Source organism: Galleria mellonella, unplaced genomic scaffold (assembly GCF_026898425.1).
Source record: "Galleria mellonella isolate WM207_F2 unplaced genomic scaffold, CSIRO_AGI_GalMel_v1 utg300, whole genome shotgun sequence".
In the NCBI taxonomy this organism is placed as follows: domain Eukaryota; kingdom Metazoa; phylum Arthropoda; class Insecta; order Lepidoptera; family Pyralidae; genus Galleria; species Galleria mellonella.
In genome coordinates this window covers 2213044-2314784 of record NW_026442068.1, presented here as the reverse complement: position 1 = coordinate 2314784, position 101741 = coordinate 2213044, and the positions used below count along the sequence as shown (strand labels likewise).

At 32.0% G+C, this 101741-nt stretch overlaps 9 protein-coding genes and 1 pseudogene across 9 annotated transcripts; 6 read left to right on the top strand and 4 right to left on the bottom strand.

The window, feature by feature from the left end:
- Nucleotides 1-19975: 19975 nt before the first annotated feature.
- Nucleotides 19976-22315, bottom strand: LOC113513480 (carboxypeptidase Q-like). The gene is made up of 3 exons (XM_026897472.3): nt 22067-22315; nt 21189-21318; nt 19976-21105 (listed from the first exon to the last, which is right to left on the bottom strand). The coding sequence occupies exons 1-3, from the start codon at nt 22267-22269 to the stop codon at nt 20014-20016; spliced, it is 1425 nt and encodes a 474-aa protein (XP_026753273.2). The 5' UTR covers nt 22270-22315; the 3' UTR covers nt 19976-20013.
- Nucleotides 22316-22902: 587 nt separating this feature from the next.
- Nucleotides 22903-28286, bottom strand: LOC113510567 (carboxypeptidase Q-like). The gene is made up of 3 exons (XM_031907536.2): nt 28050-28286; nt 26214-26343; nt 22903-26124 (listed from the first exon to the last, which is right to left on the bottom strand). Exons 1-3 carry the CDS (start codon nt 28250-28252, stop codon nt 25033-25035), a joined length of 1425 nt encoding a protein of 474 aa, XP_031763396.1. The 5' UTR covers nt 28253-28286; the 3' UTR covers nt 22903-25032.
- Nucleotides 28287-30804: 2518 nt separating this feature from the next.
- LOC113520152 (carboxypeptidase Q-like) lies at nt 30805-33183 on the bottom strand. Its single transcript, XM_026905413.3, has 3 exons — nt 32939-33183; nt 32123-32252; nt 30805-32041 (listed from the first exon to the last, which is right to left on the bottom strand). The coding sequence occupies exons 1-3, from the start codon at nt 33139-33141 to the stop codon at nt 30950-30952; spliced, it is 1425 nt and encodes a 474-aa protein (XP_026761214.1). The 5' UTR covers nt 33142-33183; the 3' UTR covers nt 30805-30949.
- A 686-nt stretch (nt 33184-33869) lies between these two features.
- On the bottom strand, nt 33870-38909 carry LOC113520153 (carboxypeptidase Q-like). Its single transcript, XM_026905414.3, has 3 exons — nt 38579-38909; nt 37420-37549; nt 33870-36090 (listed from the first exon to the last, which is right to left on the bottom strand). Exons 1-3 carry the CDS (start codon nt 38785-38787, stop codon nt 34999-35001), a joined length of 1431 nt encoding a protein of 476 aa, XP_026761215.2. The 5' UTR covers nt 38788-38909; the 3' UTR covers nt 33870-34998.
- A 6162-nt stretch (nt 38910-45071) lies between these two features.
- Nucleotides 45072-54715, top strand: LOC113510259 (carboxypeptidase Q-like). The gene is made up of 3 exons (XM_026893710.3): nt 45072-45381; nt 52129-52258; nt 53264-54715. The coding sequence occupies exons 1-3, from the start codon at nt 45176-45178 to the stop codon at nt 54347-54349; spliced, it is 1422 nt and encodes a 473-aa protein (XP_026749511.2). The 5' UTR covers nt 45072-45175; the 3' UTR covers nt 54350-54715.
- Nucleotides 54716-56194: 1479 nt separating this feature from the next.
- LOC128200851 (uncharacterized protein K02A2.6-like) lies at nt 56195-60259 on the top strand. The gene is made up of 2 exons (XM_052895570.1): nt 56195-57088; nt 57506-60259. The coding sequence occupies exons 1-2, from the start codon at nt 56195-56197 to the stop codon at nt 60257-60259; spliced, it is 3648 nt and encodes a 1215-aa protein (XP_052751530.1).
- An 8140-nt stretch (nt 60260-68399) lies between these two features.
- LOC113522175 (cytochrome P450 CYP12A2-like) lies at nt 68400-74374 on the top strand. Its single transcript, XM_026907850.3, has 10 exons — nt 68400-68510; nt 70434-70573; nt 70881-71011; nt 71098-71210; nt 71317-71433; nt 71539-71817; nt 72294-72450; nt 72669-72881; nt 73150-73321; nt 73543-74374. The coding sequence occupies exons 1-10, from the start codon at nt 68449-68451 to the stop codon at nt 73692-73694; spliced, it is 1536 nt and encodes a 511-aa protein (XP_026763651.3). The 5' UTR covers nt 68400-68448; the 3' UTR covers nt 73695-74374.
- Nucleotides 74375-75862: 1488 nt separating this feature from the next.
- Nucleotides 75863-81377, top strand: LOC113513668 (cytochrome P450 CYP12A2-like; annotated as a pseudogene).
- Nucleotides 81378-82311: 934 nt separating this feature from the next.
- LOC113523298 (cytochrome P450 CYP12A2-like) lies at nt 82312-88592 on the top strand. The gene is made up of 10 exons (XM_026909199.3): nt 82312-82470; nt 83261-83400; nt 85114-85235; nt 85322-85431; nt 85536-85652; nt 85758-86036; nt 86453-86609; nt 86829-87041; nt 87352-87523; nt 87756-88592. The coding sequence occupies exons 1-10, from the start codon at nt 82409-82411 to the stop codon at nt 87905-87907; spliced, it is 1524 nt and encodes a 507-aa protein (XP_026765000.2). The 5' UTR covers nt 82312-82408; the 3' UTR covers nt 87908-88592.
- Nucleotides 88593-91951: 3359 nt separating this feature from the next.
- Nucleotides 91952-99416, top strand: LOC113523374 (cytochrome P450 CYP12A2-like). The gene is made up of 10 exons (XM_026909324.3): nt 91952-92504; nt 93544-93674; nt 94120-94253; nt 94518-94627; nt 94744-94860; nt 95027-95305; nt 95555-95711; nt 96020-96232; nt 96694-96865; nt 98580-99416. The coding sequence occupies exons 1-10, from the start codon at nt 92446-92448 to the stop codon at nt 98729-98731; spliced, it is 1524 nt and encodes a 507-aa protein (XP_026765125.2). The 5' UTR covers nt 91952-92445; the 3' UTR covers nt 98732-99416.
- The last annotated feature ends 2325 nt before the right edge of the window (nt 99417-101741 follow it).

The following is a 101741-nucleotide window of genomic DNA, read 5'->3' as shown; positions in this document are numbered from 1 at the left end:
GGTGTCTAAGATACAAGTTACGACTTAGTTTAGGGGTCTAGATCTCCCACAAATTACGATACTTTTATTTTGTATAAATTAAATAATCTATACATTGTAATTTGTAGAGATGAATAAACTAATTTTTATTTATTTATTTATTTTATACTTTTTATACCTTATCATATGTCATATAAAACATAAATATAAAAAGATGAAAACTAAACGTATTGTAATTCCAATAATTATAAAGAGGAAAGATTCAATTTCTTTTGTTTCTAATAAATAAATACAAAAATACTTAAACGATGTAAAAAAAAATGTTTATTTCTGTTTAATAAAAATGTGCCGATGTTTAAAAAAATTAAAGCTGCATTATTAGCGTGTAACAAAAACTACTCTATTTAATAATAAAAACTGCTATACTGAATTGCAGCGGGTCGGTAGTTATAGGATGCTACCAAGGAAGTCGTAACTTATTATAATTAAATAAAATTATTCCATCTGAAGCTGAAATCAAAAGGCCGGAACTAACGAACATACATGAAACGATTTATGAAAATGCAAGAAGTAAAAAATGTATGTAAGAATAGAAGCCTTCAGTACTCGGTTATCTCTGCCTACCCCACAAAAGCAATGATGGGGAGATAGATATTGTAATAACTTTAGCTTTAAAAGGATAAAAGTTAATAAATAAATCATCACCATCATCTCAGCCATTATCTGTCCACTGCTGTACATAGGCCTCCCCTATAGACTGCCATAAGGAACAGTTCTAAACCACCTGCATCCATTGACTTCCTACAATGCAATAAATAAATAACGTATAGAAAAAAAATAGAAATAATAAATAGTTAATACAAATATATAAATATATATATTATTTTTAATGAGTCTTATTTTCTAATCTCCATTTTTATTTGCTTATTATTATATTGTGTAGCTTTGCATGCATAATTATGATTTGATTTGAAGGGACCTAGTCATTTCACTCCCACATATAACAATATATTAGACAGACCTACAGACGATAGAAGCCAATTGTTATTAAAGTAAGATTATTTATTAGTGTATTCTTTGTTCATACCTATAGAGAACGGTTATAAAAAAAGAAATGCGATACAGAAATATTAGTATCGTACATCAATTGTAACCATTTCCAAAAGACAATGGTTACCACGTTCCACCAGATGAAAAAATACCCAAATGCATTTGAAGTCGTCACTCCATCTAGTACGGGGTCGTTTTACACTGCATTTATCCGTACGGGTTCGCCACTCAAGAATCTTTGTTCCGTTACGGTCTTGGTGGGTCATGCAAAAGTTTAAATTTTTTATATTTAATGCACCCTGCAGTGTGCATAAAAAATATCTATACGATAGTGAAACTTATCAAAAACCATTGACTAATTTAGAATAAGTAGGCGGAAAAACAAACATACTGCGAACATGGACTTTGTTGTGTACTATTTAATGATAGAATAATAAATTACAATCATACTCCTGATGAAGGTCATAACCAATTCTCAAAGAAGATAAGTTAAACACGCCATATTATTAATTATATAAATTAAAATTGCTCAATTTCTTGATTAAATAATTACTTTGAATGCGTGGGTGCTAGGTGCGTAGTAACAACATTTTAATCGTTAGAAATGGCGGCGCATAAATGATAACTTGTATTTTGTAAAGTCCCTCATTGAAAGTTGTAGACATGAAGAATCTTTCTGTCATTTAAATAAATTAAATATTTCAAACGTACTTACACGAAAAACATGTAATTGTGTTTTCTATATTATTTAAATTAAATCCAGGTACAATGCTCTTTATTCTAAGTACATTCACTTAAAACTAATTCTACTTCAAAACTTAAAAGTAAATAGAAATCATAGTGTTTATACTCCCGCCAAAACTGCTTCGAGCATATATTGTGCAAATTAATGTCCTATTGTCTATCTCGCTCTAACATACAGTCATTACATAATATTCTCCCTTTCACATTTTTCATCCAGGAGTTTCAAAAAATTTAAGTCAATCATGCGCTTACAGTTACACTTTATTATCTGAAAAAGAAAGTCTTTATTTTCTCCACTTTCATTTACTTTTTAATGTGATAAATTCCATACTATAATATGCTACATCATTTTTTAATATTTTGTACATAGAGTTTATTTAAAAGAAAATATTTTACATAACTAACTATTTATTTAATTCTTCATTGCACCAAAAACATAATACAATATAGTAGCACTATACTGATTAAAGTAAAGGTACAAAAGGCGGTCTTATCGCTAAGGCAATCTCTTACAGATAATCTTTGGTTAAAGGAGTATAAACGGAATATATATTGTTAATAGTATATTAAATTTTTCAAAGTTTTATATATTTTACTCGTAATAACGCGCTTCATTTGATGCGACATCTCACCCTATCCACAATGTATTTATAAACATATCGCAGCATCCCCGGAGTAATCAAAGTTATGTAACTTTGTCGTTTATCGTATACATCCAATGTTATCTCGGAATTAACGGTACATGGAATATCACACTGAGAGCTACACATGTATACATTTAAAAAAGTTATTTTACTTTTTTTATGTAACTTAAATAATAAACAATTATTACCAGAGGGAGACTTTGTACAAAAGACGTTTGCTTGGGCATCTCTGTCCCATTTGTGTTTCTACCATGAAGCAGTTGTTTGCACGACTGTGTTACGGTTTGAAGGGTGAAATATGGCAGTGAATTTACAGGGTACAGAAGAATAACATCTGAATCCTCAGGAATGGCAATGCATGGGGTGTATCGTGGGCGAAATAGTATACTCTGTTATGTGCATCATACTACTCATGTCTATAGGCGACGGTTACCAATTTCCATCAAGTGGGCCGTCAGCTTGTTTGCCATTCTAAATTGCATAAAGAATATATGAACAGCACCATCGACTTTAAAGAAGATACTGTTACCCCACATGCGTTACTACTAGTGAGGACTCAAGTATTATGTTTCTGTGCCCTGTAATTTTACTGTCTTATCCTAAACAGAAAGGGCAATGGAAACACTTGTATTTGCTAGCAGAAACACAAGTGAAACAGAGGTACCCATACTGAATTTTCTCACTAGTACGTAATACGTATAACGCCATATATACGTAAGTATTACTTATGCATCTTAGATTATATAGATACAGCCTCGAGTCTCAAAAAAGAATCAACTAATTGTCAAATTAGCGGACACATTTTATTATCAGTGTTAAATAAAATTATTTTTTAACCAAACTAAATATGGAAGTTATAAAGGAAACGCTAATAACTATTTATCACACAAATTTGTATGAAAAATTTGACCTGCTTTTCTCGAAGCATTTGTATGGAAACACTCTATCCATATAATCTAAGCTATGCATATAAAAAAGCTATTTTATATCAATCACATACCAACTTTATATTGTTGTCTATTGTAAATACACAAATTATTACATTCAAATAAAAGAAAAATACAAACAAATCTAAGGTAAAAAGTAAAAAGTAGAAAAACGTAAACAAACAATAATTTAAAACAACAAACAACAAGCTTTTATGTAACGGAATTTTCAGGTTTAAGAAACCTACATTGTTCCGGAAAAGGACTGTACTTTTATCATTAGCAAACTTTTTGTGACCCATTTTTATACAATATTTTATCTTTTAGATATAATTTAAACTTCGAACCTCTAATAATATAACGTTCGACATGGAATAATTTTATAAGCTTGCTGATTTAGTTAATGTTACATTTTTATTATCCTACAATAGTGAATTTATAGAAGAGGAATAACACCTGAGTCCTCAGGAATGGCAACGCATGGGGGGTATCATGGACGAAACAGTATACTATGTTATGTCCATGGTACTGCTCATGTCTATAGGCGACGGTTACCACTTTCCATCAGGTGGGCCGTCAGCTTGTTTTGTCATTCTAAGTTGCATAAAAAAAAAAGAAAAAAAAATAATATAAATGCGAAAATTTGTAAAAATGGATGAATGTTTATTACCCTTTCAAGCGAAAACTACCAAACTGATTTGAATGAATTTCGGTACACGGATAATCTATATTCTAACTTAGATAATTATCTTAACTTACATAAATTTATAAGAAAGAATGTATTTTTACTAACATAACGATCACATTTTAAAATACATTTATTTTCCACTAATTTCTTAAATTGTCTCACAATCAAAGTAAAGCTTCGAACTTAGTAATTGATTTTGTGTATACAGACATTAAAATCGGCAAATATATGCGCGTCAAAGTAAATTAAATACGGTTTCGCTTTAATTAAATACACAACTGTTTCACTCACAAGCTCATATCCAATTGATTTATGTATGAAATATGCATACGTTTGTGCGGATCCTCGTTTCAAGCTCGTGTAAATGAAGAAGGAATATTATCACAAATATAAAGAAAATTTCTGAGCATTATGTGCTATTGATGTAGGCACCACATGACCTGAATACAAAATGAAGTCTTGAATCAATTTTAAGAAAAAATACATCTTCAACACGACTGTTATATTTAAATATGTTTGAGTATATATTACACGATATCGTCACCATTTCATAAACGTTGCTGGTGATTTTTTTATCAAAAATAAATTATACTATTAATTTAGTCTCAGGTGGAAGCAATCGGAGAAGGACTTTGTCCAATACTGGGACAACATATGCTATAAGTGATGATAATATGAGTAAGTAGGGGAAAGGGATTGTTAGTAATGGAGACTGAGAATCCCATTGCTAGCAATATACCCAACCAGGTCGACCTCCTCGCGGTCCTCCCTGGAAACTATCATGGTTAATTCCTAATGAATTCATCATGATGGGCTAACTGGCCTATTTTCATTCACATCTATCACCCTTCACTGGTGCTCTGCCAGCGTATCCCATTAGCGCAGGCGGACTTACCATACCATTTTCACCCATCAAAAAAATAGTCCCGTATTATGTTATTAAGACTAGATTTTTTTATCGTGGAACAAAGCATTAAATTACTACCTACCCACTTCTATCTGTTCTCCTTTAACCAAAGGTTGTCTGTAAGAAATTGGCAATAAGACCGCCTTGTATACCTTTATCATCATCATCATCATCATATCAACCTTTAACCGTCCATAAGCCTCCCACTTGGGAAGTTTTGCCAATTGTTGCCACGCTTGGCAGGCGGATTGACAACCGCAGTCAAGCTTTGGAGATGTTTTAAAAGAGACGCTGTTGCTCATACCTTGCCTTCCCTTAGTCCCCTTTTACGACACCCACGGGAAAGGCGGGCGCGGCCTATTCTATGCCGGAACCACACAGCTATTTCACTTGAATTGTTCAATTGTCATTGTATATTTTTATGTTTCTAGTACAATAAAGAATTAAATAAATAAAATAAATTCTATATGGTAGAAACCAAATAAATCGTCAATAACCAACACGGGCATAAACGCTATAGATATCAAAAATATTTATCAAAATCGGTTACAAATTGATAAAGATTTCGCATAATATAAATACAAATGAAACCAATTTTTTTGTCATGTAATACCAGTAGTAAGGGTAACACACTTTATTAGAAACTTGGCTATAAGTAGGTTCGAATATAGAAAACGGGAGCCACAAGATAAATTGCGTTACGAACCGCTGGTATTTGCACGTGGAAGCTCGCGTTTTAATTTATTGTTTCTATACGAATACGAATATCCGCACTTAAGTAAATTACAAATCGCCTGCGGTTGAGAATAACAGAGTTCCCTAAAAACTCGAAACTCAGAAAAGCGTTTCACGTATGAGAAAACCGGAGGCGGAGACCAGAGTTAGACAACGCAATTACTTGAATATATAATTACACCTACATTCCTATAAATTCTTTTAAAGTTATTACGAATGTCACAATAATATGTATTAATAATACATACGTACTACTACATACTAGGCCTAAGTAGTAGTATACAGATTATGGCTAATATGATATAATAAATAATACTATTTTTAATAATAGTCGAAATATTTTAAATACCAAATAAAAACAAATAATTTACAATTGAAGTTAACAGAATTACTTGAAAGCACAAAACACAGAAAAACATTTCTTGTATTGAAAAAAGCTAAAACTGTACGTAGAGATAAAGTTCGCAATTTTCTGAAAAAAACTAAAAGTCATAATTCTATTAGTTCTAAACCGAATTGTAAAATTATTTTTTCATCTGAAAGGATATACTTACAGATTCGTTCCATACAAATTTTATTAATATCGGTTAAGATACTTAACCGATAATAATAAAATTTGTATGAAATATAAATATTACTTTAATTTTTAGAGCAAAATAACAGATTTTGTCACAATTATAATAAAAAATCCTTTTATGGGACATAATCTTTATTAATTGATGTTACAAAAGCTATTGATAGATTGACAGATAACTTGTTTACGCACTAATTTTACACGTTTTTTAATATTTGTTTATTTATTCAATATAAAAATCCACAGCTCTTAAAAAAACAGCTAAGCTAACATGCTTTCTTATAAATACAGCCAATAACGAATTTTATATATATATATATATATATATATATATATATATATATATATTCTTAATTGCACTTGTAAGTTACATATAAAATAATCTATTTATAAATGTTGTGAGCAAGGGTGGACTTATCTCTGACAGAGATCTCTTCCAGTCAACCCAGTACAGTAAGAAAGCATTTCGTTAGCGGACAGCTGAAGTGCTACAACTATTAATACATAAACAAATATACAGTTAAATAAAATATTAAAATATATAATAAAATATTACATAAATACATACACTATAAATATATACAATACCTACCTACTTATATAGTATATGTTAAAATAAATTAATATACTACTTACATTAGAAATTTCGTTTAATGATTTTAAGATTTGAGAGTTCAATTAGAAAAATACAAAAAAAAAAATATTACTCAAGGGAAAGAAAATGTGATTTTAACCTCTTCTTGAAAGAGGTAATAGAGGGACTCTCTTGTATGTGGGAAGGGAGTTTGTTCCATAACTGGACAGCTCGATACGAGAAAGAGTTGCCCATAAAGTGTGTCCTACACACAGGAAGTTCAAGCATCCTGGATTGCAGTTGACAGAAGCGTTTAGGACGGACTGGTGGAAGAAAATATTACTAAAACTGTTTTTCAATCGCCTATATTTTACATATATACATATTTTTATCATTTTTATTATATACTTGGGAAATCTAATTCTACTGAAAGTTACAATTCTTATTATACTACTTGAAAATCGAAATATATTCCATGTAAGCATATTTTGAGAGAACATTGGCGCGCAAGTACATGCATTTGTAACATCTATTTAAATGCATATGTTTGAAGACAACGTTTCTGCTGTAAAATTTACTACCGCAGTGGGAATATCGGTTAGGGAATTTAGGTTTTAGATATCCGAAACGTAAAGATTTGTTGCTATAAACATAAAATGTTTACACATGTCTGTATTGCTCATGTGACGTTATCACCTTTAATTGCTGGAAACTTATCTAGAAAATATATATTTATGTATAGGTACAGATGTATTTGGTATTTTACATGAATTAAATTGTGTTCCACTAAAAAAACTACTTCTGTTGCGGCAAAACCAGTTATTTTGACTTAAAAATTAAATTACGAAACACGCTTTGGGAAAAATTCTATCTGACCAATCTATATAACTTTTCAGATAAAAAAAGAATTTTCCAAATCGATTCATAACTGACGGTATTATGAAGCAACAAATATAAAAAATACAATGGAATTGAGAGCCTACTTCTTTTTGAAGACGGTAGAAAATGTTTTTAACCTTGATAAAAAAATTTATGTGATCAATAAAGAAATATACTTTAAAAAACACGATAAATGGAAGACCTTCCATTTTAAAGTTGGTTCAAAAATATTCCTAACGAGTTGAACTAAGACAGTTTTGTTAAATTAAAAATGCTAACAAACTCAACCTTACTTTTTCTGATTAAAACTCTTTACGGCAAAATTCTGCGGTTTCGTTAACTGGCAACATAATAAAAATAAACAAATTACTTTTAATGTAACAAAACCAAAACCAAAACCAACAAACAATAATTTCAGTGGAATACAAGTTAAAAATTATTTTGTTTATTTTGAAATCGTAAGCTAAAAGAGAAAAAAAAACTTAAAAATATATACTTCACTTAAAGTACGAAATTTTAAATTAAAGAAATATAAAATAAATTGTATATGTAATGTTGACAATGATTTATGCAGCTATGACAGCCTTAATTTTCTCTATCTTTATTTTCATATGACTAAAATCTGAACTTGAAAGGTATTTTTACGTAACTCACCCACTCCTTTAGATTATTTATTAGACAAATACATTTTTTTTTCCTAACCATCAGTGCTTTTGGGCGCAGATGGCTTTCACAGCTTCATCGGACGCGTGTAAAGATAAATACATATATTCAACTATTCATGAATAATAAATAAATATCAAATCTATATAAAATAAGGTATACATATACTGTACATGGGGAATATTTAAGAAAAATTGATATGAGACTTTTTAATAAGAGCGAAATAGAAGCCAAAAAAGTAATTTTTAGAAATTTTGTCTGTCTGTATATTCCGAAGTCACGCAAAAGTTATTGCACCAAATTACTGCTTACTTAGTTATATTCCTGATGGTCTAACTGAAATTCGATATTTTTTCATCATTCATACGCTATCAAGAAGATAGAGGATAATTATATTTAATTCGATTTTTTCCTCTTTCCTACATCTGAAATCCACGCGTACAAAGTATCAAGCAAAAAGCCAGTATTAAAGAAATGTTAATAAATGTTATACAAGTAATTTAGTTAAGGTAAAAAATACAATTTAGGTAGAATTGTATTTTTTAAAAAAGTAGTAGTATACAATTAAGATAAAAAATTGATTTATCAGTATAAGTGTTGTATTGAACAAAGGGATTTTTTTTATTTCTATAGTTGTTGCAATATCTCTGAAAATGTAGAATTTATATTTTCGTGAAGTAGCTATAAGATCTCATATATATTAAGTATAAGTACTTACGTGTATGTATGATATTCATGTAATTATTTGCATATATTTTTAAGACGAGCGTTTCTTTTATTAGATATACGAGTACTTATTGCGCCAAATAGCTACCATCTTTCCCTTTTCTCCTCTATCCAAAGATTGTCCGACTTTTATATTTCATATGACCGACTTTTATATTTCATATGTGTAATATATATATATATATATATATATATATATATATATATATATATATATATATATATATATATATATATATATGTGTGTGTGTGTGTGTGTGTGTGTGTGTGTGTGTGTGTGTGTGTGTGTGTGTGTGTGTGTGTGTGTGTGTGTGTGTGTGTTTTGTTTCATTCTTTAAGTGGTGCAATAAATAGTAAATAAATAAATAAAACTCACTTTCATATTTATAATGTTAGTAAGAATATAAAATTATGTATATAATCAAACATATATTTTATAGACGAAATGTACATTTCTACTGCCTACTCTACGCCATACATAGTACTGTAGGTACATGTGAACAATGCATTTGGTTTTTCATTAATATTTCAGTCCCATTCACTTTATTCGAATTAAAAACCTTTTTGCCCAACACTGAACAAAGGACCAAAATTCGCATGATGTCCGCTACTGAATAATCTTTTCAAATCACGTTTCGAGAAAATCTCAATTGCAACTCTCATTTATCTATGAAAATGAAATAAACGTTAGAAGCAATTTAATCTGGCAAAACCGCTGATTAAATATTTATCTTTTAATGTAACTGCCGAAGAATGGAGGCTGCTTTTTGGTGTATGTACGAATATGTATAATATGTCTAGATTTTTGATACTGATGGATTTTAATATATTGTCGTTCGATTCATCTTAATTATAGAAGTGCTATATAAAGGGTTAACGATAATATAAAACAAATTCGGCTGTCAAAAGAGGCTGTAAAAATTTGCCCATATTTCGGTCGAGTTTTTGTAACTGTCTCAAACAATTGTTAGAGTTTTATGTTTACAAAAAAAATGTGTTGAACATTATAAATTTGTTTATAAAATATCCGACTGTAATTAAAAGGTTTGTTATTTGTTTTATTTATAATAAATTGTTTATAAGATTTTAATTAATTCAATACTTAATAATATTAAAAGCTAGTTCAATAACTTTTATCCGAGGCTTAGCCCGAGAGACCGGGGTATATTGATTGAGTAGGATAAATAATGAACTATGTCCTTCTCCATTCTAAATTGCACGAGTATACATAAATTGGCCGTTTGGTACCTGTATAGAATGGGCCACCCCTTCCTTTTCCGTTGGTGTTGTAAGAGATGATTAAGAACTTAATGTTCGAGGGATGAACAGCAGCGTCCCTCTTAAAACATCACCAAAGCCTAACTACGGTTGCCAACCTGCGTGCCTAGCGTGTCAATTATTGGCAAAACTCTCCAATAAGGGGAAGCCTGTGTTCAGCAGTGGATAGTTTATCATGATGATGATGATACCAAATTTAATGACAATTGGTTGAGCCGTTAAAATGCTATGAAGTAACAAACTCACTTTCACATTTATAATATTAGTATATATTATTTTTCTTTACATAGTAAGTCAGGTGTTGCATGTAAACTAAGAATTTACCCATTCTATAGAATCTATTAGGATAGAAATTTCGTAATTTAAATATACAAAAACGACAAAATTTGTTGAGCCTGCCATATTAATTTAACAGCTGGACGCGCCGTGTGAGGCTCAGAAACAGTTTCACTGGTAAAACACTGCCTTAAAAACATGCTAATGAATTCAATTTTATCCTGTTAAATAAATTACACATTTGAGTAAAGACGTAGGTTTTTTTCCTAAAAAAATTAAACTACATAAGTCTTACCTAAACAATGAGTCTACGTCTAAACAAAAGAAAATATGTCTTATTAAAAATATGAGGTTTTAAAAGTAATAAATTACATTACAATAGGTACTTTAGAGATTTTGGTACATAAAATAAAATTCTTGTACCGAGTAAATATTATTTGATTACTTAGACAGAATTTCATTAAATGGCATTTAAATAAACAGTCTTTAAAATTACTTCAATCAATCAAATTATTTATTGTGTTCTGCAATATTAACAAATTTTTTTTTGTAGTAAAACCGTAGGTATGTGTATCGTATCAACTATATATAGCTATTAATATATCTGCACATCCACTTCGCAATTCTATCGTCAGTTATTCGAGCAAGTGCCAGTTCTAAGAGGCAGCTTCTTTTGTTCAGTGAGCCCTGCGCTGAGTGATAAGACTTCGACATTAACGCCTTAATTGATACGAGGCGCAGTTTTAAAGTTCAAATTAGAGCACAAATTTATCGCTCTGCAGTTGGTTTTGGAGGCTTATCTTTTGCAGTTTAGATATAACGTAGTCGAGTAAGATGGCGGGTTAAAATAGCTTTGTATAATTTCACACCTAATTTTAGACTATTAAGATATAATGTATACAATTTGATATTTGGTAATAGACTAAATTGTCTTATTACTTACAAGTTGGAACTATAGCGTGATATCAATATAATTCCAAAATTGTAAGCATTCTAATTATTAATTTCGATATCATCCACCTTTAAAAATACTAACTAAAATTAATTCAAATCTATCCATTCATCTTCGTAAATTTTCCTACGTATTATAATATTAAAACATAAATATATATATATATATATATATATATATATATATATATATATATATATATATATATATATATATATATAAAAATTTTATTTGTCTATACACTGTTACTAACTATATACCTACTAATATTTTTTATAGTATTATTTTTGCACCATAAATGTTATGCTTTACTTTCAGGTTCTTAAAGTTGGACTGGAAAAATCTGTTTATGTGATAAGTCCACCTGTGTACATTTTTGTTATAACCTAATATCTATATATACTATAATTGAATATACAAAAACATATAAATAAATAAAAAATATATTAGCAAAATTTGTAAGATTTTTAGAGAATAATAAGTGAGAAAAGTTGTATACTATGAGTAACGTGATCAATTCCAACACAATTATTTTGAATCAATCATTTCATTATATTTATTATAAGTCAACGATAACAATTCGAATCCTTCAATTATTAGTTAAAGAGTATTTTAATAAAGCGTATCATATGAAAGTGATTTATATATAAATATATGTAGATTTTTATAAAAGAGTTTTTCATATGTACTTATTTTAATATCCAATATTTGTTCACATTAATTTCAATTCGTTTAGGGTAAGAGTAAATATTTTTGTAGGCTTAATTGAACAAATTTGTATCGTTCATGTGTAATAAAATACATGGATTTTTTACAATAAACGCTTGGGCAGTTAGCAACGTAGATATTCTCAATTATCTTATGTGAAAAAATATTCGTAATACCTTCCAATATATTGTTCAATATTATTTTTTCCTTTGATTTTAACATCTTTCCTTTAAAAAAATATCTATATTTTTTTATATCCTGATGCAATATTAAGTAGGTATCTATATAATAATCAGTTTATAAATTCAAATAAAAAATTAAGATTACAATAAACTGCAACTTAATTATATTGGATGGACCATTCCAACCAATTTACACAAACTTCTATGTTACTAAAACTTGCCTTACGTTGCGTCCTAACTAGTCTTCACTTTGCATAGGTACCGAGTCTCATTTTGTCTATGACGTAAAAAATTTCTCGTTTTTTCTAATCTAGCTATAATATATTCTCCAATATTGATAATTATTTTTTTATCGAAATAAAAATACTAATTTTGACAAATTTAAAGTTACTTTTGAAGCAATACCAAAGTGATAGAGCTTTTGAATTCACCTTCAAATTTTGTTTACCTGTATGAATTTCTAAACCAAATGTGGCATTATGACTTTTTTTTTATTCGATAATAAGAGTTTCACCCAGTTATATAAATAATTATGAACATTGAAACTTCCCTAAAGCCTCTTATCACTTAACAAGTCGTTATTCGTTCCGAATATTCATATTCTTTTTTGTTTCTGCGAAAGGTTATAAAAAACATTTCTTAACAAGAAAACTGTGAACTCTAACAATGATTAAAATTAATGAGTGTATTAAATTTATGTCCCAGGGGTTACCCTTGTTTTAGGGCTGCCTATCTGATGGTAATGACTCAATGTATTTTACATTTAAAATATTTAATGTTTTAATGTAAATGTAATAAATTCTGATAGCTGGTAAGCGTATATAAATGAATGCACTGCATGATCTTGAACCCTCGGCGTGTGAGTTCAATTCGTACTTCATCGATTTTTCTACTATTTTAGTGCCGATCTACATGTTTTAATATAAGTTACTAACGACCACTCTAACATGAAATAGGTATAAATCGATACATATATTAGAGTCGTAATTGGTTGCTGTCTGTACATGGAAGATATATAAAGAAAACTATTATAGAGGGCCTTTATAAACACAATAGAATCCAAAACAGTGATTTTTGAATTGTCTGTTTGTCTATACACGCTAATCCCAGAAACAACTTAACCGATTTGAATGCGGTTTTCACTAATATTTTGCGGTTTGTTCCATTTAACATTTCGTGTTCGGTTCATAAATAAAAAAGTTATACCAATCTAAAAAATCCCCACCCGTACGAAGCTGGGGCGGCTTAATAGTTCTAAATATAAACCTTCCGTACAAATCTCTAAACGACCATGAAACACTATATATAAATAACAGTTTAAAAGAGATATGCGAAAAAAGTAGCCGTATGGTCCCGGCATAAAATGGGCCACCCCTACCTCTCCCGTGGGTGTCGTAAGAGGTGACTTAATGGTCGAGGGGCGGATAGCACCGTCACTTTTAAAACATTATCATGACCTAACTGTGGCTGCCAACCCATCCGCCAAGCGTGGGAACCACTGGCAAAACCTAATTATGAAAGAAACCTATGATCAGCAGTAGTGAATTAACAGCTGATATATTAATAATAATAATAAAGCGAAAAAAGAGACAAATGCAGACAGTAATTTTGTTTTATACTATTTCATCATAATATTTTCAGCCATTATTTATCCACTACTGGATATAAGCTTCCCTCACAGACTACAATAAAAAACGAATACTAGACTTCATTATACTATTTAAAAATAATGAATTGTGCAAAACCCAAGCCGAACTATATAAACTCTACATTCTCAGTTAGTGTGGAGAATTTTATTAGTAGTTAGTAAATAATAATATATAGTGGGAACGCTCAATTAATAGAAAATGTAAACAAACTCCTTCATTACGTCACTGTCTAAACACAGGGTGTGGCGGTGTAAATTAATCACGATCCCCAGATATTATTCCGTGTATAACAAATTCTCTTCAGTTACTAACTGACGTTGATTCAGAAGTATATCAACAAACTAATATTTAAGTGTAAAGACCGGAGAAAATTAAACAAATACAATTTGATCATCGTAACAGACGTTTTTAATAATATATTTATAGATTAACTACAGGAAAATTCGTTTTGGAATTCGGAATATTCCGTTCATGGCTCATCATAATCTTCAAAAATTCACTGTTAAGTATGAGTACTATATAATATAATACATATATATACTTTTTTTTAATGGATGATAATGAAATGGTTAACCCGCTTGCGCTGTACGCGGTATACGTTGGCGGAGCATCAGTGAAGGATGATAGATGAGTATGAAAGCAGGTCAGTTAGCCTATCGTGAGTAAGAAGTATTAATCACAATGGTTTCCAGGGAGAACCGCGTGGAGGTCGACCTGATAGGGTACATTGATAGCAATGGAGCTAACCTCCCCATTACTAACAATCCCTTCCCCCCATCCGACTGGTATTGGCGCTTTCGAAATAGATGATATTTCTTCCGCCATCAATATCCAGAAGGACACATGTATAAATATAAATATATAAGGGAGTAAAGAATTGTTAGTTATAACCTCTAATAACCCCATTGCTAGCAATATACCCCTATCAGGTCGACTTCCATGTGGTTCCCTCTGGAAACCATCGTGGTAAATACTTATGGCATTTGTCATGATGATTTTCATTTCTCACCTATCATCTCCCACTGGTACCCGCATATATTGATAGTACACACAGGACAGCCATTCCATTACCACCCATTAAAAAATCCTCTTCCATTGCCATTCCATTCACAGAGAATAGACGACGCGAACACGTAATTTTATTTGAGAACTAAGTACGACACTGAAACTCAGTCCGTGTCTCTAGGTACTCGTACTGAACTGCTACTTGCATTATTACATTAAACTATTCTTTTTTTATGCAACTTAGAATGGCAAACAAGCTGACGGCCCACCTGATGGAAAGTTGTAACCGTCGCCTATAGACAGGAGCGGTACCATGTACATAACAGAGTATACTGTTTCGCCCATGATATCCCCCATGCGTTCCCATTCCTGAGGACTCAGGTGTTATTCCTCTGTACCCTGTAAATTCATTCAGTTTGTATGTATAAAGATACATATGAGATACGGCATATGTCAGTGAATTTACAGGGTACAGAGGAATTAACACTATATCCCACCCTTCAAACCGAAACACAGCCATGCAAATACAACTGCTTCACGGTAGAAACACGAATGGGACAGAGGTACCCAAGCAATCGACTTTTGTACAAAGTCTCCCTCTGGTAAAATAACTAACGCGACTGTATGGAACATTGACTAACTGACAGAAGTACCATATACTGAAACCATTGATGCACTATTGTAATTAATTATAGAAATATGAATAACAAATTATTAAATACCCAGAACTTATTTTCTTTAATTATATAAACAAAATCGTTAGATACTGAAATTAGTTACATAATACACTACTTTTTTACTTCATTATTCTCCTTCTACATATAAAATACATAATTTTAAACTTAAGAGGAGCTTATAATGAAATTACTGCGTTTAGCAATCACGAAAGAATATTATATTAAGAGTCAAGATGTTACGCTGAACGTAATTTAGCTATCCAATATTATCTGCTCCGGTGAACCGAGCGAATGAAGTAACTGATAACATCGCATATCTTCCAATAAACATTTATTATATCACACAAAATAGGAATAAACAAAATTATTGTTGATAATTAGTTATTTTACGGATACTTGTGGAGTTAAATTTGGATAAAATATATCCCTTGTTACAAAAAGTGACCAACATTCCTAAAGAAGTATCGCCTATGTTGTAAAAGTATAATAACTATGTTGTTCAAAATTGAACATAATGGCGTAGAACTGAATATCAATGGACGTGATGAAAAGATTTCCGTATTAGTTTCTAGCTGCGGTCCCATTGCTTGCAATACGGGTATTTTATCATAACAATTATAAAAACAATGTAAAACAAAATTTTAACTCAAAAACTTAGAATGAAATGAAAACTAACTATTATCCTATATATTTGATAATGTGAGTGATATTTGCAGAGCAGCTACACTTTTTTTTACCCTGTCTAAGCTAACGGTATACACTGGCGGGCCACCAGTTAGCTCAGCATGATGAATACACCAGGAATTCAGCACGATAATTTCCAGGGCGGACTCCGTAGAGGTCGACCTTATAGGGCATATTGTTAGCAATGGATCTGCATCACTAACAATCCCTTCCCCCCTGCAGCTACACATTTCTACTACGTGCGTAGTACCCATTATGCGCACGAATAAAGTTTGCAAAGGCATTAGCTACAAAACGTATCACCCTTGTATGTCTAATGTATTGTAATAAAAACCTTACGGTTCCGTTTTACAAATGCACCTAAAACGTTGGTGTCTTAAGAGGCCGTTAAGACTAAAAATCACACTAACGTACGATCATTACAAGACATTAGTGGAATTCCATTAGTTTAACTACTAGATTATAAATACCTATACGTATTTATTATAAATTCGGATTAAAAATTCTTCTGAATATTTATTTTCTTTGATATTTTAATGTAGTAATAAATAATAGATGTAAAATTACTATTTAGTGCTACTTTTCTGTCTAATCTATCTGTATTATATCAACTGACTGTCGGTGCCACCACTTCTCGGCGTTTCTTGGATTAATCAGGTTGTTACGGACGTTTACTATAACTAGAAAGTTAATCCACGACATTTAAATAATCAGTTTCACCATGTTATCATAAATGTGTATTATTGGTAAATGCAAAAAAAAACAACAAAAAACTGTTACAACTGTATGGTATATTCCATATAGTTTTCTATACATATGATTATATTTTTTATTATTATATTTTATTATTCATAACATACGGTTTCTACAATTTTACACAAAATTATACATATGAATACCAAACGTATACAAACATACACACACACACGCGCACGCAAACGCGCAAACGCGCATACACGCACACGCACACACACGCACACGCGCACACGCACACACACGCACACGCGCACACGTGCGCTCGCTTGCACGCACTCACGCAGTCTATTATAAATATGGTACACATATTCTCATACACATCTCCAACATACATCCAATTAAGTGTATATATATTTAACTGTGAATTACATTACACAAAGTACTTACAGTAACATTGTAATGCAAAATTACCTTAATCTGCTGTTTTTTTATGCTTTAAACTAAAACTTACTGCTGACGTAGTAAAATCGCTCATTTCGAGGGTTGAATACTGCATACTGAGACTAAGGTTGCAACCATAGTTTGGTATCCAGTCTCACACAATTTTACCTATATCAACTTATCTAAAATATATACCATCTATTTATTCGGTTATATCAACCGTTAAATGTCCACTACTGAGCATAGACTTTCCCCATAAGAAGGGCGTTTGTCAGTAATTCTCACGCTCATATACCATGCTGAACTATAATGTAAGATTTTAGAGAAAGTCAATAATTATTATTAATTTAATATCCGTATTGTAAATCTTTTAAATGTATGCTATAAAGCTTATTGACTTCATAAGTCAGAGTTCATCAAAGTCCATAAGAGTCGCCACCGCATGTTGACACATATCGTGGTCTAGACATTCGCAGACTTGTAATAACTGTTCACCATCAGACAGACTATATGTTTGCTTACCATTATAGTAATATAATAAAATGATCTAGAATTAGGTAATAAAAAATATATTTATACAATGCATGATCTTATAAACTTTTATTAAGCTACTTGGAATGACAAACAACCTGATGGCCTGAATCTGATGGAAAGTGCTAAAAGTCTAAAATAGATATGAACAGTACTATAACCTTTGCTATACTGTTATTGTGTCTATGATAATACCAATTTACAAAAGACAAGTAACTGTGAAAACTAACTTCGTAATAAATACTTCCTTCCTAATATTTAGATTGAAATAAAGGTCTATTAATTTGAACGTTTTGCGGGAAGTTGGTTGCTACCGTCATATTCACCCTCTTCCTAACATGTAAGATATTAAATTATTCATTGAATGTTATATGTAAAGTTAATACAATAAAATGAAATATTTCAGCGTTAAGAGGTAATTGCCTCGTGTCACAAGGCAATCACCTCTTTACACTGAATGTTTTAACTGAACGAATTTAAATGGCAAGTTTTATGTTAAATTTTTTTTTAAAATTAAACGAATAGAAAATTTTGCATAATACTTTATTTGTAAAGACTTTTCTCAGCGAAATTGCAACTGGACAATAGAAAAAAAGCTGGCGACCTATCTGATAAAAAATGAATATCTATCTACTACTGAACATTGGTCTTCCTCATAAGGGGAATTGGCCAGTAGTGGCAACTACTTTGATAAGCGAGTTGGCAACCACAGTTAACACAGCTTTTAGTGATGTTTTAAGAGGAATGCTATCGCCCCTCCCTCGGCCATTCATCTCCATTAGTCGCCACTTACAACATCTACGGGAAAGAAAGGTATGGCCTATTCTATTCTGAGAATACACGGCACACCACTATGGACTTCACAAAATATAGGTCCTGTGACATTCATGCGTTGCCATTTGATTACTAGAGTGTTATGCCACCGTATCCTGTAATTTCACTGCTATATTATACCCTTCAAACCGAAACAGCTATGTAAGCACAGCCATTTTACAGCAGAAACACAAATGAAACAGCGGTACCTAAGCAAACAAATTTTGTAGAGTCTTCCTCGTGTATAAACGTAGTCAATCTTATAATATATCAACCTTGCTGTAACCTGACCCAATTTCCCCAATTGTACTAGTTCTATCTAAAGTTGAGGTACAATTCGAGAAATGATTTACCTTTTGGCGATTTGTCTTCGTAATATTGCCACAAGCAGTGTTAGATGAACTGAAACGATGCTAAACCGCTATACGTGGTGCAGACAAATAAAATTGAAAAAAATAAAATAAAAAACTCTTCTACGCTTTGAATGCAGACAAAGATGTTTCAGTATATTAAATCACTAACATAAAAAGAGTTGCTGACGATACAGAACATCACCATGTATAAACCGGCTATAAAGTACCTATTCGTGTAAGAATTTCAAATCACTACGCCAATGTTTCATCTTCAAAATCATGAAGATGTAAGATTAGTTATAAAAAAAAAACAATTATTTAATTATAAGGACATTTGCAATAAATATTCTATAAGAATTTCATAAGGTTTTTTTTAAAAAATATGTTAAAGTTAATCTGAAATTTAAAATTAATTCTATATTGCAATAAAACGTAGATTATTTAACTTTAGAATTGGCAGTAATTAAAAATTTTGGGCATCCTTCTAAAATATTAAATTAAATTACTAACGCTTTGTCTTCTTAGTCTCATAGGAAGCAATACAAGAATAATCAAATAAAAAGTTAATGACAAGCAATATAACTTGAAGAAAAGCAAAGAATTGGAAGTAATACTCAAGTATAACATACAAATAACTTAAATCTTCAATAATAATTTTATTATAAATATGAAAGAATATTTATCGCGGTATGTCGACGGAAATATCGGCAATTATGTAAGCAACCGCCGTCCAAAATGCAGCCCCTAAATCAAGTTCATGTTCATCCTCTACATTCATAGTATCGCCTTCAGTGTGGTGAAACCAAAAATATCTTGCATTGTCATTGTGAAGGCCAGCTCCTGGAATACCAGTATTTGTAATAACATCTATATCAGGACCCGCGCTATTAGATTCTACTAAAGTAGAAGCATTAATCGATTCAAATAATTTCAAAATTTCAGCAATGATACATCGGGCTTCTTGGTTGGCTGCTACTGACAAGCCAAGAGGAGCAAATGTACCCACGTCAGATTCCATAATGAAATTTATATTGTGATTTTCATCTCGATGTTTTTCTTCATAAGCATAGGCGCCAACCAATCCCACTTCTTCTGCTGTCCAAAATATTGAGCGAATAGTTCTTCTTGGTTGTAAATTTAATCGTTTGAGAATTACAGGAGCCGCCCAACTAATAAATACTCCGCCACCGTCATCCATAGCCCCCTGACCAACATCCCAACTGTCAATATGGCCTGATACTATTACAAGGCTCTCAGGATTCTCTCTTCCTTTCAAATCAACAATAGTATTTCTTGATATTTTAGTATCATAGGAAGATGACATTTCGATTTTTAGAATGACTTTTTCTCCTCGAGCAGTTATTCTTCTAATTAAATCTGCATCTTCTAGTGTTATAGCAGCTGTTGGTATTTGAGTTACATTTTCGCCATATGTTTGTGCACCAGTATGAGGCGAATTAATAGAAAATGGTCCAAGAGAACGTACTAATGAGGCTACAGCGCCTTTAGCTGCGGCTCTAGTTGCACCTTGTGTCCGATATGGTGTAGTTGCTCCGTATGAAGTATACATTGGATTATATAAAACAATTTTACCCTTGATATCCTCTTCCTGACTATTTTCTAATTCAGCAAAATCACTTATAACTACCACTTCAGCGGTTATACCTTCAGGAGGTGTACTCACACTAGTACCCAGTCCTAATACAGATAAATTTTTAACTCTTGGTTGCAACATAGTAATACTTTCTTCTCCTCTAGTCCAATGCGGTACCTTGAAATAAAAAAATATATACTTAATTTTCTATAAAAACGTTAACTTCACTTCATATAATATAATAAAATTACACGACTTACCTCTAACTCCTCTGTAATAACATCGTTTAAACCTTCCGCACGTGTTATATCAATGATATAATCAATAGAATTTTCAAGAGCTTCAGATCCAGATGGACGGGCACCAAATTTGTCCACAAACTTAGCCAATCTAAAAATTAAAAACGGATCTTAAAGGAATTTATAGGCATCAAAAATAATATAAAGTAATTTAATCCCAATTTTTCGGTCATTTGTACAATCTGTCCTGACTGATCTGCGCACTGAACACTAAAGAGGAATATCTCTAAATTCCCATGAGAACCAGAGATAATGTATAGGCGTGGGCGAAACTGCAGGTAATATTATCACAACGTTATTCTATAACATTGTAGTCTTATATCACCTATATTGTGAGAAATTGCTAGTTGCAACATAAATTTAAATTTGACGTCATATACAACGTGAAACATTAATTTTACTACATAACAGGCTGTAAATAATAATATAATTTAATTTCTTTCATGCATAAATTACTAGCTATACTTCGCGCCTTTTCTCGCATAAATGAGGGTAAATGTTAATCCAGAAAATGGTATATTCGTGTACGAAATTTTTATTAGTATGATTGAGTAACAAACATATAAATATCCAAACATCTTCAGAAAACTTCACATTTGTAATATTTAGTAATATTCCACAGAAACGCATTACTGATTATTGAGATGATAATTATTCTATTAGGTTATCGTATCCTATCTTCAAAGTGTAACAAAATTCCACAATTTTGCTACTTTGACTATCTAACATTTAATTCAGAATCATTATACATAGTAACAAAAAAATCACAAAATAAAGATAAAAAAAAATCACTATTACAATTACATTACAATACGCAATTGTATTAAATTGTTACTCACTCGTCGTACGTTTTTCCCTTAAAATCTCCTTCTATAACATATCTCAATATTTCGTCCCTTACATTTTCATAGGATCCAATTTCTCTTATCAGATCGTCCCCCAATATTTCTCTACATGTATCAGACTGTTTTTCTATAACTTTTGCTTGGTTAAAACTTATAATTAGGAGTATTTTTAACAGGCAAATGTAGTAGATATTCATTATTGCTGTTTTCCCATGGACTGAGATCTAACGATATCGCTTTTCACTTTTAACACGGCAAAATTATCTTATCACATAGAAGATTGTCAGCTCTCGAAAATGTCTGTAACGATTTATACACATAACATGTGATCGATTCTGAAAATGATGTTTTGCATTCACTATAGAAATATTATCAATTTATAATCACGTCACGTATTGCGCAATAGTAACTGTATGAATGTTTATGTTTTAAGTATTTCGTTTTCAATAGTTGCAAGTATATCTTATAAACTAAACAAATCACAGAAAAAGTAACTTTAACATAAAAAAGGGCATTCTTTTTTTTCTAAAGTAAATAGAATCGACATCTGTCTAAGCTGAATCATGTGGAGTTTTTTTCCCTTTATTTCCTTTATTAACAGAAATTATTTCACTGAAAAATGTTATATACGTAAATATATAATATTAGCTTTTACCCACTACTTCGTCTGCGTAACTGTTTATGTACTGTATGTTTACTGACCAAAATAAAAAAATTGCCTATATTCTTCTTCTTCCCGTATACTACGTACTCATATATTCTTATAGCAAATTAGAAAGTGATTGGTTAAACCATTAAGGCACTTTAAGGTGGCAAACAAAAAAACTCGCTTTCATATTTATAATATTAATTATTTAATTATTATATATTAATAATAAGGATAATAATATATGTTTAATGTCATATACTATATGTCTGTTTTTATTGGATATTTTAAATTAAAACAAAATTAAATTGTCATATCATCGAAATTAAATATACTAATATTAATGAAAACAGTTCTTAAATTTTATTCCTGAACGATAAACACAATACCCTAAGATATTGTATCATAAAAGAATTTTCCCAACATTATATGCTCAAATAGCTGTTTTCCTAGAAAGCTAAAACTTTTATTTCAATCGCCTCGTAACGATAACATAATTTAAGGCCGTTATCGAAAGGTGGATCGCATGTGGTGCTTAGTGAAAATTTTCCTCTATTCTGGCTGTCGCATAGCAGATATCTTTATAATATTTCCGATCGCGTTTATCGCTTCCAAGGGCAGCAATCCCGAAAGAGAATGAACCGTAGATAAAGGGTTCACACTTTATGATTTCAATTTTCCGCCCAGTTTTTTTTTTTTTGCTCTTAGAAAATACTTTTAACACTATTTATTATTATTATTAAATAACGAGCTTTTGCCAGGCAAAAAACCCTGTGACACTACGAAGTTTCCATGATCTTTAATGCTCACACTTTTTTTAAGTTCGCTGCTAATTTCTATCAGTGATAGGAATTTTAAGATGTTTTTATAGCGATGTTTTTTATCTCTTCAGGATATAAAATGTATTTTCCAAAGGAGATATATCGTTTATGTACAGCCACAAATTAAGTGTGCCACAAATTAAATAAAGTAAGGCGCTTCTTCCACACTGTGACAAGATTTGCAAACACTTTTTGGTCATAAGCCCAGTTGGGTCATGTGTTTGTTTAGTTTACAGTATCTTGGATATATAAATATGTGTGTATTAAAAAGGACTCTCATTGGTGAGATACAGAAACACATATTATTATGTAATACACACTTATACTTTTATTCAAAAATTTCTTACTTTTAATCATTAGAATTAATTTATTAGAATAATTTTCTAAAAACCTCTTAATTAGGGCTATCGAGTTATTTAATCTTGGCAACAAGAGCCAGCTATTATGTGCTACTTCTAAGATTTCAAGCTGTCTGAGCGTTAGGCTTCAAGGTATGTCACAGTAAGGTTCTGATCCTATTTGGATATTCTTTGCCCCTTCCTTTGCTAATTGGTCAGCTGTTTCATTTCTATGAATGTTTGAGTGACCAGGAATCCATCTCAAGATAATGTTATTTCTGCTACCCAAGTTATTTAATAGCATTATGCAGTTGTTCGTAAATTTTTATTTAATTTCGTATAAGACAAGTGTAAGTAATGCTGCTGGACTATCCGAGTAAATAAATATATTATAATTCATGTACTTAAAACTAAAAACTTTTTTATCACTAGCGAAATCTACAGTACCTTATGAATTCTAACCAATATTAATCAATTTTAAACATATGTCTGAATTGTATAATTCTACTTGATTTATTTATCTATACACTGCACTAAAATAATAAAGTATTTTATTGGTTTAAATTATAGTGCAATTATGAATTTATATTGTTAAGGTAAAAGAAGTCTAAATTTTTTTCTTTACATTTCATGCATAATGTAGAATAATGCTTTCTTTAATGATTTCGTATCATTTTCGATACGAAACTTAATTATAATACATAAATAAGTCTTATAATAAGAATACAATTTTACGATTATTTCTGGACAAAAAAGCACAAATTTGTTATATTTTAACAATTTTGTTTTATTATTACCATATAACAAAATCACTAAATAGATAATATGTCGTTATAGTAGTTTTAGTACATTCATGACCACAATGATGTGTTCTCCGATGTTCTAGGTGCTATCCATATTTATAGGTGAAAAAATACCATTTGTTATCAGGTACATATCATTCCAAATTATATGAAAAATTAATAATTTAGATGAAGGTGCGATATTTTTATTCACTGACTTTTGTTCTAATCAAGTATGTTATTATTTTATTTAAAAAAATAATGGCATTTTCTATTACACACCAATAGCATTATTTATTACAGAATATGTGTAGATATTATAGAACAATAATTATACAATTAATAGTAATTGTTTACTGTTTTATACAAATAATTATCGAGGAATATCGACAGAAATATCAGCAATTATGTAGGCAACTGTTGTCCAAAAAGCTGATCCTAAATCAAGTTCTCGTTCATCCTCTACATTCATTGTATCTCCTGCGGTGTGATGGAACCAAAAATATCTTTCATTATCATTATGAAGACTAGCCCCTGGAATGCCAGTTCTGGTAATAACAGCTATATCTGAACCTGGACTATCATCTTCTACCAAAGTAGTAGCATTAATCGATTCAAATAATTTCAAAATTTCTGCAATAATACATCGGGCTTCCTGGTTCCCTGCTACTGCCAAGCCAAGAGGAGCAAATGTACCCTCATCAGATTCCATTATGAAATTGATATTATGATTTTCATCTCGATGTTTTTCCTCATAAGCATAAGCACCAATCAAGCCAAATTCCTCTGCTGTCCAAAATATTGATCGTACCGTTCTTCTTGGTTGTAAATTTAAACGCTTTAAAATTACAGGAGCCGCCCAACTGACAAATAATCCGCCACCATCATCCATAGCTCCCTGACCAACATCCCAACTGTCAATATGGCCTGATACTATTACAAGGCTATCAGGATTCTCTCTTCCTTTCAGATCAACAATAGTATTTCTTGATATTTTAGTATCATAAGAAGACGACATTTCAATTTTCAAAATTACTTTTTCACCTCGATTTATTATTCGTCTAATTAAATCTGCATCTTCAAGCGTAATAGCTGCTGTTGGAATTTGTGTTACATTTTGACCATACGATTGTGAACCAGTATGTGGGGAATCGATAGAAAATGGTGCAATTGAGCGTACTAGTGATGCTACAGCGCCTTTAGCTGATGCTCTAGTGGCACTTTGTGAACGATATACAGAAGTTTCACCATATGTAGTATAAACAGGATCGAATATCACAATTTTACCCTTAATGTCTTCTTCCCGGCTATTTTCTAATTCAGCAAAATCAGTCACAATTACCACTTCTGCTGTTATACCTTCAGGTGGTGTACTCACACTACGGCCCAAACCTAATACTGATAAATTTTTAACTCGGGGTTGTAACATGGTTACTCTTTCTTCCCCTCTAGTCCAATGCGGTACCTTAAAATTTAAAAAGTAGTTTAATAACCTTTTTCACAATTAAAAGATTAAATTGCTTTTGCACAACTTATTAAAGTTATACTATATACCTCTAACTCTTCTGTAACAATATCATTTATATCTTCGGCACGAGTCAATTCAATCATGTAATCAATAGAATTCTCAAGTACTTCAGTACCAGATGGACGGGCACCAAACTTATCCACGAACTTAGCCAATCTAAAACATAAAAATTAAAAATTAAATGAATAATGACCACTACCAAAAGAATGTTTAAGCGCAAATTTCTTTCAGTAACCTGTGTAATTGCAACATAAATCTAAAGTCGACTCCAACTCGTTTAAAAACTTCTAACATTCGCCATATTTAAATGAAATGTATGCTATTAACGTAAAATATTTCTTTTGTACTAGAATGTTTTATAGGTATTTAATACATTTTCACTTTTTTCATAAATTGTTGTTATTTACTTTTGTTTGTAGTCAATCGCAGGACAAGTTATTTATACAATTGCTTATAACTTATTTAATTTGCTAATAAATATATAAATAGGAAATATAAGAAAATAAATAAATGAACAATAAATAAATTTACCAGAGGGAGACCTTGTACAAAAGTAATTTGCTTGAGCACCTTTGTCCCATTCGTGTTTCTACCGGGAAATTTCTTTTTTCAAATTGAATTTGCATAGCTGTGTTTCGGTTTGAAGGGTGGTGTAAGCGACGCACCTCGCACCTCGTAAATGTTATAATTGTAACCACTAGCGCCATCTGTTAGTATTTGATTGAATTAATGCCGGCGCGCATGCGCCGAACGTATGCCCTGTGGCACGTGTGTGCACGAGTTGTTAGTAGTTAGTTGTTGTTAGTTGTTTTGTGAATTGATTAAAAATAGTGTCTTGCCAGTGTCCGTTTCATTTTGATAACTACCAAAAAACATTTTCCAACAACGGTCTGTTACAGATAGGATATGGCAGTGAATTTACAGGGTGCAGAGGAATAATACCTGAGTCCTCAGGAATAGCAACGCATGGGGGGTATCATGAGCGAAACAGTATACTCTGTTTTTTTTAATGGATGATAATGGAATGGTAACCTCGCCTGCGCTATCAGTATACACTGGCGGGGCACCCGTGAGAAATGATAGATGAGCGTGAAAGCAGGCAACGTTAGCCCAGCGTGACGAATGCAACAAGTATTAGTCACAATGGTTTCCAGAGTGAACTACGTGGAACTTACGTCCCCTCAAATATACTCTAATATGTCCATGGTACTACTCATGTCTATAGACGACGGTTACCACTTTTCATCAAGTGAGACATCAGCTTGTTTTCCATTCTAAGCTGCATAAAAAAAATGCACGTTTGTAAATTATGAATCATTCAAATTACCTTTATTGTTTACATTAATCGTTGTAAGCAATAAAGATAGATCATTTGCATTTACTGAAATAACTATTACCACTTAACCATAATTATTTTTTTAAATACATCGTACCGGCCTTGACCGCGTAAATTGTAGTTATACGTATGAATTCTTCCACGTAACGCCTTATTGAAATAGACAACTATTTTATTAAGCTCAGACATGACCTGTCTCTGAAATTTGTTCTTTGTTCTTTCTTTTGTATACCAAATTTGATAGTGATTGGTTAAACCGTTAACTCACCAAAAGGTAATAAACAGACCAACTTGCATTCAGTTTACAACATTATAGTAAGGATTTCTCTATATAATTAAGCTATATCATACAATATATTAATGTCAATAACAGCGGTACACGGTAAAGCCGTAATGCTCCGTTCCGTTTGTAACATAACATTATATATTAAATAAATAAACAAAATATGTAAAAATAAAAGAAAAGAGTATTTATAATTAAAATTGTGTTACAATAAATTTATAAATTAATTTAATTATTACTCACTCATCATACGTTTTCCCCTTAAATTCTCCTTCAAGAACGTATCTAAATATTTCGTCTCTTACATTTCCATAAGAACTAATTTCTCTTATCAGTTCATCCCCCAATATTTGTTGGCATGTATCGGATTCTTGCTTTATAACATTAGCTTGACTAAGACTTAGAAAAAAAAGAATTTTCAGTACACATATGTTGTAGATATTCATTTTTGCTCCTCTTCTCAACTGTGATGAAGCGATATCGTTTTCTGCTTTTAATATATCAAAGTATCTTATCAAGCACGTAAAAGATTGTCAGCTGTCGAAAATGTCTATAAAAAGTTATCCACACGATATTTGATAAAAATGTAACACTCTCCGTCAGTACCGTTTCACAAGTCCCTAAGGGCGTGCGCAAACAAAGGACTTTTCGTGCGTAGAGGACAAAATTCCTCATTATGTCAGCGGACGACCTACATATATATACACGTTTGCGTTATGCAATTCAGTTCTGTGTTCTAAAGAAATTTTATTGCAATATATTAACTTTTCACACAAACGCTTATGACCATTACATACATTTTAAATGTTTTATATAATTTTGAAATGTTTTAATCGTCTATTAACTCACATTCACAAGATTTTTTTCACGACAAATATCTGGAAATACAATCCAAAATATATAAACCTACTTCAATTAAGTCAAGTTGATTAGATTCGTTAGAGGACCAAACTCAAAACTTCAATTACGCAAAGCAACATACCACTGTACCAGAGATGTCGTCAAATATATTTATTGGTATTATTATAATATCTTCTTTTGCATATACACTAGAAAGCCAACCCTGCTCGATGCAGATAGATAGAAAAACCTATACACCCTATGTTACTCACCGATAATATAACTTTCTACAGGTGACAATTTTTTTTAAAATCAATTGATTATTTTTAGGGTTTATTTATTGCAAACGAACAATCCATTTCCTCTTTATAATATTAGTATAAAAATATACACAAGCTTACTTCTATACTAGATATAATTAAAAGGGGTTTTTAGTAAATTCTTATTCTTGAACTCACAGTCAGTATAGAGTAAACTGCAGTATGGAGATATGTCATGGAAGCAGAAAACATTATGGGAATCCTAAATAGGCATGGAAAAAGGGCAAAAGAAAAATAAGATGGACGTTGTGTCTGTGTAAGGGAGACTTTGTACAAAAGTCGATTGCTTGAGTACCTCTGTCCCATTCGTGTTTCTACCGTGAAGCAGTTGTGTTTGCATGGCTGTGTTTCGGTTTCAAGGGTGGGATATGGCGTGAATTTACTGGATACGGAGGAATAACACCTGAGTCCTCAGGAATGGCAACGCATGGGGGGTATCATGGGCGAAACAGTATACTCTGTTATGTCCATGGTACTGCTCATGTCTATAGGCGACGGTTACCACTTTCCATCAGGTAGGCCGTCAGCTTGTTTGCCATTCTAAGTTGTATAAAAAAGAACTATTGTATACTCATGAAATATTAAAATAACTGAATCATTTAGTTATACTGGCACACATATGTATGAACATATGATACACATGGCTAGATGACCCAACTTATCTCAAAAAAATGTTTAATCAAGAAATACCTAACTCAGTGGCATCTACCTGTGTTGCAGTCATTTATGTAGCAACTACCTATATAGCACCCACCTGTCTGGTAGCAACCTGTCCGGCGCCTGCCTGTATAGCAACCGCCTATTTGGCAACCATGTGTCTGTAAACTACCAAATCTGGCAAGAATCTGTCTGCCACCTGCCTGTGTACCAACTAACCCACATTGAAGTATCTAATTGAAATGATGCTTATATATCAACTTCAGACTTTAAAGTGGATGTATCTACGCGAAATGAGCATGATTGATTGCGTCCTAACCTCTCAGCGATTTGATAAATATTTTCTTTGATAAGTAATATACACATTCCTATGCTTCTATCATCAATACTACTAGATAATATAATAACATAATGATAAAAATGATCGAGCGAAAATAACTTTAGCTACAAAACGGTTTGCATTGATTTGTTTTGTTTCGACATAAATTAAATAGTGTTTTATCATTTGCATTTGATTAAATTTTTAGTTAAGTACATTAAAATTATTTTATTTAAAATACTTTCTCTATTATAGTAATATAGTCATATTTTGTTTGTAATTCTCATAGATACAATCTATCTAAATAATCTTAATAATAGAAGTTGCAATACCAGTAACAAAAATGTTGCCAAACTGAATAACTAATTAAGAAGGTAATATTAAAGAGATGTTCAAAAGAAGAATCTTGAAGAAAAAATGGTCAAAGTATTACTTTTTATGATTCTAAAAATTTTTTTTTTTTTTTTGTATATATGATTTCCCCCTTTTTGGAGCAACTGACGCATGTGTTCTCTTCCAGTCAGGTCTATTCCAAGCTTTTATTTATTTTATTCTGTGATTTATTATTTGATCCTCCTATACGATATGGTGCCTAATGTTTCTTATATCTATCCCATGTAGTTATTTCTCGGTCTTCCCTTTCCTCATTAATATTTATACTGTTATAAATATTAATTACTTTTTAGAATTGTTATTATCATTTGCTCTTTGCTGACCTATTGTTTGAATTAACAATATTCTTTTTGCCTGCAAGCAATTAACGTATTACAATTATTATGTTGCTTGTAAGTAAAAATAATATTACCAATATATAACAATCTAATAAACGGCTTAGATGTATGAAGAAAACACCATTTATTAAGTTCTTGCAAATAATTTATTACTATCATTCTATAAGTCTATTTTATAAATCTAATCTATTATAAATAATGAAAGAATTTATTAATATTCAAAGGTAACTTAAATATTTAAGTGTCGTGAAAAATTATTCAATTAATAGGAATTTATTATCGAGGTATATCGAAAGAAATATCAGCAACTATATAGGCAACGGCAGTCCATAATGCAGTCCCAAGATCAAGATCACGCTCATCTTCTACATTCATAGTGTCTCCTTCGGTGTGATGGAACCAAAAATATCTTTCATTGTCATTATAAAGACTAGCTCCTGGAATACCATGTTTTGTAATAATAGCTATATCAGAACCCGGACTATCATCTTCTATTAAAGTAGTAGCATTAATCGATTCAAATAATTTCAAAATCTCTGCAATGATGCATCGAGCTTCCTGGTTACCTCCTACTGCTAAACCAAGAGGAGCAAATGTACCCTCATCAGACTCCATTATGAAATTTATATTCTGAAGTTCATCTAGATGTCTTTTCTCATAATCATAAGCTCCCACATAAGCAAATTCCTCTGCCGTCCAAAATATTGACCGTATTGTTCTTCTTGGTTGCAAATTTAAACGTTTGAGAATTACAGGAGCTGCCCAACTTATAAATAATCCGCCACCGTCATCCATGGCGCCTTGGCCAACATCCCAACTGTCAATATGACCTGATACTATTACGAGGCTATCCGGTTTCTCCGTTCCCTTGAGATCGACAATAGTATTTCTTGATATTTTAGTATCGAGAGAAGATGTCATTTCAATTTTTAAAATTACTTTTTCTCCTCGATCAATTATTCGTTTTATTAAATCTGTATCTTCAAGTGTTATAGCAGCTGTTGGAATTTGAGTTACATTTTCACCATATGTTTGTAAACCAGTATGTGGCGAATCAATAGAAAATGGTCCAACTGAACGAACCAATGAAGCTATAGCGCCTTTAGCTGATGCTCTAGTTGCACCTTGTGTCCTATATGCTACAGTATCACTATATGTTGTAAAAACAGGATTATAGATAACAATTTTTCCCCTAATGTCCTCTTCCTTACTACTTTCTAATTGAGCGAAATCATTTATTAATATTACTTCAGCAGTTATACCTTCCGGTGGTGTACTCACACTACGGCCCAGCCCTAATACTGCTAAATTTTTCACTCTCGGTTGTAACATGGTAATTCTTTCTTCTCCTCTAGTCCAGTGAGGAACCTTATAATTTAAAAAAATGAATTAATAACTTAATTTGCATTAAAAAAAATTTATATTGCACAACTAATTGAAATTATTTACCTCTAATTCTTCTGTTACAATATCATTTATATTTTCGGCACGTGTCAAGTCAATTATGTAATCGATAGAATTCTCAAGCACTTCTGTTCCTGATGGTCGGGCACCAAACTTATCCACAAACTTAGCCAATCTAAAAACAATAATAATAATTTTTATGTAAATTATTTATACTACCAAATAATTATGGAATGCTTCAAGCGTTAAATTGTTTCAGCTTAATTAAATAAATCTCTAAACCAAACTAAAACCTAAAAACTAGCTATGTGCAGCTGTATACATTGCAATGGGAAATCACAACATCAGCTGAGCTAGTTTCTATTACCTAATATGAGACGCTTCTTATATATAAAATTTCTGTATTTTCTGTCGTAACTACGCGTTTTTCTGGCAATAAATACTTTATATTCTATTCTAAAATAAAATTTGTGTAGTTTTCATAAATATTATAATAAAAACAGTATTTTTAACTAGCTATGTCCACTTATTACTTTTACTGCCAAACACATATAAGATAATAAACGAATTCTGATCTAGTTAATAAATTGGATCATTAATGAATTTATAAGTAACTGGCGATCCGCCCTGAATTACATGCCTAAGTCACTAAGAAGAATAGGTAGACGATCTCTAAATTTTATGAAAATAAAATACAATCCATGTTGTTGGTTGATACCTTAGTAAATATGAAAAAAAATTGGTTAAGTATTTTCTTTAATTTATCCATTAAAAACAATAAGTCAAATATTTTATCTTCATATTATTAGAATTAAATTAATTTAAACATAATAACTTAATAACTATTCAATGTTTACTCACTCGTCATACGTTTTCCCCTTAAAATCTCCTTCTGTGACATATCGTAATATTTCGTCCTTTACATTTTCATAAGACCAGATTTCCCTTATCACGTCATCCCCCAATATTTGTTGGCATGAATCGGCATTCTGTTTTATGACATTTGCTTGACTAAAACTTAAAATAAAGAGTATTTTCAATGCACAAACGTAATAGGTATTCATTATTACTCTTCTTGCATATACTGAGATGTACCAACATAATTTTGCATTTTTAAATCAAAAAAATATCTTATCAATTGCGTGAAAGATTATCAGCTGTCGAAAATGTCTATATTCATTTATCCAGACGATATTTGATAGACATGTAATACTCAGGGACCCTTGAAACTGTACTTTGAATGGACTACACGTCTTATCAAGTTGTAAAACTTTAGCGATTCTACGTAATAGCTTTTTACGTAAATATCAAGTCGGGAACTTCCTTTTTAATAGTCGCTATTTCATATATAATATATCTATATTACGGATTTTATTAGTCTGTAATAAAAGTAAACACAATTAATGATTTTAACCGACTTTTAAAAAAGGAAGTTCTATGTTCGAATGTATTTAATTTTATATATGCTCACCGATATAATCTCAACTGCCGTGTGGTCTCAGTATAGAATAGACCACCCCTTCCTTTCCTGTGGGTGTCGTAAGAATCGACTAAGGGGAGGGCGGGGGATGGATAGCAGCGTCCCTCTTAAAACATCTCTAAGGCCTGCATTTTTTCAATCCGCCTGCCAAGCGTGGCAACTACTGGCAAAACCTCCCAAGTTCAGCAGTGGACAGTTAAAAACTGATATGATGATGTTGATGATATGATTTTAAACAAGGTGAAGCTTGTACAATCAATACTAGATAACTGATAAAAATATTTATGTTTTTCATAATTAAAATATATTAAATTAATATGGATAGTCATGTTATATATTTTTGAACTGTATGGGATCCAAACCTGCGACCATCTGAAAGTAAAGTTGTGGAAGCAATTACACCATCAATGTTACCATTATTTTTAAGCATATTGAGTGTCATGATATTTTTTAATAACATGGATATATCATACAGTACATAACTACATACCTACGTAGTATAGATTCAGTTTCATATGCCGCTTGGTCCGGTATTTTATAATACAAAACAAAAAAGTTTCATAACTAGTTAATTTGTTCCATTGTCCGACTTTAAACAATTAAATTTGTAACGCTATTGTAGTTGAATGTACGGGAAAGAACTAAACTAACCGGCGAAACGGGTTAAGTATTTATTATAACACCTTTTTTGTGAAAGAGTATGTTACAAGTATTTTTCTAATAATACCTGTTGTAGCTGTTTAGTGAACCAAACTAGAAATCACAATATATTTGCATCTTGGTCTTAATCGAAGAAAAATTAGAACATTTATTTATGTTACACTATTTTTAACCGCAATCACGTGACCAAGAATTTTCATTCAAATCTCGTCAGCTGTTTAAACCAGACTAACGAATATCCAAACATTTCCAGTATGTGGAACGTCAATAGCGTAATTGTGATTGATGTTATTTATCTCATGAAAAATATAAAATGTAAAAAATTCCTAGTAAAAACACCTAGTAAAAGAACTTTGACTAGCAATAATTAGGTATTATGTAATTAGGTATATTGGCAATGTAACCAGTTATAATGTGTTCACTTGATCACTAAAAATTCACTTCTTGTTTTATCCATAATGAAGTTACAAGGGGATCAATAGTGCCGTGACTCGCTTCGGAACACAGTACGGGTGTGTACTGATTTGGCTACATTATTCAATAATAACCTTTATGATTTATAAAATAATGAAATAAATTATAAATTTATGTACTTATATGCAATCATATTACATTTCACGAATTATTTTACTCTATAAAACAAGTAATACTTTGTTACATACATATTTAGTGATATGTATTTCATTTAATTTAATTAATGAAATTATTCTAATTATACATTGGATATTACTAAGATTAAAAACTATAGATTAATAAATATTATTTTATAGGTGTACAAAAATCATCGAGGTATATCGACAGAAATATCTGCTATTATGTAAGCAACTGCAGTCCAGAAAGCGGTTCCTTGATCAAGCTCCTGTTCATCTTCAACATTCATAGTGTCTCCTTCAGTATGATGAAACCAAAAATATTCCGAATTATCATTATATAGACTGGCTCCTGGAACTCCTTTACTTGTTATAACAGTTATATCAGAACCTGGGCTATCTTCTTCTATTAAAGTGGAAGCATTGATAGATTGGAATAATTTTAGAATTTCGGCAATAATGCACCGAGCTTCCTGATTACCCCCTACCGCCAAACCGAGAGGGGCAAATGTGCCTTCATCAGATTCCATTATAAAATTAATATTATTACTTTCGTTTCTATGTTGTTTTTCATAAGCATATGCACCAACTAATCCTACTTCTTCTGCAGTCCAAAATATTGTTCTTACAGTTCTTTTTGGACGTAAACTTAAACGTTGGAGAATTACTGGGACCGCCCAACTTATAAACAAACCACCTCCATCATCCATAGCGCCTTGACCAACATCCCAACTATCAATATGTCCTGAAACTATTACAAGACTGTCAGATCTTTCTCGACCTTTTAAATCAATTATAGTATTTCGTGATACTTTATCATCATAGGACGATGTCATTTCGAGTTTTAAAACAACCTTTTCTCCTCGTGTAATAATTCTTCTAATTAAATCAGCGTCTTCAAGTGTTATGGCAGCGGTTGGAATTTTTGTAACGTTTTTCTCATATGTTTGCATTCCAGTATGTGGTGAATTAATAGAAAATGGAGCAATAGAACGAACTAAAGAAGCAATAGCGCCTTTTGCTGCTGCTTTAGATGCTCCTTGAGATCTATATGCTACAGTTTTACCATACGTAATGAAAACAGGATCATACAAAACAATTTTTCCTTTGATATTATTTTCGCCAATATTTTCTAATTCAGTGAAATTTCTTATAACTATTACTTCAGCTGTAATTCCATCAGGTGGAGTGGATACACTCATTCCTAGTCCTAGCAGAGCAATATCTTTTACTCTTGGTTCAAGCATTGTTAGTTTCTCCTCTCCTCTCGACCAGTGAGGAACCTGTAATGTTTTATATTTTTGTTATAATATATTTGTTTTAATGTAAAAAAATTGTTTAATTTATACATTTTTAAGAAATTCAAAACTATGGAAATTCAATTAATTATAATTAAGTATAGTATATTTATTTGTAAAAAATATAAATAATACTTTAGAGTGACTTTATATAAATAATTGATATTCAATTATTTCATTACATGGATAGATAGATAATTTATTTGCATTACTTACAGCACGCAAATTACAATACAAACATATACATAATACACAGTAAAAAAGATAAAAGAATGAAAAACGAAAAAAACCAACAAACAAAAAAAACATTAGCAGTTGTCTTATATTTAATATTGTCATGATATAAAAAAAAACCGATCAGATGTAAACTTTTACGGCAAAGTTCCGTGTATAAATATGAGATAAAATTATCTCATATAGAAATATGTGTATTATGTTTGTTACTTGAAATAGACACCTAACAATCATCATTATTCATACTGCATTTTAGATTTTTTTTTTTGTAAAAATCTGGTAACCAGAGGGAGACTTTGTACAAACGTCGATTGCTTGGGTACCTCTGTCCCATTCGTGTTTCAACCGTGAAGCAGTTGTATTTGCATGGCTGTGTTTCGGTTTGAAGGGTAAAGAGATATGGCGTAAATTTACTGGGTACGGAGGAATAACATCTGAGTCCTCAGGAATGGCAACGCATGGAGGGTATCATGGGCGAAACAGTACAGTCTGTTATGTCCACGGTACTGCTCATGTCTATAGGCGACGGTTACCACTTTCCATCAGGTGGGCCGTCAGCTTGTTTGCCATTCTAAGTTGTATAAAAAAAAATATTTTGAAAGTATTTTGATAATTTCTTAAAACTGTGCTAGTTGGAAACATTATTTTATTTTTTCTGTAATATCTTTATAAACTGTTTTTCTCTGAATTTTTCCTCCCAAATTTCAGAAATAGGGGGAATGGTAATTGTCAAGTTTTCGATTACAACTCAAAAACTACACAGCATGAAAATAATTTAAAATTAAGTTTTAGAATGTACAAATCAATTCCTTTTATATAATCCTATTTGGTCTAGTGGGATCAATTTGAAATTTTGGACATCCTAAAAAAAAAATTTAAAAAAAATCTTTTGCAATATTTATAAACTTCAAATAGATAACATTTGTAGATGCGGTAATAAAGCAGATACAGATATACTACATACTTATATACTATGACAGACAGAAGAACGGTTTAACAAAGTCACCCTAAAGTTTTCACTTTATTATTTTGTTATGGAACCCTAATTAATATAAATAGGTAATCTAATTATTAAATTACCTTGACTTCTTCTGTTATTATATCCTTTATATCTTCCTCGCGGGTTAATTCGATCATGTAATCGATGGAATCCTCAAGAACCTGAGATCCTGAAGGGCGTGGACCAAACTTGTCCACAAATTTAGCCAATCTACAAAAAGTAAGTATATATTTTACGAAATATACCATAAATGACTACATATCCGAAAAAAAATACTTAATTGTATTGTTAGGAATGTTCATCGAAGGCCTTTGGTCATTTTACATAAGCAAACTTCGCCAATTTGTGCAATAGACTGTCAGTTTGCAAATTAAAAAGGCAAAAAAAAAAAAACAAAAATGAAGTTTATATAAACAGACTACTTGATTACTACAGTTTCCCGATAATATATTTATTATTATTATAATTAATATTATTAATAATAACAAATAACAAGGAACTTAGTTTACAGATAGATATTGTAATATACGTGTAAATAGATACACCATACATGATATGACAGAAAGAGTAGAACAATCATAGAACTAAGTAATGTTCATAAAACTGAAAACATCTCTTCGGAGTACTTAGCAGAAAAATTATAGCAATATTTAAAACATAGTATACTTTCAATTACACGAGTACGCCATTTGAATTGAGTAACTATAAACATTTCAAATAAACTATATAAGCCTCCATACCCATTTTGAAAGACATAGGTTTGTTAACCTATGTCTTCCAGAGGAGAAGGGATTGTTAATAACGCGGACTACCAGTCCTATTGCTGTCAGGTCGACCTCCACGTGGTCCCCTAGAAACCATCATACTGAATTCCAGGAGTATTCATTACGATGGCCTAACTGACCTGCCTTTCCATTCTCACCTATCATCACTGGTGCCCTGCCACCGTTTGCCACTAATGCAAGCGGGGCTACCATTCTATTATTATCCAATAAAAAAACCATTTTTCATAAACTTAATTATGTATTAGTATACAATATTCTAATAGTAGTAATTTAAATAATAGTAGGTATATATCTACCGATACTAGATAATACAATCTGCGTACAAAACTACAAATATCTAAACCCAATAGTCCTGTGCGTTGATAAATTAGTTGCGAAATTTTGCTTTATATTAGCTGAAACCATACTACAGAAATGTATTATATCATTTTGATTAATTTCATACAGTACTTACTCATTGTAGGTCTTCCCTTTGAATGGTCCGGTCACGGCGTAATCTATTATGTCCTTCACAACGGTATCGTATGAAGCAATCTCCTCTGCCAAGTTACCGAGATCACAAGACTTTAATTCCGAATAAGTTTTCCTCTTCTTTGGAGCACCATAAACTTCACCACTGAGTATTAGTAAACAAGTGACTGATAGTAATATCATCTGAATCATTTCTATTTATAAATTGTTGTCTAAATATACCTAAATACGACTACTCTCACTAGACAGCGATAAGGGACTACATAATGAACATCTATGGTCGACTGACTGGCCATTGAACATGTAAACGTACGTACATTGTAAGGTACGTAGATCAATGTAATAGAGCTATCACACTGGTTCTATATTCGTCCTAATACATCTCATACTGTTACGTATAATATTATTCGATTGTCCTAAATTATATCATTTACTTATCTCAAGCTACACATATTTGTACTAATGAATAAATAAATAAAATAAATAAATAAATAAAAATATTTTTTTATTTAGGTAAACTTCATTATAAGCATTTTCAATATTCATTTTTTTAAGTCATTTCAGTTCGTAATACAGTTCCAACTAAGAAAAACAAGCATGAAACTCAATTGTTGCTATATTCAAACAAAAATTGAGTTTGCAATAAAAATATAAATGAATACAATTACTGTCACAAACTTTATAGTAATAAAAACTATCGTAGTATTCTTCAACAGACCACTCTTTACAAAAAAAACTCCTGTTCTCGATTATAACGAATAAGCCTGCTATAGTTGTGTTCAAGAATATTCAAGTGAGCTCAACGACCCATCCACCATGCCGGCCGCCTCTCGTCTGGATAAATTAAATTAAATGATTACTCGTGACTTACTTCAAGATATATCTATAATAAATTGGATATGATAATTAATATGAGTGGGTATATTAATTAAAACAAAATTAGAATGTCATATATGATTGTATAGTTGATTCAATTACGAGTAATTTATATACATTTTAAAAGTATTAACGTAATGTAATTCGTTGTGAACACATCCCCACGTCGAGTACCTAAAATGATTTGTGTAATTAACAATAAGTAAAGGTCAAGAAGTTCAATTATATTATAGTTTTGGTTAGATATTATGCACATGTATGAGTGCTTACATACATCTATTTCTGAACACTAATAGACTATTCGTTTATTAATCAAGACAAAACTACGATACAATGTAATAGGATGATGATCCTTTTCAAAAGAAAAAAGATCGATTTTTAAATCGATTCAAATTAAATCTGATAATTGATTTTTGATAATCGATTTTCCGAATTAGTGTCTTTAATATAAATCTTTCTTCTTTTAATCCAATTGTCGAATCAAAATCATTTTTAATAATGTTTTTTATACCTATATATTCAAATATCTGATATAAAAAAGACATTAATACCACAAAATTGGTAATAATAAATTTACATGTATTTAGGTATATTCAAGTAATTGTAAATAATTTTATAGCCCCTACCAATACACAAAAAATCGAATCTAGATTTTCAAAGGTAATATCCGTATCTGTATACTTATTTGTCACTTCCGTGGTATAATATATCGAATTAAAAATCCATTTTTTTATCAAAGAAATCAATTCTTCGATTAATCAATATTAGATCGCCATTCCTACAAAATAGCACTAGAAACATTTTAGACGCCTTTTCTTCAAACGCACAATATAACTTTATATAAATAGTACCACTACATTAAACAATTACTTTCTCGTTTTACACAATCATGTTGCCTTCATTACTCAAACGTAATCAAGACCAAACGCTTAATTAATATACTAAGTCACAATAAACAGCCCTAACGGAATGCCGTGCAATATTTTAATAAACAAACACACACAAAAAAATCTTATTCTTCTTCCTTAAACATTGATAAAAATGTCAATGAAATAAAAAATTTGTATTACTTCAATATTATTATTAAAATTTCAACATCTTAAAAAATGCTTTCCTTGATAGAGTGTTCTGAAAACAAAACAAAAAAAAAAAACAAAATCAATACATGCATTTAAATTTTTTAAATTTCATGCTTATGTTCTTGACATTACAGTACATAAATTATAAATATACATCTATAAATCAAATAAATTATATTCTTTATGCAAGATATAAAGAGAGATAATACTATAATCTCTTATACGACCACATTTTTCCAATATACTGAATCCAACATAAAATCCACCTAAAAATAAATGTTACCACAAAATTTAAATTTCAATAAAACATAAAACGGTTTTAAATTACATAATATTAATACCTACAGTGACCACACAATGCTCTCTGCTGTCGTATTGAATGACAAGTACTTATTTGAATAGTGCACATCCGGCGATGGCGAACATTCGTACAATTTACGTTCGCATTGCATTTTGCTTTATTGCTTTAAAATATAATAGCATATGCAGATTCAACAAGAGCGTTATGAGGATCTTATTTATTTTACCTGAAACCGAAGAAAAGTCGTGTATTTTAAATGTACATATATTTAAAATACATAACTTTTTATGATCCATTATTTTCCAGATATTTAGCGCACTACAAATATCTGCGCTAAATATCTGCAGCATAAGAAATAAATTGATATTATGTACACAAAAAAAAATTATAAAAGTAGTCATAGACAATACGCAAAATTGAGGGGAAAGGGATTGTTAGTGGAGACTAAGAACCCCATTGCTAGCAATATACCCAACCAGGTCGACCTCCTCGCAGTTCCCCCTGGAGACTATCATAGTAAATTCCTGATGAATTCTTCATGATGGGCTAACTGGCCTGTTTTCATTCTCATCTATCACCCTTCACTGGTGCTCCGCCAGCGTATCCCGTTAGCGCAGGCAGGGTTACCATTACATTTTCACCCATAAAAAATACACAAAATTCTTATAATTAGTTATAAACATTACGTACATATATTTTTAATTATTATATGTATTAAAATAATATTAAAATAGTGAATAATAATATTTTTCTTCACACTAGTACATATATTATATTTAACATCAGCGGTCCAGCCCGGCTTCGAAAGGAATTTCAAAATACGAATTCTCAAAAATATTATTAATAAAAAAAATCAAATCTTTTCTCTTTATGATATTAGTATAGATAAGATATACAAAATATTTTCCTTTATTTGCATTTACAATTTATTTTCTAATATAGATTAATGTACATAAATATTCCTTAATACATAAATAAAAATATAAAATTTTATTGCATTAAACATTTGATCACATAATCAAGTACCATCTATAGCCACTATCTCCCGAACCTTTTCCCTATTTCTACGTGACCGAGTCCTAGAATTTACTTAACAACTTCGAGTAGATACGTGTAAAGTACTTTCTTTCACGACCTCCGAACTTCATTTTAGCAAAATAAAAATATTCTATAATATTCTTTTACAAAATTTACTAGCAAGCTAATCTAATCACTACTTGAAAATCTAATGATTGTACCTTAATATAAAAAATTAAATAAACTACAGCTTAAATTGCTTCTTTCTTTATTACTAAAATTTTTAAAATAACTTAATTAATTTGTAATTTTTTTATATTTAAATTTATTTTGCATTTAAATTTTTAGTGGCAAGCAAGTTAATGAACTAAAATGTAATATTATTTTGCTTACCTATACAAATACAGGTACCTAGAATACCGTATATACCGAATACTTTAATAGTACGCTAACCATGGTATTTAATCTAGCATGAAACTTACGCCTAAACTAAGGGTTAAAATATTAATAACCCATTTACATCTCACACTTTGAAACGGTTCTTTTCCCAAAAGTGGAAAATATTAGCCTACTATTGCGCTATATAACGCTGACTAAGAGAACTGATTTTTTTTATATTCATTACAAGATTTTTGCCCACTTTACAAGTTTTATAAGCGTGGACTTCAGAAGTAGGCATACCAATGTAATAGATCACTTCCACATATCGTATCAAGATGAAATATATACCAGATTTTAAGAGAAACCTTTAACACAACTGTGAAAACCGTGTGTTGGAACAAACATAAAGACAGACAGACAAAATTTCAAAAAAAATCTTGTTTTTCTTAAATATCTTAAATATTTCTATCGTGCAACATGAGCAATACTCGTATATGCATTTATACATATTTAGACTAAAACTAATTCTCGTTATTTCTCTTTTTAAGCGATTTTAACCGATTTCATCAAAGGAAGTAGGCTTCGCTCTATAGACGTTGTATCAAATGAATCTATTCCTATTTATTTACTCACGCGACACCCCGTATAAGAGACAACGACAAAGCAACTTCAGTAATTAACTCTTTCGTTATTTAGAAATGGATTCATTTTCCACGTACCTAAAGGCCTGTTCATACACTGTCGATAATTCAACATTATCGTTGTTCGATCCTGTCTAATATTGGTGCAACACATTTTGTTCTATCAATTTTGTGGTGAACTGTCATCAGCAACTGTGAACATTTCATAATACTAAACTTCATAAGGGAGGTCATAGAGTATATCTAAGTATGCCAGTCCTCCGCATCAAAAGTTAAAATACGCGGAATTAAGTAAAATGATAACTAATTAAACAACAATTCCCAATATTGCACAAGCGTTAATAACGAAGTACAAAATTTTTCATTTTCTACCATTTACAACCTAAAAAAAACCAAATTCTAAACAAACATTCGTATTTGAATAACTACCCTGATTTAGTCAAATGCTCATCGTGTGAAATGTAGCGTAGTTTATTTTAAGTATGCACTTATCTCCGGAAAATTAAGGAGATCGTAGGAACATTAACATTGAGCGATCTATTTAAATGGTCACATAAAATCTGCTCAGACGAATTTCATGCTAATTACACAACTTCACCCATTTATGGAGGAAAGGTGTTTGTTATTACCGTCATTAGTTAGAGGTTAATTATAATGAACAGCAATAATTTTCTCCACAGTCCAATTTGTGGGATAATTGCCTGCGAAATTTTAGTTCTCGGTATGCACAATGATAAAAGGTATCCTAGCTCGTGCCATTGCAAACAAATTGTTAATTGGTAAGTTTAAATTTTAATCCATTTGGTTGGTTTGAGAAAACTACACAGAACTTTAAATTTTGTAAATGGAAATTTTAAAGTTCTATTGCTTGATAAGGTATTTGCAATCTTATTTTAATATAAAAACAAATGTCGCGACTTACCTTGTAAAGCTCAGCAAATACTATGGATTTAGAATCTTGAAATCACCGAGTTATAAATTTCATTGATATTGCGGCATGACATTATAATAGTACCTAATATATCACACGATCCTCGCGAAGGATGTGATAAAAAATTCATAAAGCTTTGTCTATATTTAGCTTAAGCTTTTGATGTTCCAAAAAGCCAGGTCTCTTAGTTAATCAATCCGTAAAAGTCTCGTCTGATGATGTATTACAGGATATTTTAACATTTTATCACGTTGTCTACTTTTAAATTTTTTTACGAAAAACAGTGATGATTATTTTACGATAAAAATTTCATCATTTTATTATAAAAAAAAATAACATTTTAATGGAAAGAGTTATCTCTATAATTAGCAACTAAATAGTTACCTATTCACAAGCTGATATGAAAGATTATATTAACACAAGACATATGTAATTTCTTGGAATGTCGAACATTTTTCTTATTTTTATTTTTTGCTTTTAGGGGTCACTTTAAGATAATTTGTAGATATATAATACCTGTTACTAATTTTACCCGCGACTGCGATTACATGACTAGAATACGAGTATTTACCGATATATGTACATAGTCAGTAGTTTTGTCATTCTCCATCCCAAATAATAAGTACATGTACATATAATCAATATATCAATAGAAGCGCCCAGTAACTACGTGCGAGCACCTCGACGGCACTTATTCGATGTTTCATTACGAAGAACAGAGTTAGCTAAGCAGGCTCCCCTATCTCTTGCATTGAAACTACTCAATGATATTTTGAGCCAGTATCCGCAATTGGATGTCTTTGCCTCCAACTTGCTGGAGTTTCGTCGAGTGACCACAGAGTATTTGTGTTCAGACGTTTTTTGTTTGAGTTAAATCTTTTTATATTATTTTTCGTTTAATATTTTTGTGTAATTTTTATATGTTATTGTACTCATGCTTTCTTGGGTGAGCGTATTGGAAGACTATAAGGCTCACCCAGTGGATGTAATAAATAAATAAATAATTAATTACATGACAATTGTCATTAAAAGTCAAGAATAACAAACAATTAAACTCATTTTCATATTTATAATATTAGTACAGAACCATAAATTGTATGTATCATTTAAGAATCTTTATACGAATCTCCAACAATAACCATTGTTAAATGTAGGTATATGAAAATTCCAACTGGGCGAATCTGCCCTCCTAAAAACCTCGTTATCTTCATTTTTAGTGTAGAATGCAACCTTTAACCCTAGTTTTTGAATTACATTTCTATTACATTATCAACAGACCTATATTAACCCACAAATGATAACGTCAACTATACTATTCAGTACAGCACTGGTCGTTAAGTTGTGTTGACACAAAATGATGTATTTGTCATTATTCTTATTTGTAATAACAGTTTACAGTTTGATATCAACAAACGCTACGTATGTTGTGAATCGATATGACGATATCGAGTGTAACTTGAAACCTGAACTAATTAAAGAAATAGCATCATACAAGAATGTGACGAGAACGATTATGGATGAAATAATCTCGAATGGATATGGTCGCACTATGTACAAACAGTAAGTTATATTTATTTACATTTTTCAAATGTATACCAGCTGTATTTTTTTTTAATGGATAGTATTGGAATATTAAGCCTGTTTGCGCTAACGGTACACGCTGGCGGGGCACCAGTGAGGGATGACAGGTGAGAATATATAGGCAGATCAATTAGCCCATCGTGATGAATATATGTATGGCTTCCAGGGAGGACCACATGGTGAGCATAGTGCTAACATTAAGACTGATAGTCCGCATTACTAACATTTCCTTCCTCTCATACCAACTGTATCTCGCGACTTTGCTTCTGTTAATCCTCACTTATATTGTAAATGTGTAAGAGAAATTGTTTGTTATCTTTTAGCGTTTTAATGACTTAACCAATCACGAAAACTAACATATACGCATTATATATGATAAAGAACTACTAAAAAATTGGTATAGCTAATAATAAGTGCCAAAAGAGTCAAATTCTGGAAGAAATCACAAGTACCTACGCCTAGTAATTTTAAAGTAACTTTCAAAAGAGAAAGATTCTTAACCGATAGGATTTATTCCGTTACTGATAACATTTTATGTTTGTAACCATTAAAGCTCCTGTTTTTCTTTAAGGAGCAAAAACTTGCTTCTTAGCAAAAAATAATTTATGATCTTATTTCACAAAAAAAATCTACTTCTATTGTGGACAAACAAGTTATTGTTTTTTAATAATTACTAAACCGATTTTGATAAAATTTCTATGGAACCAATTCGTAAGTGTATCGTTTCACATAAAATATTAATTTTCCGAATCGGTTCATAACTGACGGACTTATAAGGTAACAAACAAAAAATTCAACCGAATTGAGAACCTCTTTATTTTTAAAAAAGTTGAAAGTATGTATGCAATATGCAATATCATTCTCATATTATCTAATAACTGTCTACTGCTAACATAGGCCTCTCCCTATTGAGGAGTTTTGTCATTAGTCGCCAAATTTGGCAGACGGGTTCGCAATCACAGTTCGGCTTTTATATTTTTTTAAGAAAGACGCTGCTGTCCATCCCTTGACTATTATGTTCCCTTAGTCACCTCTTAGGACACTCATGGAAAAGGAAGATGTAGCCCATTCTATGACAAGATCACACGGCCCGATAATTTTAATGATTACAACTACAATATTTGTGTACAAGTCGTTAAGTATATCTATGATACATCTCATGGTTTATACACCACTTAACACAATCGCTTGGTAGAAAAATTATTATATTATTAATTATTGTAATATTTATTGTATAAACAGTCTTAGAGGTTTATTTTTAATTAGTGCATGATATATTTTATTCAATGGTAACACCGGAGCACCGTTGAGGGATAATAGGTGAGAATGAAAAGGTAGGTCAGTTAGCCCATCCTGATGCCTGGAATTCAGCACGAGGGTTTCCATTAGGGACCACGTGGAGGTCGACCTGTTAAGGCAATGGGACTGGTAGGCCACATTACTAACAATTTATGCCCCCTCCCCCCGCTCTTAGAAGTTAGTTAATAGTGATTAAAAAATAGAACCCAATTTTTATAGGTGGTAGAGCCACGCTGTAATACCATATGGTATTGCAGCATGAATGGGCCGGCTCGACCGGGGAAGTACCACACCCTCACAGAATACCGACGCTAAGTGGCCGCACTTTTAGTGCGACCACATTCCGTATGGTGAGTGAGGGAGTCCGGAGGCCCATCCTATACCCATCCCCTTCCTTATCCTAAAATCCTCCCCCAACTCCGTCCCCCCATCTTTCAATACCATGGCAGTGGAATTTAAAAAAAATAACGTACCCCAGGGAGGTACCAGCAGCCATGTTGCTGGAGAATCCTCCCTCGAGCAACCACGCTCGGGCTGCCCTGCGTATTCTGGGGGGGGCAAAATTCCGCTCTATGGGACCAAGGGCAAACAGAGCAAGACTTCTGCGGTATCCCCTTTGCTCAATGTGAGCCTCTGTAATATTAGGGGAATTCATTCAAACCTGAACGCTGTCCACCACCACCTAGAAACGGCGCGGCCGGCATTGCTCTTCCTCACGGAGACACAGATATCCCCTCCTAACGAAACATCATACCTGACCTACCCGGGGTATAAGCTTGAACATTGTTTTGTTTCGCGTGCCGGTGTATGTGCGTATGTCAGAGAGGATATCTGCTGTCGACGCCTTGGAACTCTTGAAGGTACGGACCTGTCCATTCTATGGCTGCGCGTAGATTGCAATGACCATCCCCGCATCTATGCGTGCCTATACAGGTCCCACAGCGGTAACACTGAAACCGACCAACTAATTGAGCACGTCCAAATGGCTACAGATTCCCTGCTTGAGCAGATTCCTTCCGCTGAAGTCGTGATTGTTGGCGACTTTAATGCCCACCATGCCGAATGGCTTGGTTCGCGTACAACCGACTATGCGGGAAGATCTGTTCATGACTTTGCTTTGGCTTATGGTCTGACACAGCTTGTTTCCTCGCCTACGCGAATCCCTGATGTGTTGGACCATTCACCTTCACTGCTGGACCTTCTGCTGACCACCCACCCAGACAACTATGTGATCTCCGTCGAAGCCCCGCTTGGATCGTCGGATCACTGTTTGGTGCGGAGCGAAGTGCCTCTTACGAGTCCGACTCCACCTCGTTCTACGGGTAGACGTCGCATTTGGCACTACAGGTCGGCAGATTGGGATGAGATGCGGATTTTTTTCGCATCTTACCCATGGAGGCAGATTTGCTTCACACTGGATGATCCCGACGCCATTGCCGATTCCATTGCTGATGTGGTGCTTCAGGGAATGGAATTATTTATTCCTAACTCTGTGGTGCCCGTCGGCGGGAAATCCCAGCCCTGGTATGGAGCCTCCTGTAGAACAGCATCTCGTCTGAAACAGGAGTGCTTCCTAACCTGGGCTAAAGGTGTGGCGTCGCGAGATCCTAACACCAGTGCTCTTAAAAAGAAGTATAACTCTGCCTCTAGGTCTTTCAAAAGAGTTATAGCCACAGCGAAGTCAGAGCATATTAGTAGAATTGGCAAGAGACTGGCTAGTTTGCCCTCTGGGACTCGAGCTTTCTGGTCTCTTGCCAAAGCTGCACAAGGGAATTTCTGTAAGTCATCTTTTCCACCTTTGCGCAGGGAGGATGACTCGTTGGCCCAGAACGCTAAAGAAAAGGCCGATCTTCTTGGATCCATCTTTGCGTCAAACTCGACATTGGATGACGGGGAGAAACCACCACCGACCATCACGTGTTGTAGGAGCTCTATGCCTGACATTAAATTCACGCATAGCTCAGTGCGTAGAGCACTTTTCTCTCTCGAAATCCATAAGTCGAGTGGGCCTGATGGTATTCCTCCAATTGTGCTTAGGACGTGTGCACCAGAGTTGGCTCCGGTTCTTACGCGTCTTTTTCGGCTTAGCTACTCATCGGGCATAGTCCCAAAGTTTTGGAAGACTGCTCTGGTGCATCCGATCCCTAAAAAGGGAGATCGCTCAGATCCAGCTAACTATAGGCCCATAGCTATCACTTCCTTATTCTCGAAGGTTATGGAATCCATCATTAACCGTCAACTGCTCCGGTACCTAGAAGAGCACCGGCTGATCTGTGATCGCCAGTATGGCTTTCGACAAGGACGTTCGGCCGGTGATCTTTTAGCTTACTTAACACACCGATGGGCAGTGGCAATCGAGAGTAAGGGAGAGGCCTTAGCAGTTAGTCTGGATATTGCGAAGGCCTTTGATCGGGTGTGGCATAGAGCGCTGCTTTCAAAGCTACCTTCATTTGGGTTGCCTGCGAGACTGTGCATTTGGGTCGCCAGTTTTCTCAAGGAACGTAGCATTAAGGTCGTAGTCGACGGTGCATGCTCTGATTTAAAACCTTTGAATGCTGGTGTCCCGCAAGGCTGTGTACTATCTCCGACTCTGTTTCTTCTGCATATCAATGATATGTTACAGATAAGTAATATTCATTGCTATGCGGACGACAGTACAGGAGATACATTATATACCGGTCATGCAAAGATCTCGCGGGCACATACCGATGAGTGCCGGAATAGACTTGTGTCTGAAATCGAAACTTCACTCCATCAAGTTTCGATCTGGGGTGAACAAAATTTTGTCCAATTTAACCCCAAAAAGACACAAGTCTGCGCGTTTACCGCAAAAAAGACGCCGTTTGTCGTATCTCCTCACTTTCAGGGCACTTCCCTTGATAAAAAGTCAAGTCTAGGAATTCTGGGCGTTGATATATCTTGCGACGTCCAGTTTTGCGGTCATCTGGAGGAGAAGGCTAAGATAGCTTCCAAAAAGTTAGGAGTGCTCAATAGGGTGAGACGATATTTCATGCCAGAACACCGCCTGAAATTATATAAAGCCCAAGTCAGGCCGCATATGGAATACTGTTCTCACCTGTGGGCAGGAGCGCCACAGTACCAACTCCTTCCGTTAGACCGCATTCAAAGTCGGGCGGCTCGAATTATCGATAGTCAACGCCTTACTGTCCGACTTGACCCATTGAAACTGCGCAGAGATGTTGCGTCTCTGTGCATCTTCTACCGAATTTATCATGGGGAGTGTTCTGAGGAATTGTTCGGATTGATACCTGCTGCTGATTTTCACCACCGTACAACCCGCCACAAACTAAAGTTTCATCCCAATCATCTGGACGAGTGGCGGTCTTCCACCGTGCGTTTTTCAAGGCACTTTCTTCCACGCACAACCATTCTTTGGAATCAACTTCCAGCAGCAGTATTTCCGAACCGATACGACAACATAACCTTCAAGAAAAGAGTATATTCCTTTTTAAAAGGCCGGCAGCACACCTGCAATGCCGCTGGTGTTGTGGGTGATCATGGGCGGCGGTAGTCACTTACCATCAGGTGAGCCGCATGCTCGTTTGCCCCCTGTGTTGTAAAAAAAAAAAAAAAAAAAAAAATGTAGGTTTTTCTCTTTGCTCGTTTCATTCCAACGTCGTCTTTCTGTATACAATACCTAAATACTCTGACTTTGTGATCTTTCTTAGAAAAAATACACTCTTTTTCGTTCGACAATTACAACGGCGCCCCGGTACTGTAAATTGTAGTAAATTCATTTCATTGAGTCTATTCGACAAGGTGATCTTCGTAAATAGCCCATTAAATTGTTACGCTACAATGCCTAATTTTAACAGCATTTACCAGCAGCACCCTATCAGAATTGTAATAAAATCATCTGTAAAAATTTTGTAAGTATCTAATTAGTTTTAGAAACTTTTTCACTAACCACACCACACTCACTAACCACTTGCCACAGATTAAAAATGTATCGATAGTCGCACATGCATTAAAATTTAATCTATTACATTTTACACTGATGGTGCCAGACGTATTTATTTTAATTTGGCTATGACGTGGTTGAGAGCCTTGTAAGTGTAAGGTTAGAACGTGGTCACTAAAATGTTCAGACAGGTGGTGGCGTGGTGGGTCGGTTTATTGAATTCCCTAAAATATGATTGAGCTTAATGATGGCTGGTTCACCCATCATACTCATGAACGTATGCTAACTGTAGGGACTAGTCTGCTCTGGTCACTGCAATTATTTTTTTTTTGTTTTAATTATATACTATATATTTTAAATTTTATCATCTGATACTGTTTAGTAGCTTGTATTCACACAAATTCCTTATTTATATAATTAAACTTTTGGAGAGAAACAACAGCTTAGAAAATATATTGCAAATGGACGGTAATGAAAAAAAAATAACTATACAAAAATGCTTAAATCTAGCTTTACTTGAATAAAAATATTTCTTACTTTCTTTCTTAATATATATGTATATATTTTTTTTATACAACTTAAGATGGCAAACAAGCTGACGGCCCACCTGATGGAAAGTGGTAACCGTCGCCTATAAACATGAGTACTGCTCATGGACATAACAGAGTAGATTGTTTCGCCCATGATACCCCCCATGCGTTGCCATTCCTGAGGACTCAGATGTTATTCCTCTGTACCCTGTAAATTCACGCCATATCCCACCCTTCAAACCAAAACACATCTATGCAAACACAACTGCTTCACGGTAGAAACACGAATGGGACAGAGGTACCTAAGCAATCGACTTTTCTAAAAAGTCTCTCTCTGATAATTTTAATTTATATTACAACTTACAAGCGGTAATTATTAGTTTCCGATTATAACGTTCAAACTAAAATATTCCTTTATTGATTAATCCCTTTCAGTGGTTTTAATTTCAAATCAATAATCAGTGAACTTTCTACACAAATTGTAATTAATATATAAAAATACTAGCTTTTACCTACGACTGCGTCCGCGTGACTGGAATATGTTTACTGAGCGGGCTTAAAAGTAGCCATATCCTTCTCCATCCCATGTAGTTCGTGTACACTGAATTTCATAGTGACTAATTATGCCATTAAGGCGCTATACAACAAACATAAACAAACAATACCACTTCACATTTATAATATCAGTAAGAATTGCATGTATTAATTTTAATTTCATTTATTCGTAAAATTTGGTATACATGTACTATATGAGATAAAAAACGATATAGACTACTTTTTGTTCCAGTTAACCGATTACCCGAACAAATTTACGAATAAAAGCTAGTGCATATATAATATTCACAATATTTGAAAATCACATCATATTCTCAGGAAACAAAAAATATTTAATAAATTATTAAATTTTTAAATTTAACATTCTTAATTATTAAGAATGTTGCTGATCGTAATTAAATATTATCTAAACTTTTTCAGGTATTCTGACTTCATTGACACTTTTGGGGCACGACCATCCGGTTCTATAACATTGGAAAAATCTATTGACCATATGATAAATCTTACCATAGAAAATGGTTTAAATGACGTGACAACAGAAGAAGTAGAGGTAACAAAATATATAATACAATAATCCATATTTATACATATATCCAATTACGCAGTAATGTGTGCATTGTTTCTTCAAACGTAGATTAAAGAACAACATTGAAGGATAAGAAGACTAGTAAAACAAACGACTATACAATTAACCACTAAAGATCCACAGCTGAACACGTTGAGAGAAATCATTATTTCTATCCCCATTATCATCATTGCCTTGCCTTTTCGCGTTTATTTGAGGTGGATGCACTATAGCTTCTTCTTCCACAAATCCACTGCCCTTTTATGCATATCGTCTCTCACAGAATCTGTCCACCTTTTCTTCGGTCGTCCTCTTCATTTGCTTTTCTATTTAGATTAAGAAAGGATATTTTCACTACTGTTATCACGCTGATCAAATGGCTTGGTATAGCATTGTATTTACTTAGTCATCTTTACATCTTTCCGATAATGAATGTATCTTATTAGCATGCAAAAATCTTACTTTGCCAAACCACTCTCTCTCACTCTCTCTCTCTCTCTCTCTCTCTCTCTCTATATATATATATATATATATATATATATATATATTTTTTTTTTTTTTTTTTTGTTCTTCATACAAATGGTATACAATACGAGTCACAACTATAGCTGTATTGTCATTGTATGATCATTTAGCAGCTCAAGATATTATATCTGACATTTCACTCTCATACACCATAATAAATGTATCCATATATCAATATTATATTCAATATATTATATATTCAATAAATAATGCAAGTGGCTCAGGACCGTTCTATTCGGCAGTCTGTGAGGAAGACCTATGTTCAGTAGTGGACATATAATGACCGAGATGATGATAATGATGATTTGATACATACATAACTGTGGCTGTAGTGAAATTGCTCAAAGATTAATACTTAACTAATTTTGATGTAATTTTTGCAACTTTTCAGGAAATCAAACAATATGTATCCTAAATAAAAATTATACTAACAAAATAATTTAATTATTTTATTATGAATTTCAGGTACCACACTGGGTACGTGGTCTCGAATCTGTGGTCATGTTAAGCCCTCGACAAAAGAATATCGCTGTAATTGGTTTAGGCACCAGTGTTAGCACACCTCCTGATGGAATCACAGCTGAAATAATAGTGATAAGTAGTTTTAAAGAACTAGAAAATACTGATGATAAGTATATAAAAGGGAAAATTGTGCTTTTCGACGCTCATTATGTCACTTATGGAGATACTGTAATATATAGATCACAGGGTGCATCAAAAGCCTCCAAAAAGGGTGCTGTAGCTTCACTAATAAGAAGCATTACCCCTTTTTCTATTTATTCGCCCCATACAGGAGCTCAATTTTACGAAGCAAATGTAACTAAGATTCCAACAGCAGCAATTACTTTGGAAGATGCAGATTTACTACGCCGATTACAAGATGACGGAGAGAAAATTATAATAAATATAAAAATGTTTAGTACCTACGATCAAAAAAAATCTAGAAATACAATAGTAGATTTAAAAGGTAAAGAACAACCTGAAAAGCTAGTAATAGTGTCTGGTCATATTGACAGCTGGGATGTCGGTCAAGGTGCAATGGACGATGGCGGAGGTATGATAATTAGCTGGTTTACTCCAGTTATATTAAACCTTTTGCAATTAAAACCCAGACGAACTATCCGGGCAATATTATGGACCTCCGAAGAGCCTGGTCTAATTGGCGCGGCAGCGTACTTAAATAAACATATACACGAACTCTCGAATATAAATTTTATAATGGAATCTGATGAAGGAACATTCAGCCCTAGAGGTTTGGATGTAGCTGGTTCTAAAATAGCTCGTTGTATAGTTGGAGAAGTTTTAAAACTTTTTTCTCCCATAGACGAAATGACAAATAGTGGTGGTCCAGGATCAGACATTACTTTATTTGTAAATAAAGGAATTCCTGGAGCTTCATTGTTGAATAAAAATGAACGGTACTTTTGGTTTCATCATAGTGAAGGAGATACTATGAACGTTCAAAATATGGCTGATGTTGTAGATTGTGCCGCCTTTTGGGCAGCAGTTTCATATGTTATTGCAGATATATCTGTAGATATACCGCGTTAATGATAAATAAACAACAACACACGTCAGTAGGTAAAATATAATAACAAATCGTACTATTGGTTGGCCAAGAAAAATATTTTTCATTTAGGTACTATGAAAATATTCCGATGAAATGATGTAGATTTTTTATGTCTCCCGTGAAATCAAACATTGAGCCTCCGGCGCTGACACTCTTTGTGTTCCGACGCGTAGTAACAAATTGCGCTCTCACAACAACCCTTTGAGATTCGAAACGTTGGCATCCTTCACTGAATTCTCTTCCGGAAACATCCTTACTTGGAAGTACCTCTATTATTTCGGAAACGTATCATCATTTGTCCACACAGTATGCTCCAATAATAAATAAATTACAATAATATTTTTTTTCTTTCTATCTTTTATTGCACATAGAAAAAAATATAAGAAATAAAATACGAATATTAACAGAGAAGTGATGTACTCGTACAAGGACTTGCTTAACACAAAAATATCTTCCAGCAAACTTTATTTTACCAAAAGGAGACTTTATACAAAAGTCGTTTGCCTGTGCACCTCTGTCACATTCGTATTTCTACCGTAAATCAGTCGTGTTTGCATGGCTGTGTTTCGATTTGAAGGGTGGGATATGCCAGTGAACTTACAGGGTACAGAGGAATAACAACTGGTTCCTCAGAAATAGCAATGCATAGGGGTATCATAAGCGAAACAGTATACTCTGTTTGTCCATGGTATGCTCATGTTTATAGGCGAAGATTACCACTTTCCATCAGGTAGGCTGTCAGCTTGTTTGCCATTCTAAATTGCATAATAAAAACTTTCAAAATTCATAGAAAAGCATCTTCAGTGGAATAGACAGACCAAAATTGTAATGGTCAATTTATTGACTCAGACTTTTCTAAGATAATAGTTCCTTTTAGCCATTATCTTAGATATTTCCAAGTCAATAAATAATTAATTGTCCCCAATTTATTCAAAATATACTGGTCGTTTCCAACTCTTTGTAAACTATTACAATTTTTGCTTTATGTCGAAAATTATAAATGTTACAAGTTACTTTGTCAAATTATATTTCAGTCTTCAATTTAATAGAACTTGTTCTATAAAGAGGATTACGGCCTGCAAATAACAATGAAATACTAAATATTACTTTCAATTTGAATTAGCGTAAATAAACGAAAACTTTCCAGAGTATAAATTCATTCATGAATTTTTGATTGTATAAATAAGGTTTAAAAACTAAAACCACGACCTAAAAAGTATGAAACAATATAATATTCTTATCTGTAGTTGTTATATACAAACTATTCAATATTTATTGTTTATTAAATAAACATCTTACACATGATTTATATATTTAATAAATGAATATGAAGATAGCTGTGGTCGTATACAATAGACGGGTTTTACTTTATGAATTTATTTTGTTTTAGCTCACATCTAAGGCTTGATTTTAGATTATATTCAGACTCATACAAGAAAAGCTACAAACAACAGCTAACAATATATGACCTATGTATGTCTTATACGTATGTATTTGAAATAAGCTATCTATGCTCTTTCATTTAATATCCAACACGGTATCGTTAAGAAATTTTCCTATTAATTATGACGTTATATCCTCTAAAAGGCGCACATATGCAATCTCATGTGTCATCACATATCTTATAACTGGAGGGTAGTTTAATAGTTTATATTAAGACGGGTGGAGAGATTTGTTCTTTTTTCAATAAACCAGTTAGTAACTGACTGCATTGTTTCACTGACGTTACACTGGCGACGAGTAAAAAAAAAAAACTAAACGATAATAACTATAATTAACCGTTTTAAGAGTAATTGTGTTATAAAAAGTTGATATTAGTGGTGAACATGCCCGTGGGTAAAATAGAACCGTTCGATTTACATACCAAACAATGGAATGCATACGTGCGACGTGTCAAACAATTTTTATTGTGTAACGAAATTAAAGAAAATCTGAAAGTCGCGATATTAATTACGTTAGTCGGTGAACCCACCTACAATCTCATGTGTGATTTGTGTGCACCGGCCAACCCAGAAGATAAAACGTTCACGGAGCTCGAAAAAATAGTGGCAGACCACCTCGAACCACAACGTTCAGTGATAGCAGAGAGACATGTGTTTAGGTTGAGACGGCAATCAATAGGTGAATCGCTGTCCGGATACTTGCAAAAAATAAAACATCTAGCGACGACCTGCAATTTCGGGTCGATGCTCGAAGAGAATCTTCGAGATCAGTTCGTGTCCGGTCTGAGCAGTGATGACATGCGATCGCGTTTATTTGCCGAAAAAGACATAACATACAAAAAGGCGGTGGAACTAGCTCTGGCATTGGAGGCTGCTGATAAACATGCCGAGGCGAGCGCTACTCATGGCGGTGCGGGCGGCCGGGACAGCGGCGCGGGCACCAGCGCGGGCGCAGGCGGCGTGTGGGCGCGCGGCGGCGGCGGCGGCGGCGGCGGCGCCGACACCGACAGGCCGACCGACGGCCTGCACGCGGTGCGCAGCGCGCGGCCCGCGGGGAGCGCGGCGGCGGCCACTTGTTGGCGGTGCGGTAAACCGCATCGAGCAGATAAGTGCCGTTTTAAAAATTATTCATGTGATAAGTGTCAGCGTAAAGGTCATTTGAAAGTGATGTGTAAGACGTCAGAGAATAAAAGACACAATTTCATCGAGGATGAATCAGACAGTGATTTATATAATATACGGGTGATGTCTTCCGGAGACAATCCTTATTTTGTGGACGTTATTATAGACAAAAAGATAATTAGATGTGAAGTCGATACCGGTAGTAAGATATCTGCAATCAACGAACATTATTATAGAGATTTTTTTACTCATTATCCTTTACAAAGCGATCATATTAAATTGTGTTCATACTCTGGTTCGACTATAGAACCTATAGGTTATATTGTGGTAAACGCCTGTATTAATAAAATTACTCAAAATAAATTAAAATTATATGTAATAAAAAATGGTAGTCGCCCACTGTTAGGGAGGAGCTGGATTCGTAGATTCAATATTAACCAGTTACATATTAATAGTATTTGTGAAAGAGATGATAGCGAGTTCCGTACTAATATTGTAAATCAATTAAAAAAAGATTACCCACAAGTATTTACAGATAAGTTAGGCACATGTAAAAAAACAATCCGATTACAGTTAACAGACACGGAACCGGTGTACATGCGGGCGCGACCGGTACCGCGCGCGTTACGCGCGGCTGTTGAGCGTGAGCTGAACCGACTGCAAAAGGAGAGTTCTATATATTCCGTCGAACATTCCGATTATGGAACACCTATTGTACCAGTAATTAAACAATCAGGTGAAATTCGTATTTGTGGAGATTACAAAACAACTATAAATCCTAAATTAAAAAGAGATCATTATCCCCTGCCTCGGATAGAAGAATTATTTGCTGCCTTAAGCGAAGGAGAAGAATATTCGAAAATAGATCTCACCACTGCCTACATGCAGGTCCCGCTGGAAGAGGACTCCCAAGCGGTGACTGCCATATCCACGCATCTAGGTACATTTGTATTTCGACGTACACCTTATGGTTTAAGTTGTGTACCTGAAAAATTCCAAAAAATCATGGAGGAGACCCTACGCGGTCTTCCGAATACAGTAGTGTTTTTAGACGTCATCTGTGTCACAGGACCCGACAGGTACAGTCATATACAAAACCTGCGTGCTGTAATCAAAAGATTAGCTGAAATGGGCCTCACTATTAAAATTAATAAATGTTCTTTTTTACAAACTAGTGTATCGTACTTAGGTTTTGTAATAGACAAAAAAGGGTTACATCCAGATTTATCAAAAGTGGAAGCCATATTGAAAGCACCACAGCCAGATGATGTAACACAACTAAAACCTTTTTTAGGACTAATTAATTATTACGGAAAATTTATTCCGAATTTGAGCTCCTTCCTCCATCCTTTGTACCAATTATTGAAAAAGAACTCACCATGGAATTGGAACAAAACATGTGAGAAAACGTTTCAGGAGGTTAAACAATTTCTGTCTAGTGACAAAGTTTTAATTCATTATAATGCGTCATTGCCTTTGTTACTAACGGTAGATAGTAGTAGCTATGGACTAGGGGCAGTTTTAGCGCATAGGTATCCAGACGGTACCGAGCGACCGATCAGCTGTGCTTCGCGAACACTTACGAACGCCGAAAAGAATTATAGTCAATTAGATAAGGAGGCATTGGCTATTTTGTACGGTGTGCAAAAGCACCATCAATTTTTATACGGCCGATCATTTGTATTAAAAACGGACCATAAGCCATTGACATACATTTTTGGTTCAAAAGGAGGTATACCACAGACGGCGGCGAGCAGGCTGCAACGATGGTCAATTAAACTAGCAGCTTATGATTTTGAAGTAGAATATGTGAGCTCTAGGAATAATAGTAACGCAGACGCCTTATCTAGGTTACCACTGCAAGGGGAATTAGGTCTAAAGGTGTCAAATAAAACCAATACAATAGGCAAAAATAATGAATCACATTATTTAAATTTAATAAATGAAACTTTGCCAGTTAATTATAAAGATATAGCTGTCGCAACTAAATACGATTCATTGCTGTCAAAAATATATGGTTACATTATGTATGGTTGGACGAATGTAACTTTAACGAAATTTGAGAAACCTTTTTACAATAGACGGACGGAACTATATGTGGAACATGGGTGTATATTATATAAATATCGTGTCGTAATTCCGAGTAAATTACAACAACAAATATTATCAGAGATACATGAAGGTCATTTAGGGGTGATCAAAATGAAATCAATCGCCAGGAATTATGTTTATTGGCCCGGGATAGACCTCGATATTGAGAGGGTAGGACGTGAGTGCGAGGCGTGCCGGAATGTCCGTGATGCCCCACCGCGGTCCTCACTGCATCCTTGGGAGTTCCCTGCGGCACCATGGCAACGATTACATGCCGATTTTGCACAATTGAATGGAAAGTACTATATTGTGGTAGTCGATGCCAACTCAAAATGGTTAGACGCAACACTGTTACGTAGTACTTCAGCTAGTGACACTATTCAATATTTTCGTAATTTATTTTCAATATTTGGTTTGCCTTTACAATTGGTGACGGATAATGGTCCCCCATTTCAGAGTCACGAATTTAATGATTTTTGTAGAAAAAACACAATTAGACATTCTACTTCATCACCATATAGACCACAAGGTAATGGAGCCGCAGAAAACTCTGTAAAAACAATAAAAAAAGCCTTAAAGAAAGCTATTTATGAAGGAAAAGATTTGGCCCTAGCATTGAGTCGATTCCTCTTTCAATATAGAAACTGTGAGCATGCTACGACTGGTGTGGCACCAGCAGTCGCTTTACTGGGACGGCGATTACGTACTAGATTAGATGTGGTGCGACCTAATACTAGTGATATCGTTAGACAGGCGCAAGATAAACAAATATTGAATGCTGGCGGGGTAGACAGAACTTTTGAAGTGGGGGATAGTGTGTTAGCAAGAGACTATTCGTCGCAGGGGGACAAATGGACCGAAGGCCGGATAACGTCTAAAACAGGGCCAGTCTCGTATACGGTTCAGTTAAATACTGGAAACTCTTGTCGTAGACATTCAGACCAATTATGGCCTCTAACACGTAATAGGTTCTCAATGTCAGGTTCAAATAGCAACGAAATATCAGATAGTACTAATAATCAGTCATTTGATAATGATATTCAACAAACACAACAGAAAAGAAATAGCTCGCACAGTCCGATAATAGGTGAAAATGAGAAACGGGAAGAAAAAGGGAATATATCAACCAATGTAAAGAGTTTAGAGTTTGAGCAACAGCCACCATTAGATCAGGGTAGTGATCGGGCTAGGCGCGCGCATGAAAGAGAATTACGCAAACAGGGGATGGAGATATGAGCCAATTTCTAGTAATACACGTATATGTTATGTGCGATATATTGTGTTTATTGCTTAATTTTATATATATTTATAAACTTAAGATACTAAGATTATATACCTATCGTTAATATATGCAACTATGTTTTACATTAAGAAATAAACGGATTATATAAACATAAAAAAATGTTACCACCACGGATAATAGTTGTATTTCAAATTAAGTTGAGATAACAGAGATATTCTCATAAAATGTATTTTTGTTCTTAGTATTTCGTTGTATAATTCTTTTATTTAACTTATGTATCATTACCGTATAAACAAACGATTGTCTTAAATTAAGTGGGGAGAAATGGAGGGTAGTTTAATAGTTTATATTAAGACGGGTGGAGAGATTTGTTCTTTTTTCAATAAACCAGTTAGTAACTGACTGCATTGTTTCACTGACGTTACAATAACAACGGTCAATCAAAACACTACCAACGATTCTTCATTTATCAAACTATAATAAGTAGTTTAGAAGTTATGAGGAACAGTTAGAAGAAGTTAGAAGTTATGAAACAGATGTCTTTAGACGAGTATGTATGTATGTTCATCTATTGTCATAACCCTCCTTTTGGCTTCACCGTAGTTAAGTAAAAATAATACTTTTTATAAATATGTTAAGACTATAATTTCTTTATGGTACAGTCAGAGATGTAGTGATAACTATTACTACAATAGCCATTGTAGACGTAACACACTCGCTTGTTCCTGTCACATTTCATAAGATACATGAATAATTTTTATGACCAAGGAATGGACAACAGTGTACCTGTTAAAAATGTATTGCAATTGCCAACCTGCTAGGGGGGAAAGGGATTGTTAGTAATGGAGACTGAGAATCCCATTGCTAACAATATACCCAATCAGGTCGACCTCCTCACGGTTCCCCCTGGAAACTATCATGGTTAATTCCTCATGAATTCATCATGATGGGCTAATTGGCCTGTTTTCATTCTCATCTATCATCCTTCACTGGTGCTCCGCCAGCGTATCCCGTTAGCGCAGGCGGGGCTACCATACCATTTTCACCATTAAAAAAAAAATCGCCAACCTGCCTACCAAGTGTGACATATAATAGAAAAATCGTCCTTTTATGGGGGAAGCCTTTATTCAGCAGTGAACAGTTAACGGCTTATATGATGATTAATAAATTTGAATTAAACAGGATTGGACTGAGGTCATAAGACATAGCTAGGTCTGAAGATGATATCGGTGTTTTCTCATACAACTTGGAATAACAAACAATCTAACGGAGCACTTGTTTCCTACATTCGCATATATAAGTACATATGAAAAGCCCTATGGACATATCGTTTCATTAAGCAAAATTATGTGGCAAAATTTAATTTGATTTAAAAAGACATAAAGAAGCAAATACGGACCCAACATTTATTTGGCGCGCTTCGTCCTATAAGGGTATAATTAGTACATACCTACATTTAGTACGAATATACTGGTGAAATGGCCGCAGTGTACCGAGTAATTAATTACAAGCCATCTGCCGCCATCGTGCAATTAATTCTGTTTACAACATATGTTGGAGTGTATTTGCAACATATTACTATGTTGTTCACATGTGTCAAGGTATGTAAATACCTCAGCAAATTGTTTAGTCTCAGTGCTATGTGACGAATGCCCTTAAATTTATCATTGTACTCTCTAAATAAAACGTTCAGCAATTTTACGCCATTTTTCTTTTTTAATAAATTGCTGTATACAAAATGTTAGCAGAGATAATTAAGCCTGAAGTATGGATTGAATTGGAATCCGTTGAGTATATTACATTTTTATTGTAATTTAAACACTCAAATGAACAAAAGTTTCTTTTTTCATTGGGTCTCATTGAAATAATAACCCAGCCTGCACTATATTCTAACGGGACACCAGTAAGGGTTGATAGTTGAGAATTGATCCAGATTAATCAGCCCATCGTGACGAATTTAACTTTAATTAAATTGTACACAATTTAATTATAGTTAAATTCGTCACGATTTAACTATACACAAACTGACAAAATTTTATAACTTCTAACCAAGGGGGGACGGGATTGCTGGCAATATACTCTGTCAGATCAACCTCCACGTGGTCGCCCCTGGAAACCATCGTGCTGAATTCTAAGTGTATTTATTCATTGCGATGGGCTAACTGACCTGTCTTTTCATTCTCACCTGTCATCCCTCACTGGTGCCTTGCCAGCGTGCACAATGTTAATGTAGGTGGGATTACCATTCTATTATCATAATTTAAAAAAATCAAGGATGTCCGTCGACTGTTGTTATTGTGCAGAACATAATACTCGACATGTCCATATTTCCCTCAGCATATTAAATAGAATCAAACGTAACAGTAACTTAAGTACAAATCCATGTAATTCTTCACACAGCTTCAAATAAAATTGACGATAATAATTTAAATATTTCACATATTAGATAACGTGACGAAGGTATATAAGAATATATGTGAAATAAATAAAATATGTTTTATGATAAAAAAAAATAAGATAAAACAAAAGCTAAATAACAGGATCAATCCGACGAGAAAGAGTATACAATTTTTTCCTTATTTATTTAGGTAAATAAATAACCCGCGGATATAAAAAATAACATTTTATCTACGTGATTAGAAAGTGACGTATTCATAATATACAAAGGTACTTCTTTTATGACAATTTATTTATTTATTTACCTTACCTGCACTATCGGTGTACATACACTGGCGAGGTACCAGGATAATATATATATATATATATATATATATATATATATATATATATATATATATATATATATATATATATATATATATATATATATATATATATATATATATATATATATATATATATATATATATATATATATATATATATATATATATATATATATATATATATATATATATATATAATCTGGCAATATATAATTTTTGTGTTTTATGCACGAAAAAAATATTAATTCACTCTTGCACCTACCTACCCACTTTTATTTGTTCTCCTTTAACCAAAGGTTGTCTGTAAGAGACTGCACTGGTGATAAGACCCCCTTTTGAACCTTTATGTATATATTTTAATATGTATTTTATATTACTGTTTTTCACATCAATTGTTCTGTTGTTATTGTATTTTTTATGTTATTGTTATTATGTAAATGTTATGTTAATATGTAATGTTATGTTATTATTATGTTCTGGTGCAATAAAGAGTTAAATAAATAAATAAACCTATTTTTCAAACTTTATTCAGTATTATATTAATAACTGATTCATTCTCATACAATAATTTATATCAAATGAAATTGAAAACCGTAAATCCTTCACAGAGGAAGAATTTGTAGAAATTCTTCTGCTTGGGTACCTCCGGCCCACTCGTATTTCTGTCGTTAAACACCTGTGCTTGCATAGCTGTATTTTAGTTTAAACGATGTAATGGCAGTGAAATTACAGAGAACCGGGGCATAACATCTTCAAAAACCTTTACGTTTTTGATGTCGTTTAATAATCATAAAATATTGGTAGGCACTCCTTATGCTTTCCGCCTACGATTTGATCTTATTTTCTACTGTTTTTTACTTCGCAGAATTGATACAATATGTATAATTTTACTGTTTCTTAACCGCGACATCGTCCGCGTCACCTAAAAATGCATTTCTCTTTTCTTTTAATTAAACAGCAAAGCAGAGGTTTTACTATGGGTCGATGTCTATATACTAGACAACTAATATATATGTTTAAATACATATATTTTTTATACCACTGAGGTGGCAACTAATCATATGGCTCACCTGATGGTAAGTGGTTACCGTAGCCTATGAATACGAGGGGCATTACACGCACGTTGCCGATACTAAAGAAACCTCATTATTCCTTTTTTGAAGAACTCCATGCTGTAGTCTTTTGGTAAAACCTTGGCAAGGAGCTCATTCCATAACCTGAATAGTCATGGGAGGAATCATCTCTGAAACCTTGTTAACGGCGAGCTGTATAATGGTAGAAGGTGACGTAATCATCATATCGAATTGAATTGTTTTAGAACTGATGGACTTATTAGGTAAAAAACATAAAAAACAAACAACCGAATTAAGAACCTTCTTTTTGAAGTCGGTTAAAAAATACCTTGATATTTGAATATACTTGTAAATACATATAATATATAAAAATCTAGCTGAAAATGCTTACATAATTTATAGTATTAGATATTATTACTTGTTCATAAATAATAATTTATTTACCTCTATAGGTCAAAAAGTTAGTATTCATAACCTATATATGCATTATTTCACATACGCCTTATACTCAATATCATACTCATTTGTAAATGAACAGTCATACGTGCCTTCTCATTCTATAACAGAATTTTCGATACTGCGTAGTTGTTCTATTACTTCGATAAGGCGCTAGCTATGTAAAGGAATGCTATTGATTGTCCGTTTATTTACATATATTCATATAATACAAATAAATAATATTTTATACAATTACAGGGTGTGATTCTCTATGAGTATATTTACTATATTAAATTTTAATTATACGTGACATAATTGCTAATTAATTTTGCTATACACTTTGACGAACTGTTGTTGTTGAAAAAATAAGTTGCTTTACATTTGTTATTATAGTAAAAACTAACTAAACTTATTTTTTTTTTTATTTTTTAACCTAATCAGTTCCATCTTCTGTTTGTTGTTACGTTTTATTTCTGATCCTTTATCCTTTATTTTTTTAATCTAAATCCACTTTAAGACAATTAGTTTCTTCCAACGGTTACAGCGATTTATAGAGGCTTAGCATACCAATAACTGTCCTCTATATATCATTCTATATTGTAGAATTTATTGCTCGATCCCTAGCTCACGTCTACACACCCTATTTATCGGGCCATTCATTTTTGTGTAGATATAGGCAATACTTATGACTCCTAGTGGTGTTGGAATAAGAATACAATATATCAACCTTCCTTTTTATCCACGTGTCCTATGAGGCGACCAAAGGTAATAAAATACAATACGAATAGTACAAGAGAAAAAATATTTGAAATGCCCTTGTTAAGCAATTTACAATAGCAAACAAATTGATGGCTCTCCTGATGAAAAGTGGTAACCATCATTTATAGACATGAACAATAAGCATAAGCATAACAGAATACACTATGTCGCCCATGATACTGTTCGAGTAGATAACCTCAATGGTAAAAATAAAAATTCTTTTTTTATTATTGACAGTCTATTGTAGTGCGCTTGTCTTTTTTTTTATACAACTTAAAATGGCAAACAAGCCAACGGCCCACCTGATTGAAAGTGGTAACCGTCGCCTATAGACATGAGCACTACCATGGACATAACAGAGTATACTGTTTCGCCCATGATACCCCCCATGCGTTGCCATTCCTGAGGACTCAGATGTTATTCCTCTATACTCAGTCTGTATCCTGTCTACTAATAAAACTTGAAGACCGATGTCTTTTTCCTGTTATATTTTATTTTATTAAGCTTTCTCCAACAAATATCCTTTGCGTTGCCATATCTGAAGACTAAGATGTATGCCGACGTTTCGACATGGAATGTACCACGTCGTAATCACAATATGTCCTGTCGTGACCACGACGTGGCAATAAAGAACCAGGTATGTAGGTACTATTTATCTGTAAAGGCTTTCACATCGCGCTAAGTCCCTATTGTGTATTTAAAATATGTGTAAACAACGCGAAAGTTTAAAATTAACAATTATGTCATCCAGTTATTTTACAACGATTCTGATAGTAAAAAATAGTTGGAAAATATTATTTTTGTTTTTGATTTCATAAGATAGATTCATACAGATAGACCTATTCATATAAAAATATTTAAAATAAAACCTATTATATATTTTTGTATAAAACTGTTATTATTAAATTTAATAAAACAACCATGGGGACTCCTTGAATTTTTTAATAATTCTAAAATTTAAAACACATAGATATATTAGGTAGGTAAGTACATCAGATATAAAATTGAAAAAAAACATATGCACTTCTTCTTTCGAATCAATAATCAATCTAAATATATTTGGACCAGAATTTCGCAACTGCCATAACATAGCATATGCGCTGAAAATACAACTTTCTCTACCAATCAACCTCTTCTAAAAAAAGTATATTCGTAATTCAGATACCGGAAAATAATTTGCTTGTGACACTTCATGGTTCACTGAACTCTGAGCTTGGCCGGTACATGAATCATTCATGCATGGCACCCTTGCACATTTGAAAGACCGACACAAAGTTACTATAAAATCATATAAAAAATAAAATCCATTTTAGTTTTTATTGTACTTACCCGATCGCCGAAGCAAGGAAGTTGAAAAGATTTTTAGGAGTAAAATACTTATGTAGTTGTGAAAAAGAAACGCTTTAGAATTTTAACCCAACTTTGAAAATAACTACGAGTACATTCTAAATTTGACTATATTTTTTGTTGACATATGTTCTACAATAATTTTAACATTTTTTACCGACTTCAAAAAAAGAAGGAGATTCTCAATTCGACTGTATTGTTTTTAATGTTTGTTACCTCATAACTCCGTCGTTAATGAACCGATTTGGATTTTTTTCTGAAAAATACATGAATTAACCGAAATAATATTCATAAATATTGGTCGAGCCGTTAAAGCGGTAAGAGGTAACAAACAAACACTTTCACATGTATAATGTTAGTAATAATTTCGATCAACTTCGAATATCAAACGAAACAAAACAAAAACAATAACATGAACATTGTTTATTCATACAGGAATTCCCGCACGCTTAATTTCGGAACTATTCCGCCTTCTAGTAATATTAACAATGTATTTGTCTTTCATTATGTTAGTATTTATACAATATAAGTATAAACATTGCAAAGTAATTAAGTGCTGTTGTACTGAAAACACATTTATTATTGCTATCTACCTATCTCTCTCTTGTACATACTATCGATAAATTAAAAGGGATTTTGGGACTACCGTTGGGAAGATTAGCCCGAATTTCTGACAATTTGTAAGGCAAATCCTGTGTATTTACTATGATAGATCGTGCATCCGGTTGTCTTTTTTTCTGTATACAATGTGAAAAGTATTTTTTATACTTAGTTCCACGAATCTGTCGTTTATAATATTATAAATATAAAATTTGATCGTTTGTTAATTAATCTCGCGTAAACTCTGACCAGATTTGAATTAAATTTGTGTACTAATAAAACGTAGGTCTCAGACCATGTTCTATATTAGTACAATAAAATACCTGACTGTGTAACTACCGGGGGTAAAGGTTTGTTAGTAATGCGAATTACCAGTCTCATTGCTAGCAATATACCCTATCAGGTCGACCTCCACGTGATCCTCCTGGAAACCATCTTGTTGAATCCCAAGCGTATTCATCACTAAAGACTAACTGTCCTGTCTTTTCATCTCACCTATCATTATTCACTGCTGTCCCGCCAGCGTATACCATTAGCACAGACGGGGTTACCACTCCAATGTTAAAAAACTACTGCAGACCGTCTAAATTCATTTTTAAGAAACTGAAAGACTAGCTTGTCGAGAGAGATTTCAACAGTGACGAGGAGTATATTATATATTATATTATATATAAAATATACCCTAATTCTGAAATTTATTAATTTAATTATAATTTATCGTTTTGAATTATTATTATTATAAAATAATATCACTTATGAATATTTTTTTATTATATAGAATACTTGTTATTTTCTAGAATTTATAATTAAATAAAATATGACAAATTTGTAATAGGAATGATATAATTATATGAAACTGGACCTGTAATTTTAAATTTTATGTACCTGTACCTGTATCTTTATTTATACATAGAGTTCATTTTTATTTTATTTTCAAGGAAAATCTAAAAAAAAATACGAAGTAAATAAAATTATAAAATATATTTTTTAAAGGTTTAAAGGTACAATATGATAGTAATTCTATTGATAATTGATATAACCATTTTCTTAATAGATCGAACCGTCCTATACCTTCATTAAATACATATTATCTGAAGTAAATCAATTAGGGCAATGACGAGTCATTGACATTATTTAAGTATAATTATATGCCTAATCTATTGAGTAACTAAATAAATATACAAACTTATAGATAAAAACAACCATCGTCACGGTCAGTCTTGTTTCGAAGGTATCATAATGCGGACATCAAAATTAAAACCAGTGTCATATTTAACGAAAGTCAACAAAAACTTCATAAGGTATGTCACATTGTAGTTACGTTACCACACGTCCCGTTTTATCCGAGACAGTCTTGTTTTTATGCGCTTTCTCCTGTCGTCCCTGAAGTAAACTTGCGAAAAGCTAAATTGTCTCATTTTAAGAAAAAGATACTAACGATGTAAATATGTAATAGTAGAATAAATTCTGTCTTTAGTAAATGAATAGTAAACATTCAAGTAACGTTGTCAAATTTAATCAAAGGTAAAATATCTAATAAGTTTCTTTATAAGAATTATATTTTATTTCTTATAAAAAAACCTGTTAGATATTAGATCCTTTTTAAAAAAAAATATTAAAATATTCCTTATTTAAATTTCTTAAATATCATAGTGCACAATTATATTTTTATTTTTAGATATTTGTTATGAATATTATATTGTATTTGTTGTTATTGAAATTCAGTTTAAATACTATTAAATAAGTAAAATCACAAATAGTATTATTACCTATAATATTTAAAAGGAATCTCGCAGTTGCCACAATACTTGATTTGTTTTATAATTTTTTTATTCTTCATAAGTTTACACAAATATATTTATTTATTTATAAGAACAACCAACAAGATTTTTACTATAATTTCAGTTTTTATCGCATGCTAATAGTTCAGGTAATAGTGTTAGTTTAACCATTGGTCAAAAGGATATTATTTATTTATTTTAGCTAAAATAACATAAAAAGATGACGTACATAAATATATAGATATGATTGAATATATGTTTATTTATTTCATATTAAAGGAAATGGCTATTCTTTTTTTTTATTAAAATGAGATATTTTATCTATATAAGAAGGGCAGACTTAGATGTATTGAATTTTACAACTATGTCAATATCTAAACTTTTTCCCACAATATTCGTTCCATTAATGGTAGAAAAATATCCCAGATTAGTCCTAAATAGTTTTCTTGGAAATAGATCATATTATTTACTACAAGGTAATTTCTGCGGTGTATATATAATGACTTGTTCTAAAAGTTTAGGGCAGTCCAATTTATAAGCTTATCGAAAAAAGTATGGTCAAGTAACTGTCTCGTATTTTCTAGACTATTTCATTTTATGTAACTCAAACGTTCATTAAAAGAGAGCTTTCAAGCTTCTTAGCCATACCAGCGCTATAAGTAGCCATAGGAATCGTTTCAGCATTGATTCAATACGTTTTTATGCATCATGTAATAAGGGGTTCAAACATGACAACAACATTCGGGACCAGAACTTATGGGTGTATTAAACACAGTTATTTTACTAAATGTTAATTTTAACTGTTTAAAATTTCGAAATAAAAAACCCAGTAATTTAAAGCTTTTTGTTACTATGTTATTAATATGTACGTGGAAACGATGCTTATTACCTATGTACACTCCTAAATTGTATATAACATCAACGTCAATTAATATTGAATTACGTAATTTATATAATTGAAAGTCATTTTTTCGAGCAAGTAAGACGTATAAATTTAATTTTTTTTTTTTTATATTCAATGTGATGTTTTTATTATTGCACCAAATAGTAAACCGGTTTAAAGCCTCTTGCAATAAAACCATAAATTATCGTCATATATCACACGAATATACATAATAAACAACAAGTTAACAAAGTAATTAAACTTCTGGCAAGGACTCTTCGGTACAAATCAATGCCAGAAACGATATAATTGACCATGTACCAATCCGAACTCAGCAACATAATAAAATACCAGTCAAGTGTGAACTATACTCATATACACCAAGGCTCTGTACTTAAACAAGACGCGATGACAAATGGACGAACGGAACATACCGCACCACTAGGGTTTTACCTTCTTGGTGCAGAACACTAAAATTGTGACGATTTGAATATACTTATAAACAAGTATATCCGATTAAAATTTAGGTATTCTTACCTAATTTTTTTTTTTATTTATAGAAATGCTGCCGTTAACAGTGCGGCGACAGCAAAAGTTACAGAGGAAACAATTAAAACAATACAAGGAAAGTCATGGCAAGAAATACCGGGACCTAGTTCCCTGCCTATTATAGGGCAATTGCATCATTTCCTTCCAGGAGGTGTGTAATATTATAGCCAGCATTTATAGTTTTATATGATTTTTTTCTAAAGGATAATCCCCATGTTTTTTGATGACATATCAAGAATTCTTTGTATGACTCTTTCTTATCCTCAATAATTAAAGTAAATGTTATAATAAAAGTGGAACATTTAGAGCATTATAGTAATTTTGATAGAATAATTAAACTACCTTTATTGCACCTATCAAGTGCCCTGAAGGGTACCTGATAACGCTATAAAAATTGATCATAGAGTACACTGTTATTTAATTAGATTCAATAAAAAACGTAATTATTGTTTATCTAGGTGAACTACACAATGCAACATCATTCGAATTTGCGAAGAAAATGATTCTAAAGTACGGGCCCATTACACGATTAGAAACACTCGGTATACCACCAGTGATATTTTTGGGAGATCCCGAAAGCACTGCTCAAGTTAGTAAGAAAACCTAGAAAATAAAACCTACATTACTAAAATCTTGTGCTATAGCATTCATGTTCTGTATTCTATCATGTTATAGATACTTCATGGAGATAACTGGTTACCAATACGACCAGGGTTTGAGTCTCTAGACTATTACAGGACTAATTACAAAAAAAATAAATCATCTGAACATTATGGACTACTAACAGAGTAAGTGACAAAGTATCATTTCTATATTTACCGTTGATATCTGTGGTGTTCACTGAATTATTTCCTTTAATAAAAAGAAGATAATAATTATGTTATTCGCTTTCAGCCATGGAGAAAAATGGAAAAAATTTAGATCAAAGGTCAACCCAGCCTTACTGCAACCAAAAACAATCAAACTTTACAGTTCTGTTCTTGACGAAGTTGCTCGAGATATGATTAATAGGTTACATATTTTATTTTAGCTTCATTATAACCCATTTCGGTTAAACAGCTATTAATCCTTAGATTTATTATTTTATCTAGTTATCACAAGATATAAAAATTTTAGACTGAAGTCTGTTCGAGGTGAAGACAATATGATAAAAACAAGTTTTGACGTTGAAATGAATTTATGGTCATTAGAATCCGTCGGCGTGATAGCACTTGGAGACCGACTCAACTGTTTCGACCCGAATTTGCCCGAAGATTCACCAGCAAAGAAACTTATAAATGTTGTCCACGAAGTTTTAATACTAGCTGAGGAATTGGATTTTAGGCCAAACCTTTGGAGAATATTTTCTACGCCAAAATTTAAAAGGGCAATGAAAGTATATGAGGAACAAGAAGAGTAAGTCACTTTTTTTAAAGCTTTGATTAAGACATACAAACAAAATCACATCACAATTCATATTCAATGTTAATGAGTCTCTAATATACAAAATTTTACATTTCAAAATATTACATTCAATTACAACTGTTGTATTCTAAAAGATCATGAAATACAAGAACTTGTAGATCATTAACATCTTCCTATTCTTATCCCAGTTATATAAATTTTGGGGTCGGTGTAATATATTGTAAATACATAAACTTATACACTACCTTCTATATTTTAAAGTAGCCACCCGTTCTGGGTTCTCACTGGTACAAATAATACATACAAACGTTCCATACACAAATATTTAAATGATAGTGAAATCCGGTTCAAAAGCTGTGTTGCTGTGTGGTTTAGAAGTAGTAGTCGATAAACATTGACGCTGATGACTTTATTTTATACTATTAAGAGAAAAGAAGATCATTAATATACACTCTATAAATTTCTAGTTTGGCTAAATATTTTGTGAACAAAACAATGGAAAAATTTAAAAGCAAGAACGTAACCAATGATGAAGAAAAAAGTGTCTTGGAAAAACTACTGGAAATAGATGAAAACATTGCGCATGTAATGGCAACTGACATGTTATTTGCTGGAGTGGATACGGTAAGACACTATAAAATAAATTAGATAGTAGTTCAAAGTAAGAATGAATAGATGTAGTGATTCTATTCGGTCAGCATTAATTAATTATTTTTTAACATTAAATCTACATCTATCTATAATGAAATCTGATGATGACTATGAGATTAATTTATATTATTTGTACTATTAAAACATATGTTAATTTAGATTGATCCTATTTTCAATCATTTTTGTTTTAGACCTCAAATACAATTACAGCAATACTTTATCTACTAGCGACCAATCCAGAAAAACAAGGAAAACTCAGAGAAGAATTGAAGTCACAACAAGAGAAAAGACCTTACTTAAGGGCTTGTATCAAGGAATCACTAAGAATGTTACCAGTTGTGTCTGGAAATGCTAGGAAAACCACCAAGGATTATAATATATTAGGGTACACCATACCGAAAAATGTTAGTAAGATAAGTTTTAGTATTAATAATAATAATTAATGTTGTAAGTAAGTATAATCATACCAATCACCTGAACCTCAAGCAAGTATACCCTGAATTTAAAGAACCAGGCCATGAACATCTGAGGGCACAACTGGAAATTAAACGCGGTTCTCATATATACAAAAAAAAAACAAATATTCTCCTTTTATGACCAACGTATTCTAAAATGATAATGTTATGTTGAACACTTTATTATACATAAATTAAATAAATCCGCTATTTCCAGATGTTAATCGTGTTCCAACACGAAATAATGTCCAGGATGGAAACTCACTTTCCCAGACCCCACGAGTACATCCCGGAGAGATGGCTTGTAGGCAAAGAAGACCCGCTGTACTATGGAAACGCGCATCCATTTGCCCACAATCCTTTTGGATTTGGTGTTCGCAGTTGTATAGGTAAGTTTGTTGTATACTTTATATTACACTAGCTTTTAGAGAGAATTTCGTCTGCATAACCGGAATATACTCGTATTCATTAACCTAGATAAAGTAGAGTCAATGTCCTTCTCCATGTCAAATAGCTAGTACTTGTATACCAATTGCATGATGATTGGTTAAGCTGTTAATGCACCATTATTATTATTACATTTAAATTACTTTTTTATCTGTTATTTTAGGTCGTCGCATAGCGGAACTAGAAATAGAAACATTCCTTGCCAGACTGATACAAAACTTTAAAATTGAATGGTTCGGACCACCGCTTAGGATCAAGAGGACTTCTTTGAACTATACGCTTCCACCCTATAATTTTATTTTCAAAGATGTGTGATTGTGAATTTATATAACATTTTAAAAATAAGTATGATATGGGTGAAATGTGATTATCTCAAGTATTAATTACAACGACTACAGCAGGCAAATGCGTTTGACTACCACATTAAGTATTATAGTCATGAACATAGTTTAATTTATAATATTAAACAATACTATTATAACTATATATTGCTCAACTTTATTTAAATAAGAAAATATTTTTATAATGACATTTTAGAATCCTAAATACTAAAATGAAAAATTTTAATTTCTCATAGCTCGGTCACTCCATAACATACTCGATCTGTATAGCATAAAAACGTAAAAAATACTATTTTTTTTTTTCATTTTAAACATCGGGTCGAGCAGTCGAATTATTAAAAGGTATTTTTTTTTCAATATTTAATTGCTTTTTTTAAAATAATCTAAATTATTTCTATATTACAGTCTTTATACATATGCATTTTATTTGTTATACAAGTACATAGTTTTATGTAATTCCAACTTGTTAAGCAACTTCAACTACTAAATCTATTTCACAAAAATGAACCAATAACTTTAATTCTGAATCTAAAAATTATACGTTTTATGTTAATTCAATACATATTTGTTACTTATTTGTAAAACATTTTATTTTTATTTGTACTAACAGTTTATCAATCTTCAATCATCAATTCAATCTTCTTAATTTTTTTTAAATCTATTTTAACATAATAAATCCTTTGCATAAAACTTGTTTTTATTTATTAAAGAATTACACTTGACCTAGTACCATACAAATTCATATATGCATAAAAAATATATTATTTTATTACTAACAATTTTATACAACTGCCTCGCTGTAAAGGTATTCTTTAAAAGGGGGTAAAGAGGTTTCTTTTTGGTCGACAACACGCGTAATACCCCAGGTATTGCAGGCGTTTATAAGCTACGATAACCGCTTACTATCAAGTGGACCGTATGCTTGTTTGCCACCTCAGTGATATAAAAAAAATAAAAAATAAAAAAAATATTATTGAATATTTATACAGGAAATGCTATAATAAATTCATGGAAAGCAGAGACATTTCTTCATAATTTTTTTTTCTTACTTTTTACCGATTGGTTTCTTAGTCTGGACACCTCATCAAAACACATGCACCGATTTTAATGAACAAATATATATATATATATATATATATATATATATATATATATTTATACACTGCATTTACCCATATGGGGTCGTGTCTCAAGAAACTTGACCCATTGAATGTCAGTCTTTGAGCTATATACTTTTAATAGTTGCAAAATTTATTAAATGCATATCTTTGTGTCGAACATTAATAAAGATATCAGAATACGTCAATTAAAAATATATTATTAATCACATATAGATGGCTACCTGATCTATGTAAACATCAGGTGATATGTAATATATATATATATATATATATATATATATATATATATATATATATATATATATATATATATATATATATGATAAGTACGGATACGATGAATTGTTTGTAGATTCCAATGAACGTTAGCAATAATACTGAAGTGGTACCATTTATTTTTATGATAGCCAAGAGTGCATGTTATTAATACCCAATGTCTTTAGTCATATTAAATGAAGTTAACAATGAAAAAAATTAAGACTTAGATTTTTCTAATTTAAAAATATCGTTATTGACCTTTCAATAGAATATTTTTACAGTCTTTTACAAAATTGACTGGGTTGATTGGGAGAGAATGCTATATGGTATTAGTTCCACCTTTTGTACCAAACTTTTTTTTTGTAATATGGCCAATAACGAATAAATAAATAAATATTGTTTCTATTCAGCAGCCTTTATTTTACATATATATTGAGTTTTACCGATACAGACAACGCATTTTGGTTCATTATTTCAAATTCCTCAATTTTCAACTCTTGTTTAGATTATGAAATTTAAATTATTATCAATCTCTAAATTAAAGCGCATCTCAGACCTTTTTCTATAATGAAAGTACTCTAAAGTCTTTTCACACAATATTACTAGTATTAGGTACTCAGTATTAGGTAAAAAACTAAAACGTTTAATAAAATCAAGATAAAATACCCACATATACCTTGCTTAAAATATATACAATTGAAATTCGACGGTGAACTTCGCCTGTCATCTGCGTCCAGACTCAAAGGCCCACAGTTATTAACTGATGTCAGTATTAACTCTGACGCAATAGTGTATGTGTGTGTTTGCGGTAAATATAGTTTAGTGCTATTTCTGTGATTTGAATGTAGTGTGAATATTTGTATAAAACAACCAAATTACTAATGTCAGAATAAAATCGTGCGCATGCACATATTAAAAATCATATTGTCATTGTTATATCTTAATTATTACTATTAAACAACTGTTATCTAGTGTCTAACTAAGGTTGTATTTGTCGTAAGTTATATTCCGTATGATTGAATTTTAATTCTCTATAAGCAAATTTGAATAGAAGGTACCTAAAACGTTTATGTATATAAACAGTTTTGACGATAATATCTATTAAAAAATTAAAAATAATGCTTTACGAATAAAGGCAATTTATATGCAAAAGTTACCTATAGTAACGGAAGGCTAAGAATAAAAATGAGTATATCAAACCAAAGCTAACAACATGCAAACATCAAAGTTACGCCCGGTGTTTTGTTTGTCATTCAACAAAAATTTTGCCAAGTAGGTAACAAACTGTAAGTGTATAAAAATTATATTAATTTAAAATCTCATTTACTGTTTATAAGACTGACATAATATCTCACATGCATTGCAAAATATTAAACATAATAAGCACCTTGTTACACTTACCCATATTTTTGTACCCATTTAGAACAGTACCTGCGTTTTACACATTCTGGTCTATTGAGAAGACAAAAAGAAAAATAATATGAAATCATAAAAACAGACTTATTATAAAGGTCTTCTATTGGTTGAAGGGAAAATGTACCGGTTTTAAGGGTAGAATATGACACTAAAATTATTGAAATTTCTTTGTATCTTTATTTATATGACATGTATTTTGTTTTTATTTAAATCCAAAAACAAGATGTCTTATGTCTGTTTATGTAAAACATTGTAACAAAATATAAATATCATTTGCATGAACTTTTTGCAGAAATATAACTGTTAACAATACGGTGGTAAAAGAAACTGAGGAGACAATACCTCAGGGTAAATCATGGCGGGAAATACCGTCACTACCATCGTTGCCCATTATTGGCCAACTTCACCATTTACTACCCGGAGGTATTTAACAATATTATTTTGACCATTAAGAAGCACCTCTTTATTAGTATAATTAAATTTCTTAAAATGGATTTTTCCTTATTTTTTCTCTTTTACTATCAAATATCTTTTCTTCAAGTAAAGAGTAGAAGAAGAAGTACAGAAATTTTTAATAAGAAATAAAATAATTAGAGTTCACTTTCTATAAAATCGTCTGTATTAGAGATTTGAAAAAGTAAAAACAAACAAATGTTTTTCTTAAAATTATTAATATACAATTACTTGTACATAAATATTTTTACGGTTTTCATAAAGTAGTAACATACACATGAGATACTGACAGCAACCTTTACAATGATTTACAACTAAAGTCTATGTAGACGAAATTTACTATATTTACTACATATTTAGTATTTTTTTAATAAATATTGTTCTTTTTGTTCAGGCTTCTTGTACAATCTATCACCAATGGAATTTATGACAAAAATGAACGAAATGTATGGCCCTATAACTAGATTCGGTGCTCCATTTGGTGCTCCGCCACTTGTAATTCTGTTTGACGCAGAAAGTTGTGCACAAGTGAGTTCATATATAGTTATGTTATCATTTCAGTCATTTACTTCACCTTCTCCACCTTAGTACAGACACCTAACTCATGAACAGTACAAGGAATGGCACTATTATTGAAACCACTTGCATCCATCTATTTCCCAGCATGTTTAATTCAAAATAATTCCTTTAGATACAGAATAAAGGGGATAGTATACTCTACTTTGAACTTTTTTTTATTGAGATAGCCAAATATCGTATTCATTTCAGATTCTTCGAGGAGAAAACTGGATGCCAGAAAGGCCAGGATTTTTATCACTACAGTATTACAGAAATTCTTACAAGAAAAGTAGTACTCCTGACTGAGTAATTACACTTTTAAAAATAATCTTCATATCATGGTTTTAAAAAGAAACCGTGTAAATATTTGTTTCTCATGTTTTAATTTCAAGATATAGAGTAGATATATTTTTTCAGTCATGGAGAAAAATGGAAAAAGTTTAGATCTATGGTCAATCCTGCTATGCTGCAACCAAAGACTATAAAATTGTACAGTGAGACCCTCGATGAAGTTGCGCAAGATATGATTACCAGGTTTGATAATTATTTAATTAAGTTATATTCATTACATTAAAATAAACAACGATCACAAGATCATTATAATTACTATCAGCATTACACCATTTTAATGAACATGAATACAAATTAATTGATGTACAAGTACAGAACATATTTTACAGTCATAATTATTTTAATTATTTTAGAATGAAATCAATACGTGGGGAGGATAATACGATCAAAAATAAATTGGACGTCGAAATGAATTTATGGTCATTGGAATCTATCGGAGTCGTTGCACTGGGAGTTCGCCTTAACTGCTTAGATCCAAATTTACCGGAAGGCTCCCCTGCAAGGAAACTCATAAAAGTTGTTCACGATTTCTTCACAGTATCCGAAGCATTAGATTTCAAACCAAGTCTTTGGAGATACTTCTCAACGCCTATGTTCAAGAGAGCAATGAAAGTGTATGAAGATCAAGAAAAGTAAGCAAGTGTGTAAAATTTGCACATCTAAATAACTACTAAAAAAATTACTACAAAATATCACAAAACTGTGAGAAAACTATTACTATATTTAACTGAGTAACAGTTAAATATAGTAATATGTTATTTACAATAAGCCTTGGACGTGGCAGTTCAGAATTTTATATTGTATCATGTGAATATATTTGTTAATGAAACCTTTTCGTAATTAATAAAAAAATATACTAATATATCTATAAATGAAAGCTAATCATGTATATATTTTAGTACGACCAAATATTTTGTGAATGAAGCAATAAAAAAACTTAAAACGAAGAATACCAATGCAGATGAAGAAAGAGGCATCCTGGAGAAACTACTTGAAATAGACGAAACCGTCGCTCATATAATGGCATGTGACATGTTATTTGCTGGTGTAGATACAGTAAGTATCAACATCATCATCATCGATTCAGCCAGGCTATTATATCACGGTCATACAGGTGACGTCGTGAGTAAAGACAAGTGATTAAAAAAATTTTTTATACAACTTAGAAAGGCAAACAAGCTGACGGCCCACCTGATGAAAAGTAGTAAATGTCGCCTATAGACATGAGCAGTACCATGGACATAACAGAGTATACTGTTTCGCCCATGATACCCCCATGCGTTGCCATTCCTGAGGACTCAGGTGTTATTCCTCTGTACCCCGTAAAGTGAAGATAGACTTTCCCTATAAATTGCTATAAGAACGATTTACTACATATCTTCATCCAGTGATACTCTCCAACACATTTGAAGCTTCGCTGTTTATGAAGATCATTCTAACATTGTGGCGATGAAGCATAAATGTATTTGGATATAAAATATCTTCTGGCATGACTTTGGAATTCTTGACTCTTTATTTACACGTTTAATGACTTTACTACAATGACGATGACTTGCTCTCTAAAATACGTTACACATCTTTATAAATTTTCATTGCAATTATTATTTGATTTTTACATTTTTTTTTCTTTTTTGTTTTAGACCAGCAACACAGTTCTATTGACGCTTTATTTACTCGCATCAAATCCTGAAAAGCAGGATAAATTGAGGGAAGAAATTATGTCACAACAAGCGAAAAGGCCGTACTTAAAGGCTTGCATTAAGGAATCTATGAGATTAATGCCAGTCGTAGCAGGAAATTTGAGAAAAACAACCAAGGAATATAATGTATTGGGTTATAATATACCTAAAGGTGTAAGTAATAAACTTTATGTATTGTTATTAATTAAATGGCTTCAAAAAGAAAGTTTTCCATTCATCTATTTTTGTAAAGATATTTCAAAATAATACTAAACCGATTTTGAATTTTTTTTTCTAATCGATAAAACTTACTCCCAGATAAGTCTCATAATAATTTTATCATGACAGAATTCGCTGTTCTTTGTCAAGCCGAATATTTATTTATGTTAAAAATAAAGATTTGTCCCACGAAAAAGCCAACTTCAATTATGAATAAACCAATTATTTTTATCTAAAAACTGAATCAATTGTAGTAAAATTTCTATGGGGTTAATCTGTAAGTATATAATTTCAGATAAAAAATAATTTTCGAAATTGGTTTACAACTGACGGAATTATGTGGTAACCAACATAAAATAGTATCTGCGACCGAATCGAAAACCTTCATCTTTTTAAAGTCTGTTAAAAATAAACATTATTAATGATATTTTAATTTTTATCGAAATTCTATCCTTGTAGATGTTTGTCGCGTTCTCTCATGAGCTTATGTCTACAATGGAGGCTTACTACCCTAGACCTAAGGAATACATCCCAGAAAGATGGCTTGTAGGGAAAGAAGACCCCTTGTATTACGGGAACGCTCATCCATTCACCACTAGTCCATTCGGCTTTGGTGCCCGCGGATGTATAGGTATAAATCCTTACTAATCCTAGCACTATTACACCTAAATGCGAAAGTTGGTGTGAATGTATGTATAGACCCATATTTGTTACTCTTTCACACAAAAACTACTAAACAGATTTGTATTGAATTTATTATATGAGTAGATTATATCGTTATTTAGGACATAAAATTTTGTTTTTTTTTTACCTTTGGGTGCCTTAACGGATTTTTCCCCCCGGTCATGCTGGCGACGTCATGAGTAAAAACGAGTTGTTAAATAATTATTAACTAATTAATTTACCTTTTTTAAGCTAAAAGTACTACAAATTTTAAATAAAAATTACAGAGTTCTCCAAATCCAAAAATTACGTGCGTCAACCACTACGTATTATCTTCAGGATAGAATCAACCCCTGTCACTATCGTGGTACAGATATAAGCTTGTTTGGCTTATTAGTTACTCGAATGTACTATGGAGACAGCCATGTAGGACCTATATAGAATAGGTCACCTCTTCCTTTCCTGTGGATGTCGATATAGATGTGGAAGAGGCGAAGCAAACTCATGGTCGAGGAACGGGCAGCAGCATCGCTCTCAAAACATTACCAAAAGACTAAACTGCGGACGCCAACCCGCCTATTAAGCGTAGCAACTACTGACATAACCTCTCTTATGGAGGGGGCGGCTATGATTTAAAAAAATACATCCATTAAAATTTATTATAAACAATTTACTTCGTGGTTTCAGGGCGTCGCATCGCAGAGTTGGAGATAGAAACATTCATAGCAAGGCTGGTACAAAACTTTAAAGTGGAATGGTTCGGACCACCGCTTAACATAAAGAGAACAACATCATTGAACTACGTTTCTGAACCTTTTAACTTTATTTTTAAAGACCTCTAATTATTTGTTCACTTATTACGTTATCTGTAAGTTTTAATAGAATATATCATTAAGTCACTTGATGAAATATGTTAAAAATAAAAATTATTATTTATTAGTTCATACTTTCATTTAACTGATTAGGCAAAAATAAAATATTACACTAACCAAATAATAGATGTATGGAAACCTTAGAACTCTATTATTTTTAAACCATTTTTTTTTATACAACTTAGAATAGCAAACAAGCTGACGGCCCACCTGATGGAAAGTGGTAACCGTCGCCTATAGACATGAGCAGTACCATTTTAAACCAATTTGGAAATAACATTTCTTTATCTGATATACTCATATATTCCCATAGAAATTTTATTACAATCGCTTCAGTAATTTGATTTCTAAATCAAAATTACTAGATTTGCCACGATTTATTTATTTTATTTATTTATTCAAAAGAACACTAACAGCATATTGCATTATAACACATATTAAATACAATATTAATGTACATGCTTATTAAAGGTATTCCCAGCATTTACTTTATCTTAATTATAGATGTATGTATGAATACATTGTTATTCTTAAAGACTGAGGTGTTATACATTCATATATATATTTTTTTTTACCACAGAGAGACTTTGTACAAAAGTTGTCTGCTTGGAATACTTACGTGCTTCTTATTTCTACCATGAATCTGTTGTATTTGCAGGATACAGTTATATAATTTTTTTCTTCAATGATAGCAACCAATAAGAGTATCACGGGCGACATGGTATACTCTCTCATGTCCATGGTACTGTTCATGTCTATAGGCGACGGTTACCACTTCCTATCAGGTGGGCCATCAGCTTGTTTGCCATTGTAAGTTGCAAAACAAAATTGTATTTTAGTGGTCACAAAGTCATTTTTGTAATAAGTTGTAAGGTAATAGATGTAAAACCATTGTATACCTTTATTCGTAAATTTTTGTTATTTGAACTTATTACAATTTTATACGAATAAGCAGATATTATCCAAACTTGATAAATCACGGCAATGACGAATCAATGTCATTATTTAAGTATATACCTACTCAACATAAATAAATATACAAACTAACAGATAAAAAACAACTATCTTGACGCTCAGTCTTGTTTCGAAGGTATCATAATGCGGACATCAAAATTAAAATCAGTGTCATATTTAACGACTGTCAACAAAAACTTCATCAGGTATGTTACATTGTAGTTACGTTACCATAAGTCCCGTTTTATCCGAGACAGTCTTGTTTTTATGCGCTTTTTCCTGTTGTCATCGAAGTTCGGAAAGCCAAATTGTCTCGTTTAAAAAAATATAATAAAAATTACAATACTGACGATGTGAATATGTAATAGTAGTTTGAATTCTATCTTTAATAAATGAATAGTGGGCGTTCAAGTAACGCTGCCAGATTTAATCAAATGTGAATAATAAAAATATAATTCTTATAAAAAACCTATTAGATATTGTAAACCTTTTTTTTTTTTAAGTAAATTTATTTTACATCATATCGTAAAATTAATAAAGCAGCAACACCCTAGTGATTGAGAAAAGATTATATATATAACTAAAACAATTTGTACTTACTTCATATTGTCAATCGATTTAAAAACAAAGGAGATTCTCAATTCGGTTGTATTCTTTTTTTTAAAACAGCAAGTTAACAAAGTTATTAAACTTCTGGCAAGGACTTTTCAGTATAAATCAATGCCACAAACGATATAATTAACAATGTTCCAATCCGAACTCAGCAACAAAATAAAAAATCAGACAAGTGTGAGCTGTACTCATACACCAAAGTTCCGTACTTAAACAAGTCGCGATGACAGATGTACGGACGGAAAAAATCGCACCATAAGAGATTTACCTCCTTGATGCGGAACACTAAAACTGTGACGATTTGAATATACTTATAAACAAGTATAATCCGATTGAAGATTAGATATTCTTATCAAATGTTTTTTTTTTTTTTTTTATTTATAGACATGCTGCCGTAAATAGTGCGGCGACGGCAAAAGTTACAGAGGAAACAATTAAAACAATACAAGGAAAGTCATGGCAAGAAATACCAGGACCTAGTTCTCTGCCTATTATAGGACATTTGCATCATTTTCTTCCAGGAGGTATCTAATCGTAACATAGTAGCCAGTATCTATAATTTCTTATGATATTTTTTTAAGACTAAAGGATAATCTATATGTTTTTTGATGACACCAAAAATGCATTATATGTCTTTTCATCCTTAACTGTCTTAAAAGGTGACATAAAAACAAATCATACAGTATTGCAAGAGAAAGAAACTCAAAATAAAACTCTGCAGTGAGCCATCTGGCCAGTGTGATCATAGTAAGCTAACAAGGTCCACTTGTGAAGTGTGACTCGTATATTAGTAGAACGTTTAAAACATTATAGTAATTTTGATCTATCAAGTGAATGGTACCTGAAAACGCTATATAATTTAGTCATATGGTACATCATCATTTTAACTATTATCCATCCACTGCTGGACATAGACGAATGAATAGACGATGAACAATTAGACGTCCTTGATTCTGAACGTGAGCTATTAAACTTTACAAAGTATTAAAATGTCAATTGCAATTTCTTAAACCTGCCTTAAAATAAAAAAAAAATACATGTAGTTTTAAATCATCATCGCCACTATCATAGTAGCCATTGTCTGTCTCCTGCTGAACATAGGCCTCCCCCATAGACTGCCATAAGGACTGGCTGTCGGTTACTTTGGTTCTTTTTTGGATATCCTCGTTTTGGATTCTATCACGCAAAGAAACACCGACCATAGACCTCTCCATAGCCTACTGAGCAAGTATTTGAAGTTTTGCATACAGGCAATCGTGTAGGACCACGTTTAAGTTCCATAAGTCAACGCTAGCAACACGCACAGATTAAAGACCTTCGTCTCAAACCTTAAAATATTTATTATTTATTGAATAAAAAAAAATATTTATTGAAGCGATTAGTTTAATTTAATATTACATTTTTTGTGTATCCATCGGGGCTAACCCAGGCCCATTTTTTTGGAAGAAAGAGTTCTCCATTCTCGCCTTAGCATCTTTCCTTGTGCCGTCCAGCTTAGCGTTAAAGTCTCTATAAATACTATGTATTGAGTATTAGAGAAATGTATGGCTCTTATAATATTCTTATACATTGCCTCCACCTTATCATCAGATTGGCACGATCGGCGCATATACCTGTACAACCTTTACCGAATACCTTTTGGTAATTCTGAGTACCATGGGATTTGCGGACGATGATATACAAGGGATTTGCAACCCGACACCTTCATGGGACGGATGGTCACCCTCCCGATTATACAACAAGTTACCGGATTTAAAAATCATCGTATCCTCCCCTTGTTTCGAACTTCAAATATTCCTATGATATCCCAGTGTAACTAGTACACCTCTTCTTCCAACTCCACAATCTTTTCATCAGTACTTAAAGTTCATGTTCTGTGGTTAATAGCAAAATCTTTGCCAGTGATTCGTAGCACCTTCTGCTCCGTCATTAGCGTGGACTGGGGGACGTTTCCTTGTGATGTTTACCATTGGGGGGTTTTGTCAATAATAGTCACGCTTGGCGGGTAGATTGGCAACCTCAGTTGCCTTTGGTAATTTAGAACAACACCAAAGACCTAACTGACGGACAGAGGAACGCTGCTACCCATCCCTTGACCATAAGTTCCTTTAGTCACCTCTTACGACACCAACAGGAAAGGAAGGGGTGGCCCGTTTTATGCTGAGACAGACACGGCGATGCGGCATATGGTACACTGTTATTTAATTAGATTTAATACGTAATTAATGTTTATCCAGGCGAACTACACAATGCAACATCATTCGAATTTGCGGAGAAAATGTTCCTAAAGTACGGACGATTAGAAACGCTCGGTACACCACCAGTAATATTTTTGGGTGATCCCGAAAGCGCTGCTCAAGTTAGTAAGAAAACCTACAAAATAAAACCTACATTAATAAAATCTTGTGCTATAGCATTCACGTTCAATATTCTGTCATGTTATAGATACTTCATGGAGATAACTGGTTACCAGTACGACCAGGGTTTGAGTCTCTAGACTATTACAGGACTAATTATAAAAAAAATAAATCTGAACATTATGGACTACTAACTGAGTAAGTGATAAAGTATCTTTTCTACATTTACCGTAGATGTTTGAAGTGCTTACTTAATATTTTTCTTTAATAAAAAAGATAATAATTACGTTGTTAACTTTCAGCCATGGAGAAAAATGGAAAAAATTTAGATCAAAGGTCAACCCAGCTTTACTGCAACCAAAAACAATTAAACTTTACAGTTCTGTTCTTGACGAGGTTGCTCGAGATATGATTAATAGGTTACATATTTTATTTTAGCTTCATTATTACCCATTTCGATTAAACAGCTATTAATCCTTAGATTTATTATTTTATCTTATTATCATAAGATATCAAAATTTTAGACTTAAATCAGTTCGAGGTGAAGACAATATGATCAAAACAAGTTTTGATGTTGAAATGAACTTATGGTCATTAGAATCCGTCGGTGTGATAGCACTTGGAGACCGTCTCAACTGTTTCGACCCGAATTTGCCCGAAGATTCACCAGCAAGGAAACTTATAAATGTTGTCCACGAAGTTTTTGTACTAGCTGAGGAATTGGATTTTAGACCAAGCCTTTGGAGATTATTTTCTACACCAACATTCAAAAGGGCAATGAAAGTATATGAGGATCAAGAAAAGTAAGTCTCTCTTTTTAAATCTTTGATTAAGACATTACACATACATCTCAATTTATATTCAATGTTAATGTGTCTCTAAAACACAATTTTTGTTTCATTTCAAAACATTGTTTTCATTTGCAACTGTTATATTCTAAAAGATCTTGAAATGCAAAAACTTGTACATCATTATCATCTACCTTATCTTATCCCAATTATATAAATTTTGGAGTCGACGTAATATGTTGTAAATGCAAAAATTTATATACCATAGTATCTATATTTTAAACCAACTAAATAACAGTAAGGTCTGGATCAAAAGCCGTTTCGTGGTTTAGAAGTAATAAACAGAAAAACATAGATGCTGATAATAACTTTATTTTATACTATTTACAGAAAATAAGATCATTAATATAATATGCTTTATTAACTTCTAGTTTGGCTAAATATTTTGTGAGCAAAGCAATAGAGAAATTGAATAGCAAGAACGTAACCAATGATGAAGAAAAAGGTGTCTTAGAAAAGCTACTTGAAATAGATGAAAAAATTGCGCACATAATGGCATCTGACATGTTATTTGCTGGAGTGGATACGGTAAGTTACTGTAAGATAAATTATATAGGAGTTTATAGTACAAATGAATAGATTTAGTGATACTATTTGGTCAGCAATAAGTCATTATTTTTTTAACATTAATTCTACATGAATTAATAATGAAATCTGATGATTACTATGAGATTTGTTTATACTATTTGTACTATTTAAACATATGTTAATTTGTATTGATCCTATTTTCGATTATTTTTGTTTTAGACTTCAAATACAATTACAGCATCACTTTATCTACTAGCGATCAATCCAGAAAAACAAGAAAAACTCAGAGAAGAATTGATGTCACAACAAGAGAAAAGACCTTACTTAAGGGCTTGTATCAAAGAATCATTAAGAATGTTACCAGTTGTGTCTGGAAATGCTAGGCAAACTACCAAGGAATATAATATATTGGGATACAACATACCGAAAAATGTTAGTAAGATAAGTTTTAATATTAATAATAATAATTAGTATAGTAAATAAGCATAATCATACCAATCACTTAAACCTCAAGCTACGATACTCTGAATTTGAAGAACCTCTGAGGGCACAAACTGGAACACCCAGGTCCGAGACAATTAAAAAAATTCTTTTCTTAAATTGGCTCAACTGGAAATTGAACCTGGTTCTCTTATATACAAAACAACAAATGTTTTTCTTCTATGGCCATCGCATTCTAAAATGATAATATTATGTTGAACACGTTATTGTACATAAATTAAACAAAATCCGCTATTTCCAGACGTTAATCGTATTCCAACACGAAATGATGTCCAAGTTGGAAAATCAATATCCCAGATCCCACGAGTACATCCCAGAGAGATGGCTTGTAGGCAAAGAAGACCCGTTGTACTATGGAAACGCGCATCCATTTGCCCACAATCCTTTTGGATTTGGTGTTCGCAGTTGTATAGGTAATTTTGTTGTAAACTTTATATTACACAAGTTTTTAACGCAACTTAGTCTGCATAACCGGAATATAACAATTAACCGAGATAAAGTAGAGTCAATGTCCTTCACCATGTCAAATAGGTATGATTATTTATTTTGTATAATTGGTTATAATTTTTGTATAATTGGTTAAGCTATTAATGCACCATTATTATTATTATTACATTTAAATTACTTTTTTATCTGTCATTTTAGGTCGTCGCATAGCGGAATTAGAAATAGAAACATTCCTTGCTAGACTGATACAGAACTTCAAAATTGAATGGTTCGGACCACCGCTCAGGATCAAGAGGACTTCCTTGAACTATACACAGCCACCCTTTAATTTTATTTTCAAGGATGTTTGATTGTCAAGTTATGTAAAATTTTAAAAATAGGTATAATATATGTGGGCATGTCGCGTATGCATTACAACCACATCAGCAGACAAATGCGTTTAACTACCACATTAGGTATTATAGTCGTGAACATAGATTTAATTATAATATTAAAAAATACTATTTTTTAATTCATTATTCGTTACTAAACGCAGGGGATATCTGTAAATACTATATACTAAAATGAAAAATTTTACCTTCTGATAGCTTGGTCACTCCAGAATATATTCGATCTGAATAGCAGAACATTGCGAATTCTTTTCCATCGTATCGAATTATTGAATGTTAAAATTTTTCAGTATTTAATTATTTTTTTTTATACATAATTTGAATTATTTCTATAAAATTAATATCTACATATACGCAATTTATTTATTATATAAGTACATAATTTTACGTAACTCCAATTTGTTAAGCAAATTTAACTACCTAATTCATTTTTCAAAAATCACTTAAATTATGAACCCAAATAAAATTTATATTCTTCATCTTAATCCAATACATATTTGTCACTTACTTCTGGTTTGTAAAAGATTATAGTTTTATTTAAAAATTTTCAAGTTTTCATTAAATTAATTCCTCGGATGGTCGTAGACTGTTAATCTTCTTCGATTTTTTTATATCTTTTTTCAACATAATAAATCTTTTGCATAGAGCTTGTGTTTATTTATTTAAGAATTACACTTGACCTAGTACTATAGTATACCATATAAGCATTTTAATTTTAGGACTTACATGTTTATACAACTGTCTCGCTGTTAAGGTTTAATTTCGAATAATCTTATTAAAAATTTATACATGGAATACTATAATAAAATCATGGAAAGTAAAGACTTATTTCTGACTATATATGAGATGCTTCTCCTTTTTCTTTCTTTTTATCAATTTGTTTTTAAGAATTAGTGAAAACAAATGCACCGATTTTTATGAATAAATACAAACATATATAGATACATATAATTGTGAAAATAGAATTTATGGTAAATTTAAAAACGAATATTTGTATGAACATTGAATTTCGTGTCAGTTGACAAATGTTTCATTGAATGAACAAATTGTCCATGACGATATTCAAACGGGCAATCCGTGGATAACAGGCGATACAAAATAAAACCTTCAATTTAATTGAAAACATTCAAATAGAGCTACTATTTGTGACTATACCGATAGAACAATTAATGCACTAACGAATCTTTGCCATATCATTCTTTGCCATGTGTGCCCCGACATAGAATGGATTACCCCTTCCTTTCCCGTGGGTGTCGTAAGAAACGACAATGGGAGGGCGAGGGATGGGCAGCAGCGCCCCTCTTAAAACATCTCTAAAAGCCTAACTGCGGTTGCCAACCCGCCGGTCGGGTCGTCCTACATTTGCCCTTACAGGGTCGCCACTCAAGAACCATTCTTACCCGTCCATTATCGGTTCCTCGAACTGTGTAATTTTAAATATAGTTGTGAAATTTATTAAATGCGTATCTTCGTCCCAAGCATTGATAAAGATATCAGAATACGTCAATTCAAAAAAATATTATTAGTCACAGATAGTTATCTAAACATCAAGTGATATATAAAATATATATACAAACATAATAATATTATGTTATTGACCGTAATGTAAGGCGATAAGAAGCATTTTAGATTGCCTTAACGACAGCTGAAGGTCATATTAATTTACGGGCACAGTTTTTAGAACGGATATGACGGATTGTTTGCGTATTCCAACGAGCGTTAGAAATAATATGAAGATGTACCATTTATTATTATTATTGCAGTTAAGAGTATATGTTATTAATGTTCAGAGAGTATGCATTTTCTTTGATATTGTTGACATTACGTGTGATAGAGAATGAATATTAATTTCTTTGTTAATTTTGTTATATAAAATTATGCACATTGAATTTTGTTGTCTTCTTGCAAAACTAGTACCGCATTCAAGTAATAATCATACATTAGTTATGGTACGTTTATTTCTATTATCATTATATAAAATTATATTGTACTGCTTTAAAACTATTTGAAGGATATACAATTGTCTAATAATAAGTATTTGGCATTTGTCATATAGTAATTTTGTGGGAAATATTTAGAGACAAAAATCATTACCTTTAACACCTTTAACTTTAATCTCTGAGCACGGTCTAATTGCATCATATAAGTTTTGCAAGCACCACCCTAGATTGCAGTATAATACCCAAATACGGATTGAGCTAATGAGTAATATACTGCACATAAAAGATTAAAATCTGCAATATGTCTCAACTTTGTATACTCCAAATGAGTTTCCTGGTACCCGAAGCAATAAGATCAATATGGGAACACCAATTTATACTACTAGTCCAATACTACTCCCAGATATCGTACGTGAGTGTCTTTAGAGATAGTAGATTGGCATGAGCAGTTTCCATGAAATGGGAGACAGCATGTGTGACCATTTTCTCAAGTCTCTCCGTGAAATATTAAGACTGTATCATCAGAATAACTGACAACTGTACCTTTGTCTAATTCTAATTTACTCAAATCGTTTATATACAATACAAAAGACTTGAAGAGAAGACGCTACCTTGATACGTACCACAAACTACTAGAGTCTCAGCGCTAACTAAAATGCCTTTGAATATCATAAGGGTTTTATTTCTCACGCCAATTTACGACAGTTTTTTTAGGAACTTAAGTATCGAAACTGTACTGAAAGCCTTGGCTTGGTCGAAAAACAGTTTTTCTAGTTTTTTTTTTCTGCTGGATACATGATAAGATTTGGTGTCATCGATATTCGTGAAAAGTATTTTAACAAATGCATCAGCAAATGCTTCATTTGTATCAGAATTAGAATTTATAAATAAGAATAAGAAATTTATTTTCTCAAGGTATATAACAGCAGCTTCAAAATCAGTTTTTATTATTGTATTAAAATATGAAACATATTTATTACGAGACTAGCTGAGCCCGCGAACTTCGTACCACCTAATAATCGATTCTTTAATTTTTTTTTTTGTTTTTTTAATACTTATTCCGCTATTCGGTTATTTTTTGGACGAATAATACTTTCAACAGAATTGAGGTAAGAATCTATGTGTTGATAAAATGCGGATCTATAAATAGCAATAACATATACATTTGGTTCATTTTAAATAGCAAATGATTTCCTCCATCCAGTATTGGTTCAACTACAGAACATTTAATGTGCCTTTTTACATATATTACTATGCCATCATTTTAATTGCGACATCCATGGGACTTAATATAATTTTCGAACTCAGAAATTAGTTTATCAGTATTAAGCCAATATTCAATCCAAACTAGTATATCTACTTCTAATTCAAATGTAGTCTGTCAGGTCGAACTCCACGTGGTCCCCCCTGAAAACATCGTGCTGAACTCCAGGTGTATTCATCACACTAGTGGGCTAACGGACCTGCCTTTTCATCTCACCTACCCATCACTGGGCCCCGCCAGCTTATACCATTAGCACAGACATGGTTACTACTCCATTAGTAAATTTTAATAAAGAAGCATGTATGTATGAACTATTTACCTGCAAAAGTTTTTTTGTCGCGTTTAGTTCTGGATTGTGTATTTAAAATATTATTCCATTATCATGTATTACAAAAATGGTTTGCAGTGCAGTATTATCTTCTGAGTTCGCGGAAAGAATGTCGTAAGCGCCATGCATAACGCGTCGCTTATGCATTTAAATTAAAATACACCACTACTTCTTGCATAAAATTTTATGACGGTATTTTTCGTTACAGTTAAAGATATTTTCGTATAAAAGTCCCTATTTTAATACACTAGGGTTCAAAATATATATCAAATACCAAAGATTGTGTCTTAAACTTATAGAATTATTGAAATTTTAAGATCAAAGTAATTATAAATCAATTAGGTATGACGAAATTCTTCTAACGCCGGAACTCAAATGTAATGTTTACTGCACGATGGTCGACGAGCGAGAGAGAAATATATACAATGTAAATTCGATGATGGTCTTCGTCAGTCATCTGTATCCACTCAGAGGCACGCTGTTAAATTCAGTATTAAGTCTGCAATAGTAGTGTATGTGTGTGTTTGTGGAAAATATAGTTCAGTGCTATTTCTGTGATTTGAATGTAGTGTGAATATTTGTATAAAACAACCAAATTACTAATGAAAGGATAAAATCGTGCGCATGCACATATTAAAAATCGTATCTTCATTGTTTTATCTTAACAATTGAACAACTGTTCATTATCTAATGCCTTACTAAAGTTGTATTCGTCGCTGATCTCATATAAAACAATTAAATAGTAATTCTGTAATAGAGAAATTAAATATAAGGTATATTAAACGTGAATGTATTTAAAAAAAAATTATGGTAATATCTAGCAATGGATTACAAATAATGCCATACGAATAAATACAAGCTATATCTAACGATACGTATAATAACGATAGCCTGATAATAAATACGTGTATATCAAGCAGGAAAATATCGTGACGATAAAGTCTAGTACTCCTCCAAAGCTAACAACATGCAAACATCAAAGTTACGCCCGGTGTTTTGTTTGTTAATCAACAAAAATTTTACCAGGTAGGTAATAGACTTTGTGTGTAAAAATAATATTAATTTACTTCTCATTTTTTAAAGTTCATAAGATAGCATTTGTTTATTTAAGTTGCACAATGTGACATAATATCTTGCAAGCATTACGAAATCTTAAACGTTATGTTTAACACCACCTTGCACCTTGTTAACTCATCAACTATAACCCATATCTTTAACTAACAGATTTAGAACAGTACCTGCGATTTCACATATTGTAGTCTTTTAAAGAGATAAAAAGAAGGATAATATCAAATCGTTTGTACTTTTTGTATGTTTGTTTTGCAATAACTTAGCCAGTTGTAATTGTTTTTATTAATTTATTTCCCAAATCAATAAAGATTACTTCAATGATTTTTGTAACTCTGTAATCAATCAAACCAAACCAAAATCTTAAATTATTACTATTTTAAAAATTGATGTATATCAATCGCAAATGATATTAACATGTTTAAAACTGCCTATATTATTATTATTGCTTCAAGTATTGTAAATACAAACAGAAACTTCAAAGCAGACTTTTTACAAAGATCATCTGTTGGTTGAAGCAAGTATGTTCCGGTTTGAAGGGTGGGATATGACACTGAAATTATTGACATTATATTATACGTATTTTGTTTCTATTCAAATGCTTGTCTTGTGTCTGTACATACAAAATATATTTGCAAATATAACACATTTTTATTTCCACTGTGACCTTCTACAGAAATAACATGTTGTGGAAACAACACTAAAGTCCACAAAAATGGCTATACATGAAGGGGGCCACAGATATCACAGTACATTCAATGATGGTATCATAGTGATGTTTATGTCTATTGGCGACAATTACCATTACCAACCGGTTGGTTATCAACTTACTTGCCATTCTAGATATCATAAAAAATATCTGATAACTATGATTCTTTACATTTACAGTATATCAATTTTTTATATTAATAATCAACAATAATAAGTTATCAGTTATTAATTATCTGAAAGAATATTGTGATAAAATATAAATAACATTTGCATGAACCTTTTGCAGGAATATAACTGTTAACAATACTGTGGTAAAAGAAACTGAGGAGACAATACCTCAGGGTAAACCATGGCGGGAAATACCATCACTACCATCGTTGCCCATTATTGGCCAACTTCACCATTTACTACCTGGAGGTATTTAACAATATATATTATTTTAACTGTAATGAAGTACTACTTTAGTTTATTAATATTATTAATTTTCTTTAATGTTTTTTTTTCCTTAGTCTTGTCTCTTAGTGTAAAACTTCTTTTTTTTTTAATCAAAGTCTTATTTTCATCCAAAATAATGACAAAAGTTTTGTCAATAAAGAAACTTTTTAATAATAAAATAAATAATTAGAGTACATTTTCTATAAAAATGTAAATACATACAAATGTTTTTCTTAAATTCTCTAATTAATATACAATTGATTATATAAATATTTTTACAGTTTTCATAAATCAGTATACAGTATACAGATGGGGTACTGATAGCACGTTCCTTTACAATGATTTGCAACCGAAGTCTGCAGACGAAGTTTACTATGTTTACTAGATATTTACTATTAATTTAATAAGGATTGTTCTTTTTGTTCAGGCTTCTTGTACAATCTATCATCAATGGAATTCATGACAAAAATGAACAAAACTTATGGCCCTATAACTAGATTCGATCCTCTATTTGGTGCTCCACCACTTATAATTCTTTTTGACGCAGAAAGTAGCGCACAAGTGAGTTCACAAATAACTACTAATTAACATTTCAGTCATTTACTATCCACCTTAGAACATAGAACCTCACTCATGTACGGCACTTGGAATAGCACCATCATTAATACCACTTGCACACATCAATTTCCTAGCATTTTTTATTCTTAAATATTTTCAATTTATATTGTTCCATTAGTTTTATTGTACGACACCCACAGAAGAAAGAGGATGGCTCTACTTCGAACTTTTTTTTATTCAGATAGTCAAATATCGTATTCATTTCAGATTCTTCGAGGAGAAAACTGGATGCCAGAAAGACCAGGATTTTTATCACTACAGTATTACAGGAATTCTTACAAGAAAAACAAATCTGAGTTAGCTGGACTCCTGACTGAGTAATTACACTTTTAAAAATAATCTTCATATCATGATTTTAAAAAGAAACCGTGTATATATTTGTTTCTCATGTTTTAATTTCAAGATATAGAATAGGTATGATATATTTTTTCAGTCATGGAGAAAAATGGAAGAAGTTTAGATCTATGGTCAATCCTGCTATGCTGCAACCAAAGACTATAAAACTGTACAGTGAGACCCTCGATGAAGTTGCGCAAGATATGATTACCAGGTTTGGTACTTCATTAAACTTCATTTCATTAAAATAAACAACGATTACAAGATAAAGCATCATAATGAACATCAGCATTTCACCATCTTCTACATAATGAACATAAATACAAATTAATTGATATATAAAACATGTTTTACAATTATTATTATTTTAATTATTTTAGATTAAAATCATTACGTGGAGAAGACAATACAATTAAAAGTAAATTAGACGTCGAAATAAATTTATGGTCATTGGAATCTATCGGAGTCGTTGCACTGGGAGATCGCCTTAACTGCTTAGATCCAAATTTACCAGAAAACTCGCCTGCAAGGAAACTCATTAACGTTGTTCACGATTTCTTTACAGTATCCGAAGCATTAGATTTCAAACCAAGTCTTTGGAGATACATCTCAACGCCTATCTTCAAGAGAGCAATGAAAGTATATGAAGATCAAGAAAAGTAAGCAAGTGTGTAAAATTTGCACATATATAAACAATTATTTAAAAATTTCAACAAAATACTGCCAAACTGTGAGAAAATTTACTGAATTAAATATAATAGTATGTTATTTATGAGTATGCTTTTAAAGCGGTTGTTAATTTTTTTATATTTAATCATGTGAATCATTTATTAGATCTATGTCAGAGATTTTCGTAATAAAAGAAAATAATCATACGAAAATATGTGTTAATCATGTATTTATTTTAGTTTGACCAAATACTTTGTGGATGAAGCGATAAAAAAACTTAAAACGAAGAATGCCAATGCAGATGAAGAAAGAGGCGTCCTAGAGAAACTACTTGAAATAGACGAAACTGTCGCACATATTATGGCATGTGACATGTTATTTGCTGGTGTAGATACGGTAGGTATCATCATCGTTATTTTAGTAATTAATTGTTCATTATTGAAAATACCCTATATATAAGTGGGATATGGCAGTGAATTTACAGGGTACAGAAACATAACACCTTAGTCCTTAGAAATGGCAACGCAAGGGGGGTATCATGAGCGAAACAATATATTCTGTTACGCCCATAATACTGTTCATGTCTATAGGCGACGGTTACCACTTTTCATTAGTTGAACTGTCAGTTAAATTGCCATTTTAAATTGCATAAAAAAAAATATTGCAATTGATATTTGATTTTAGATATTTTTTTTATTTTTTAGACTGGCAACTCAGTTCTCTTTATGCTTTATTTACTCGCATCAAATCCTGAAAAGCAGGATAAATTGAGAGAAGAAATAAGGTCACAACATGAGACAAGGCCGTACTTAAAAGCTTGCATTAAGGAATCTATGAGGTTAATGCCAGTCGTATCTGGAAATTTGAGAAAAACGACCAAGGAATATAATGTGTTGGGTTATAACATACCTAAAGGTGTAAGTAATAAACATTATTTAGTGTTATTAATTAAGCGGCTTCAAAAAGGTTTTCATTTTGTCTATTTTTCTTTTGAAGATATTTCCGGTCAATTCTATATTAATTATTTCCAATTGATAATTTTTTCTCCTGTATTAGTCTCATAATAATTTTATCAAGACTAAAATTGCATTTCTTTTTCGATCTGAATATATATATATATATATGAAAAAAAAAACAGTTATATTGATCTAAAAACTAAACTACTGATAAAATTTCTATGGAGCGAATATCTGTAAGTATATTTTTCCAGGGTAAAAAAGTATTTTCCAAATTAGTTTAGAGGTGATGAAGTTATAAAATTCTAAATACAAAAAAATATGACGAATGAACCGCCTTCTTTTTGTTGTTGATTGGAAATATATATTATTAACGAAAGCTTCATTTTTGATGACATTTCATCGAAATTCTATCCTTACAGATGTTTGTCACGTTCGCTCATGAAATTATGTCTTCAATGGAAACTTACTACCCTAGACCCAAGGAGTTCATCCCAGAGAGATGGCTTGTAGGGAAAGAAGATCCTTTGTACTACGGTAATGCTCATCCATTCACCACCAGCCCATTCGGATTTGGTGTTCGCGGATGTATAGGTATAAATCCTTTCTAATCCTAGCATTATTACACCTTTACGCGAAATTTTATATGGATATATGTATAGACCGATATTTGTTACTTTTTCACACAAAAACTACTGAACGGATTTGAATTAAATTTGGGCATAAATAGGTTAATCCTAAATGAGGATTAAATATTAAGGATAAATAAAGATAAATATGTGTGATAAAATTTCTTAATTATCTCTTGGCGCTTTTATGGCTTAACCAATCATTATGAAATTTTATATACGTGTTCTAATTAAGCATGGAAAGGACATCCTCATTTCTAATAGTAAATAGTATTAATGGGTACGCACAAAGCATGTATTAAAATTATGAGGTGACATCATAAGTAAAAACGAGTGATTTAATATTTTTTTTATATAACTTAGAATGGCAAACAAGCTGACGGCCCACCTGATGGAAAATAGTAATCGTCGCCTATAGACATAAACAGTACCATGGACATAACTATAAGTATACTGTTTCTCGCCCATTATACTCCCCATGCGTTGCCATTCCTGAGGACTCAGGTGTTATTCCTTTGTACCCTGTAAATTCACTGCCATATTCCACCCTTCAAAACTTTCTTGAGCTAAAAATATAACAAGATTTAAATAAGACTTAAACAGTGTTTCGAATCTAAAGAATACGCGCCGCAACCACTGCGTATTATCTTCATACAGGATCTACTCCTGTCCCTATCGTGGTACAGGTGTAAACTTCGAGTTTGCCTCATTACCCGAATGTACTACGGAGATAACGCCTCCGTATCTTTCTTTTGACTTTTAATAAAAAATACATGTGAAATAAATTATTTGAGGATTATATTCTTAATTTAATTATATAAAGAACTCAATAAAATATACTGACGTATTGCTAATATTAAATAAAAATAACGAATCGTTTATATCCCAGATGTTCATTCCAGTTTATCAAAATCAATCATCAAACAAATTAGCGTGCATATATAGTCAAATAAACGAAATTCTATTAATATTATAAATGTGAAAGTTTATAACGTTGGATGGATTGATGCTTGTTACTCTTTCATGCAAAAATACTTTATATATTGATTCACGTGGGTGAAACCACGAGATACAGCTAGTGTCAAATACTTGCATGAAATAACCAATGCACACAAAGACTAATATCTATTGGGCATACATCCAAATCCATTAAAATTCATCATAAATAATTTATTATGAATTTTGATGGATTATGGCCTATGACCTAACCTAACAACCTAACAACATCATGGTCGAGGTATAAGCAGCAACATCCCTCTTAAAACATCACCAAAAATCAAACTGCGGTTACCAACCCGCCTGTTAAGCTTATCAACTACTAACATAACCTCCCTTATGGGGGAGGCTCAGATGACTTTTAAAAAAAATACACCCATTAATATTTATCGTAGGGGGAAAAGGGATTGTTAGTAATGGAGACTGAAAATCCCATTGCAAAACTAGCAATATACCCAACCAGGTCGACCTCCTCGCGGTTCCCCTGTTTTTGCGCTGGAAACTATCATGGTTAATTCCTGATGAATTCATCATGATGGGCTAACTGTCCTGTTTTCATTCTCATCGATCACCCTTCTATGGTGCTTCGCCAGCGTATCCCGTTAGCGCAGGCGGAGTTACCATACCATTATCACCTTTAAAAAAAAAATATTTATCGTAAATAATTTACTTCGTGGTTTCAGGACGTCGCATCGCCGAGTTGAAGATAGAAACATTCATAGCAAGGCTGGTACAAAACTTTAAAGTGGAATGGTTCGGACCACCGCTTAACATAAAGAATTCATCATTGAACTACGCTTCTGGACCTTTTAATTTTATTTTTAAAGACGTCTAATCATTTGTCCACTGTTTTTGGGCTATCAGTAAATTTTAATAGAATATAATGTATCATAAAGATACTTGATGAAATATTTTAAAAAATTATTATTTATTAAGCTAATACTTTTATTTACATTACATTGTACAAATAATAGATGTATGGAAAAATATAATTAGAACATTCAAAGTGCATTCAGAGATAAGTCTATAGTACAAACATAAAATATAATACCTACACGTACTAATATTTAAACGTGGTAATGATGACAAACAAAACGTGAGTAATATTTGTCGTCGTTACAACGCATCGGAATATTTGTTTTTCGTTATTAAACAGCGATAACGAAAAACATAAATATCCGTTTTATTATTTTTAAAATCAGAATATATTTGTTCTGTTTTTTTTTTATTATTATTAAAATGAACAATTTTGTATGTACATAATTTGTATAATAACTAAAATGTTATGATATCTTCACCAATTTTAAAAATACTTTTGTAATCATTATTTACAAAAATTTTATTTATTTCTATTTTTAATTTATAAATTATTAATAATAATTTAATTAATAAATTATTCGCTAATGTTTATTTATGAACAATGATCAGTTTGAAGTGTTGCTTTATAACAACACCATTTGTAACACAATTATTGCATCTTCGTTATCAAACGATCATTATATTTTTAAATGAAATAACTATTTTATTGTTTTCTTTAAATATATACTGCCATGCTATGTGGACACGGCATATGAAGGGCCTTTTCCTTACCCGTACGTAACTTCCATGAGTCGTTAAAGGCGACTAAGAGAACTAATAGTCGAAGAATAGGCAGCGCCAGCATCCCTCTTGACCTATAACTAAAGCCTAATTGCAGTTGCTAAACATTGGAACTACTGGCAAACTCCCCAATGTTTACGGGGAAGGCCTATATTCAGCACTGGACAATTCTAACCGTACAACTATTTTAATGTCTTATAAACGAGAATTTCAATAATCTGAGTGCTTTTTTTTTTCAAATATTGAATCGACTTTTTTCTTGAATAAAATATACAACATGAAACATCTAAACCACCGTCCCTTTGAAAAATACCTAAATCCAACCCACGTACATATTAAATCTGATCCAACTATACTCTATATTCATGACGTGCGAATACATGACATGAATAAGAACAGAAGAAACCTGTTCAAGGTTCATGACCAAGAAAATTATTCGTATACTACTAGCACTAGCCGTGACTTTGTCCACATAAGTTATTAAAAAATACCTTATGTCCTTAAAATTAATTGATCCATCATTATAAACTAGACTGCGGGTTATGGACATAGAGACAAATGTAGAATATCAGAGAGACCTATATCAATTTGCAAGGAATCTAAGCGTGTTACAATTTACAGAATATTCTGTTATGTCCATGGTACTGCTCATGTCTATAGGTAACGATTACCACTTTCCATCAGATAGGTGGTCAGCTTGTTTGCCATTCTGAGTTGCATAAAAACAAAATATTACAAAAGTAATTTATTAATATTAAAACCACTCTCACAGAAAACATTATCAATTTATACTAGGCATAATCGTTTTTTTATCAATTCTCTAAACTATTTTTAGATAACAACTTTTTTATTTAATAACTTTAAATCGAATCCGACATGAAATTAAAATCTATCGAGTCATGCATATTTATTTAATAATATGTTAAATATATTTAACATGTATTTAAATAGTTGCGTAATAATTTAGTATGATAAATCATCTTCCGTTATAAATATAGATCTCAAACTGTGTATAAAAATAAAAAATACTTAAATACTTATATTCACCGAATAACTTCCAATTTAAAAATTTATACAAAAGAAAGGAGTGAGACAAAAACAGTTCACAGACATATTTATAATGTTCAGTTCGTGATGAGATTTTTCCACTGAACCTATCTGAATTGTAAATCACGTTGCATCTGATGAAGTTACCTCCCAAGTCGACAAAGAAGCTTTGTGACAGCTAACTTTGCATCGAAAACAGAACTGCTATTCATAATATTATCATTCCAATTTACAATTGAACCACTTTAAGTATAAAATTAGGCATGAAACCTTCAATGTATATCTTTGGCTTTGCTCACGGCTTCTTGTCATTTTTGTCGGAAAATAAGAAATGAGTGTTCTGTTACAAGAATTCAATTTAATATTAACTTTACAACTTATTACCTAAATAATGTCAAAATATTCATTTTTTTACTGACAAGCTGTCGACTCGATAATTTTCTCCTTTCATGTCTTTATTTTTTGTCCACCTTTAATTTTACATCAAAAGAATTCTGTGGACCAATCTTTCTTTTTTCACCAAAAGGCCTGTAATTTTTTAAGTCGTAAATCTCAGTATGTGTCCATAAATCTGAACTATCAAGACTCACCAATTCCCATAGTCTCAAAGCAATTTTGATTCTATAAATAAACACAATAATCGGGTTGAATCGACGACTGAATTTGAAATTTTTGCGTTACAAAAATTGTGAATGTAATACATTCTCAATCCATCGGGAGGGCCGGTCATTTCTCTCTGCCAATCACTCTTTCAACAAAATGTATAGGTTTCGACGAATTTGGACTCGCCATTTTTCTTTTCAACCCTACATTTCGGTTCGAAGTGAGAATTATGTGAGCGAACTATCGCTTTGGTTTTCGTTATGTTATTCTATTTATCACAACGCCACTTACGGTCTCTAAAAATCCACATCTTATCTTACTCTTACTAATATGATAAAATTGTAACTAGACGATGTATATAGGAAATATTTAATAAAAATTTATATGAGTGGTTTTAATTAGAGCTATATAAGCCAAACAAAAGTAATTTTTAGAACTATTATCGACTTGCCCATATTTTTGTACCGGTTTTACGCAAATGTATTTGACCAGATTGAATGCAATTTTTACATTTATATTTTTTTTATACTACTAAAGTGGTAAACAAGCATACGGCCCACCTGATGGTAAGCGGTTACCGTAGCCTATGAACGCCT

Coding starts and splice junctions, on each gene's coding strand:
- LOC113522175 (XM_026907850.3), top strand. CDS start 68,449: ATGCGGACATCAAAATTAAAACCAGTGTCATATTTAACGAAAGTCAAC. Junction 68,511..70,433: donor GTCAACAAAAACTTCATAAG/GTATGTCACATT, acceptor TTTTATTTATAG/AAATGCTGCCGTTAACAGTG. Junction 73,322..73,542: donor TGGTGTTCGCAGTTGTATAG/GTAAGTTTGTTG, acceptor CTGTTATTTTAG/GTCGTCGCATAGCGGAACTA.
- LOC113513480 (XM_026897472.3), bottom strand. CDS start 22,269: ATGAATATCTACTACATTTGCCTGTTAAAAATACTCCTAATTATAAGT. Junction 21,319..22,066: donor AAGGGAAAAACGTACGACGA/GTGAGTAACAAT, acceptor TTTAATTTTTAG/ATTGGCTAAGTTTGTGGACA. Junction 21,106..21,188: donor TTATTACAGAGGAGTTAGAG/GTAAGTCGTGTA, acceptor TTTTATTTCAAG/GTACCGCATTGGACTAGAGG.
- LOC113523374 (XM_026909324.3), top strand. CDS start 92,446: ATGCAAACATCAAAGTTACGCCCGGTGTTTTGTTTGTTAATCAACAAA. Junction 95,306..95,554: donor GTATATGAAGATCAAGAAAA/GTAAGCAAGTGT, acceptor TATTTATTTTAG/TTTGACCAAATACTTTGTGG. Junction 95,712..96,019: donor TATTTGCTGGTGTAGATACG/GTAGGTATCATC, acceptor TTTATTTTTTAG/ACTGGCAACTCAGTTCTCTT.
- LOC113520152 (XM_026905413.3), bottom strand. CDS start 33,141: ATGAATACCTATTACGTTTGTGCATTGAAAATACTCTTTATTTTAAGT. Junction 32,253..32,938: donor AAGGGGAAAACGTATGACGA/GTGAGTAAACAT, acceptor TATTGTTTTTAG/ATTGGCTAAGTTTGTGGATA. Junction 32,042..32,122: donor TTGTAACAGAAGAATTAGAG/GTAAATAATTTC, acceptor TTAAATTATAAG/GTTCCTCACTGGACTAGAGG.
- LOC113510567 (XM_031907536.2), bottom strand. CDS start 28,252: ATGAATATCTACAACATATGTGTACTGAAAATTCTTTTTTTTCTAAGT. Junction 26,344..28,049: donor AAGGGGAAAACGTATGATGA/GTGAGTAATAAT, acceptor TTTATGTTTTAG/ATTGGCTAAGTTCGTGGATA. Junction 26,125..26,213: donor TTGTTACAGAAGAGTTAGAG/GTATATAGTATA, acceptor TTAAATTTTAAG/GTACCGCATTGGACTAGAGG.
- LOC113523298 (XM_026909199.3), top strand. CDS start 82,409: ATGCGGACATCAAAATTAAAATCAGTGTCATATTTAACGACTGTCAAC. Junction 83,401..85,113: donor GCATCATTTTCTTCCAGGAG/GTATCTAATCGT, acceptor ATGTTTATCCAG/GCGAACTACACAATGCAACA. Junction 86,037..86,452: donor GTATATGAGGATCAAGAAAA/GTAAGTCTCTCT, acceptor ATTAACTTCTAG/TTTGGCTAAATATTTTGTGA.
- LOC113520153 (XM_026905414.3), bottom strand. CDS start 38,787: ATGATTCAGATGATATTACTATCAGTCACTTGTTTACTAATACTCAGT. Junction 37,550..38,578: donor AAAGGGAAGACCTACAATGA/GTAAGTACTGTA, acceptor TACTTTTTGTAG/ATTGGCTAAATTTGTGGACA. Junction 36,091..37,419: donor TAATAACAGAAGAAGTCAAG/GTAATTTAATAA, acceptor AAAACATTACAG/GTTCCTCACTGGTCGAGAGG.
- LOC113510259 (XM_026893710.3), top strand. CDS start 45,176: ATGATGTATTTGTCATTATTCTTATTTGTAATAACAGTTTACAGTTTG. Junction 45,382..52,128: donor GGTCGCACTATGTACAAACA/GTAAGTTATATT, acceptor AAACTTTTTCAG/GTATTCTGACTTCATTGACA. Junction 52,259..53,263: donor TGACAACAGAAGAAGTAGAG/GTAACAAAATAT, acceptor TATGAATTTCAG/GTACCACACTGGGTACGTGG.
- LOC128200851 (XM_052895570.1), top strand. CDS start 56,195: ATGCCCGTGGGTAAAATAGAACCGTTCGATTTACATACCAAACAATGG. Junction 57,089..57,505: donor ACAATCCTTATTTTGTGGAC/GTTATTATAGAC, acceptor ATCCGATTACAG/TTAACAGACACGGAACCGGT.